Genomic DNA, 120073 nt, shown 5'->3' with positions numbered 1-120073 from the left:
AATATAATAGCATTCATATAATGCCCTTCATGGCCTCAATTCACAATAATACAACAAATAACCACCTCCACCAAAGGTGGATCAAACCAACCAATAACAATTATATCAATACTAAGAGATTAAGCCATCTTACCATTTTCCAAAGCCATAACCAACATTACTCAATTCCCTACTAATTCAACATTATTCATAAAGTAGGTCAACTTACCATCTTTTCCAAGCCACAATCACCATCCTTAATTCTCCTTAATACCACAATAGAATAACATAGATAATAGTAGAATTTAGCTATACAATACAAGCTAAACATAATCCAATAATCAACGTAAGGACCGACCCACTATTTGCCCATTCAAGGCTCAAATCTCATATCCTTCAATTCAACATCAATTCTTCACAATTCAACATATATAATACCATATATGAACAGCCCATACCATACTAAACACAATTCTATTATCATCTACTCAAAATTAATACACCCACTTTATGGTGAAATTTAGAGAAGTTGAGAAAACATGGGTTCATAGAGATTTCTTTCTAAAAACCATTAATAATCATTAATAACAATATAAATCATCATTTAAAACCTTTTTATGCAAGAACCCATGCTAGAATCGAAATTAAGACTTTAGGATTTTTGAAGAAATTTGAAAATACTTTGAATTGGATCTTTGATTGAAAAAGGAATCAAAGATAAGGAGTCCCCATACCTTAACTAAGAATCCCCAAGAAATTTGAGAAAGAACCACCTTAAAATCGTCAAACCCTAGCTCCTAGTTCTTGACCTTCTTCAATGGAGGATTGTAGAGAATATATTTGAGAGGAGGTGGGTTTCTTTTTAATTCTAAGAGGAGTGACTTAAATGAAAGGAATTGGGTCATAAAATGATATTATAGTTGCTAGGAAAGGAAAGAAATAGCATAGGGTGAATTTTGGAAAAGGACTAAGGACCCATAAAGTCTTGACTTAAAAATTGTGCCCCTTCCCGTCTTAGTTCGCCCTTTGTTGCAGCCTGACAGTGCTTCATATTACGGGCATAACTTTTTACTCCATGGTCGGATTTGGGCAAACTCGGTGGCGTTGGAAAGAGGACTCAGAGACCTTTAATTGGATAGGTAAAGGCCCACCTAATTCATCTTGAGCTAAAATATATAACCATTTAAATTTGACCCTTACAATTCACTAGGTCAAATGACTAGTTTCCGGACGTCACGGTCATTTCTCATCATTTCATCAAGTTCTCAACTCCAAACTCACATATGGGGCTCTAGTTTCACTAGTTCGTTTTTAGGGTCGTTACACACCCGATCCAATAATATCATGCCGAAATGTGACACCTGATCCAATAATACCAAGCCAAAACAACTGGTCACAATACCAGTGACAGCCAACACATGAAACCACAAATTAAACTAACCAAAGAAAAGGCGGAATGGTCTGATATACTTGTATGAGTTTGTATTCTAAACCATTCTACTTGATCATTTGTCAATTGATCCCTTAAACTCAGTGAGACTAAGCATTTTAAACTCCTTTTCGTTGTGTGTGAACTTCAAAGGCTTGACAAAAATGACATATCATCATCCACATCACATTATAAATGACACATCACTTATTATTTTTTATTTTTAAAATAATCTATTTTTTTTCTTTTTCACTTCATTCCTCCTTCATACTTTCACCTCTTTCCATTATTTTTATACATTAGAGATGCCACAATAATCCATTCTCACGAGTATCATATTACATTCCTAAATAACTAACAATTATCATTCAATTTTTTTTCGAAATTTCTTTCATTCACAACTTTTAATCGTATTTCTTTTACCAACATTTACATCTACCGCTTGAACCACCATAAATCTCTTTTCCCTATTGATGTTAACGAATAGCCATTAAAATACATTAACATACTCTAATATTTGCACACAATTTTACATAACACATTTTACCTGATTTCACAAAGACATTCAACAATCACTTTTCATCTTTCAAGATTGTTGAATCTTATCATTTTACGGGTTATAAATTACCCTGAAAATAAAAGGAAAATACAGATAAAAAACAACAATACAATTTTGTTTCTAATTCCGGGAGGAAGAAAATGAGGAAAAAAAGAAAGAGAAGCAAGAAATTGAAAAGGGCTGGAAAGGGGAGAAAGAAGAGAAGTGGGGGTTTGAGAGTAGAAAGAAAAAAACAAATGGTAAGGGGTGAGGTGGAAAAAGAAGAAAGAACTGAAAAAAATAATTAACTTTCTTATTTTTGATCTTTTTATTCTATTTTTAAAAAGAAAAAAATATTATTTTTAGTCTAAAATTTGATCTTTCACGCTCTTTCTACGCGTGCCATCACGCATTCATGCCAACTCAATAATTAAGTTGCCACATAAGCTTGGTCAACGGTCAGAAGGGCTTAAAACGCAAAGTTTCATTTAGTTTAAGGGTTCAGTTGATAAATAGTCAAGTAAAAGGGCCCAAAATACAAACGCATACAAGTAGAAGGGTCCATCAACCATTTTACCCAAAGAAAATACACGAAACCCATTTCAAAATTATAAGAACATAACAGTGACAATTCAATTTTATAAAATTTTCGCCTGGAATCCACTCACTAAACTCAATAAACAATAATTTGCCACCTATTGTTTTAGTACTCACAATAATTTAATCAAATAATGGTCAGGGAGACAAGTTTGTCTCCACCAAAGTTTTCAACCAATTATTCAACCCAAGGCAACAATAATCAATACCCACAATTTCACTTACAGTTTAACGACAATCCATCTCCATATTACTACACTTGCACTTCGTAATTTCCTTATATCACCACTCAGAAACTAATCACAATTCAACCACCTACGTATAATACATATAACAGGAAATATTGAAGAGAATTCCAACCTGAAGTCCGCCGTGATTTTCCTTCGTTATTCCCCTCTCCTCCTCTTTTCTTTTCTTCTACACATTATCTACTACCCTAACTATTTAAAGACTAATTATAAAAGTATGAAAGTGACCTACTATTAATTTTTATGTTTCTTCTTTAACCACCAACTAAATAAATTATTAAAACTACCCCACTAAATTCATAAATGTAGTTACGAATAGTACAAAATATCCATTTAGAATATATCGGAAAGTATTTTATGAAATAAAAAGCTCTAGTACTCAAAACGACTAAAAGGGTCATTACATTATATACCAATTTACCCATCGTTCGTCCTCGAACGATCAAAAGAAGTCAGGTGAGAAAGGGTACCTGAATCGATAAAAAGGTGTGGATATCTTTCATGCATATCAACCTCACTCTCCCAAGTGGACTCTTCAATCGGCCGATTCTTCCACTGAACCTTGATAGATGTAAACTCCTTCGACCTCAACTTGCGGACTCCCTATCTAGAATAACTACAGACTATTCCTCATAAGACAGATTTTGATCAAACAGGATTGAATCCCAACGAATAATATAGTTTCCATCACCATGGTATTTTTTCAACATGGACACATGAAATATCGGGTGCACTCCTAACAACCTTGAGGCAAGGCCAATTCATAGGCCACCTCCCCCTCATGCTTAAGAACTTCAAATGACCCAATATACCTCAGACTAAGCTTACCCAGCTTACCAAACCGCATCACACCCTTCATGGGTGAAACCTTCAGCAAGACTTGCTCACCTTCCATAAACTCTAAGTCCTTGACCTTCCAATCTGCATACTCCTTCTGCCTGCTCTGAGCTGCTAGATGCTTCTCCTGTATGAATTTCACTTTCTCTAACGATTCCCTCAAAAGAATGGTACCCCAAGGTCTCACCTCGAATGCATCAAACCAACCAATGGGAGACCTACATCTCCTCCCATACAATGCCTCAAATGGGGCCATATCAATACTCGAGTGATAGTTATTGTTGTACGAAAACTTTGCTAAGGGTAAGAACTGATCCTAATGACCACCAAAATCTATCACGCACGCACGAAGCATATCCTCCAGCACTTGAATTGTTCGCTCTGAGGATGAAATGCGGTACTAAGATCCAATCTAGTACTTAATTCAGCATGCAAGGTCCTCCAAAAGTTAGTAGTAAATTACGTACCTCTATATGATATGATGGAAATTGGAATTCCATGCAATCGAACAATCTCACGGATATAGAGTTTGGCTAACTTCTCTGCATTGTAGGTCATCTTGACCAGAATGAAGTGAGCAGACTTAGTTGACCTGTCAACAATTACCCAAATAGAATCAAACTTACCCAATGTCTTTGGAAGACCAACCACAAAATCCATTGCAATTCTATCCCACTTCCATTCAGGAATGGGCATTCTCTGAAGTGTCCTTCCAGGCCTCTGATGTTCATACTTTACCTGCTGACAATTTGGACATTGGGCAACAAAATCAACAATGCCACGCTTCATTCTACTCAACCAATAATGTTGTCTCAAATTACGATACATCTTGGTTGCACCAGGATGTATAGAATACCTTGAACTATAAGCCTATATCAGAATAGTATGAGTCAAATCATCAACACGAGGCACACACACCTACCCCTTAATTCTCAAGACGCCTTCCTCATCAATCACAACCTCTTTAGCCTCTCCCTGCAATAACATATCTCAAATTCGGCTCAGCTTCTCATCATCAAACTGCTTTCCCTTAATCTTGTCAAGAAAAGAAGATTTTGCCTCCACACATGCCAAGAATCCTCATTTTTCAAGTACTTCCAGCCTCATAAAGTCATTAGCCAAAGTTTAAACCTCTCTAGCCAATGGGCGTCTAGAAACCTGTAAGTGGGCTAAACTCCCCATGCTCCCTGCTTTTCTACTTAGGGCATCTGCCACAACATTAGCTTTTCTCGGGTGATATAAAATAGTAATATCATAGACACTTCACACTTGACCCCATATAAATAATGTCTCCACTGCTTCAATGCAAAAACAATTGCAGCCAACTCCAAATCATGGGTTAGATAGTTACGTTCATGTACTTTCAATTGCCTTGAAGCATAGGCGGTTACATTCCTCTCCTGCATTAGCACTGCACCCAAACCAGAATAAGATGCATCACAATAAATAATGAAATTCTTACCTTCCACTGGCAAGGCAAGAATCGGTGCAGTAGTCAACAAGTTGTTGAGTTTCATTAAGCTTTCTTCACACTCATCTAACCATACAAATGGAACATTTTGCTTGGTCAAATTGGTCACCTGGGAAGCAATGGAAGAGAATCCCTTGACGAATCGGCGATAGTATCTAGCTAGACCAACAAAGTTCCTTACCTCAGAAATATTAGTAGGCCTTACCCAACTCTTCACTACTTCAATCTTAGTGGGATCCACCATCACTCCATCCTTAGAAACCACGTGCCCCAAGAAGGACACTAAATCGAGCCAAAACTCCTACTTGGAGAATTTGGCATAAAACATTTTCTCCCTTAACAACCCCAATACAATTCTCAAATGCTCCTCATGTTCCTTCATGCTTTTTGAGTATATCAGTATATCATCAATAAATACAATAACAAAAAGGTCCAAATATGGCTTAAAAATTTCGTTCATCAGGCTCATGAAAACAGTAGGGGCATTCGTAAGCCCAAAAGACATTACTAAGAATTCATAATGTCCATACTTGGTTCGAAAAGTAGTCTTTGGCATGTCTGTTGCCGCATCTTCAATTGATGATAACTAGACCTCAAATCAATTTTAGAGAAGACACAAGCACCTTGTAACTGATCGAACAAGTCATCAATGCAAGGAATAGGGTACTTGTTCTTAATAGTTACCTTATTCAGCTGTTTGTAGTCTATGCACATCTGAAAACTACCATCCTTCTTCTTCACAAATAAAACTGGAGCACCCCAAGGAGACACACTCGGTCTAATAAAACCTTTACCTAACAACTCCTGAAGTTGGGCCTTTAACTCCCTTAACTCAGCTGGGGCCATTCTATAAGGTGGAATGGAAATAAGGTGAGTCCTCGGCTCCAGGTCAATACAAAAATCAATATCTCTATCTGGTGGCACACCAGACAGGTCTGCAGGAAAAACATCCACAAAGTCACGGACTATCGAAACAGACTCGATCGAAGGCACTTTGGAAGTATCATCCTTGAGATGTGCTAAGAAAGCTAAACAACCCTTACTCACCAACTTCTTAGCACGAAGAAAAGATATAATACGAACTGGGGTGGAAATATAGTCACCCTCCCGCACTAGTTGCTCTATCCCAAGCTTGGCCAAGGTCACAGTCTTAACATCACAATCTAAGATAGAAAAATTTGGAGAAAGCCAAGTCATACCCAGAATTACATCAAAATCAACCATCTCTAAAATAATCAAATCTACATAAGTGTTGCTGCCCACAAAAGTCACAAGGCAAGACCTATACACCTTCTCAACTATCACAGACTCACCAACAGGATTAGAGACACGAATAGGCATGTCAAGCAAATCACAATGCAAATCAAGACCAGTAGTGAACGAGTAAAATACATAAGAAAATGTGGATCCAGGATCAAACAATACAGAAGCCATGCGATCACAGACCAGAAGAGTACCTGTGATAACAACATCAGATGTCTCTGCCTCTAACCTCCCGGGGAAAGCATAACAATAGGCCCTATCACCTGTATGCCCATTGGCCCTTTCGGGCTGCGCTCCAGAAGTTCCAACATGCCCTCCACCCCGGCTAAACTGGTGACCACCATTACCTTGGCCACCACGTCCTCCAGAATGACGGCCTCTACCATGACCACCTCTACCTCTAACTACTATGGACTTGTAATTCTAATCGTACCGAGCCTGACTCTGCTTTGGACAATATTTCCTAATATGTCTGGCCTCCCCACATCCATAACAAGTCCTGGGGTCGAGTGTAGGTCTCTATAAAGACGAAGAAGACCGAAGATAACTCCCAAACTCAGAAAAAGGTTGGCTGGTCTGTGACGGACCCTTAGCTGAAACCTGCAATGAAGACTGAATAGGACGGGGTGGATAACCCCTTGTACTCTGCCCTCTGGAGTAAGAACCACTAAACTCACCTCCCTTACAGAACTTCTTAAATGTTAACACCTTGGTGAAATCATCAGACTTAACCCCCTCTACCTCTATCACAAAATCAACCACTTCATGAAAAGATTTTGCAGAAGCAGCTACCTGTAAAGCTGGAATCTGCAAATCTGACCTCAATCCTTTTACAAGTGGCGAATCTGCTCTTGCAGACTGAAGCAAAGCTGAGTGGCATACCTGGATAATGCACGAAATTTGGCCTCATAAGCTGCAACAGACATCCTTCCTTGCTCTATGTTCAGGAACTCATTTCTCCTCTTGTCCCTCAACGTCCGGGGTATATACTTCTCCATGAAGAAGCTAGAAAATGCTGCCAAGTCATAGGTGGTGTCTTTGCTGGTCGACACTCAACATGAGACCTCCACCACATTTTGGCATCCCCTTGAAACTGGTAGGTCACAAATTCAACACCGAATCGCTCCACTGTCTCCATCTTATGTAACAGCTCATGACAATCAACCAGGAAATCATAAGCATCTTCAGATTCAGTACCCTTGAAGACTGGAGGTTTCAACTTTAAGAACATAATAAAGAGGTCATGTTGGTCACTCATTATAGGCCCTGTAGTCAATCGGGTAAACGTGTCTGTTTCTAAAGATGCATCCATGCGGGGAGCCACAGATGTTTCTCTAGTTATGACCATCTGCGAAATAGAGTGAATAAGGTCAGATACCAATTTGTATCACCTAGATACCAATTGGATTCAAGTAATAGCATGAAAGAATGAGTTTTCCTGAAGTCATATAGCCTCTCGAAGAAAAGTACAAGCGTCCCTGTACCGTTCCGCAAGACTCTACTAGACCTGTCCTTGTGTGATGAGATTATTGAACCTAAGGCTCTGATACCAAGTTTGTCACGACCCAAAACTAGTCATGAGTGACACCCACACTTAACCTCCTAAGTGAGAGAACCAATGAATTCAACCCCAAATTATATCAATTGTTCAACTACGAATAACAACAGTAATGCGAAAGCTCAAAACTTATTAAAGCAACCAATCAAATAAACCTCTAAAGTCTATTACATATTACCCCCAAAACCTGAAAGTCATCACACAAGGACATCTATTCTAAAAAAACCAAGTCTAAGAGTATTAAAGACATCAAAATAAGTACATAAGATGGTTTATGTCCGAAATTTAAGGACATCATGCCATGACCAGGAGAATCCAGAACGAGCTACAAAAAGTAGCTCACCCTGAAATTTGATGAGTTGGAGACTGGCTAGAGCTGAGTGCGAGTCGAAGTCGATGGTACACTTGTTGCACTCCACAAAACAAAACGAAGAAAACAGAAGTAGGGGTCATTACAAGGAACTTGTACTGAGTAGGTATCATCGGTCAACCCAAAATAGAAACTAATATGCAATGAATAAATAGTATAAAATCAACTATGACACTTAGTAGATGGCAAGCAACAAACAACATGAATCAGTGACAACAATGCTAAAGTAAGTACGTAATTAGTCAACAATATCAAGAACAATACTTGAGGACTCATGCCTCCAAACCAAGCGATTTTGGGAATTGGGTTCTTTGAGATTGAGTACATTACGTTGTTTATATATGTTTTCCTTTAATATTACCGTGCCGGGACGTGACACTCAATCCGATAATATCATGCCAAAAAGTGACACCTGATCCAATAATACCATGTCGGAACGTGACACCCGATCCAATAATGTCGTTAATTTATCATTTATTTTCACCACTTTTTACTTCATTAACAATAGTTCATCAAGCCTTCTTTATTCAAGGCATCACGTCAATAGAGAGGGTTCAAGATTATAAGTTCACCGTCTCAGGATTTCAGACCAATCACTAACCACACAACCAAGCCACACAACCACACAATCAAGTACATAGAGAACTTCACAATATCACTCAATGCATATCAATCACTATTAAGAGTGTATCTATTAAATAGAATAAACCATAACCTACCTCCACCGAAGTCAAGCAAACTACTTCTCCAATGCTTTTCCTTTCCTCAATGCCTCCGAACCTTTCCAGTCTATCAAGTATATGCATAATTTGTAAGATAACAAGCCTACAAACACTCATATTATTCTATGTCTAGCCTATACTCAAAAACTCACCTAATTCTATAATCAATTTCCTAAAGTTCAAACCTAAGGGTAAGTCTTAATTCCTCTCATTAGCATAACTTTAATGTAATTCATATAATATATTACACCTTATATTTAATTACCTATCTCAATATATCAAATTTTAGTTTATAATATGGTAAACCTGAAACCACTGGTCACGATACCAGTGACAACCAACACATGAAACCACAAATTAAACTAACCAAAGAAAAGGCGGAATGGTCTGATATACTTGTATGAGTTTGTATTCTGAACCATTCTACTTGATCATTTGTCAATTGAACCCTTAAACTCATTGAGACTAAGCATTTTAAACTCCTTTTCGTTGTGTGTGAACTTCAAAGGATTGACAAAAATGACATATCATCATCCACATCACATTATAAATGACACATCACTTATTATTTTTTATTTTTAAAATAATCTATTTTTTTTCTTTTTCACTTCATTCCTCCTTCATCCTTTCACCTCTTTCCATTATTTTTATACATTAGAGATGCCACAATAATCCATTCTCACGAGTATCATTACATTCCTAAATAACTAACAATTATCATTCAATTTATTTTCGAAATTCTTTCATTCACAACTTTTAATCGTATTTCTTTTACCAACATTTACATCTACCGCTTGAACCACCATAAATCTCTTTTCCCTATTGATGTTAACGAATAGCCATTAAAATACATTAACATACTCTAATATTTGCACACAATTTTACATAACACATTTTACCTGATTTCACAAAGACATTCAACAATCACTTTTCATCTTTCAAGATTGTTGAATCTTATCACTTTACGGGTTATAAATTACCCTAAAAATAAAAGGAAAATACAGATAAAAACAATACAATTTTGTTTCTAATTCCGGGAGGAAGAAAATGAGGAAAAAAAGAAAGAGAAGCAAGAAATTGAAAAGGGCTGGAAAGGGGAGAAAGAAGAGAAGTGGGGGTTTGAGAGTAGAAAGAAAAAAACAAATGGTAAGGGGTGAGGTGGAAAAAGAAGAAAGAACTGAAAAAAATAATTAACTTTCTTATTTTTGATCTTTTTATTCTATTTTTAAAAAGAAAAAAATATTATTTTTAGTCTAAAATTTGATCTTTCACGCTCTTTCTACGCGTGCCATCACGCATTCATGCCAACTCAATAATTAAGTTGCCACATAAGCTTGGTCAACGGTCAGAAGGGCTTAAAACGCAAAGTTTCATTTAGTTTAAGGGTTCAGTTGATAAATAGTCAAGTAAAAGGGCCCAAAATACAAACGCATACAAGTAGAAGGGTCCATCAACCATTTTACCCAAAGAAAATACACGAAACCCATTTCAAAATTATAAGAACATAACAGTGACAATTCAATTTTATAAAATTTTCGCCTGGAATCCACTCACTAAACTCAATGAACAATAATTTGCCACCTATTGTTTTAGTACTTCACAATAATTTAATCAAATAATGGACAGGGAGACAAGTTTGTCTCCACCAAAGTTTTCAACCAATTATTACCCAAGGCAACAATAATCAATACCCACAATTTCCCTTACAATTTAACGACAATCCATCTCCATATTACTACACTTGCACTTCATAATTTCCTTATATCACCACTCAGAAACTAATCACAATTTAACCACCTACGTTTAATACATATAACAAGAAATATTGAAGAGAATTCCAACCTAAAGTCGGCCGTGATTTTCCTTCGTTATTTCCCTCTTCTCCTCTTTTCTTTTCTTCTACACATTATCTACTATCCTAACTATGTAAAAACTAATTGTAAAAGTGTGAAAGTGATCCACTATTAATTTTAGTGTTTCTTCTTTAATCACCAACTACATTAATTACTAAAACTATCCCACTAAATTCATAAATGTAATTACGAATAGTCCAAGATGCCCAGCTAGAATCTATCGAAAAGTATTTTATGAAATAAAAAGTTCTAGTACTCAAAACGATCAAAAGGGTCGTTACAATAAGAAATAAAAAAAATCAATTGATTAATAAAAACATAATTAACTTTTAATATGTTAATTAACTCATTCATAGAAGTTTGAAACTTGTGGGATGTTTGAAATATAAAAATCGTACTATAAAAATTGAAAGTAACTTAAAATTTTCATATTAATTTTTTAAGTAGAATTATGAAATATTTTTATCTAAATTAAATATATATGGTTATCATTTCTTAAATTTAGTGAAGTTAAAATTATTTACCAAAGTAATTAATAGCATTTATTACTATTAATACCTATAAATACTATTTTTGTGATTCTTTTTTTCTCATAAATTTGTTTAATTTGTATTTTAAAAATGAGATAAAAAGACAATGAAAAATGACAAAAAAGAGAAATATTAATGCCGGTGAGCGGTGACCTCACCTCTTCTATTTCTAGCTATACTATTTTATAAAAATTTCATAGAAATCAAGTTTTAGGTGATGAAATTTTAGAGGAAATTATAAAATAATTAAAAGGGAAAAGGGTCAAAAATGCCCTTAAACTATGTGAAAGGAATAAAAATGCCCCCGTTTATAGTTTGGCTCAAAAAATCCCTTACCAACAATACTTTGGCTCAAAAATGTCCTTGATGTCAATACTTTGATCCAGAAATGTCCCTATAGTTACAAAATAGGTCAAAAATGCCCTTTTCCGAATAAATATATTATTTTTTTCTTTTTAAACACAAAGAACACTATTCTTGTTTTCTTTTCTTCTAAAATCACTTTTAACAAAATAAAAATGTAGGAAATATTTTTTTTCTTCTTAATCTCTTTTTATCAATTAAAATAGAATAATTTCATGTACCCTTTCGACAGATAATATATGTCATATATATAAGATCATAGTATATTCATCATTAATTTATATTTATATAATGATAAAAATAATGATAATAAAATAAGAATTTTTTTTTTTTGTGTTGAAGTAAGATAACATTTGCTAATTTAAAAAAAAAAACATTAATTGAAAAAGAATGTGTCAAAAGAAAATAATAATATATTTATTTGGAAAATGAACATTTTTGACCCATTAAATAATAATGACATTTTTTTACCAAAGTATTGACGGCAAGGGCATTTTTGGACCAAACTACAAATGGAGGACATTTTTGTTCCTTTCGCATAGTTTAAGGGCATTTTTGTAACCAAAGTATTGACGGTAAGGGCATTTTTGAGCCAAACTATAAACAATGGGCATTTTTGTTCCTTTCACATAGTTTAATGACATTTTTAAACCCTTTTCCCTAATTAAAATGTTATATAAAATGAATGAAGGGCTAAAATTAAATATATTTTCAATTTTCACATGTAGAAATTATTTTGTAAATTTAGTGAGATCTCTCGTAACCATGCGAGCGCGGCCTTTTTCACTAGTTATATTGATAAGGTTAGGTTGGTCGATATTGTTGAGTACACATATTTTTCGTACTCACTTTATTTACACCTTTTACGAGCAGGTTTTGTTCTAAGTAACTATAGTAATTAGTAGGTAAGTTGTAGTTTGTTGGACTTTATTGGAGTGTTTGAGGTAACTTCTTGGTTGATTCCATGGCACAAAACTCCTTTCTATGTTTTATTTATGTTATTTTTCGACGGTTATTGTATTACTCCAATACTTATAGTGGTATTCTAGAAGCTCTTATATTTGTGACACCGTATTTTGAAATGGTAATTACTATTCTTACTTAACATCTTCAAAGTTCAAATGGGGTGAATGGAAAGGATGAATTAAGGGGAAGGTGTGGGTGCTCCAACGCCTTATAATAAAATTGTTAACATGTCGTCAACTTTCTATTGTTAGGCGTGGTACACCCAACACCTTTACCCATTTTGGTTTCTTCTAATTTTTGTTACCTTTTTGAAAATTTTAATTAAAAATATACAACTTTAGGCTTCGGAGTCTCAAAACCACACGTGTTTTTAAACAAAAAGTGAATTGTTTACCGCTATACAATATACAAGATGAGTCCAAGTGAAATAATTTTCGAACGTAGATAATACATATAAAAAAAATCTATTAGACCATAGTAGTCAAGTATTTCTTTTATGCTTTTCTTTTTCATTCCACAAATGGTCTACACCATGCTTAGGGGAACCATGACATTAACAACTCATTTCATTTGCGAAACAAAGCAATACCAATATGACAATATTAGTGGTGTCAAATGGACGGATTGAATTGAAATTAAAGATATTAAAATGGATTGAAATAAAAATTAGGTTGGATTTTAACCGACCCAAGTTTACTTTGGGCTCATACGGGCTTAAAAACAAGTTGAGTCTTGACCCGCCCAATTTGACCGGCATAATTTCAATAATTTTAATATATTGTTATCTAAGTTTTATAGCCACAATTTGAATTTCAACTCAATTTTTTTTTATAAAAAAAAAGTAATAAATTGATAGATAAGTTCTAAAATATATAGAATAGATAGTAGTTCATGCCTTCAATATATGAACATACATTACATCAATGCAAATAAAGATCTTTAAAACGGGTTGAAATTGAAGATGAAATTGGACTCAATTGAGGATTATCTTAAAATAAATTAACGCTTGAATGTGTTAAAATTGAACCCCAATTTAAATTATCTTAAGCCCAGCCCTTAAAATTCTGAGCAAGTTAGGTAGGTTACCTATAGTTGGGCTCATTTTTGACATCCCCAAGTAATATCATGACCTTAAGACATGCTATTCAACATGCAAAGTGAACAAATCATGTGTAGGTAAACCACCCCACCCCCACAAATTCAAAGACTTTATTCACCAGTACTACTGTCTGTCTGCAAAAGTTTAGTTTAATCAAATGGTATGTACTCTTTCAATAATGCAGTCAATACCAGAATTTCAACTCAGGCATTAGTTAGCTTGTGTCCACCAGATGACCACTTATACAGGCTAAAGAGAACAACATAATCATATTTTCTTGGATATCAATAGTATAGAGCCTCTTGATGAGACTTATGGGTCAAATCTACAGAGTTGTATTCATTCAACAATGCCCTCACATTAAACATTCATTATTAACTTTGACAAAAGATATTAGCACAACTATTGACTTTGATATGATTGATTTAATTAATAAAATCAACCAGCCACTGATTTTGATTTCTCACAAGCTCAACAAGGGATACAAATAGACAATTCACGCCAAAGGGGTAAAATCTAATACAATGATACAACATATGGTGCAAAGATAAGCACCGTATAAAGTTACAAGTTTACAACTACAAAATTTAGAAAGGAAAAAAAAAAAGAGTATCTTCCTACTTGCCCAAAAGCTTGCTGTTTATTGTTAACTTTTTTATTGGTTCATATAAAGAATGTCAATGGCCATAAATAATGCACCTATACAGAAAGTAAAGGTTTATATTTTTCCCTTTCTCTTCTCATCCAGTGCCTGCACAAAAAGTGGGGTAGAACTTTTAGGTTCACCTTAACCAAAAAAATTATAAGAAAAATATCAGACATCTTTTCTATGGTAAAGTAATCAATATATCAAATTTATTACTTCAAGCTGAATCATAAGAGTAAAATATGATCACCACTCTATAAAATCTTGGTCAGTCAGTACTAATGTTTTTTATGTATGCAAGCTTTTATATAGTACTTCCTCCATTCCCTTTCACTTGTACGAGTAAAAAATTTCCTGTTGCTTGTCCATTTTAGTAAACCAAGAGACAACAAATTATTTTTCTCAATTTTACCCTTATCTTTAAGTGAATTTCCCAAATTTATTGGAGTACTAGTGGTCAAATTTAATTTTTCAAAGCATAGTTAATACTAGGGAAGAGGGTCTGAAAAATACTTCTACTTTGGCCGAAATTGCTATTACAATACCAAACTTTATGGAGGACCTTTTACCCCCTATACTATTTAATAGTGTATTTTAAAAGCATATATGTGCCTACGTGGACATGTTACTATTTATAATTATGCAATATTTATGATGTTCACGTGGACACATACATATATTTAAAATACACTATTAAATAGTGCAGGGGGTAAAAGGTCTTTTCCAAAGCTTGATATCATTACAACAATTTCGGTCAAAGTTCAGATATATTTCAAACCTTTTTCCCTTAATACTACCTCCGTTTACTTTTACTTGTCACTTATTCCTAAAATAGATTTTCATTTTTACTAGTCATTTTTTACATATCAAGAAAAAACAATAATTTTTTCCATGTTTTAACCTTAACATTAAATACTTATTTTCCAAATCATTTTTTTAAGACATCATTTAATAGGGGATAGTTTGGTAAAATACCTATATCATTAATATTTTCTTAATGGGTGTGCCAAGTCACACTGTGACAAGTCAAGTCAAACTATGACAAGTAAAAGTGAACACAGGGAGTAAGAGTAACTTGGTAAAACAAAAATTTAATTAATAACTTTTTTAAAGGACTGCAAAATGCATACGGGGCAAGCAAAACGAAACAGAGAGAGTACAATCTAATAGAAAAAAACACTTAAAACATACCGTACATGCTTTAGAAATAATTTATCAAAGTTTGTTGAATTTTGTGACAATTTTGTTTATAAGCTTAAATTGATGAGAGAGAACACTTATATTTACTTAAATGTAATGACCCGAAAGGTCATTTTTGGAAATTTTCTAAAACAATTACCGTTTTACCCCTCCCGATAGTTGCCCCGAGTCATTTCTGATGAGTTTGTGAAGTTGGATTTTGAAATTTGAGTAAAAGATAGTGATTTTTGGAAGTTTTGAATTTTTAAAGGCTTAAGTTGTTTAAAAGTGGTTTTGGGTAACAATTGGAGTTTTGAGTCCCGGAATGGAATTATGTCAATTCCATCATCCCCGAAATGTGGAATTTGATCTTGGAGAGTCGTCGATTTCAAATTTGGAATTTTTCATGGATTTGAGGTCTTAAGTTGAAAGTTGATGTGATTTTAGTCCTTTAGTTGACTTTGGTCAACATTCGGAGTTCAAATGCTCGGATCGGATTTCTGACGGTTCCAATGGATTCGGAGGATGACTTTAGGCCTAAGAGAGATATTGGTTGAATTTTCAGAGATCTCAAATTTTAGGCGTTATGTTAGTTTGTTGCAACAAAGTCTATTCTCAAAATTTAGGCGATATGACCCCTCGCCTTGTCGCCAAAGGCGAAAGGCGAAAGGCGAGCGCCTTTCATAACACTGGTTGAATACAACTCCGTTTTCGAAATGGTTTTCACCATTAGTTTCCAAATGTTTTGGGTAACACAATTATATACTAAATTCTAGATTTATCCCTCATTTTCGAAATTGGGTTTTTGGGTGAATTTGACCCGGTTTTCCAAAGTAGTTGATATGGGTGTTGTTGGATTCAAATTCTTATTTTGATTCCATTATTGAATAGACTTTGTTGATTTGGAGACCCAATGAAGAGCAAAGGATCAAGTTACAGAGTGATTGTTTGACTAAATTGAGGCAAGTGTATTTCTAAACCTTTGTTAAGTATGTAGAATCTTGTATTTCCTTATTATGTGTATTGGGGAATAATAGGAATTGGCTATGGGTTTGACTTGTTCATATTGAATGATCCTAATGATTATAAAAGGGGTGATAAAAAGGTAATTTGATTACATATATTGATGTGCCTTGTGTTGTTCATGATTTGATTTGTGATATTGACTCATTATTGACAATGTGTCGTGATTGTGTTGATATGTTGTGTGTTGCTATGGACATCATCATACTCTCATGAATTGTGTGAACATGCCTCTTTTGCATTGGTCTAGAACATTGAGATGAGATCTATTGTGATGGTTATGCCAAGGGGAAATGGTTCCAATTGATACATGGGCCGTGTGCGTCCGACATGGGTTTCGGTCTGAGTCTCAGCCGATATGTATCGTTAGGACAGACATGCATCACCTTACTTGGCATTTCATTGCACATCATTTATCATTTGTGAACTTATGAGTACTCCTTTGGTGACCTTGTGATTGATGAACTTGATGTTGATGTTGATGTTAATGATATGTACTGTTGAAGTGTTGCTAATGAGCTATGTGCTACGTGAATTGTAAACTATTAGGTTGGGCAGATGTTTATGTAGGTTGTAGTTTTAGAGGTTTGGTTGGATAGGAGTACCTGTATTCTATATTGCTTTACCTGGTGTTTAGTAGTTTGCTTGTAGTACCATGTTGTGGTACTCACTCCTTGTTCCTACACTTGTGTAGGTTACAAGCCCTGATCACTTTGGTACTCTCACTTCTCTTCTTGACCGAGGCTTTTTCAGTGGGGATTGTGAGGTAGCTGCTTGTCACCTCAGCGGACCCCCTTTCTCCTACTTATGATTTTATTCTACTCTACAAACAATGTCATTTGAGACTTGCATTTTCTTCATCTCTACTGCAATACATTAGTGACTTGTTCACGTGACAAACATGTTTTTGGGGGTACTATGAGTTTGACTAAGTTATCTGCATGTTTTGTTATATTGAGATTTCATTTCACTTTATTTCCGCATTTATCTATTTAATCGGGTTTTAGGCTGACTTGACTTGGTGGCATAAGACAAGTGCAATCACATCCATTTTTGGGTCATGACAAATGGTATCAGAGCCCAGGTTCATAGGTCTCACGTGTATACAAGTCAAGTCTAAGTAGAGTCTCGAGGATCAATACAAAGACATTTGTACTTATCTTCGAGAGGCTATGAAGGTTGTTGAGAAACTTCCTTTTATTCATTCTTTCTTATCGTGCGCTTTGCTAATTCTGAGTTGTGGCACATTCTTTTGGCAAATGGCGAGGACTAGAGCTACTATTGCTGGTGGTAGAGGGGAGGCAGTTGTTGAGACCCCAATTAGGGATGGGGGTAGGTATTGGTGTTTTTAAAAATAGGACAGCAAAAAAATTGATTGAAATATTTCACAATGGATTGAAATGACTTTCAATAGCTTTCAAAAAATTTATTAAGCATTGGGGGGCTTTAAATAGCCAACATAAAACACATAATTTGCATAATTTAAAATTTAAAACAATCGAAAATATCTCAACAACTCAAACAACCTAACTAAAATTCAAAATTCAAATTATCTTAAACTAAACAACTTATTTTGATAAAAACTATTGCAGTAACTTAAAGCAAATTTCAACCCTCCTCCTTTGCTTTAATTACTGCAATTTTAAAAACTGCTCCGACTCAATTTTTGTTCTAGCAATTGATGTTGAATTTCTCTTGAATATTGTTGAAGTTGCATATTTTTCTGGATATTGATGATCTTTCTCTCTTTCTTTTTTCTTCTTTTGATTTTGATCTTCAAAAACACCTTCTATGACATTATGTTTTGTAGAAATTCTTCAGAAAGTGGTTTTATTTGGACAATTGTAGGATTCTCAAAGTATTGTTGTAAGTATTTTTCTTCCACAACAACACATAAGACATAGGTTATAAAATATGATTTCATTTTCATTAACCAAATCTGATAGTTTGTCCGTGAAACTATTTTGGGCATTCAAAGAGAGACTACTGCTTGCCATTTTTTTAGGTTAAAAAAAGCTTGTGCTAGAAAAGAATACCAATTGAAAATAGTAGCCCTGACGGGTTAAAATGGGTAGCCCTAACAAGTTAAAAGGATAACCCTTACGAATTAAAAAGAGTAGCCCTTGCGGGTTAATATTGTATGGTAGTTCTTTGGAAGATTTCACAAATCCCATAAGATCAATGAAACTTACCACTATTGGTGTTTTATAAAAATGGGGCAGCAAAAAGAATTGATTGAAATATCTCTCAATGGATTGAAATGGCTTTCAATAGTTTTCAATAATTTTATAAAGCATTGAGGGGCTTTAAAGAGCCAACATAAAACACTTCCTCCCTATTCAGTCTTCATTTAGCGCCAAGAGGTTAGCCCATATCAACATTCGTGAGGTGGTTCGTCTTCATGGTGTGCCAATTTCCATTTTATCAGATCGGGGTGCTCAGTTTACTTCTAGCTTCTAGAAAACTTTTTAGGATGAGTTGGGCACTCGCGTTGACTTAGCACACTCCCACCAGTAGACTAATGGTCAGTTGAAGCGTACTATCCAGGTCCTTGAGGATATGTTGCGGGATTGTGTCTTAGAGTTTGGAGGTCAATGGAACCAATTCTTTCCTTTGGCAGAGTTTGCGTATAACAACTATCATTCTAGCATCTAGATGGCCCCGTTTGAGGCTTTATATGTAGGCGTTATCGTTCTCCGATTGGTCGATTTGAGTCTACAAAGCCTAGACTGTGTGGTACAAACTTGATTCAAGAGGCTTTAGAGTGGGTGAGGGTGACTCAGGATAAACTTCGAACGACTTAGAGCAGGCACAAGAGTTATGTTGATTATAGGCGGCGGCCTTTGAGATTTGCAGTTGGTGATAGAGTGTTTCTCCGGAAGTCGCCCATGAAGGGCGTGATGAGATTTGGGAGGCAGGGAAAGCTTAGCCCCAAATATATTGGGCCTTTTGAGATCCTCCAAACAGTTGGAGAGGTTACATATGAGTTACCTTTGCTTCCGATGTTCTCAGCTATCCACTCAATCTTTCATGTTTCGGTGTTGCACCAGTATTTTCCAGATGAGTCTTATGTGCTTCAATATGTAGTAGAGTTGGATGATCACTTGATCTTTGTGGAGGAGCCAGTTGCTATTCTTGCCAGAGATGTGCGACGATTGCGTTCAAGAGCAGTTCCTGTGGTTAAGGTCTGTTGGAGGCATTATCCAGTGTAGGAGGCTACCTGAAAGACCGAGAAAGATATGCGGGAGCAGTTTCTTGGCTTGTTTGAGCTTTCAGGTCTACTTGACTCTTACTTTCGCTAACGAAAGTCCTTTTTAGTAGTGGATGTTGTAATGACTTTCAGGTCATTTATGTGTTTATGCCTCTTGTTCGTCGTTTAGCGCCTTCCTGTAGCGACACCAAGTCATTTATGACTTGCCACGATTGACAGTTCGGTCACCTGGTCGTTCGTTTGGTTTTTACGTGAGTTTTGGTGTTTTGGAGCTATCAGTTTTGATCAAAAGTTCAAGAAGATGACCTCATAATCTCATTCTGACGATTCCATCAGCTCCTAAAAGGTCATTTTAGGCAAGTGGCATGGTCGAGATGACTCCCGAGGCTTTTAGTGCGATTAGGCGTTTTGACTTTCAAGTTAAAGCCTAAGTTTGACTTTAGTCAACATTCTGAGTAAACGGCCTCACATGAGAACTAAGTCAGCGTGGTTAGCTCTGAAATGTTGAATTTTGTCTCGAATGACCCTTCATTTGGATCCCGAGGCTTCTGGCTTATTCCGAGCCCCTTTGTTAATTCTGGCTTAAAATGTTGTTTGGGTGTGGGACCCACTTTTTATCGAGATGATCTCGTATGGGAATTTCAACTACTCCGTTGAGTCCGAAATATTGAATTTGGTAGGGTTGCATATCCCATTTGCGTGCATGGAGTTCCGAATGAATCACGGGCACCCCATCGTAGAATTTGGAGTTTTCACAAACCAGCTGAAGTGTTGATATCTGGTGCAGGCTTTTAGCGACCAAATTGGACTTTTAGCGATCAGATCTCGACTATTTATATAGTGAATTTGCAGCCTCATTTCTTATTTTCAAAAGGCGATTTCTCCCTCATCCGAGCTTCGATTTGAGTGATTTTTTTTAGGTCTCCATATCATCCGCCATGGCCATAGCTCCATCCTATCATTTGAATTTGATTGATTAAGATCTTTGTAAGCTGACTTGACACTGAAAACCCCTTTGCTACCAATCTTCCACACAACCTTGTCTTCTTCCCTAGTCAAATTGCTAAATTGTGCCATTGTATCATGGAAGGCCACTATGTTCCCCATCTCCCAATCATTTAGATTCCTCCTAAGATGTAAGTTCCACCCCTGTCCTGTCCACATTTCAGCCACAGTTGCATTTTGTTGAAGGCTTAGTGTATATAAGTCTGGGAATAATTGTTTCAGGGTTCTTTGGGCTATCCATCTGTCCTCCCAAAATGACACCTTCATTCCATTACCCACCTGGAATCTGATTCTAGAAAGAAACAGAGGCCAAAGATTTCTTATTGATCTCCAGATACCACATCCATATGGTGTAGTTACCATCTTTGTCATCCACCTATTCTCCATTTCATATTTTGCCCTGATCACCTCTCTCCATAGCATATTCTCTCCTGTCATAAACTTCCAAAGCCATTTTAGCATTAGGCTTTTGTTTTGTTTCTTCATGTTCCTGATCCCTAGTCCCCCCTCTTTCTTATTTTTTATGACCTCTTCCCATTTGACTAGATGAAACTTCTTTTTATCTTCATTTCCCTGCCAAAAAAAACTTCTTCTCAAAGCATCTATCCTCTGTATGACATTGTCTGGTGCTGGGAACACAGACATCATATAAGCAGGTATTGCATCTAGGACACTATTAACCATGGTTAATCTACCTCCCCTAGACAGATATTGGCTCTTCCAGTTAGTAAGCTTCTTTTCGCATTTTTCTATCACTCCATTCCAGATCCCTATAGATTTGCTCTTTCCCCCCAATGGCATACCTAGGTATATGGTTGGTAGTTCCCCTACCCTACCACCCAAAACCCCTGCCAGACCCTCCACCTGAGCCACTTCATTTATGGGATAAATGAAACTCTTCGCATTTTCATCATGTTTCCGACATTATTTCGAACGGACTAGGTCCCTGTGGAATGGAATAGGAGACTTAAGTCTGGTAGTATGAGCCTTAGTTTAGGCGTTTGCGCAACTTGTTAGACCTTCTATTCTCTCTCCCCGTCTTTGCGTCTCCGATGCGTTACCAGAGGTTTGTGCTATCGCGAGGATTGGAGATTGAGTCGTACTAGGCTAGGAGCCTTTTGTTGATACCTTTGGGTGGGCGGCGTTCCACGATGACTTAGTATTGATATTGGAATCCTCTTCGGAAGCCTTTTTGTCACTCTTACTAGCTGGGCTGGGAGTTGACTGGACACTATGATTATTTTTGGTTCGAGGCTGGTGTCCTACGGTTCGAGGTCGTTATCCCAGTTCGAGGCTGATGTTCTACAGTTGTAGGCCATTATTTCCAGCTTGAGACTGCTGTTCTATGGTTCAAGGCCGTTACTTCTTTAGGATACTATCACCCTTGTGTTCGAGGCCCGATCGACTCTTTTTGGACTTGGAATTGGGTGCTTTATCTTTATGGTCATAGCTATTCCGTGTACCTGTCGGGCTTATGGGGTCCATTCGGGTTTTTGTTTAAACTCGCGCATGAGTGTACCTTCTGGGCTTATGGGGTCCAGTTAGGTTTAGTTTAGCTGTACTTAGATTTACTTACTGCATGCTCCTGCGCTTTCCTTCTTTGACCTTTGTTTGTGTCTAGATTCTATCTTCGCAGATTGCTTTTACTTTCTTGCTTGGTCGGCCTGTGATGTTACTGAGTACCTTTGTTTTGGTACTTATGCTACACTCTGCATCTTTTCGTGATGCAGGTCCTTTTACCAGCTACCAGCGGTGATCGGTCGTGCCGTCTTTTGTAGCTTGTGGATATAAGAGACAAGGGTGAGCACTTGGCGTCCTAGACCAGTATGCCTCCTTTTGTTCATATGTTAGCTTGTCTTTTGCCTTTGAGACCGCTTGTTGTGGTCCACTTTTGGGACTTGTATTTATCTTGTTAGACAACTCTGTATTCGGACTTTATCTATTGTATTTATTGTTTTTGGTTTTTCTTCTGTTTCTGTCTTTTCTTAATATTAGTGTTATTTGTTGTGTAGTTCTATCCTTGTACCCCACTACTCGTTGTTCTAGGTATGGGTTAACTTACCTACTGGTGGGTTTATGTGCCATCGTGACTCGAGGGATAGGGTCGTGACACAAAATTAGAAAAGATTAAAAAAATGACCATATTGGTCAAAAGGTGAAAATAGCACAGATTGAAGATAAACAAAGAGAAGATTGCTTGACATGATTTTGTCTTGTACAGCTTCTCCACTAGTCTATAAATATGATACCATGGCGAGTGAAGATATCAAAAGGAGACAATGTAGACCTAAAATAAGATGAAGGAAGTCATCTTGAAAGACCTATAGTTTCTTGGAATCCATGCAGTGGAAAGCCACAACTAGAAAAGATCTATACAGGTGATACCAATTAATTCAGGAAATGTTTATCATGTCAGTACATTCACTTCAAGTCCTTGTGCTTTCTAGGAGTTCTTTTAACCTTATCTCAGAACTTTATGGCGATCAGCAATATAGAACTTCTAATATGATTTTTCTTTATTTTGTATCAAGTTGGCCTGAAATGAATTTAAATGGAGAACATGGTCATTAGCATTCATATAGCTAACACCAACTTGTGTGGGATTCAAGTGTAATTGTTCTTGTATACATTAGAGAAAAAACTTTAGCAAATAATAAAAAGGGTAGTAGTTTAGTGCAGTCCAGGAAATCAACACAAGTGTCCATGGATGACAATTCTGTTTATATTTTCAAAGATTCTAGACTAAATAGATTTGCACTAAAAACTGTCCAATTGGTGTCAGCATCGGACTACAGTAAGACTCAAACATGTTAACAATGATTTGATGCCCACACTTACTAGAATTTTGCTAAGCATCAATATACAGGAAGCTTCGTAGTTTAAATTGTACGATACAAATATAGATGTGCAAAATGATTAGAAAACCGAGAAATAGTAGCACATCATATGAGATAGGTAATTAAAAAGAAAGAATTTAAGTTTCAAGCCTCATATTTCAGAATATCGTTAAGGAAAACAATACCTTGCTCTGGAAGATTCTCATCGTCAGCACAAGAGTATCACGCATTCTACAAAGCAACAAGAAAGCAGCAATTTAGGTTTCAATAATCAAAGAACAAAGAGAATTAAAATCTGATTCAACAGTAATATAGTAACTAAGGAAACAATATGTTCCCAATACCAAATTCTTGGTTCACAAAAAAGAACCCAAGAACGCAGCACCAAAAGTGATAACAGCTGAATCCGCTTTTTTTTTTTAAATGATAAATGAAAAGCTGCCTCTCCATAAGAAGTTTACAAATCAATACCTTATCCAAAAATAAAAAATAGAGTACACAACTTAATATCATGAAATTACTAAATATAAGATGAAACCTAGGTGTTTCTAATACTCTAGCTACAGATTATAAGAGATGGAATAATTAGGTTATACGGTATGAATATGAGGATTTTTTTCATTCATTTACATTATACAGAGCATATAGGGGGTGCCATTTTACCTACATATTATGTGATCCTAAAGCACTTTTAGAAAAGTAGCTTAGATGAGATGACAAAATCCTAATCTCTTCAACACAATCTATCAGTGTTTACATATGTTGTTGATGTGGATATTACCCCTGAATTAGACATTCTCCTAAACCAAGAATTTACGATTCAATACCATTTCAATGGCTTTCTAACAACTTACGTTTTGTGTGACTAAGTAGAGAACCTATTAAACAAAAAACTTACAAGAAGTTATATGCCCTGTGCTTGATTACATTGTTATAGGACAACTGACAATTTTTAATCTCACGTGATTTCAACCCCCCAAAAAAATGCTAAGTCAAAAGGAATAGGTTTAGTACCTTATATCGTTGTTTGTACTGAAGGGATGTGAAGACCCATTGGAACATGTGATAACAAACTGCGCTGATAGCCCACTTGGAATTTTGATCTACACATAGAATATTCAGAATTACACTCAAATGTTTGACAATAAATCAAGTAAATAGCACAAATTTCCATTCTGTAGATTCAAGAACTTTACCACCAAACTGCTAAGCCTGTATTCTATATATTTGCTTCAATTTGTGAAAATTTATCCCCCCTCACACCCACCTACTCTAAGAACGAGAAACTTACCCATCCTTTGATCAATAATGGTGTCTTCAACATTTTTAAATTACTAATTATTGCTTCATATGATTTTCATTAGGAAATTCAAGAACAATATGACTAAACCACCATAAAATGAGCTTCTTATGCTTGCTTCTACTATTATTACTATAGATTTTTCCATTCCTCTTTTTAGTATGAGCCATATGAACCTATCAATTGTTAGTTAATGTCCCACAGAACACAATTAGTTGGTTACATCCTCTTCCTCCCTACAACAAGAAATCATAATCTAATGTGTTAATCGCTCCAACTAATGGAATATTACGACACAGCTAGTTGGTTACATCCCCTTCCTCCCTACAACTAGAAATCATAAACTAATGTGTTAATCGCTCCAACTAATGGACTGTTACGACAATCAACATCATTGTGCCCCAGCAGTTTATATGATGATTCAATTAATAAAGCCGAGCTTAATTGTGTTATTATATATTTTCAAAATACATGAAAGAGAATAAAATCCAGGATGCAACCAGTAGCTTCTTTCCAATGGAAATTCGGTGAGCTAACCGGAAGTCAAATGTCAAGACAACATTCTACCAAGTTTAGAGCTTCACATGTTGAGCCAGTCCCTTTTTTTTCCTATGAGAAAGAAAAAGTCCATTTTGTCTTCCAAAGCTGACAGTGATCACTTCAACAGTATTTGTAAATCTCACTTAGATGAGGCAAAATTAACCCATAAAAATATAACCAATAAGGCTTTATTAAAGACTTCTAGATGTTTTGTTGAATGAGTTGGCAGATTTAGTCATAATCTGCTCCACCATTTGAGCTGGCAGATTTGATTATAATCTGCTCCACATATAAAGCTGGCAAATTTGATTAGAATCTGCTCCTGTAAATATGGGATTAGAATATATTATTCTAGGAAAACAGTTTAGAGGATTTCCAGATTTGATTATAATCTGCTCCACAAATAAAGCTGGCAGATTTGATTAGAATCTGCTCCTGTAAATATGGGATTAGAATATATTATTCTAGGAAAACAGTTTAGAGGATTTCCTAAGAATTAGGGATTGATTAGTTTGTTTGGTCTTTACTTGTTCTTATAAATACCGTACAAACACTATGAATAAAATATACTTTTGCAGTATTTGAACTTTGATGGTATCAGAGTGGGACTTTTTCCCCTAATATCATAGGGATAAAACAGCCTTTCACAGAGAGCATCTTTCTGAAACATCAACAGAAGAACTTTCTTCTCTAGAAGCTCCTGCAGAAAATCTGATGACCCAAGGAGGCAATGCTTCTCACATGCCCTTCCAATTAACTTCTCATCGATTAAATGGGGAGAACTATCTAGAATGGGCACAGTCCGTAAAGCTTGCAATCAATGGCCGTGGAAAGCTGGGACATTTGACGGGAGAGACGAAAAAGCCGGAAGTTGGAGACCCAAAGATGAACTCCTGGAGATCAGAGAATTCACTCGTGATTGCTTGGTTAATTAATTCCATGGAACCAGTCATAGGTAAATCTTATCTCTTTTTGCCACAGCTATGGATGTGTGGGAAGCAGTTTGGGAGACATATTCTAACGTAGAAAATGACTCTCAAATTTTTTAGTTAAAAATTAAACTATGGCAAGCTAAGCAGGGTGAGAATGAAGTCACTACTTATTATAATGAAAAAGTGTCCTTGTGACGGGAGTTTGACCAGTGTTACAATGATGAATGGGAGTGTTTTGTGGATAGTGTGAAAGCAAAAAAAGGGAAGAAAATGAGAGAGTTTACGTTATTTTAGCAAGATTAAACCAAGAGTTTGACGAGGTCAGGTCGCGAATCCTAGGAAAAAATCCTCTGCCCTCGCTTCGTGAAACCTTTTCTGAAGTTAAGAGAAAGGAAACTAGGAGGAAAGTTATGTTAAAACCTGATTTAAATGTTGAACTAAAACCTGTAATAGACTCTTCAGCTCTTGTTACAATGAAGAATGGAGAGGACAAAAACAAAAGGCCATGGTGTGATCATTGCAAAAAATATTGGCACACTCGTGAAATGTGTTGGAAGATTCATAGGAAACCACTAAACTGGAGGAAAAAGGAAGTTGATAATCGTGGCTTTCAATCTCAAAATGGTCGGGCCCTCCAAACACCTTATTTTGATCAGGGGCAACAACCTTCTCTAGAAACGCCTCCATTTACAAGGGAACAATTGGAAATTTTGCACACACTCCTTCACCCTCCACAATTTCGTCCAAATGCACCAAATTCTTCTAATCCTTCCTGTTCTTTTACTGAAACAGGTACTGTATCATCTGCTTTTCTTAGTGCCAATTCCTACCAAATAGATTCTTGGATCATAGATTCAGGAGTTAGTGACCACATGACTGGAAGTTCTCATTTTTTCTCTACTTCTCCTTGTGCAGGGAACAATAAAATCAAGATAGTTGATGGTTCCTTCTCTGCGATTGCTGGAAAAGGAACTATTAAACTATCACCATCTCTTGCACTTCATGATACTCTTCATGTTCCAAAGCTCTCTTGTAATCTAGTTTTTGTCAGTAAATTAACTTGTCCTCTTAATTTTTTTATTTATTTTTTATGACAAGGGAAACCCGCAGGGTAAAACCCCTGCTCCTATGCAATAGCTCGCAAACCACATAGGAGAGGTAACCCGCACTAGGCAAGCCCGGTGCAACGAGATCGACCCAGAAGGCAAACCCCTTGCTTTTGCTGGCAAGGGGTTTCGAACTTGAAACCTCCAACATGGAAGTCCCAACCCCAAACCACTGGGCCACCCCAAAGTTAAGAGGACAAGTTAATTGAGGAAACTAGATATCAAGCAAATGAGGAGCCTGATATTAAAATATATATTGACGTGACAGATGTAGGAGAAGATATAAATAAGTGTGATCCAAGAGATGATAAGGAACAAAGTGACTTAAATGATAAAAACTCAGAAATTGAACCTGAACCTATAGCGCCTTCAAATGACAAAATAAAAATGGGAATAGAGAACCAAAAACATAAATGCAGGTGTATTCGAGAAGGAACCGAACTCAAGGAAATAAGACCGAAGATTCTCAACACTACCAAAAATCAGTCCCACAAGACCTTACTGTAATTCAAGGTACTCTTCCAATTGATTCTATTTCTAATTCCTTAGATGTAGATCTACCTATTGCGAAACACAAAGGTGTTAGAAATACTTCTAAATATCCTATTTCTATGTTTGTGTTCTATAAAAAGTTGTCTCCTAGTTATTCATCATTTACTTAACAACTTTCTAGTGTGGAGATTCCAACAAATGTTCAAGATGCTCTACAAGTTCCCGAGTGGAAGGAGGCTATTTTGGAGGAATTGTGAGCTCTTGAAAAAAATGAGATATGGGAGTTACTAGATTTACCCGAGGGAAAGAAACCAGTGGGTTGCAAATGGGTGTTCACCACCAAATTCAAATCAGATGGATCCTTGGAAAGGTATAAGATCCGCCTAGTTGCTAAGCGATTCACGTAGACATATGGCATTGACTATCTCGAAATGTTTGCTCGAGTAGCTAAGATAAACTCAATTAGAGTTTTGTTGACAATCGCAGTAAATCTCGACTGGTCTCTTCAGCAGTTGGATGTGAATGCTTTCTTGAATGGGCACCTAGAGGAAGAAGTCTATATGGATCCCCCACCAGGTTTTGAAGGGAAGTACAAGTCAAAGATATGCAGGCTTAGAAGATCTCTTTATGGTCTAAAGTAATCTCCAAGGGCTTGGTTCGAAAGGTTTACTCAATTTGTGAAAAAGCAAAGGTATGTGCAAGGACAAGCATATCACACTCTGTTTACTCGACATTCACTAGAAGAAAAAACAACAGTTCTTATAGTGTATGTTGACGATATCATCCTCACAGGAGATGATGTGGTTGAAAGAAAAAAATCTAAACGAACATCTTGCCTCAAAATTTGAGATAAAAGGCTTAGGCCTGCTAAAGTACTTTCTTGGCATGGAGGTTGCACGATCGAAGAAAGGAATTATAGTGTCACAAAGGAAGTATGTTCTTGATCTGTTAAGAGAAACAAGATTGAGTGGTTGTAGACCAACTGATACTCCAATTGATCCAAATCTAAGGTTTATAAAGGAAGGAAAATTGATTGATAAGGGCCAATATAAGAGATTGGTAGGCAAGTCGATTTACTTGTCACATACTAGACCTGATGTTTCCTTTGTTGTGAGCCTAGTCAGACAGTTCATGCATTCTCCACGAGAAGAACACCAAGAAGTTGTGTATCGAATCCTAAGGTATCTAAAGAGTTCACTTGGGAAAGGTTTGTTCTTCAAAAAGAATGACAAAGAAGTGTTGAGGTTTATACGGATACAGACTGGGCTGGTTCATCTATTGATAGAAGGTCTACATCTGGATATTGTACATTTGTTTGGGAAAATTTAGTGACATGGAGAAGTAAGAAGCAAAATGTGGTGGCTCGAAGTAGTGATGAGGTTGAGTATCGATCCATGGCACACAGAATTTGTGAAATATTACGGCTCAAGAGATTTTTGGAAGAACTAAGAAGACATGTGAGTTTTCCAATGAAGTTGTATTGTGACAATAAGGTTGCCATAAGCATTGCTCATAATCCAGTTCAACATGATAGAACAAAGCATGTTGAAGTGGACAAAACACTTCATTAAAGAGAAGATTGAAGATGGAAGTGTGTGCATTCCGTTTGTTCCAACAACTGAACAAGTTGCAGATATTTTCACAAAAGGTCTTTTCAGAACTACTTTTGAGTCCTTTGTGAGCAAGTTAGGCATGTTTGACATTTACATGCCGACTTGAGGGGGAGTGTTGAATGAGTTGGCAAATTTAGTCATAATCTGCTCCACCATTGAGCTGACAGATTTGATTTTAATCTGCTCCACAAATAAAGCTCGCAGATTTTATTAGAATCTGCTCTTGTAAATATGGGATTAGAATATATTATTCTAGGAAATTGTTTGAGAGGAAATCCCTTGATTCAAGGATTAACTAAGAATTAGGGATTGATTAGTTTATTTGGTCTTTACTTGTTCTCTTATAAATATTGTACACACTATGAATAAAATATACTTTTGCAGTATCTAAACTTTCATGTTTGATTCCAAGATCTCCCCATTTTTTAGGAGATGTGACAGTCACCCCACCACACCAAGTGAAATTTCTTGCCCCATCCGCTACATCCCATAAGAAATTTCTTTAAATCTTTTCTAACTTTCTAGTGACAAAAGTTGGAGCATGAAACAGAGATATGTAGTAAGTGGGGATACTAGATAATGTGCTCTTAATAAGCACTTCCTTTCCACCTTTGGAGAAGTATCATTTCTGCCACCCGCTAGTCTCATTTCAACCCTCTAAAGAACTGCATTCCACACAATATGAACCTTGTTCGATGCACCTGACGGTACTCAAAGATTGTAGCCAGAAGATCCCCAACTCTACATTTCAAAACTTCAGAAAGCAATCAAATATCATTCACCTCCCCCAGGAGAATATCTCACTTCCTCAAGTTAATATAAGGCCTGGCACTGCCTGAAACAAAATAAGAACTTGTCCTAAATAATCTTTACACCGATCTTGTCCCTACACAACCATCGCAACATCAAAAATCATCAAGTAACCCCTATGATAGCTATGTCTATCATCCTGCTTAGTGCTTCTATTACTAGAATAAATAAGGGATCCCCTTGCTAAATTACTTCCTTTCTCCTTTTCTCCCCCTTAACTCCTATCCCTTCCCTCCTACAGTCACCTTCCTCCATATCTCTAACCCCTTTAGCCTCCTTTTCAAAGTCTCCGAGTAGTTCTTGTTAAAATAGAAATAAGTATATACATTTCTACTTAGAATAGGAATAGGAATAGGAATAAGAATAGGAATAGGAATAGGAATAAGAATAGGAATAGGAATAGGAATAAGAATAGGAATAGGAATAGGAATAAGAATAGGAATAGGAATAGGAATAAGAATAGGAATAGGAATAGGAATAAGAATAGGAATAGGAATAGGAATAAGAATAGGAATAGGAATAGGAATAAGAATAGGAATAGGAATAGGAATAAGAATAGGAATAGGAATAGGAATAAGAATAGGAATAGGAATAGGAATAAGAATAGGAATAGGAATAGGAATAAGAATAGGAATAGGAATAGGAATAAGAATAGGAATAGGAATAGGAATAAGAATAGGAATAGGAATAGGAATAAGAATAGGAATAGGAATCCTAGTTGGAATAGGACTCCAATGTAGTGTTTATAAATAGGGTCTCAATGTAACAATTTAGATACACAATTCAATAATATTTTTCTCATATATTTCTCACATGGTATCAGAGCATAGGTGAGAACAAATAAGTCATTGTATGTCTATGTCAATTCCGGTGGCTGTTGGGTCTGATTTTCTTTTTTTTTTCTTACTGTGGGTGTTGTGCGAAAACCAACACCACCACGAGGCTCGGAAAGCTCCCGCGAACAAATCCCAGCCAGAATCACCGGAAAATATTACCTCACGCGCCGATCGAAGGTGGTAGTTTTCGACGAGATCTGGCTCATGCGCCGGCGCGTGAGGGCTGTTCCGATTAAAAATTTTGAGAAATTTGTTGTCTGTTGAGTCGTCCAGCCATTCCGACCAAACCCATACCATTTTAGGCCAGATCTGATCGCCGAAATTAGGGTTCTGGCTATTTCCAAGCAGATTCCGGCGAATTTGCTTCGAGATTTGAATTTTTCGACAATCAAATCTCTATAATCAAGTGTTTTTTTGTTGTTTTCAAGACAAATTTAGCATAATGTCTTTTGAGTGATGTTTTTGGTTCCAGAAATATGCGGATTGGAAGTTCTAGCCCTATAATCACTTCAGAACTTTTATTGGGAAGTTGAAACTATTTAGCTTGGGCTTCCTCGTTTGAGTTGTAGTGCATGGGTAAAGGTGTCCAAAATCACTTAACGAACAAGACATATGTGGTAGATGTTAAGGCAAAGACTAGTGAGGAAGATGCAGAAGCCAAAGCACAATGGGAGAAAATGGATGCTCAATTATGTAGTCTCCAATGGCATTCTATTGATTCCAAGTTGATGCCCCTGTTTCGTCTATTCCAAGCGTGTATACAGTTTGGGAAAAAGCTCGTGCTTTATACACTAAGGACATATCTTGATTCTATGATGTGATATCTCGGCTAACCAACTTAAAGAAACAAGAATCTGATGTCTACTTACTTGGGACAAGTACATGCAGTCATAGAGAAATTTGACACGATGCCAGTCACTACGAATTGGAAAAATAACAAGAACACAGACATTTTTTCTAGTTCTTACTCTTGTTGGACTTGCTCCTGATCAAGATTCAGTACGTGATCAGATTTTAGCTAGCCCTATAGTTCCTACAATCGATGAATTATTCTCTCATCTACTTCGTCTTGATGCACCTCCCAGTCTCAAGTAGTTTCATCACCCACTGTTGACTCCTCTATTCTCACATCTCAAACCATAGAAAAGAGTACATATCAGTCTATGGAGAATCGGCGAGGGGAGGGCGTTTTGGGAAACCTCGATCCAAGTGTAGTCATTTTCATAAACGTGGACACACTTGTGACATGTTATATTTTGCATGGTCCACCACCCAGTTATGATACTATTGTTCTAAAAGGGAATATAATGAGTTCCTTCGAAATTGCGCAAGTAAATAGACATCTCCACCAGTAGCATATGGTGCTCAACCTAATCAACCAACCAATAATGCTCATATTGCTCAGACAGAATATGATGAGTTTCTTCGATATCGTGCAAATAAGCAAACGTCTCCACAAGTAGTTTCGGGGTTGCACAACCAGATGTTTCTGTTGTGGGTAATTCTTTTCCTTGTGTGTCACAGTCTAGTACTCTTGGATCATAGGTCATGGACTCAGGGGCTTCTGATCATATCTCTAGTAATAAATCACTTTTGTCCGATATTGTTTATTCACAATCTCTTCTGCTATTACTTTAGCCAATGGGATCCAAACAAAAACCAAAAGGGGTTGGAAAAGCCAAACCCCTATCTTCTATCACCCTAGACTCTCTTCTTTATGTCCCTGGTTCTCCTTTTAATCTAGCACAAGTTTTTTTGATGATTTTTTTCTCATGCAGGACCGCAGTACAGGACAAATGATTGGAACAAGACATGAATCACAAGGCCTTTACTATCTTACCTCTTCAAATTCCTTAGCAGCATGCTCCGTTACAGATTCCCCAGATCTAATTCACAAACGTTTGGGACATTCGAGGCTATCCAAACTACAAAAGATGGTGCCTAGTTTGTCTAGTTTATCCACATTACATTGTGTCGTGTCAACTTGGGAAACACACTCGTGCTACATTTTCACGTAGTACTGAGGGTCGTTCAGAGTCTATTTTTTCATTAGTTTATTCTGATATTTGGGGTCCTAGTAGAATCAGTTCCACCTTGAGATTTCGTTATTTTGTTAGTTTCATTGATGATTATTCTAAGATGTACTTGGGTTTTCTTAATGAAAGATTGTTCTGAGTTATTTTCTATATTCAAAAGTTTCTTTGCTGAAATACAAAATCAATTTGGTGTTTTCTATTCGTACTTCGTAGTGATAATGCCTTAGAATACTTATCCTCCCAATTTCAAGAGTTTATGACTCACCAAGGCATTATTCCCCAGACTACTTGTCCATACACCCCTCAACAGAACGGTGTAGCAGAAAGGAAAAATAGGCATCTTATTGAGACAGCTCGTACTCTTTTCCTTGAATCCGATGTTTCGCTGCGTTTTTGGGGAGATGAAGTTCTTAATAAGGTTCCACATTCCATATTGTTTCCTCAGTCACATATTTATTCTATCCCTCTTCGTGTCTTTGGGAGCACATGCTTTGTTCATATTTTAGCCCAGGGAAAAGCAAATTAGCCCCTTATGCCCTCAAATGTGTCTTTCTTGGTTACTCTCAAGTTCAAAAAGGGTATCGTAGTTATTCACATGATCTTCATTGATACCTTATGTCCGCTGATGTTACATTTTTTGAGTCAGCCTTACTATGCAGATTTACCCATACCCCAGGTTTTACTTGTACCAACTTTTGAGGATTCTATGGTTACTTCTACATCTACAGTTGTAGTGCCACCACTCCTAACTTATCATCGTTGTCCACGTCCAGCCCTAGTCCTAGATGATTCATGTCATGCGTCGGACCATGCTCCTACTGCGGACTTGCCTCCTCCTAGCCAACCGCTTGCACTTCAAAAAGGTATACGATCCACTCGAAATACTAACCCACATAATACCTTTTTGAGTTATCATCGTCTATCATCACCCCATTATGCCTTTGTATCATCCTTGTCCTCTATTTCCATTCTGAAGACCACACGTGAAGCACTTTCTGATTCTGGGTGGAGGCAGGCTATGGTTGATGAGATGTCTACTTTGCATAAGAGTGGTACTTGGGAGCTCGTCTCCCTTCCTGCAGGTAGTAAATCTACTGTTGGTTGTCGTTGGGTTTATGCAGTCAAAATTGGTCCAAACGGTCAAGTTGATCGGCTTAAGGCTAGTCATGTTGCCAAAGGGTATACTCGAATATTTGGGCTAGATTATAGTGACACTTTTTGCTCCTGTGGCTAAAATAGCATATGTCCGTCTTTTTCTATCTATGGTTGACGTTCGTCATTGGCCTCTTCATCAGTTGGACATTAAGAATGCTTTTCTGCATAGTGATCTTGAGGAAGAAGTCTATATGGAAAAACCACTTGGTTGTGTTGCTCAGGGGAGTCTATAGCCTTGTATGTCGATTGCCTAGGTCACTCTATGGTCAAAAACAATCTCCTAGAACTTGGTTTGGGAAGTTCAGCACAGTAATTCAGTAATTTGGCATGAATCGTAGTGGAGTTGATCACTCTGTGTTTTATCAGCATCCTGCACCAAATTGGTGTATCTATTTGGTTGTATATGTTGACGATATTGTTATCATTGGTAATGATCAAGAGGGTATCACCAATTTGAGCCAACATCTCTTTAAGCACTTCCAGACTAAAGACCTAGGCAAATTGAAGTATTTTCCAGGTATTGAGGTTGCTCAGTCTAGATGAGGTATTGGTATTTTTTTTTATTTTTTTTTCTTGAGGAGACAGGAATGATGGGATGTAGACCTATTGACACTCCTATGGATCCGAATGTTAAACTCCTTCCGGGACAAGGGGAGACACTTAGTGATTCTGAAAGGTATAGACGGCTAGTTGGAAAGTTGAATTATCTTATAGTGACTAGGCCTAACATCTCTTTTGCAGCGAGTGTTGTAAGTCAGTTTATGACTTCCCCTTTAGGAAGAAGTTGTTTGTATTCTGTGATAGATAAAGTCAATTCCCGGTAAAGGACTACTCTTTAAGGATCAAGGCCATGAGCATATAATTGGTTATACAGACGCTAATTGGCAGGATCACCCTCTGATAGACGTTCGACATCCGAATATTGTGTTTTAGTAGGAGGTAATTTGGTGTCGTGGAAGAGTAAGAAATAGAATGTTGTTGCTCGATCTAGTGTAGATCAAAATATCGAGCAATGGCGGTAGCAACTTGTGAGCTAGTTTGAATCTTTTTTTTGTGATCTAGTTTGGATCAAACAGTTGCTAGGAGAACTAAAATTTGGCAAAATTGATTAGATGGAACTTGTGTGTGATAATCAAGCAGCTCTTCATATCGCATCAAATCCAGTGTTTCATGAAAGGACTAAGCACATTAAGATTGATTGTCACTTTGTTAGAGAAAAGATACTCTCATGAGATATTGTTACGAAATTTGTGAGGTCAAGTGATCAACTTGCAGATATCTTCACCGTGTCCCTCACAGGTCCTCGTATTAATTACCTCGTATTAATTACATCTGTAACAAGCTAGGTACATATGATTTGTATGCACCAGCTTGAGGAGGAGTGTTAGAATAGAAATAAGTATATACATTCCTACTTAGAATAGAAATAGGAATATGAATAGGAATAAGAATAAGAATAGGAATAGGAATCCTAGTTGGAAAAGGATACCAATGTAGTGTCTATAAATAGGGTCTCAATATAACATTTTCGATACACAATTCAATAATATTTTTCTCATATATTTCTCACTAAAACCCTACTCTCATTTCCCTCAAAAACCACACCCCGAAAATTCCCCGAACTTGAAGTATCTCTCTTGCACCCAACTAGTCCAATTTCTGCCATCCTCAAGAAGGGCTAACGGTGTCACGCCAACTCCCTGGACATCCTTAGAGCCAATAGTTGAACCCAAAATCAACTAAAGAGTGGTTGAATTATGAAAATCAGCCCCTTCCCCCTTAGAAAAGTTAAAATTGGAGATATTGCAAGTCCCAAGTTACTGATTTTTGGAACAAAAGGCATCATCTGGCCTTTTTCGACGTTACCCAGAGACTTTTTTGGTGACGGCAAGGCCGCCGGAGCATTTCCAACCTCATACTTTTCTGGCGCTGGCATCTTCCTCCTAGGTCCAAGTTATCCATGCTAAAGCTTTCACAAAAGACATATTCTCCCTCTTCCTAGATTCTAGAGAAAAGTAGGAGCATCTCTCTAGAAGCCATATTTATAATCTCAAGTAGGGGTCGTTTGGTAAGGTGTATAAGAATAACTTTGATTTGAGTGTATTAGTAATGCTTACATTAGTTATGCTGAGATTATTTCTTATGCATTGTGATTTGGTGTATTAAAAATAAAATGTGTTGCATAACTAGTATAAAAAATATTTATTTACAAAAATACCATCCACTCTCTTTAGCTTTGGGAATGAGAAATGCCTTGAGAGGTATTTGAGGGGCGTTACGTCATTAATCAATCTAATGCATGTGTTAAAACCTCTGTATTACTAATACATGGAAATCCATGGTATTAGTAATACACACCTCAATACACAATAGAGTATAACTAATACATAGGCTAAAAAAGAGTACCAAGTACTAATAATACACAAAGATAATGCATGCATTATTTTTTCTAATACACTCTACCAAATGACCCCGTAGTGTTTAAGACTATGGCTGCATATCTTCACATTATCATATATTTGTAGGAAATATGCTAGATGAGCACCAATTAGTAAATTCTATTAATAAATAATCCGGATTTTAAGTAATTAATCCATCAAAGGTAAGCACATACCAACAATTCTTTGGAAAAAATTTCCACTATAACAACAGCTTGTGTTCTATGAACCTTTACTTGGAAGCTTGATCGCCGCAAAAATATGGTCACTGGTTCCCAGTTCTCAGAAGAGTCGACCTGTTAAGCAGAACCAAAGAAATAGAAGAGATTGTCCTGAGAAATCTCACATCATATTGACAACCATGATATCTAAGCAAATAATAATATAGTTGACTCGAAATAAAACACTGAACAACACATGCATGAATTCCATCCAAACGAAACATTTTATGAATTCAAGTATATGAAAAAAGTCCAAAACATATTAAATGAGTTAAACCTAACAAGCTTCAGGCATAACCAATGAATTTCTCATCTTTGTACTCATTTCTCTAATCTCTTCTGTTTGATTGGGCTTATTATCCAGGTAGATTAAAAGATATTTCCCCAATAGCCGTTGATATATCTACAACACTAGCTTTGACAGAAAGGATATGTGGTACCCAAGGCTATCCAGAAAAAGAATTGAAGTAACTGTGAGAGAGGCTATAAGAGAGGTGAAATTGAACATCTCTTCACCTATCCAGGGAAAGGTAATATCATCAATAAATATTTTGAATAGCCCGTCTGAATATAACTCTTAAGGACTTGAGCAATAAAAGAGAAGGAGACTCATTTAATTGCCTGCTGAGTGCAATCTGGCTAAAGGGATTTGTTAAGCCTGAGAAGAAGTTAATAAGTTTTCTTAATGCACTTCCGGAACCGAATGCTCCCTACATTCCAATTTATATGACATAGTTTGAATCGGTACGGAATTTAAGAAAGAAATGAAGACTTTTGAACTAGTAGTATTAAACATGCTGGAACATTTGTGTGGCTATAAAACTTTTGAAACTTGTTACCTTAAACATACCAGACATTTGATCTTTACAAGGCAAATAATACAATAATACCCCATATGCAAGTTGTATAGCCAAAAAAAGTAGAAAACCTACACCAAAATATGGTTCTCTGCGAAAGAAACTCAATCTTCTATACAAAAGAGGAACTTCATGAGTGCACCAAAAAGAAGCTAGGTACAAAAGATTGTTTTGCAATCTTATGATATCTTATTCAACCCCTTCAAAAAATCTCCAATTTTTCTATATCCCTGTAACCAACATAATGGCTAATGGAGAAACAATCCATGCCCGTGGACTCCTCTTCCGCGATCTGAGAGCCCAACTTTGAAAAGCCTCCTTCACTGTGTCGGCATCACAATTATACTCCAATCAGTTAAGGGCCACAAACCACGATTGAGTAGCCACTTTACAATGCAATAGGAGATGATTAACATCTCCGCCTGAACATCTGCCCATGAAGAACCAACTAATATAGGTGATCCTCCGATTCCTTAGATTTTCTACGGCCAAAATCGCTCCCATAGTTGCTAACCACACAAAGAAATGCACCTTCCTAGGCACCCTGGAGACCCAATAGAGCAATGAGAAAAAGAAGATTCCTCCCTCCCTAGTAACTTTGGCAATTGGGTTTGATAGTGAACAATTAATCCCTACTGAACAAATCTGAAGAGCTCTTCTTTGTAGCTTATCTTGAGTCAGGCAAGCTTTCCTAATCCAACCAGACAAAGAATGACACCTTCATAGGGATATTTACTTTCCAGACTTGTTTCGGCCAATTCACAGGACCTCTTTGATTCAACTACCAGTATACTTATTTTACTAAGAAGGCCCCTTTACTGTTTAGTTTCCACTTGAGCCTGACAGTAAAATCTATGCATCCACCAAAAGTTCCCAATATCTGAAGCATTGTGACGAAACTCTCTACTTCCCAGTCATTGAGAGCTCTTCTAAAGATTAGATTCCACCCTTGTTGACTCCACATTTTGTTGATCATGTCATGTTGTTGGAGACTTATAGTATAAAGAATTGGAAACATAGACTTCAGATTACTTTGCCCAATCTAGTGATCGATCCAAAAATCAGTTTTTTTCCATCTCCCACAATAATCTCCACATTTTTCCAAAAGTCTTGCCATTGGTTTCTGAAAGTTCTCCACACACTGCAACCCCATTCCTTTGGTGAAGTAATAACTTTTCAATTTACCAACTGAAACTTTCTTCTTCCCTCCCTAACATCCCATAAAAAGTTCTGTGGAAGACTTTCCAACCTTTATGTCATGCTATCAGGAACCTACAATAGTGACATGAAACGGTAGGTATGCTGGATAGGGTACTTTTTATTACACTTAATTTCCCTCCATTCAACAGATACCTCTTTCACCACCCTGCTAGCCTCTTCTGAACTCTGTCAATCACTAGATTCCACACAACAAGATCTTTGTTTGAAGCATGCAAAGGTAAACCCAAATAGATTGTAGGTAAAGTTCCTACCATAAAATTAAACACCAATACAAGCTCTTGAATAATATCAACTATGCCTACCGATATACTTTCAAATTTCGTGAGGTTAATCTTGACGCCAGAGTTAATCTGGAACCACATAGGAGTCTGCTTCAAGCATGACAGATGAGAAGCCTTCGCATCACAGAATACCAAAGTGTCATCTACAAACAAAAGATAAGTGATCGACGCAATACTACACCCTCTTAATGAGGCAGCGGAACCTGTAAAAGACCTTCAACAACCACCCTGTCCATCATTTTACTCAAGACTTCAATCAGCAAAATAAAAAAGCATGGAGATAGTGGGCCTCGATGTTTAAACCACCTCGAGATACTAAAGTATCAGCAAGGACTACCATTTCACCATAGTAGAGAATCTAGCGATGGAAATGCACCAATTGATCCATGTCCTCCACATGTCCCAAAAACTCATCTTCATCATAAAGAAATCAAGAAAACCTCAATTTACATGGTCGTAAATTTTCTTAAAACCCAGCTTACATAATATCCCCAACTTACCTTTCTTCTTTAAAGAATCCACCACTTCGTTTGCCACAAAATCCACATCAAGAATGTGTTTTCCTTCCACAAACGTGTTTTGAGAGGTGGAGACTGTCTCATCCAACATCTTAGGGATTATCTTATATATTCCTTAATGTTTGTCGGTCCTTCCTTATTCGGTATATGGTAATAAAGGACCCATTAAGGTTTCTCGATCTCCTTGGTTTCTTGGAATAGTGCAATAGTTTCCATCAACTCTCCCTTCATTGTCCTCCAATACTGCTAGAATAAAGCTAGACGAGAGTATTGTCTTTGTCATACCCATTGGAGTACTTTATTGATAGAACTTAATTTGGAGTAGAATGTATCATTCACAATGGCATCTAGACGGGAATTTTGTTGTGCTTACATAAGTAGGAGAATTTTCTATTTGGATGATGATGTCCACGTGTTTTATAAGGGTGAATTTTTTTTGATAAGATAAGTGGTATTAATAACAGCATCAAGAAGATGCAAGATTTACAAGATATGGCATTTGAGCTTACAACAAAATCTCTGGCTAACTATGCAAACTATCTAAGCCAATACTAATGAGTTAGTAAAATCCTGAAGTTGTTCTGCATTAACAGCAGGATACAAGTTGGACCAACTAAACAAATTTGCAATGCACCTAGTCTTCAAAATGCCTAAGGCAGTTGACTCTCCATCAAAACATCTCTTGTTCCTCTCTAACCAAATACACCAAAAATACAACCAGGTATCATAATCCAGATCTTCTTGATGGCTTTGTCAACTTTCCATAGGATCCAACTCTCATATGCATCCTTAACTGTGAGGGATGTGGTCCAATTGATGCCAGAGAGACAAAAAAACATACTCCATAATTTTGAGGCCACCTCACAATGAAGAAGGTGTCTGGGGTTTCAGCCTCTTTTTTGCACATATAGCATCTGTTTGGGAACTGAATTTTTCTTTTCTTTATGTTGTCTTGGGTGAGACATGCCTCATATAGAGATGTCCAGGTAAAATAAACTACCTTAGGTGGTGGTTTGGTCCTCCAAATGAGTTTCCAGGGCTAGTTATCTATCACGGGGTTTCTAGAGCACAACTGTTGATACCCTTCCTTGACAGTATAAACTCCTTTCTGGTGTCCCTATTTGAGCTTATCAGCTGCCTGAAGATTATGTGACAGTGTTGTAGTCTAGCAAGAAGGTCTACCAGATCATTCACTTCCCAATCGTGCATATTCCTTCTAAATCTCAGATCCCAATTGATCCCTTCTCTATTAGCAGCAATAATAGAATTGGGATCTTGAGCAATTCTAAATAGATCTGGGAAATCCTCCTGAAGAGTGTTATTTCCAAGCCATTTGTCTGTCCAAAATTTTAGGAGTAGACCATTGCCCAATTCAAAGTAGGCATTCCAATCAAATGTGTCCCACAACATCCTAATACTCTTCCACAGTCCCACTCCGTAAGGAAGTGTAGTAATATTTGTGCACCATTGATTCAGCCTTCCATGCTTAGCTATGATGACCTAGAACTTATGGTGTGCCATTCATTATGCATGCTGTGGGTGTTATGGAAAGAGAAGAATAGCACATTGATGGTGAAGAAAAACCAGTGCACCAGCTATAGTATTTTCTCCCCCTCAGTTTTTGTTCTCATGGTAAGCAAGTGGTTGTAAGTGATATGGACCAGATACAAGACCTTATCAATTCCCTATATATCCACAAAGAGGATTTTTGTAAATTTTTACGTACATTCTCATCGGGGGCGGATCGAAAATTTTGAGTTTATGAGTTCTGGATCTTACTGGGTTCTTGATAAATTATGTTTACATATTAAATGCATTTCTTAACACAAACACGGGATTTTGGCCAAACCTATTCGGTTATGCCGAACCCATAATTAGAACTCTAGATCCGCCCCTAATTTTCATGACAACTTTCTTGGTGCTGACAATTAATGAAGTACATTATTCTACTAATTTGGTATGTTGTTAACCTTTTGATCAAAAAGAATATTAACTTAGTATGTTCTCTACTAAGCTAGGGTAAGGTCTGCGTAGACTTTTTCACTTTGCACCGAATTTAACCACATGCTACCCTCCCCACTATACTGGGATGCTGTTGTTGTTTGTCTGTCAAAAACCTCTTCTTTTTTTATAACTGTGGTGTATGGGTTAGCTTGCACACACCTCGACTAATTCCACCAGATACTTGCTTCCTCCCACCAGCATCAGATACCAAGTAACTCTGTCCACCAAGATTAGGAAGAATGGAAAGAAATTAAGTAATGTTTTTGTCTCCACTGGGATTTGAACCAGAGACCACATGATTCTCAACTTGCTTCATTGACCACTAGGTCACACCCCTGGGTATCTATCAAAAACCTTTTTTAAGTACAGGAACCCACAAAGTTATTTCCCGAGCATGATTCTGTAACAATTTGTAAAAGGAAAATTTGGAACAAATAGAAAAAAACATGTAAGTTCATGTCCATTAGCAAATAGAAATTTACATAAAATCAACCTACAAGCATTAGAACATTAAATGTGGCCTGGCCTTCTGAAATATGGGTATCTATCTCTGACTGCATGTCTGTGTCTGCAAATACCAAAACATTCATCAAAAGGAGTTGAAGAGCACACAAGAAGCAAGAAGAGAAAAATGTTATTACTCAAAGTGGACAACAGAATCACATACTGACAGTGAAAGCTAATTACCACATGTTATATTGTTTTGATCATTGGCAAAAAGCCTGACAAGCTCCCCCTGACAATAACAAAAATTAGTACAAGATCTACAAGATGATATGCATTAAAAATTATTATACAAACACTCAAAACTAAGAACATATAGAAAACAACTAAGATCAATTACAAGATCATCATTCTGTAATGACCGTCCCGTCGTTACGAGTGTACAAAAAGAAATTAGGTGGAAAAAAAAGGTAGTTGGTCAGGACCGGTATAGAGGGATTGGGGGTCTGATTGGGTCACTATAGCGGGGTAAATTGTTGTAAATATAGGGAAAACCCCAAAAAAACCGTTTTGGAGAAGAAAAAGGCGACCTAGGGCAAATTTCAACAGTTTTTCATCAAAAATATTCATAAAGGTCAGCAATCTGATCCTCTACTTTTGTAGTTTGATTTCTAGGTCTTAGAAAATATAATTATGGCCCTATGGATGATTTGAATTCATTCTAAGGTGGGGAAAATCTGGGTTTATGAGGATTTTAGGGTGAAAATCAGGAGTGGTTACAGAGGGGTTTTGAGGAGGAGGAAAAGTGGGAGAGCATCACGTCTTATGCAGTTAACAAGGCTCCAGGCCCATATGGCTTCACAATGAATTTTTTTAAGGCATTTTGGAATCTTGTCAAGGAGGATATCATGGGAACATTGTAATATTTTCATGAACACCATGTGTTTGAAAAGAGTCTTAATGCCACCTTTGTGGCCCTTATTCCAAAGAAGGCAGGAGCAGTAGAGTTAAGAGACTTTAGGCCTATTAGTCTGATCTCTGGGGTGTACAAGATAATTGCCAAAGTTCTAACAAAAATAATGAAGAGAGTAATGGACAGTCTAGTAAACAAACACCAAATGGTTTTTATAAAAGGGAGACAAATTATTGATGAAGCTTTAATTGCAAGTGAATGCGTAGACTAAAGATCTAGAGGGGAAGTGGCTGGCCTGATGTGCAAATTGGACATTGAAAAAGCATATGACCACGTTAACTGGGGCTATCTTTTAAACACTCTCAAACAGATGGGTTTTGGAGACAAATGGTTGAAATGGATAGACTTTTGTATCAGAACTGTAAGGTTCTCCATTCTGGTAAATGGAGAACCCACTGGTTTTTTTCATCCTGAAAAGGGACCCTCTATCCCCCTTCCTGTTCATTTTTGCCATGTAAGGTCTTAGTAGTATGATAAGAATAGCACTACAAAAAAACTGGCTGAGGGGTTTCAACGTAGGAGGAGGTGGGAGAGGGGATCAGGAGATTTGCCACTTATTATATGCAGATGATACTGTTTCATCTTGTGAACCTAAAGTGGAACAAGTTTGCTACATTAGAGTCTTGCTAGTAGTGTTTGAAGTTGTATCTGGTTTATGAGTGAACTAGAGGAAGAGCAATATCTATCCTGTCAAAGAAGTGTCTAACATTCAGACCTTTGCTAGCATTCTTGGGTGTGGTGTGGGTTCTTTGCCCACAGTGTACCTAGGGATTCTTTCAGGCAGGAAACACGAGGAGGTGGACATCTGGGACAGCATTCTAGAGAAAGCTGAGAAGAGGTTGGCTAAATGGAAAGCGCAGTACCTTTCACGAGGAGGAAGGGTCACACCAATCAATTCAGTGTTAGACTCTTTCCTACCTATGTGATGTCTCTATTCCCTATACCTGCATGTGTAATCAAGAGACTAGACAAACTGAGAAGAGATTTCCTATGGAAAGGCAACAAGGAAGAAGGGTGTTACAATCTGGTCAACTGGAAGGTGGTGCAACAAAGTAAAGATCAAGGGGGTCTTGGTATCAGAAACTTGAGAATCCACAATAACAGTCTACTGATGAAATGGCTATGGAGATTTAGTGCAGAAGACCCTACTCTATGGAAGGAAGTCATATCCCACAAGTTTGGTCAATCTAGTCCATGGTACTCCAATGAGGTAAACTCCACTTACGGGATGGGGGTTTGGAGGACAATCAGATCATTATGGCCAAAATTACATGGCAATTCTAGTATTAGGGTTGGGAATGGTACAAAGACCCGATTCTGGAAGGAGATTTGGATAGGGCAAGCCTCTTTGCAGATAGCTTTCCCTGACCTCATGATATTTAGTAGAAATCCTGAAGCAACCATCTTTGAGAGTTGGTCAAACCAAGGGTGGAATCTTAATTTTAGAAGACATCTATATGACTGGGAGAGAGATAGGTTGACAACTCTTTTGTGTGAAGTGGAGAATTTCCCTGGCACTGCTGTTCAATCTGATACATTGAGATGGAGACATCAGGGGATGGCATTTTCTCTATGAATAAAATATACAAGAAAGATAACAGTGTGACGCAAGGAGAATCCTCAAATATCTGGAAGAACATCTTGAAAAGCATGGCTCCCACCAAGATTAAATGTTTCACCCGGTTAGTGGTGAGGAGAGCATGCCTTACACATGAAGTTCTACAAAAGAAGGGGAGAGTAGTAGTGACAAGATTTTTTTGTGCAATGAAACTAGAGAGACAAACAACCATCTTTTTTTGCATTGCAAGTTCACCACACAACTGTGGAATCTGTTCCTCAGTCTTACAAAGACGGAATGGACAATGCCTGAACATACTGTAGATCTGATGAGCTGCTGGATGAGAAGACAGGGTAGCAAGAGTCAGAAAAAATGGTGGAGGATAATACCCTCATGCATATGGAGGACAGTATGGAAGGAAAGGAATGGAAGATGTTTTGAAGACAAGATCAAGTCCATTCATGATGTGAAATGGAACTGTTTGGTGTCTCTTTTTTCTCGGTGTAAAGGAAATTGTATAGAGGAAGTAGATGAGATGATAGATTTCTAAGGTGCTCTGTAAAAAGCCTGAAAGTTTAACCTTACTACCTTGTAACTTTTTGGAGGTGGCCAGTATTTCTTAATGCTGAAGAATATAACAGTACTAATTCTCAAAAAAAGACCTTGGGATAATCTTAAGAATGTTTGTTCATGATTTATTTACCACAATTCTCCAATGAGATAACTCTATTATCGAAATTTGAGGCAACTCTATTGGTGACCTGGGTTGAAGAGAGACATGACATTTCAGGCTGATGAACAAATTTTATTGAAGGTGTTACCAATGAAAGGGGTGATGAGATTTGGTAAGAAGGGTAACTTAGCCCTCGTTATATTGGTCTATATTTGAGGTTCTTGACAGTATGAGGCCAGTAGCATATAGGTTAGCCATGCTGCCCAGTAGTCTAGAATCCATTTAGTTTTCCATGCATCTATAAGAGGTACCACGAGGATGGGAGTACATTATCAAGTGGGACTTCATAGTGCTAGACAAGGATCTATAGTATCAGAAAGAGTCAGTTGATATGCTTTATCGGATATCCGAAAGTTGAGAACAGAGGAAATTAGATTGGTAAAGGTTTTATGGAAGCATCGTCTGGTTGAGGAAGCTAACTGGGAAACCAAGAAGAACATGCAAGACAAGTACCCTCATTTGTTTGAGAATTCAGGTACTACTTTTTTTTACTTAGCCCAGCTTTTACTTGCTTGATTGCTCAGGGATGAGCGACGAGTAAATTGGTATTTATTATAACAATATGTCCTGTTGTTACGAGTGTACTAAAAGAAATCAGGCAAAAAAAAAGTAGTCGGTTCGGGCCACTATAGCTGGATCTGGGTTGGGGTCCGATTGGGCCGTTATAGCGAGGTAAATTGTTGTAAATGTAGGGAAAACCTGCAAAATCGCTCATTATCACCCAAGAACGTTTTGGAGAAGAAAAAGAGCGACCTAAGGCAAAAAAAATTTGAGATTGGTAACTGTTTCTATTTCTTTAAATCAGGAAACCTAAGGCAAATTTCAATAGCTTTTCATTAAGAATCTTCATAAAGGTGAGCAATCTGATCCCCTACTTTTGTATTTCAATTTCTAGACCTTAGAAAATATAATTATGTCCCTAGGGGATGATTTGAATTCATTCTAAGGTGAGGAAAATCATGGTTTATGAGGATTTTAGGGTGTAAGAACTTGGGCTTATCTTAAGAATGTATTTTTTGGGATGATTTGAATTCATTCTAAGGTGAGGAAAATCCTGGTTTATGAGGATTTTAGGGTGTAAGAACTTGGGCTTATCTTAAGAATGTTTTTTTTTTTTTGAATAAGTAACATTAGTATTATAACTCAGCACTTAGGTAGTGCTAAACCCCTTTACAACAAGTCAAAATATAGAAATATATCAAAGGACTCCCAATCCTAGCATGATTCTAACACATCTAGGATATTTTCTGCATCTATTGGGGAGTTCCTTGTACACCAAAAACACAAAAGCAAAAATACAATCTGTTTTGATTTTCTGTACTGTTCTACTCCTGTCTTCGAAACACCTAGCATTTCTCTCCTTCCAGATGGTCCACCATATACAAGATGGTATGGTTCTCCAGTAGCTCCTGTTTTTTGCTCCCTTCCCAGCTTCTTCCCAACTAGATAGAGTGTCAACAATCTTGCTGGCATTGTCCATTGTATGCCTCTAAGATTAATGAAAATCTTCCATAGTTGGTCAGTGATTCTACAATGCAAAAACAAATGTCCCACTGTCTCAATTTCCTCACCACATAAACAACAGTGCGTGACTAAGATAATGTTCCTCTTTCTTAGGTTTTCATGTGTCAAGACAGCTTCTTTTGCTAGCAGCCATGAGAAACATGCCATCTTCAAAGGTGCTTTGGTTCTCCAGGTTTGTTTCCATGGCCATATGGAGTTCCGTGCTACTGTCGAGTTTAGAAGTTGTACCCTGAACTTACTTTGTATGCCCCTTTGTTTTGCCCATTCCACCATAGCCTGTCCACCCCATTCTTCAGACCTTGAAAAGCTTCAAGGATTTTGAAGAACTCAATCAGTCTAGGAATTTCTCAATCATTCAAGTTTCTTCTAAAATTTAATTCCCAGCCTTGGAGCTCCCACATGTCAGCTATTGTTCTGTCCTGATGGATAACTAAATCAAACAGATCAGGGAACTTCTCTGCAAGACTCCAATTACCTAACCACCTATCTTTCCAGAAGATGGTTTTATTACCATTACCTACACTAATGGTAGTGTGGTTACGTAAAATAGTCCACCAGTTTCTGATAGATCTCCAAACAGTGACACCATAAGGATTGTTTGCTTCTTCAGTCATCGACCCATCCAATTCTCCATACTTTGTTGTAATCACCTTTTTCCATAGAGAGTGTGTCTTATGGGCATATCTCCATAACCACTTCATTTTCAAAGCTTTACTTTGGTTCTTCAGATTTTTTATACCAAGGCCCCCCTATCTTAAGAATGTTTGTTCTCAATTTATTTACCGCAATTCTCTAATGTAACCATGAAATTGATAGGTTTAGCTGAATTAAGGGTGGGAAAAACTCTAGTATGGTGGAAAATTCATGAGGTTGACCTAGGGTTTGAGATTTGGATATGAACTGAAAATATTTAGGTCAATTGTGATTGATTTTGTATTATACTATTATTTTAAATCAAGAACAAGCTAAAATTTACAAAAAGAGTCAAGGTACACGATCAGACTTCGACAACAATTGCTTGGCGCCTAGGTAAGTTAGATTTTCTTAATTGAGTAATTTAGACCTATTTCCAGTTGCATGATATTTTGTAGATTGACGGGAGGTTTCATGCCTAGGCCTCCGGGCACGAAGTCTGGATGGTTAAAGGTTGTTGTTTATAGTTGTTAAGGCGGAAAAAGATAATGACTATGGGAGTGGTTCTCTAGTTCTTGATTGTTAACCTTTAGTTTTCTTCTTGAGGTGGTTTGGTGGTAATTGTAAGGTTAAGTGTTATGAAATTGCTAGGTTATAGCCATTTCTGGGACTTGTGATAATCTAGAGAAACTAAATAAACAGGAAGAGTATAAATTCATGGGACTAGCCATTTCTGATACTTGTGGTAATCAAGGGAAACTAAATAAACAGGAAGAGTATAAATTCATGGGACTAGAGAGGTATTTCTCGGGGAACAAATGTGTACTCATAATGGGGTTCAGTGTTGGGCTATTGATATATAGGTGATGGTTGTGTGTTGTCCAATATATGTATGTATGCATACCTAGTACGTCGTAGTATTACTTGTGCAATGCATGTAAAGGGATTAAAAGGTTAAATGTGAAATGACACCATGTTGATAATCTCATTCAATGAACCTATTTATTTACTTGTGTTTCAAGTGTGATTGATTGGTGCATGTTGGCTCGGTTGGCTTGGATACCACACCTAGTATGATTCATTTATGGCTGACTCAGATATCATGCCTAGTATTTACTAACACTGGTTGGCTCGGGTACCACGCCAGTGAACTAACAGTAAGGGTGTGGGCTCCATGGGAGAACCGGATTTACTTCTTCATAATGTGATTGTTGCATGTTGGTCCATGAGTGCCCAAGATTTGTGTTTAAATGTAGGGATGGTTCTAGAGACCAGGTTTGCATGTTAAACATTGTGGATAATGTTTTAGGGATCCTAAAGTGGTCCTGGTTACTTGGAAAATAAGTGAGACTTAGGTATAGGTTGCATGTGATCATGTGGGACATGTTTCACGTGAATGTTAGCTCAAGGTAACGATTGGGAGTCTGGGCTATGTTATACTTGTGATTATAATGGTATGTTATTTGTTTTATGAAATTGTGGTTACTAGGTCAGGCTGATGACTGAGGATCTGGTGCATAGTGTAAGTGTTGAAATTGGCTATGGTTATTCAGTGATTAGAATAAATCTGATATTGGGGTTTGAAGTCAAGAGGGACAAGTAGGTCTAGGATGCCCATTTCAGGTATTGGTGTGAAAGGGCCAGGGTGTTAGCACGAGAACTTGAAGGAGAGTAGTAGGTCGGTTAAAAAAGTTAGTGCCTAGTGGTGGTTTGTATTCGCTAATCTCTATGTGATAGAAGGATTAGGTTATGATTTGATATGAGGGTGCCATAAGAGGTAGGCTTGGGAAGCCTTAGGGTGGTATAACAGGTAGGCTTGGAAAGCCTTAGGATGGTATTAGGATGGTATAACAGGTAGGCTTGGGAAGCCTTAGGGTGGCATGACAGGTAGGCTTGGGAAGCCTTAGGGTGGTATAACAGGTAGGCTTGGGAAGCCTTGGGGTGGTATAACAAGTAAGCTTAGGAAGCCCTAGGGTGGTATAACATGTAGGCTTAGGAAGCCCTAGGGTGGTATAACATGTAGGCTTAGGAAGCCCTAGGGTGGTATAACATGTAGGCTTAGGAAGCCCTAGGGTGGTATAACATGTAGGCTTAGGAAGCCCTAGGGTGGTATAACATGTAGGCTTAGGAAGCCCTAGGGTGGTATAACATGTAGGCTTAGGAAGCCCTAGGGTGGTATAACATGTAGGCTTAGGAAGCCCTAGGGTGGTATAACATGTAGGCTTAGGAAGCCCTAGGGTGGTATAACATGTAGGCTTAGGAAGCCCTAGGGTGGTATAACATGTAGGCTTAGGAAGCCCTAGGGTGGTATAACATGTAGGCTTAGGAAGCCCTAGGGTGGTATAACATGTAGGCTTAGGAAGCCCTAGGGTGGTATAACATGTAGGCTTAGGAAGCCCTAGGGTGGTATAACATGTAGGCTTAGGAAGCCCTAGGGTGGTATAACATGTAGGCTTAGGAAGCCCTAGGGTGGTATAACATGTAGGCTTAGGAAGCCCTAGGGTGGTATAACATGTAGGCTTAGGGAGCCTTAGAATGGTAAGACGGTCAAATGTTTCATGGTAAAGTTAGCAGCAAAAGGAGGTACGAAATTGGGATAAAGGTGTATTAGTTTATGAGCATTATACCTACGATGGTAGAAGCAGGTGGATAGAGGCTTGGAGTTGTAACTATTATATTGCACGTTTCCTTCTGAATGTCTACTTTGTATTATGTGGTAGGTCCGAGTCGACCGATGATGCCTAACTATACATGTTTGTATTGATACTAATTTTGTTATGTCACTTGGCATAGCGTGGCTGTAGGATTCAATGATGTTTCATAGGTGAAGGCGATGGTGATCTCCGACAGCTTCTACTCCTCTTTTCTTTTGGTGGGAGCTATGTCTTATTTCCTTTATACATTGTATCATATTAGTAGCTCTTGTACTTGTTTAGATTAGTTCCTTGGGGAGTGTTAGTGTGTTTCTTTTGCAAATAACATTGGTTTAAATCAAGTTAAGAGTTTTTCAACATATAAGTAGGGTGCTAGATTATTTTTTATTTATTTTCCGCATGGTCTAATTTAAATTGGGTGAAAGGGTTCTCCTATCTAGGTGTTAGAGTACGTGTCCGCATGGCCTAGTGGGTTGCGTCGTGACACTTTGAATTAGAAATAACTGGATTGGCATGATACTCAATAAAAGCCACAAATTCAAAAGGATAATAGCTTAATGGTTAAATACTTATGGCGTTATGTTATTGTAGAATCCCTGGTGATGTACTTATAAAATAAAATATATCAACCTAGATGGCTTGTTCATTCAGGTACCACTAATGAAAAGAGTAGATCAAAACAGTGTGTGTGCTCATTCAGGAAACACTAAATGAAGAAAGGGTATAACATCATTTTCTTGGAAGGAAAATCCATCTAATTTAATATATAATTGGGAAGCTAAGTCAAGAGATGAACAAAAAGTGGATAACCACACAGGTTCAAGGCATGAAACTGAAGGCAACTTGGGTGCCCATATGAACCTGCTCCGGATATGGGGGTTGAGCAGCAAAGAGCAATTAGATAATAAGGAGAGTGCAATATTCTTCACATTGACAGTAAGTCTCATAAGATCTGCTTTGGTCAACAACAAAGTTATTTGCCTTCATCGTTGAACATTTACCAAAAAGTACAAAAACATTGCATCCTCCTTCCGAATAAATTGCATATTGTTCTTCATGCAAATTGGTTGAAATCCGTTCCATTCTAAATGCCCCTAAATTATCTTCTTATATCATGCATCTTAGAACATTGGAGAGCTTGATTATTTTATTCAACAAAAACGCATAAAAACATAATCGTTGAAAAACGAATCTACTAAGGGAAAATTCAATTCAATATATGCCCTCAAAAGAAACATCCTTAGTGTTTCAAATTTATGATTATGGTACTAGCTATAACAATTTGAACTTCGAAGGCAATTGATACAAACATACAGTGCTTCAACAAGCATAATTAAAAAGTGGCATCCTTTCTGCAAAAGTGATGTGTTTTGTTAGAGCACATCTTATGTCTTTTACTTAAGGTTGTACCTATTCTTATGTTCGTTTTTATGTATTCTAATACCAAAGTACGAAGAAGAATACGGCTGCATGTCTGATGTACATCCGTAAATGAAGAAGTGTCAAGCAGTCAAGAGAACCTATGACAAAACTTGTGAATAACAGATAACAATACTGTCCATAGAGGCAATTCACGTTGTGAGTCTAGAAAGTCTAGAAAGCAATCAACGGTTATTTTAAAGGCAATCCATGGGCCGCAAGTCTATCGACGGTCATGGATTGAGTCGTAGATCACATGGCGGAATAGTTTGTTATTTTTAGGATTAAAACTTTGTGGGTCATTATAAATAGACATATTAGGTTTTTTTTTTTTAAAAAGAGTTGACAGTTTATTTTAGTTTTAGGTTTTGTTGCACGTTTTCGGACAAGTTCCAAGGTTTTTCTCTTTCTAACTTCTTGAACAAAGAACACCATTATTCTTTTGAGCTTTAAATATTCAAAGTAAGTTTATGAATTCCTTTTACTTATTTTCTTTTTGTTTTACTTTCAGAATGAGTAGCTAAATCATCTACTGAGGGTGTGACTTCACTTTCACTCCTCTATATCTAAACATACACACACACACACTCATATACTCTCTCCTTAAATCCCCATTATGCTCCCTCTATTTCTCTTCACTATCCCGCATGCACACCACCCCCACCTCCAAATCTGCTCATGTTCTCAAGGATCTAGGTAAGATCTTGGTCTAATCTCTATGCTTAAGTATAAAACCAAGGTGCTAATCCTCTTGGTAATGATCTACAGCCATCCATGGCATCAAGACAAGGGTGAAACCCCACGAGTCTTCAAACCCAAGGGATGCCCAACCTAATCTTAAGTATAAAACCAAGGTGTTAATCATCTTGGTAATGGTCTACAACCATCCATGGTGTCAAGAGAAGGGTGAAACCCCATGTATTCTCAAACCCAAGAGAAGGGTGAAACCCCATGTGTCCTCAAACCCAAGGGATTCCCGACTATGAAAGGGTGAAAACCCTTTGTCTTCATGGATCTTGACAAATCTTGAGGGCAGATTAACAATGGTGTGGTGGGTAATAGTTGTGTCTGTCAAATCTCGGATTTCACTTGTGGGTGTGTTGGGTGTGTTGAAGAAGACAACTTTTTATCTACGGCCATAAAAGTCGTTCTCCTTGATGGACACCGTCATAAAAAATAGAAAATATGATAAGTGTGGTGAGATCTTGAATCCGCGAAGGGATTTATGGCTATGGGGTAACTCACGGGTCATAGATCCCAACATAAACAACTACAACGAACTAATGTTAGGGTTCTTCTGCTCTACAAAGTCATTCATTGTCGTGATGTCGTTCACGATCCGTAAATCACTTCGCAGGAAATTTCAGAAGAATAATTGACATAAGACAATCTTGACTGACTTCCTCCTTAGTTGAAGATATGTTTGTACATTCAATTCACGGTCTGTGAATTGTTGCACCACCCTAATCTTGAGAAAATCTGAGAAGATTGCAACTTTAATGTGTACCTTATGGTATACTTCTTTGTCATTGAATAAACTGCTCAAGTACTAAGGGGCCGTTTGATAGAGTGTATTAGAAAAAAACAATGCATGCTTTAGTTTTGTGTATCATTAGTACCTTGCTTGGTACACTTTTTGAGCCTATGTAGAACTAATGCTTGCATTAGTTATACGCTCTATTGTGTATTGAGGTGTGTATTACTAATACCATGGATTTCATGTATTAGTAACAAAAAGGGTTTCAACACATGCATTAGATTGATTAATGACACAACCCCTCATATCCCTCTCAAAACACTTCTCGTTTCCCAATGCTAAAGAGTGTGGAGGGATTTTTGTAAACAAAAACTTTGTTATAGAAGTTGCAATTTTTATTTTTAATACGCCAAATCAAACACTGCATAAAAAATAATCTCAATATTACTAATGCATGCACTACTAATACACTCTATTAGCATTATTCTTATATACCCTACCAAACGACCCCTAACAGTGAATGTCATAGGTAATGGCTCCAAAATATATTGCTAATGGAGGCTGGCAACCAATGTCCAGAAAATAAACAAGGGTAACTCTGCGAAACAAATCAAGGATGCAAAGATGAATATAAAAAGACCGAATGCAGAATGGAAATGCAACAAAACTAAGGATAAGCGATCACAATATCTTTTCCTCATACTATGAAGGGAAGGATTTGCATGTTGCTCATGAACACAGTAGAGTGCACAAAACATATGATAACGAACAAGCTCGCAGAGACTTTGAGCTTGTTCACTATTGGTGCACTCGCTCAACTTCATTGCATCACTGCTATTCTCGAGGGCATGACATCAAACAGGAAAAATGGCAATAGCAGCCCTAGAGGACATAGATGTCCCGATGAAATTGATAGGACTCCATTGCAGTTGATCAAGTATAGCTGCCAAAATGCCAATGCACGCTATTAGTGCTAAGCACATAAAGCAACATACTACATGCCGAATACAGACTAATGCGCTTAAAGCGACATAGGAAGTTGTCACCCCTCTTATTACTTCTTTTGATGCATTGGGAAAATGCAATGTTATTAGCTGGGGTGGAACAGTAGTAGTAGTAGTAGTAGTAGTAGTAGAGTAAATGACAAGCCTTTTAGTCAATCGCGAGGCTTGCCAATATCAAAATTAGGTGTTAGTCTCAATCGAGCCACCTCCTGATTTTTCTTAGCGATGGTTCTTTCCAAGGAGTTTACTTTAATGTTGAACTAAGACAACTGTTTTTGTTTAAATTAAGTATAGAGGCAACTTTTCCCGATGATAGATTGTTTGGTACTTTCTTAAGGGGATAAGATCTACTTAATTCAAGTAAAATAGACAGAGTTTGACTAATCTGGTGATAGTTTATTTGCCCAAGGCATGAAACTCATTTTGTTTGAAAAATGGACCCCTCATAAAAATAATTGTATGAGCTTCAATTACATAGATTGACATTGGTATCTCTTTTTGTGACATTGAAAAAATTGTTATATGCTTAGTAGAGTACAAGTTTGGAACAAAAGTTACTAGCCTATGTGATCCTTCCAAATTATGTTAATATCCTAGTCTCCCGTTTTGAGCTTTTAAACCTTTTTATTGGCTAGTTGTAACTGAAAAACCATATCTCTTGTTTGAAAATAATCCTGCGTAGAAAACAGGTATCTACTTGACACTGAAAGTGAAAGATGAGGCGTAAAAAGCCTAAGTTGGGGGTGAAGGGTGAAAAGAAAAGCTATAATTGAGGCTTCAAGCCTAAGTTGGAGGTTGGGAACCAGTTATGATTAGACATGACCTGGTGCGGAAGAAAAAAAAAAGAAAATCACTTGTCACTTGCTTGAGGACAAGAAAAGGCTTTAAGTTGTGGGTGTTGATCTACCTTGAAATTAAAGCACATCTTATGTCTTTTACTTAAAGTATTACTTGTTATGCTCATTTTTACTTACTTTAATGTTCAAATGTTGTTTTGTAGATTTTTGTAGACAAAATGGCCAAAAGGAGGAAAAGATAGTAAACAGTCAGGAATTGGGTGGTTGACAGTTCTATATACAATTGCAGACTAAAACACGGACCATTAAGCAGATAGTGAAAAGATTTAGAGAAGATGCAAAAGAGACCGTGCAAAGCTGGCCAAAGTACGAAGAAGAATATCGATGAACTCATAGATGAGCATACGGTCCATAAAGGCAATTCAGGACGCAAGTCCAGATACACCCTAGAAGGCAATCGACGGCTAGCTTAAAGACAATCTACGAGCCGCAAGTCAATCAACGGTTGTGGATTGGGTCGCAGCTCATGTCGGCAGAACAGATTCTTATTTTTAGGATTCCAACTTTGTGGGTAACTATAAATAGACATTTTAGGTTTCTTTTGAAAAGAGTTGACAATTTAGTTTAGTTTTTGTCGCACGTTTTTGGACAAGTTCCAAGGTTTTTCTCTTTCTAGTTTCTTGAACGAAGAACATCATTATTCTTTCAAGCTTTAATATTCGAAGTAAGTCTATAAATTCTTTTTACTTATACTCTTGTTGTTTTACTTTCAGTATGAGTAGCCAAACTATCTACTGAGGTTGTGAAACCCACTACGGTTGTAAAATTTATAAGATTTTTGTGTGTTTTATGATATTACGGTTGTAAGATATCAAACTTTTTCTCATTCTTAATTAATTGGTTGGTGGTTGCAAACATTAACATACACCATAATATCTTAGTTTTGCTTGGGAAAGCCGATCAGGATTTGTTAGAAGAAGTTCTACATTTTAACTTGAGGTGCTAACCCTCGTTTGACAAATTTCCATTAGGGATAATAGGATTTACTTGGCTTAATTGATCGCATTTACTTAAATAACTCAAATAGTTGTGAGAATATCATATGGAGATAAATCGTTTAACTCTTGGGAGAAATTGAGAGATGGTGCAGGGACTAAGTGCATATGGGTAAAAAAAACTCACTCTTATGCAATAGCTCGCAAACCACACAGGAGAGATAACTCGCATAAGGCAAGTCTGGTGCGACGAGCTCGACCTAGAAGGCAAACCACACAGGAGAGGAAACCCGCACAAGGTAAGTCTGGTGCGACTAGCTTGACCCAGAAGGCAAACCCCTTGCTTTCGCTAGCAAAGGGGTTTCGAACTTGAGACCTCCAACATGGAAATCCCAAGCCCAAACCACTGGGCCACTCCAAAGGGTGGAACTGAGAGCATATCTAGAACCTGAATATCTAAAATTGCATGAAAATCGACAAACAAAGTTTCTCATTGTGGGGACACAACCTTAGCATCTTCATATCATAAGTTTACAATCTTATTACTTACTGCAATTTTAACTTTAGTTATACAAAATCTCGTAAACTTTACGGAATAGAAATCGACTCTTAATCTTGTATTCGTCCGAATAGTAATAAGTTTTCTCCCTATACCTTAAAGGATTCAACCCTAGGTTACTATATTTGCATACAACCGTGTTACATCATCTAAAGGTGTATCTTGAGCGTATCAAAAAACATCCCACATTAATACTGCACAATGGTATGCTCTTTATTGTTACAAGTACACTAGCATACCATAGATCAGATTTTCTTGTAAACTAGATACAGTAAACTTGAAAATCATTTAGTGGGCCACAATCCTATGAAAGCGTGCTAGAATAGAACGTAAGATGCAGCCCAAGATTTTGGGTGAATAGCTTAGTGAAAAGTAACTAATTTCAAATTCAAAGCCACTTGAAATCTGTGGACCAAGCAGTTTCAACAGTCAAATATTTTCTAGAGAGAGATATAGTACAGCAAAGAGGTTGCATGATTTCTCCACTTTAAGTTGGCAGCATACAATTTGCTTTTAGTATAAATCAAAGCAGAAAAGAATTTAAGGACAGAAGAGCAAGATCAACTACCTGATGTCCCTGATCATCCATGGGTATGCATTCGACAGCTATAAGCTTATCAATATCATCAGCAGTAACTACATATTCAGGATTTGTGGCACCTGAAGATTATGAAAGATGATAGTCGAGTAGGTGTTGAAGCTAAACAAGGGTGGTGTTTAAGGCTATCTCTTTATTGATGTACAATAAGACGCGTAAAATAAATAATAAAAACGAGGCATGAGAACCTCGGCATAAAGGTTTAGACTTACCCTCAATGTACTGCCTTGTACCATCAGGATAATGACGGACCCACTGACATTTGGAACCGAAAGATCGGAAAAATATACTTTAGATATCAGTGGGTAAAGTTCCTTTTAGGAATTAAATTGCATACTGAATAGCATTTAGACTCGCTACCTGGAACATGCAAAGAGAAGTTCCACGTACAGGAAACCCACAACCCAAAAGTTTACATCCTGGTTTAGCTTCTCCGATTATTTGAAATACTTCTATTCCAGGACTTTCCCCTGTGATAGGATTTATCATTAGGATCCCTACAAGCTTATGTACCAACTTTAAAGACAGATAACTATATTACCTTCCGAACTAAAAGAACCACCAATCTCATTTCCCACTGTAGGAGGATTATGACGGTTTTCATTGTTGCTCTCTTCAAATCTCTCATTCACCCCATTTCTATCAAACAAGTTATCTTTAGTGGGACCTGGAACATCCCTGCAGTGTCAAACTGTCAGAGCAAGAAAAAATTGTGGACTGCGGTAATAGAAAATACTCTCAAGTCACAAACTCATCAACCCTCGCTTAGCCATTGGTCAACTAAAGTTCATCCCAGCTTGTGACTTCAACCATGATCTTAAAGAGGGGGGTTATATGGGTACTATTTAATACGTTGGGCTGAGGGAACTGGTACATGGATACCTCTAGATTCACATGCCAGTTTCTTTGGGCCAACTAGTTATTGAGAAATGCAGTAGAGAGTTATCACTTGCAAGAACGGGGTGTGTATGAAAGTTCAATTAGCAATGTAAGAGCAGACCCTTCTTTTCCTTCTTATAATGTTAATGAGTGCAGGCCCTAATAGGGTGTCCATATGGAGATTGCTAGGAAGGGATAGCATTCTTTCGAGAATTATCTGCCTCCTCAAAGATGATAGCAGAAAAATAGAATTTAGGAAACATCAATGTTAGATGTGCAGGCTATCAGGGTTTACAAAGAATGCTCATGATATAAAAATGGACCAAGTGACTTAATTCTTTCCATTGCTTTATTTCCTTGATCTAAAACTGGGGGGCATACTATTGTTTTGCAGCATGGAGCAGTTGGCTTTTCATGTGATGACCAGTACCAGACTACCAGTTATCCATTAAAAATGAGTTACAATTTCAAGCAAAATGGCCTGGAACTGGAAAGTGATCACCCTGATAAACCAAATATTTTTTTTATCCTATTAGTTATTTATTTATTTCCTTCCAGGTTGTTCTTGTGGGAGATAATATGAGGATGAGAAGGACAACCAACAAAAATAGCTGTTTAATTTGCTCATTTGCGGAAAAAACTTTTAGCACGTCATGCACCAATGGACGGAAAAAAGGCTGCTGAACCCTACTTGTTTTGCTAAGAGAGGTGTTAATTGAATATGCATAAAACAATAAGTTATTGTTAAGATGGTTTTTGGTAGGCAAGATGGCTAGAAGTTTTGGATATTGAGTTTAATGCCTGTTATCAGCATGTGTCTTGAAGGTACATGAGTACAAAAGGACCTAAGGAGATATATATGATTCATAGTTTAATCCACTTTATGGAAGAACCCCTGTTATGGTCTTAAAGATGTTATCCTTGAATGACAGATCTTTGATACTGTAAATCTATTTTGCATTAGGAGGACCATGTTTACAAATGTAAAAACAGATGCCCTTGCCCTTGTAAATGAATGTAGACCGTGATTGCCTAAGAAAGAGGATGTATGTGGTTTCATTCATAGTCAAATCCTTGTTCATCTATTAGTTTTCGGGTCTTATATTTGGCGCAGAGTAGAACAGTTTGGTACCTCAGAAGGCTCATAAACTTGAGTTCATGAATTCAAATCCTCTCCAACAACTTGTTCTATTTCGATTAGCACATGAATCTTATAGTACAGACTAAGACGAAAACTGAAGTCTCTCGGAAGGAGACAAATTTAGACTTCTCCAAGTAAATGAAGACCTATCGTTCCAGATTCAAAGATATGTCATTGTTCCACTCACATTGATCAGTTTTTATCCCAGTGAGATATCCAAAATATTATACTCTCTCCGTCCCATTTCTGTGAAGGTATTAGAGTGGGCACAGTGAAAAGAGTTTTTATGCTACCGATGTGGCTTTAATCCCTAATAAGGCTGGTGCAGTAGAGTTAGGGATTTCAAGCCCGTCAGTCTCATAGGCTTATGTTGCTCGGACTCTTCAGATATGCCCCCTGGTGTGTGTCGGATCTTCCAAATGTAGTGCATTTTTGGAGGATCCGCACAGGTGAAGCAACATTTTTGGAGTGTTCTAGCAACATATAAGGCATAGGCGGTGTGTACAAAGATTATTTCCAAGGTGCTGATAGAGAGACTTAAGGTAATACACAAGCTGCTAGACACCCAACAAACTGCCCCATACATCCATTAAAGGTTGACAGGCTTCAATGGGAAATTAAAAAAATGCTTATCGTGGAAGAAGAGTACAAGAATGAGTCCAAGAATTATGGCAAAAATTCAGCAAAGTGCTACATGTATTTCATGGTCCAAGTCCAAGAAGCGGAAGATTGGGGCCACATGGGGCCCAAGTTGAGGGGCCCACATGGAAGGACCCAAGAGGAGCCCAAAAAGGGATGCATGACATGTGAGAATCAAGTCCAACAAGAGCTAAATCATAAGCCCAAAAATGGGCTGAAAACATGCCAACAATTGGCGTGTAATTTTGGTTGTAAATTTGCCACATCTTCTCTTATTCTTGTTACGTATTTTTTGACATTAATTTCTATTTGTTTTCCTAGTTTAAATGTTTCCAATTTGATTTTAATATTTATTATTTTCATACAAGTAGGTTTTGAAACTCATGCTATTTGGGAAAGATTTCCCCTATATATAGGGGTAGATTTTGATATTTTTAATTACAAAATATTTTAATATTATTAGAGAGGTTTCTCTTCTTTACACTTCGTGTGTGGTGACTATGAATTTATCTTGCAACCTTATCAGAAACATTCTTTAGGAGGTAAGATTAATTTTTAACTTGATATATTTGGTTTTGCAACCTTATACGAAACATTCTTTAGGAGGTAAGATTAATTTTTAACTTGATATATTTGGTTTCTAGTAAAGTAAATTAAAGAAGGTCATTAATGTCTCTAATTTCTTTGAAATAGGGGTCTAGATCACCTTTTGATCTAAGTTCTTGAATTTACTCAATTAGTATTTTATTTTTTTTGAAAAGGTAACTTGTATTATAAACACAGGAATACTCAGGACGTATTCCAGTAATACTTACAATCAAAAATACAAAAGTGATGTTTTCCTATGAACTCCTTAAGGACTCTAACATACTAGGGATATCCTCATCTTCATGAGGATATTCATGTTTACACCAAAAAATAGAAAAAGAGACTAAACAATTCAGCTTCATCTTCTCCATAGAGCAGCTCTTGTTCTCAAAACATCTTTGATCCTTTCCAGCCAAATAGTCCACCAAATGCAGGCTGGGACAATCTTCCAGCTCTCCCTGTGCCCCGACTGATTTCCATCCCGATTCCAACATGCCAAAGCTTCCTTTATGTTTCCTGGCATAGACCAACTGATGCCCCTTTTATTGATGTAAATTTGCCAAAGTTTCATTGTCTCCTTACAGTGTAAAAAGAGATGATTTATTGTCTCTGTCTCACATTCACAAAAAAAACATCTGGAGCACAAATCGAGGCCCTTCTTCATACGGTTATCCTGCGTGAGAACAACCTGTTTTGCTAAGAGCCAAGTAAAACAGGCCACCTTGAAGGGCACCTTAACTTTCCAGATCATTTTCCATGGCCAGTAGCTTGATTGAGTGTGTGTCCTCTGTGAGTTTCTGTAAGCTGTTCCAACTGAGAATCTCCCCTGTGTATCTGGAGCCCATATCAGTTTGTCTTCACTGTTACTGAGTTCCTTGTATCGTTCCAGGATATTTAGTAATTCAACCATTCTATTCACCTCCCAATCATTTAAAGGTCTTCTGAACTTTAAATTCCAACCTTGAGCATCTCTCATTTCTTTGACAGTGGCCACTTTCTGTAGACTCAAGCTGAATAGGTCAGGGAAACTATCTTTAAGTGAAGCTTGTCCCGCCCAAACTTCCTCCCAAAATAGAGTTTTTCCACCATCTCCTATCTTAATTGTGCACTTGTTTATAAGTTTTGGCCATAGATTCCTGATTGTCCTCCACACTCCGGTGCCATATGGTTGTGTTGCTATGTTGCTGATCCACCTTGTCTCCATTCCATATCTAGCCTTAATGGTATCTTTCCACAGCGACTGTTCTTGTGATGCAAATCTCCACAGCCATTTCATTAGCAGGCTGTGGTTTTGTATTTTCAGATTCCTTGTTCCTAGTCCCCCTTCTTTCTTGCTGACTAAAACTTCATTCCACTTGACCAAGTGAAACTTGTGCTTATTCGGATCGCAGTTTCCTTGCCAAAGAAAATTTCTTCTAATGGCATCTAATCTGTCTCTTACACTTGCTGGCATAGGGTACACCGACATCATGTAAGTAGGCAAAGCATCAAGAACACTGTTGATGAGAGTAGCTCTGCCACCCAGGGATAAATACTGACTTTTCCAGTTGGCAAGCTTCTTCTCACATTTCTCCAGTACATTGTTCCATATGCCTTTTGATTTGCTCTTATCTCCTAGAGGCATTCCCAGATATATTGTGGGCAGCTCCCCTATCTTTCCTCCCAGAATATTTGCCAGAATATTTGCCAGACTGTCAATTCTAGGTACCTCATTGACTGGATAGATGTAACTTTTGCCCCAATTAATATGTAGACCTATACTTGTTCACTATAGTGGTGCAAAATTTGATCCGTCCATCTTTCCCCAAAACCCATGTTTTCCAAAGTCTTCCATAGGAAACCCCAATTTAAGTGGTCATAGGCTTTCTCTATATCCAGCTTACAAAGAATGCCTGGGACCTTGCTAATTTGTCTCACATCTACACATTCGTTGGCAATCACAATAGCATCCATGATCTGCCTGCCCTTAATAAATGCCATCTGATGTGTATCTACCAGTTTTGAAACAACTTTTTTCAGCCTCTCAGTCAACACTTTTGAGATGATCTTATATATGCTACCTATTAAGCTAATAGGTCTAAAGTCTTTTAGTTCTTTGGCCCCCAATTTTTTTGGGATCAAGGCTATGAAGGTGGCATTGAAGCTTCTTTCAAAAATGTTCTGATTATGAAAGTTCTGAACTGCTGCCACTACTTCTTTGCTTACTATTTCCCAGCAGTTGGTGAAGAATGCCATGGTGAATCCATCCGGCCCAGGTGCCTTGTCCCTCGCGCATGCCATCACACATTCTTTGATCTCAGCCTCACTAAATTGACTTTCTAGCATTAAGTTATCTTCTTCGCTGATAACAACACCTGATCTATGGTTGAATTGAGGTCTCCATATCTCTGATTCTGTATATAACTTCTGATAAAATTTGACAATCTCCTCCCTGATCACTAATGAGTCCCCTGTACACTCACCATCCACCAGAAGTTTGTCTATATTATTATATCTTTTGTGACAGTTTGCAGTTCTGTGAAAGAACTTTGTGTTTTTGTCACCTTCTTTCAACCATATAGCTCTGGACCTTTGTCTCCATGCGACCTCCTCCTTTTTTGCATTTTCCTCAAACTCCACAGTGAGAGTTGTTCTTAGATAGATCTCATCATCAGATAACTGTCTCTGGTCTTGTATTTTCTCAAGCTCTGTCAACTGACTTAGGATATTCTGTTTTTGTAGTCCCAGGTTGCCTTGGCTAGTCCTACTCCACTCTTTTAGCTTGCCTTTCAAATATTTTATTTTGTCAGCTAAAATATAATCTGGTCTGCCTCTGCAATGGTGAGATTCCCACCATACTTTTACTTTCTCCTTGAAATTTTCTGTCTGCAGCCACCAGTTCTCGAATTTGAAGAAAGAATTTGATCTCTCCCAATTTCCACATTCAAGAATTAGGGGACAGTGATCCGATGTTACTCTATGTAGGACTGATTGCTTGATGTTCCTAAAAGAGTTTTCCCATGCTTCAGAAATCAAAAATCTGTCTAGTCTGGCTGCAACATCATGGCCTTCCCCTTTCTTCCAAGTATACTTGTTCCCTGCTAATTGTAAGTCTACTAGCTCCATATCCTCAATGAACTCCGAAAAATCCATCATGGCTTTATTATATCTTGAACAGTTCTTCTTTTCTGAAGGAAATCTAACGGTGTTAAAATCTCCCACCACCACCCAAGGACCTGTGAAAAGTCCTCTTACAGCCCCTAGTTCCCACCAGACCTCCTCCCTTTCTAATGTACTATTTGGAGCGTAAACTCCTGTCATATGCCAACTGAGGTCCTGAGTTTTGCCCACAAATTTACAAGTTATACAATATGTACCTGTCTCACATATTTCCCCATCCCACAGTCTGCTATCCCACATTAGAATTATGCCCCCTCTTATGCCACTAGCTTCTAGTTGCACGTACTTCACCCATCTGTTCGACCATAAATCTTTAATGATCACCCTTATATCCCCTTGTAATTTCGTCTCCTGAAAGCAGAAAACATCAGCTTTCCAATTGTGTAACAAACTTTTAATCAGGAGTCTCTTCCTGGCATCATTGAGACCCCTCACGTTCCAAGATATGATGTTAACCTTCATTAAATTGGACAAATGGTATGTCCCCCCCTGCTTCTCGTGCCGTAGCTGAAAAAATTGTTTCCAGATTCCAACCTCTTCAGTTCCTTTGATCCATTACTTTTGGGAGTCAACGGAATCAGAGCCTTCACTACTTCAATGGGGGTTTTTGCCTCTTCCCATCTATCTTCATGAACAATTCCTCAGCTAACTCCTCAGAGCCGTTAAAATGTACCCCAAATTCTTCAGCCAATTTGAGAACATTCTGTCTAACCCAAAAGGAGACAGCTGAGTGATTATCTGGATCCATGCTGTCAGTTAAATCTGTTGAATTCAGTGGGATAGCTTCTTCTATATTTAGTGCCCCAATTTCTTTCCTTCCTCTATCTACCTGTTTGATTGAATCTCCTCTGTCATCAATATGTATTATTGACATGGCATCTTCGTCAATTGGGCCCTCAAATTGAAATTCCTCCTCACCACCTTCTTCTCTTGTGTCGAGGTTGATTGAGCAAAGGATCTGCTTTTCTCCACTGTTTTGTTGAGGAAAAGTATCGATGATAATCTGATTTGCTTCAGTTTCATCCATTAAAGGGTCTCCTAGACTTTTAATTACAAAAGCCTTTTCAAACCTATTTGCCCATTGGGCCATCGGGTCCTGGCCCAAAATTTTCAAACCCTTTCTTTTGCCCTTGCCTTCATTTAAGTTGAGCTCATGTGAAGCCCCATGTGCTTCTGTCCCCACTACTTCACGTGTGGATTCCCAAGTTTGGACAGCTGTGTAATTCAAATTTCCTTGGGACTCAGAGGTTCCCACGTGCCCTGTCACATCCGTGCAGACCAAACCTCCCCTCCTCTTTTGTTGTAGGGTTTCTCTATAAACCGTTGTACAAATGTTAGGTTTTCCCTTGGACCTTCAGTTAAAACTCTTGCCGGAGCTTCGATCCAAACTTGGATCCTGAAAATCTTTCCGTCATGTTTCAGCTCCACCACCTTCGGTACTGATATCTCATCTCCTTTTACCTTCAGTCTTGCCCATTTAAGATGATTCCGAAGCTCAGTTTCCTCCTCTGTCTGAATCCATCCACCGCAAAGATCGCCTATTTCTTGGAGAATCTTTTGGGACCAGAACTGTAATGGTAATCCTACCAACCTGATCCACACTTGCTTCAGATTCTCTGTTATCGCATTTGACGTCGACGACCACCAGTTGAGTAGGAATTTGTGATTCTTCCAAAACCAGGTTCCTTTCACGATATGATCGGCATCCTTCTTTGTGGGTAGTTCAAAGAGAAACTGATTCCGACCCATCTCATAGATGTTGACACCATGAAGATGCTTCCAAGTACTCGTTGACCATTGGCGAATCTCCGACAAGATGACATTTGGGATTTCCTCTGGTAGACTGCCAACCACACACCTAGCCAGTAACTCATTCTGGGATCTGCCTGCCTCGTCAGAGATTACCAAAGAATATCCTTGTCTGTGGGTTTTAGCCACATTCATTTCTCTTGTGGTCCATTTGTTGTTTCTGACTGCATCGGCATATAGTAACCCCTTTTCTGTATTTCGATGTATTAATGTCTCTGTCCTTTTCCTCTTAGCATTAATGAAATCTGTTATTTTGAAAGCAATGTCTAGCCACCCTGAGTTGAATGACCATTCAGGAATGATGATTACTGCTTTCCTTTTCCCTTGCATATTGATAATGCTAATGTAACGGCCGGATTTGTTGAAATTTCTAGAGCAAAAGAATTCTGAGGCATGATCATGAAATTTCCATCTTTTGACTGAATTTCCTTTGGTTTTTGATGCTTCTCTGAGGACAAAACCTACCCACTCCATCGTCTTTTGGCTGAAACTCGCTCTTGTCACCATCTTACGTCCTCTTTCCACCCATTCGTACCACGTCTCAGCTTTTGATATCGTTCTGGTGATATCGTATGATTTAAAACCCATCACGAAATATATGACATCTTCATCCATATTTGTAAAGAAAGAAAGAGGTTGCTGGGAAAAAGAAAGGGGGGGGGAGGGGGGTCAGTAGGTTGATTCCGGTGATCGAATACCACCGGAAAAGGACTCTAAAGATCCAAAAGGGACCTTAGAGGTATGAGGGGCTGGACTCAGATATCTCTTCCCAATCTCTTAATTGTTTCCTTCCTCTTCCATGGCATGGTGGTGGTGAACTTTTGCAGTCTGTTGATACCCCTGTGGTGGTGGAAACCTCCCCAATTAGTATTACCATTAGTATAATCCGCAAATTTTGAATACTAAGATCAATTAGATTCTTAGCACTTAATCTTGAATGTTGGGGGTTTAACTCTGAAATCTCACATATCTTTAAATTCCGTCTTTAATCTTTGTATTTTCACTTCCACATTATTTTTTTGTTTCTTTCAAGTAACCTGATTCATATCGAGTGATATCAGCGTGACTCTATCAAAGTTTTGTTCTTGCTAATTTTCCGACGTTCTTGACCAAAAAAAATATTATTGTAGTAGCTTAAGAGGTAAGCTTACATAACAAAAACAAAATACAAAAAAAAGGGAAAAATTCAATTTCTAGAGAATTAAGGTATTTTCAAGAAACTCCGGATTTGCATTGATTCTTTGTTTCATACATCAAATAGGAAAACCAAGAAGATGGAGAAATATGGAAAATTTTCTTGTTACACAAATTGGTCTCTTTTCTCAACTCATCAAACTCAATTCGTCAGGGTGTCAAAAAGTTCTTTTTTTCTTTCTACGTCTTACTTCTAAAGGATTGTTACTAGTAGGATCTATATATAAATTCTAAAAAATCCAGCCAAAGATAGTAATTTGAGTGGAAAAAGACGAGAGAATGAGATCAATAGAGAAAAAAAAGAAGCCAAGTTGAGAGATCTTTGTTTTCTGTGATTTTTTTTTAGATGTCTCAAATAGGTAGTGGTGATGAACAGAGGACTCATAGGGAGGTTGAATTAAGAGACCAAAGTGATACCAACTTAGCTAAAGTGATCAGTGTGATGACCACATATTGGAGGATATGAATGTCACCGTAGCTGATATAAGGAGGGAATATATTTTTCATACAAGGCGTGGGGTGGGATAAAGGGTAAAATTTGCTCTATGATTACTGATAATGAAAGTGGTGCAAATGTGGTGAGATCATACGTGATAGAGAAGTTAGAACTAACATGCATCAAACACATCACTTATAATCATAGTGGTTGAATGGATTGGTGAGCTTAAGGTGACTAAGCAATGCATGGTTTCTTTCACCGTTGGGAGGTATTCCGATAATATTTTGTGATATAATTCCAATGCAAGATTGTCATATCATGCGGGCAGATGCTAGCAACGAATCTACCAATTCTACCAAAATGTACAACTTGTTCAAGAAAACTATTGAGAGAATCGAATCGAAAAATATTGTACAAGTTGTCATTGATAAAGATAGTGAGAATGTTAATGCAGGTGACATGATGATTGGTGTGTACCCACACATTTATTGGACTCTATGTGCTGCCCATTGCATCAATTTGATGTTTGGTGACATATTCAAGATTAACCCATATGCTTCAAGTAATATAACTCTCATATCCTTTAACTTTCTCACTTTAACAGTTTTTAGGAAGGCCATCAAGATTCATTCTTACATTAGTCAAAGGTCGTTGTTCTTGAACTTGATGAGGAAATTCACAAATGATAGAAATTTGGTGAAACCGGCCAACACAATATTTGCAATGGCCTTCTTAACTTTGCAAGTTATGTACGTACAAAAGAAAAAACTTGAGAACTCTGGTCCTCTTAACCAAATGGACTTCAATAAGATTTGCAAAGGAAATCTTGGGGAAAGGTGTCAATCTCTTATGCCTGCACACCCCTCTTTCATTGTCACATATCTTTCTGGCTAATAAATGGAAATTCTTTCTCTGATCACATGATTTGGAATGATGTTGTCCGGACACTTAAAGTTGGCGGTCCTTTGATGGAAGTGCTTTGTTTGGTGGATAGAAAAAAAAAACACCAATGGGCTATATTAATGAAGCAATAGATAGAGTCAAGGAAACTATTGAACGGGCTTTTAGTGGAGTTCAGAGGCAATATGAGCAAGTGTTGACTGATGCAAGGTGGACTAGCCAACTCCATCGGCCTTTGCATGCAGCGGGCCATATTTTGAACCCGAGGTTGTTTTATACTACTCAAGAAAATGACACTTTAGATTCAGAAGAGTGGATGGATTATCATAGATATGTTGAGAAAATGGTCCCTAGTATAACAACACAAGATATACTAGTCGTTGAGCTTCCCAAGTACAAAAATGCAGATGGGATGTTTGGTTGTGGTCAGGCTCTTAGAGCCAAAGGCACGAGGTCACCGAGTAAGTGAGTTGGTTTAGTTCTTTATAGCTTTACTTAAGTTATTTGACTTATTTCTACTTATCAACCTTTAAATTTATTTTTCTTTAGTTGAATGGTGGTCGCTATTTGGTAGTCAAACTCCAACCTTGCAGAAGAACTTCTAGTAGAGAACCTAAATCATCAAATATTGGATTGCTACAAGTCTCAATGGGACAACATGGTTAATGAGAATTTAAAATCTATATGACTGACCCCAACTAGCTTGTGATCGAGGACACAGTTGTTGATCAAAATGCTACAATTTCCCTCTTGTGGCAGCTCCAGGTCAGAAGTCCCATTGTTATCACTCCATAGTTATCCAATAGTTACTGCAGTAATTTCTCTTTAGTAGCAGTTATTTTCCTGTAATAGTGCAGTCTTTCATTTCAGTTAAGTTAGGAAGTCATGTCCTAGTTTCTAGGGGTAGTTATTTTATAAGAATTGTATTTAAACTATCTGGTATATGAAAAAAAGGAAGCAGAAAACTATTCAAGTCTTTGAGTACTTCAAACTCAAGAGATTGCAGGTTCTCTCTTAACGAACCAGCACCATAGGTAGAAAAAGAAAACTTCAGAATTTATCTTGCAGCGTCCCATAACTAGATCCATAACCGGGGACCATAACACATCCATGGTAGTTTAATAAGAATGCAATTGATGATAGGAGAAAGAATAGACTTTCTGTTGAGTCAAATAGAAGAAATTATATACTTACAGCTTTTAACTCCATCCCAAGTTTATGAAGATCAGAAATGTGTGAAGGAAACAATGAAAAAATTTGAAAGAGAAGAATGAGGGGAGTAAGGGGTGCATGTTGACATCCCAAAAGAGGAAAAAGGAGAGGTTGTATAGTGTGGAGAGAATGGGATGTAAAGTGACAATGTGAGATCGAGGGAAAAAAAGAGATGACAAGGAGAGTAAAACGGAGAGGGACGATCGTGAAGTAGAGAGACAAAAACAAGAGAGTTTGAGTGAGGTTATTTTTTATTCTAACACTAACATTCCTACGTCTTCTAGTTGTTCTCACTCTCTTGTAGGTGTACTCATGGGAAAATTTACATTGAAAACCCATCATTGGATGAACTTAATCCTAAGGTAGTCAAAACAAAAATGTTCCATGTGCATGTTGATGAGAAGGATAAAGGTAAAGAGAATTATTTTGGGCCTGTCCAAGATAGGACTTGTTACAGGAAGTTCAACAAGATAGTTGTGGATCTAACACCAATGAGCAAGGAAAAATGAGGTGATGTTGTTCCTTTGCTACATAAGACCAAGTACGGTATGTATAATTGGTTTATTCATATTCTTGGTAGTTCTACAACACCTAAAGTTTTCCTGTAGGTAATGAACTACAATTCTTATGTTGGTGACTTCATTAATTTTGAGGATGAAGAAATTTTGCCATAATAAGTCGTTACATCCTAGCAGTGGGATTGGCAAGCATTCTGTAACTTTAGTCCATACATAGCGAAAAAAGGATTTCCACAGATATAGGGACATGGAAAGCAACAGGAAACAACCATGAAAAGTTCGTCAATTTTGCAGCCTGACCTATCAGTATTAGATGAGATTTCCAAATGACTTGCTTGCTGATGCATCTCACGATTGAACAGCAACCTTTCAGCTGGCAAATGTTTACTGGCTTGCACATCTCCTGATCCAGTTGCAACTGCTTCATTATGTTGTCCATCAATGTACTGTTTAAAGGCTGGATATTCGTTCATACCCTGAGAGAAGAAAACAAGACAATTCTTTTACCAAGAGGAAAGAAAAAAATGACTGCTTATTGTAGGAATAAGAAGCAAATCCGAGCATCTAAAAGATGAAACAGATTGTAAACAATACCATAGAACCACTTGGAAGTTGATTGTTTATGGAACTAGAATGAGGTGACTCCATATCAAAAGATCCACCTCTAGCATGATTAGTCACCATGGAATTTAATTGTGCAATTTTTGCCTGTTAACCAACATTGACTCATTGTCATTGTACTTAAAAATAGAATCTCCAACATGTAAGTTTTAAACTTCATAGCAAAAAAACAAAGTTAATAACCAAAGCAAGCCTTTCAGGTAAGTACTACAGCAGTAAGGCATCCTTTTTTTTTATGACTGTGGCGTCCGGGCCAGCTTTCGCACCTCGACTAATTTCACGGGATACCTCCCACCATCAGCAGGTACCAGGTAATTTTGTACACCAAGGCTAGGACCGTGGGAAGAATCACTTAGTGTTTTTTGTCTCTACTGGGAATTGAACCTGAGACCTTATGGTTCTCAACCACTTCATTGACCCATACCCTTGGGTGCAGCACTAAGGCATCCTACCAAAAAATTTAACCGAATAAAGCTTCCCATCTACAAGAGCAGCTTTTAAAAGTGCTAGACCCAAAAATTTATGGTATTTATCAGAAGGTGGTCTTAGATTTCAAAAGTTCAGTGTGGCTTTCCGTGTGTGGCCGCCCCCAATTGAGAAAAAGGATCTCGGCCAGTATGAAGGTTTGTGTTGAAGAACTAGTTAAACTTATAAGAAATCTCATATGGAAACATGTCTCTCTCTTATAGGGAAAGGATAACACACCAATACAGCAAACCATCTGTCTTAGATAGCCAACGGGAAGTAACACAAAGATCAGTCATTTTACCGGGAAGGAATACATAAATATACCAAACCATCTGTCATAGATGGCAAATGGAAGGTAAACACAAAAATCACTCACTTTATCAGGAAATGGCATCATGGCAATGCAACAAACCATCTGTCATACACTGCTGCTTAGTGCATTCTGCTTTGGCAAAAGAAGGATGTTGTGGATCACCTTTAGTTAGCAATTTTTAAGACCGACTGAGTACCATTAGTTGGTATACTGGTGTTCTCTGCATGGGAACCTACATTAGCCTATATCAATATAGGCACAGGTTTTGCAGACGAACAGATTATAGGCTAGGACATTCTTCTCACTGCTTCAGTTGAATGGTGAGCTCTGCATGCATCCTATGGAAACTCCTGTTATTAGTTATCACTTATTATTTATTCATTTATTATTTATTTATATTGAGGATTAGCCAGTGAGCTAGTGTCATGTGCAATCCGACAGTTCTTCATACTTAGAGGCTTCATAGACATGTTTTAGCATCGGGTTTTGTAGAGGGAAAGATGAAGCTGGAAAACCATATCTAGAGGTTGTTAGAATAGGAATAGGTATATACAATCCTACTAAGAATAGGAATAGGAATAGGAATATGAATAGGAAATAGTATCCTACTTGTTAAAGGATTGTATTGTAGTGTCTATAAATAGGGTCTTTGTATAATAATGTAGACACAACAATTCAATAATATTCTTCTCATATATTTCTCACATTGTATCAAAGCCTCAACGGACTTGGTAAGAGAATCAAACATCTTCCACTGTCGGTAGGTGGCTATTACCCATATATTGCCGCCTGTTTGGCCAACGATTATGTTAGCAAAAGTTGGGTCACCGTGTATCTTTCGTGACTATTTTCTCATATCTAATTTGTGTAGCACTGTGCCATCATTCCGGTGACTACTTTCTTATATCTAACTTATGTAGCACTGTGACATCTTTCTAGTGACTACTTTTTCATATCTAATTTGTGTAGCACCGTGCCATCTTTTCGGTGACTACTTTTTCATATTTAATTTGTGTAGCACCGTGTCATCTTTCTGGTGACTACTTTATTTCATATCGAATTTATGTAGCACCGTGCATCATTCCGGTGACTACTTTCTCATATCTGATTTGAGTAGCACCGTGACATCTTTCCGGTGACTACTTTTTCATGTCTGACTTGCGTAGCACCGTTCTTTTTGGTGACTACTTTCTTATTTGTGTAGGGTCGTGCAATTATTCTGACCCTACCTATATAATTTTTATTTATCAGTAGGGTCGTGTCACCATTTCGACCCTACCCATATAATTTTATTTCATAGATTGTGACCACTTTCAGCCTTCAAATCTAATACTCCAACGCATGAGCATTTTCCAGCCAGTTTTTCAGTGACTTTACTATTTAATATCGACTCATCTATTGATTCCAAAGACGATCCATATACTTCATACCAGATTTCGGGCACTTTCGGGCGACCGTTGCATTGTGAAGAACTCTATATGGAGCAACCACCTAGTTTTGTTGCTCAGGTGAGTTTCTTTTTCTTTTTTTTTTGAGAAAAGGGTAACTTTATATTCACGCCAAACAATTCATCATCCAAAAAAATGATGAATTGGAAACTTACATCACCCAGGAAGGTATTTTTACAAGTTTCCTATAAAATCAACTAAATTTTCTATCTCCCCTACCAGTTTCTGTTCACACCAAAAATACAAAAGGCTTATATAATTCATTCTAATCTTCTGTAAGTTTCTGTTGTGACCATCAAAACACCTTCTTTCTTTCCATAAGGTCCACCATATACTTGTTGGGATAGTTCTCCACCGGTGCTCTTTTCTTCCCCTGTTCCCAATACCTTCCCAGCTGCTTAGAAGTTCCATTGTTGTCTTAGGCATCACCCAATTAACTCCTAGCAGACACAAAAACATGTTCCATAAACTCATAGCTCATCGGCAAGCTTCAATATCTATCCTTCAGTCGGCCAGATATTGCATTTACTGTAAAAAAGCTTGCTCAGTTTATGCATTGTCCTAACCAAGATCACTGGAAGGTGGTTAAACACTTGCTCAGGTACCTCAATAGAACTTCCTCCTTGTAGTATTCGAGTGCCTAAAGAGCAAAATTCAAGGTTGGTTGCTTATTTTGACTCTGACTGGGCAGGAGACCCTATTGATCACACCTCCACTACCGGTTACTTGGTTTATCTTGGCAGCACTCCTATTTCTTGGTCCTCCAAGAAGTAGCGCTCAGTTTCACATTCTTCTACAGAGGCTGAATATCGTGTTGTAGCATTTACTGCTACAGAAATTAATTGGCTAGTCAATCTCTGTCAAGAACTTCAGTTTCCTCTCACTAAAATTCCCAAAATCATGTGTGACAATGTTAGTGCAACCTACATTTGCCAGAACCCCGTGTTCCACAGCAAAATGAAACATATTGTGATTGATTCCACTTTGTTCAGGAACAAGTGCAGAACAACACTCTTGAAGTTAAGCATTTACACTCTGCTGAGCAGGTTGCGGACATACTCACCAAACCACTTCCGCGTGCTTCCTTCGAACAAGTTTTCAACAAGTTGGGTGTTGTCAATGTCACCACCAACTGCAGGAGCATAACAGCGGAACAGACCTACTGTAACTACTTTTTGTTATTTGTTTCCTAGATTTTAGGGGTCTTTTACTTCTTTTCTAATCGTAGGACTCTGTTCAGATACAGAGAACAGTTGAGACTTATAGGGATTGTAGTTAGGGTATCATCTTTTATATACCCTATCATGTATCACAGAATAAACGACAATCATTCAATTAGCTATTCCCTTTTAATGTGTTGAGTTCCCAGTAACAAGATTTCACTGTAAACACTCCCTTGTTGTGTAGTTTCCATCTAAGTTTGTCAGGCCTCGTGGATAAAGTAGGGTTTGAGTTAGGTACTTCCAGCAGATTGGCCACTTCTCCAATTTCCCAATCATTTAGTGCTCTTCTAAATACTACTAGGTCCCATCCTTGTTGGCTCCAAACATGGGATACTCTGGCATTCCATGTCAATTACATAAGTCACTCTATGGTCTAAAATAGTCTTTTCCAACTTAGTTTGGGAAGTTCAATACTGTAATTTTATCACTTTGTGTTTGTCGGCATTATGCATCAAATTTAGTATTTCATGAGAAGACTTAGCAAATTGAGATTGACTGTCAATTTTGTGAAGTCGAGTTATCAACTTGCAGATATCTCACCAAGCCCCTCATCGGTCCTTGTATTAATTACAATTGTAATAAGTTAGGTACATATGATTTGTATGCACTAGCTTGAGGGGGAGTGTAAGAATAGGAATAGATGTATACAATCCTACTTAGAATAGGAACACGAATAGGAATAGTCATAGCAATAGGAATAGTAAACAGTATCCTACTTGTTAAAGGATTGTATTGTAGTGTCTATAAATAGGGTATTTGTGTAATAATGTAGACGTAACAATTCAATAATATTATCCTATATTTCTCACAGAGGCAATTTTAAGGACACGTAATATTATGTGGCAGCCAAATGGTTAAGCAAAAGATTTTGCGGCTGCGCGTTATAGTTTCCGAGGAGAAATTTCAACCGGCAAAATCAGCTTTGTGCAGATTGCAATAACTTGCCGCAAAAAAATCTGAAGAGTTATTTCTGCAAACTTTTGCTAGTTTTGTATTTTTGGATTATAAATAGGTTCTTTCTTGTATTTTTTATATATCTTTGAATTAGAAAATTCTGGAAAGAGAATTTTGGTTACTTGGGATGTAAGCTACAGCGATTCCGGAGGACTGCACCAAGCTTGTTTGTCATTCCACTTCAACTACTATCAAATATTCTTACCCAATATGAGTTCTATCTTAATTTTCTTTTTTTGTGCTTTATCATGAGTAGCTCGACTCATATCTAGGAGCGATCCAAATCTATGTTGTTTGATTAATGGGTGTTCAATTATTAGCTTTATTTTGATTAAGTCTATTATTTTCTAATTGAATCCATGCTTATTGTACAAATTGTGTGGAAGTATACACTTGATCACTCCCTACTCACTTGATCTCACTCGAGGAAGTAGGTTTAAGTTAGGGTTTAATTCATTCAACAGATTGATCTAGTTACCCTGGGAATTGGTGTGCCGTATCAATAGAGATTGCTAGGAATAGTCAATCTCATCTCATATTTTCACAAGATTCATTCATAAATGCTCTCTCGTTAACTAGGAATAGCAACTAGGAATGACCCCATTAATGTAGGGATGTATTAGTGGGTCATTACAGTTGGACCATAATAATTTTATTTTTTTTATGACAAGGAATACCCGCAGCCGCTACCCTTTGGGTGCGCAAAGGGTAGAAACACCGCTCCTATGCAATAGCTCACAAACCACACAGAAGAGGTAACACGAACTAGGCAAGCCCAGTGCGACGAGCTCGACCCAGAAGGCAAACTCCTCACCTTCATTGGCAAGGGGTTTCGAACTTGAGACTTCCAATATGGAAGTCCTAAGCCCAAACCACTGGGCCACCCCTAAGGGTAGTTGGACCATAATAATTACCAAAAACAAGTAGGCTAATTAGGCAAAAACCCATTAATTAGGCACGTAGAGGTGACGAACAATCTAGGTTTTCCATATTTGAAGTAAATTACTCAAGTACTTCATTTAATATTCTCTACTTTAATCATTAGTTTCCTTTTTCTTTTTTCTTCGTTTTGAAATTAGTACTATTATATTCCCCAGCATTAAGTGGTCGTTTGGTGTGAGGGATAAGAATAAATAGTCTTGGGATAAAAAAATAGTCATGGGATAAAATTTTATTGTCTTGTTTGGTTGACATGTTTGGGATAACTTATCCCACCATTTATATCTCATGGTAATGGGATAAGTTATTCCATATACATGGTGGGATAAGTTATCCCAGAATAACTAATCCCGAGATAATTAATCTAGGGATAACTTGTTCCCAACCAAACGACCCCTAAAGGTATGTTGGTCACCTCCAAAAAGTTTCACAAAGAGGTACGGACTCTAGATTTACAAAGCACCTATAAAATCTATAAGATCGACTACTTCCTCTATATAGTTCTCTTTACACCAAAAATATAGAGAAACTATACAATTCCATTTCAAATCATGAATGGACTTAATTTTATCTACAAAGCATCTCTTATTCACTTGATCTCACTTGAGGTAATTAAATCCTCCTTAAAACAAGATATTTGGCATTGTATAAGACTCTAGTATATAGACTTAGACTTATCTACCTCATACTTGCTCAATGTGGCTTATGACTTGGACATTCTCCAGGTATTGTGACAACCGCTTTGTTCTTTTATAGAGCTTGGTTGGGCTTTATCACAATTGGTTGTCATTGTGGGAGCAATTGGTGACTTAGACATAGTCTATTACTTTTGTTGCATATTTGGACCAATGTTTATTTTATGTTCATGTGTTTTAAGTACAATGGTTGAAGATTTAAATCCTTTTGGTATTTTTGCAAAAGAAAATGTGATCCCTGTTAACTATGCAAATGTAATAGTCCCACCAGCTATTGGGGCCATAACTTTCTCCATGACACCATTGATGTTTCAATTGATTGCAAACAAAGGCCTGTTTTGGCGAGCTTGAGCACAAAGATCCTCAAGTTAATGTGGAAAAAGGTGCCCCAAATTTGTACATTGTCCAAGCAAAACGCTATCTCAAATGATCTTATGCAGTTAAGGTTATTTCCATTTTCCCTTACGGGCAACATGGTTGAATGATCTACCTCCTAGGTCCATTCGAACTTGGGATAAGCTGCTTGAGAAGTCCTAATTGACACCCTTGCTCTAATATCAAGTGAGAAATGAGATAAAAAAAATACATAATTGAAAGAAAACGCAAATGATTCTGCATTTAAATAGTTAATGCGCAAGTGCTAAAATAGAAAAGAAGATTTTCTAACGACCTAACTACAAGAACGAATCAATCTAATTAATTCTGAAAATCCTAATCGATACACAGTATCATTTACAATATTCTTAACAAAATCCCAAATCATATTACCATGTATTCAGCATATCATTATATTGTTTCTTCCACAAGAAAGTTAGTACACAAAGGCTTTAAGCTTTGGTGACCTTTTCCCTCATTTGCATACGAAAATTTTAGGCCCATTAAATTATTTCACTTGATACATGCTCAATAGATGATCTTTTTATATTTGCAAAAGTCAAGCCATCGTCGCACCAAAGGGTGTGGCCTAGTGGTGAATGAAATGGTTGAGGGTCATGAGGTCTCAGGTTCAAATCCCAGCAAAGGGAAAAAAACACTAGGTGATTCTACTCATATGTTTGAGCCTAGGTGGACAGAGTTATCTGGTACATGTTGTTGGTGGGAGGTGGATGGTACCCCGTGGAACTAGTTGAGGTATGCAAAACCTAGCCCTGACACCACGATCATCAAAAAAAAGCCACCATGATAAAACTACTAAACGACACATTAATGTCTCGCTAGAGGTGCATTTATTGCAATTAAGAGGTGCAATAAATGCATACACTTTGAAATCAAATTTACACACATCAAAAGATTTTTGAAGTGTATTTTTTTTATCATCTTAACTCAGTCAACCTTCTTTCCACAAAAAAAAGGTAGGTACAACAATACCGAGTACACATGTTAAAATGCAGCATGCCAAATAAGATTGGCATCTCTAAACAAGGAGAAACATGGCCCAACGTGTAAAATTTATCCAAAGCTCAACCTAGCCTTTTTAAGCAGTTGTAGCTGATTGAGCTCCCATCCTCTTATGAGCCTCTTCAACCAAACTGCACTGATCAAACCTTACAAAGTTTGAACTTCGCTTGCTTATCCCTGAGTGAGTGGAGATGGAAGAGACGCTTAGTGTCATAAGGAAGTCGAAAGTTCACATTTGTCTTTGGAATCGAAACAACATCCACGAAATCAACAAGGTAAGTCCTATCTGTCCTAACTTTCCCATCAATCATAACTTGCCATTGCATCAAGATAGGGATGACCTCATGGTATGTAATAACATATTTCAACCTGTTTATGAGGTTAATAATCAATGGAAATCATTCCCTTGACTTATGTGGACCAGAAGAAGGCTTGGGAGCAAAAGCACCTCCAAGCTTATCAAGCATCCAATACTTCGGCCCATTGACTCTTCAAATGTTTCTTCAACCCTCTTGCCATTTAGGCTATGGACTCTTCAAAAATGTCAACGGTTGCGTGTCAAATTCTCCAAAATTAGTGTATATTTGGAGAACCGACACGGGTTGGACAATCCAAAGTGAAGAGTCCCCGCAACTTTGTTTTTTTTTTGGAGAATGTGACATGGGCGCAGCATCGAAAGTAAAGAGTCCACGCAATTTTGCATTCAGGTATACAAAGCATTTTAACTCACATATAAAACATTTAGGTTTGTGTTTGGTATGAAGGAAAATATTTTTCAATAATCCAATGTTTGGTTGGTCAAAATGTTTTGAAAGTTTCTTTTCTTTTGAAAATGATAATTGGTATATGGGCTGTACATAAACCATATTCACAAGTGAACTCAAGAAGATAACCTAATCTACATCTAATTTGACTCTAAACATCAAAATAGAATCAATATCAAAAGAGTAATAGACAATTCAACTTGATCTTTTGCACACAATTCTCTGTAACCTCAAAGCATCTGAAATTTCTCTCCTTCCAGATTGTCCACCAGATACTACAAAGGACAATTCTCCATCTACTATTATCCTTTGCCAGAGATTCTGCTTCCACCCAACACTGTAAAGCTTCTGTGATCTTACCAGGTATAATTCGGGATATGCCTTTATTATTAATGAAAATTCTCCAAAGTTGTTCCATTACCTAGCAGTGTAGAAATAGATGGCTAACTGTCTCTAGTTTAACTCCACATAAAAAGCATCTGGTGAGATCCCTCTTCTCATTAATTTGTCCTGGGTAAGGAACACTTCTTTTGCCAAAAGCCATTATCTCTTTCTTTTCTCATTCTGCACATGGTATCAGAGCCAAAGAGTAAGTCCCTCCTCTAAATTGTTCAATTCTTCCCTTCTTTGAGCTCCTTTTATTTGTGTCCAAAAAAAACCGAAGTCCAAATTAGGGAAACATTATACAGGAAAAACCTAGGGTTTCAATTTGTTTCCAACTCCCCCTCCACTTCAGTCTACTCCAGACAACTTTGACCAAATCTCTCGCTTGTTAATTAAGTTATTTCTAGTCATGCAAGCCAATTACTTTGTATTTCCTTTCTAATGTATTTTCATAGATATCTCAACTCAGGAACTGAGTACATAAAATAGTTCCTCAAACCTGAACTCGTGATGCTGGTCATTCTTTGCATTTAAAGAATTCTGAATTTTGGAAAGCCTGCTTAAGTAAACATAGCACAATTTGCAAAAATAAACCAGTATAATGCTTTTTTTTCATTTATATTAATCTGATAACCTACTGAAGAAAACATCCCGCAATTTGGCCCCAAAAAAACCCAGTATAAAGCATGATTGAAAAGGTTGCTCCGTATATACAAAATCGTAATTAATAAGGTTGTAAATGATTTAAACAATGTCAAAACCTTACATGTGAAGTTCTGATCTTCATCTCCAGTTGATCGTGCAAGTGCTGCAATACATTAAGGAGAAAAAAGTTGAATCAGAAGTGATACTATAGGAAGGAAGACTACGTTGCAATATTCGTTGATGCTATAAGATTAGATTCAAAGTGGAAGGAAGAGGAGAAATTTGGTTAATTCAGACTAACAATGATGGTCCTTTGTATGTTGACTCTAAAGGAAGAGACACAAAGGATTCATAAAATTTCCTCAATGTCTAACTATGATGATCCTCTGAATACTGAAAATAGCATAATGATTGCAAGGATAAAGGTTTCCTCAATTGGTTGGGACTAAGAAAAGTTGATTGATTCATCCATTTGTAGAGTTTGCAACAACCAGACCTCTATAGTATAATAAGCTCATTTAACCGAAAAAGTTCTAATAACATCAAACTCTGAACCAGGCAGATTCTAAGTAGCACAGAATTCAAAAGATTACACATGATGTAAGTCTAGTTTTCCTCAAAGCACGGAAAAGGAAATTGAAAATACAACATTCAGCCAGACCTTCAGATTAGTCGGGCATAATAAGACCTCAAGCAATGACCCCCATCAACACATAGCAGTGCTACTAGCATGCCAAGCATGATTTACAGCAAAAAGAATAGATAATGATGTTTTACAGAATGCTTTTGGGATTAGAGATGTTTTAACGTTTATTGCATATTTGCATGCACGACTTAAAATTAATTTTTCAGGATTTGAAAAATGATGACATTTTTGTGGGTAGCACTCTTGCCAAAGCAATGTTTTTCCGACCAGAGCAATGTGTCCAATACAAGTGCTGTGCCATATGCTTTACAGTTTTACTTTAGTCAGGCAGCATGATTAAATAGACAACTTTTCTAAAATAGTAAATATGATATGCTTTTGCCTATCAAGACTCAGAAGATCTATAAAACTGTACATCATTGAAACTTGTCATAAAAAGGATGTGCAGTAATTCAATATCTTTTCTTCAATGTATATCATATGCTTTGCCTATCAAGACGCAGAAGATCGATAAAACTGTACATCATTGAAACTTGTCATAAAAAGGGTGTAGCAGTAATTCAATATCTTTTCTTCAATGTATATCATATGCTTTGCCTATCAAGACGCAGAAGATCGATAAAACTGTACATCATTGAAACTTGTCATAAAAAGGATGTGCAGTAATTCAATATCTTTTCTTCAATGTATATCCATTAAATTAATGGCTAGCTGCTGGTCAAGATGGTCAATATGAAGATAATCCATGTTAGAATGACAGAGAAGAAATGAAGCAAGGAGCCTTAATAAAGAGTACAACAAGTTCCCTAAAGAACTGAACAAAGAAGAAGAAGAAACTCATAAGATACTAAAGATCCAAACAATCTGCATGTAAATATTAATATCAGTTAATATATGAAAAAACATACTGGACCTTTTAACTCCTCAGAGATTATTATACACCTCAAGGACTGTAAACAACATGATCTAGAGAGGGTCAGTACTTCTTACTAAAGCGCTACCCTAATCCTTTGTAATCAATACCTTCACATTGTTGGCCAGACTAGAGGCACTGGCCACACGAGGAAAGACACCATATTCAGCCAATAATCCAAGCATGGATGACGTAAAAATATATTTGTCATCCTCCGTATCCTGAAAAAAGAATAAAACATCCAATAAACAAGATCCTAGAGAAGATGCAGATAGACAATACAACTACTATTTCTCAATCACAAGCTAGCTGGGGGTGAGCAGTATATACAGTTCTCCCAAGAAATATATTTCTCAGAGAATCAACCAATATTGTGCAGTTACATCAAGAACCACAAGTAGAGAAATATTTTTTTAAAATTGAAGCTTATATTCCCAAAAAAGGGTCAAGAATTCACAGTCAACCTAGGTTGAATGCGACTCTACCAATACCTATTTCCTCTGATTGCTTACCTTTAACTCATTCACCAATCTTAAGTTTTCTTCAAGATCACCTTTCCTCCGAGTCAGTTCATTTGAGGCGGATATTATAGCTTCGTTCTGCTTCTCATCTAGTGCCTATGAGTACAAAATAATAACTCTAAAATAATGTATAGAACAAAAATATTAAACAAGTAAATTCAGTCACAAGAAAGACAAACCATGCGTAGTTCAGAAAATTTCTTCTCAAGTCCATATTTCTCATTCAAGAGCTGTGATTCCTGATCACACGGTGACAACGAAATGTTCTTAAGTTAAAAGTTGAACCATAAGTATATTAACTCTGAAGTGAAAAGCAAAAAAGTGCAAAAGGCCAAAGGAAAACGGCACACCCGAACACTGGCAAGAGCAATCTGTTCCCGAAGATATAGAATTTCTTCTTGTTGTGCTTTCGCACGTGAATACAGTTCCTGAACACAGATTTATAGAGCAAATCAACAAACTGTAGTCTCCGTTCAAACTGAAAATTGTATTCTGTACAAATTTAGAAAAGCTACCATAGCTTCAGGATCCTGAGAGTCATTGATGGTGTCATTTCCCTTCAAATTCTTCGGTAAAGAACTCATCCCAAAATTTGGCCTGCAACTGTCATGAATTAGTGGCCGTACACACTCAACCGAAAATTCCCAACATAATCTAGCTCATGGATTACCTGTTTGCCAAATCAGAGCTTTGCCCTTGAACTCTTACATCTTTTTGCCCATTAATAGAGCTACTAGGGGAATACATGTTAGCCAACAATTTTCAGGAGAGGAAGTCAAATGAAAAGTAGTCAACTAGGTCCGACATCATCGACCAGTTCCTTGCATATCACAACCTATTCTGATTCACAAAATGCTGAAGCACTTCCTCTCTTCCAGAAATAATAGTCAGATATAAAAGGTAGCAACTAAACTAAAAGAATACACAACTGAGACATGTGATAGGTTGGTACTCACTGATACAGAGCCTTTTGGCCTTATAAAGCTATGCTGAAGGAGTCTTCAACGAGTAAAAGTGATGGCGCTTGTGACAAGTTTGAGCGTCCTCAATGTCTTCTACTCAGGCTAGCTTCCTCTTGGACCATGAGGTGATCAAGATCTGGAGTTACAGCCGCCTCTTTCCTCCGATCGCCGTCGAGCTTGTGAAGAAGACGAAGGAGCTGAAGTTAGTTTTGCTTATTTTATTATTTTTCGTTTCTCAATAAAATGGCTTTTTGAAGAAAGAATAAAAAAAGGGTTTAACTACCGCAGAAGTTTAAGGAAACTGGCGCAAAGTAAAAGAATTATTAGAACAAAAATTCAGTCAGAATTTTTTAATAAAATATAAATTAGGTTGAGAATCCCTTATAAATCACAACAAACTGAAATACCAATTGGGTATGCTTACCTTTTTTATGTGGAAGAACAAGTCGTCAAGGCTTTGAATCTCCAATCAATCACTGGGAACGAACGAGAGAAGAAGGTCCTCAAACGTTTTAATTCTCCACAAAGTCAAATATAGGTCATTGGAAAATTTCTTTATTTATTATTATTGGCTCAACAATAATTTTTTAACTAATCCAAATTCACAGGAACAAAGAAACCGTGTGAACATGAGACCTCCCTTCATTTCTCTTTTGACCAAAAATATTAAGGGTCTTCAAAATGCAAAATAATTAAGGAAAAAGATAAAATCCAAAGATTATCAAAGGAAAATAATTAAATGTATTTGGTGTCATGATATTTATAAGATAACTAGTAAACTTAGCCGCGTTACGCACGGTGTGAAAAAATTATTATATTTATGATTATTTTTTTATAAAATTAAAATATTAAAAATGTTTTAAAGATTCTTTTCGAGGTTCAAATCCAAATATAAATGAGACTAAAAATTCTTATACTTGAATTTGTAATTTTGATTTGATTCTTGAAATATTGATTTTATCCGAAAGAAAAGAATAAGAAAAAGAATCTTTAAAATTTATGACTTTATTATCCATTTTAATGCATTTTTTAATAGAGTTATGACTTGGTAAATGAAGAAAAATATACATTTACAGTAGATAAATAAAATAAAGATCGGTAAGGATTAACTTAAAGCTTGCTTCCACTAAAATCATGTTATTTTTTTTCTAATATAAATGCATAAAATGTAGAACTAAATGCAAATTAATATAAAAATAATAGATCTATCAAGAAAAAAATGAGATAATTAGAATTTTCATTCCTAGCCTCCTACAGATTTTTCTTTATAATATTCACCTTTTAAAATTTATAATATTACATTTATCTTTCTTATTTTAATTATTTTAACACTTCTTTTGACCTAGTTAATATAAATATAAATTATCATCCCATTTATTTGTTTGGATAAATCTAACTCAAAAATCTGGATTAAAGAATCTTCTAAGTAACATCACACATATAAATAGAATTTTCACTCTAGCCTCCTAGATATTTTCAATGAAATATTTGATGAAGTGAATAAATGAACAATCTTTAATCTCCATATGAAAAGTATTATTATAACTCTTTTTTAGGAAGTGTTCTAATTTCAACCTATTACATTAGGTGGTTTTATTGTGGGAAGAAAATAATGCTTTTAGTTGTTCATCACTTTTTTTTTCTTTTGCTAACCATCAAAGACAAAATTATTAGATTATTTACCATAATAATGCATTTATAATTTTTGAAAGGCCTTAATAAATCATACTCACCGAATTTTGAGGAAAATGTGAGTTATGGAGATAATTTTTTAAAATAATATAATTGCAAAAAAGGTCAAGAAAAGAAGGGAAAAAAAGTTTGATTATAGCAAGGTGTCACATTACTTTATTTATACATAACTTTATTATATAGAGAGAAATTATACAAATATTAATGTTCAATTTACGTATCTTTTGTGATTCTGACATCTCCTATGATTTTTTAAAAAAACATTATATGAAAAAACATTTCAAGTTAAGTACATAATGACTGAATTAAATAATGTATGTGAATTTAATTATGAAAAAACAGAAAGAGAAAAAAAATTATAAAGAAGAAAAGATCATGATATAATATTTTGGGAATGTAAACTTGATATATAACCGTCTTTGTGTATTTTATTTTTTAGTATAAATTGGCAGCATTTATGTTTGATAATGTTGATATATTTTCTCATTTTGATAGAAGAAAAGAAAGTTATAAAATGAAATTGGAAATAATGAAATGAAAAATAAGAAAATAATTCTTTGTTAGCTCTCCTCTTTTTTATTTAATTTAAAATATTCACAAACATAATTACAATGTGTCAACAATCATTTTAATCTCTAATTAAATTGAACAATTAATGCATATTAATGACTATGCATTTTATTTTGTTTCCTACTCATTTGCTATCACTTATCTCCCCTCAAATTTGTTATTTGTGTGCCATCATAATGTCATTATATGTTATCACTTTTTTTTTTGTTTTCTCTTCTCTCTCTCTCTATATATATAATAATAATAATAAAAGGAGATGCCCAAATTGTTCTCAAGAGTCAAATTAGTTTAAACATATTTTGATAATAATTAGTAAATAGAAGTTGTTTCAATAAAATTAAAATAAATGAGATAAGGTAATATCATAAATCACAAAAACATGAGAATATTATGAGACAAACATGAATAGAGATCTTTGAAATTATTCAAAGAAAAACGTTAAAAAAAAAGAATAAATAAATACACACTTATTGTTAGCTACGAACCTCTCCCTTAAAACAACCTGCTAAAATAAAAATAAAAGAGCAAAATCTAAATTTAAGAAATTAGGAGTATAAACAAATTGCACAGTATAGGTATATAGAACAAAGGTGTAACCATCTAGAAACGAAAAGATAACCCACTTAAAAATAAAACTCCACAATTATATTGGGATCTTTATTTTCACTTCACTTAAACTTTATATGACAATATATAGATTTTTTTTTCCCACCAACAATGTGTATCCTGCATTAACAACAAAAAAGAACAGATCAACAACCAAAAAGAAAAAAGCAAAATAAATTAGTATTTTTGAACTACATATAAGTGTTATATATATAAAAAAAAACTGCAATAAAATGTTATTTGAGAAAAGTAAAAATGAGATTATGCAGAATGATATCTTCTCATCTGTTGATATATAAGTAAGAAAAGGAAGGATATCCGTTGGACTTTCATCATTGGAAGGTGAAGGGGTGTGTTAATTAGCAGTTACTTATTTTTTTAATGACTTTAAAGGTTGTTAAAGATTTAATTTAAATAAAATAAATAGAGAGATGAGAAAGAAAAGCAAGAAAAATTACAAAAAAAATAAATGATATTCCTGATCTATGAAGTGTGCCACATCAGCGGGATTATGTTCTTGCTTTATATTAATATATATATTTAATATTTTTTTCTGAAAATTATTTTATGTTCTTTTGGTTAGAGAGTAGAAAATGTTAAATTATTGAAGATTGATTAAATAAAAATGGTAGCAAATTAAATAGGGGTTCTTTAATGGAGTATTCACATGTTTTATGTGTAATTATTATGATGAGCTTTTATATATATATATATATATGATTTAGGTTAAAATGATAAGCATTGACCCAAAAAATGGACTAGAACTCAAAGTGAAGCATCTTGGATTGAAAAGCAGCAAAACATGTTGAAGAAGAGGAGTTCGTTGTGTGAGGATTGCATCACACATTGGACTTCGCACTAAGCCTCGGGCTAAATGAGATTCATAGATAAAAAAAATTCTTGCAATGGACTTGTGACGTATGGAAAAGAAGACAAGGTATCTTAGATAGATCTCGCGGCGCATGACTTCTGCTCCATAATGGGGTTCACGCTGCATACCCTTATGTTACGGATCGGAGATCAGCAAAGTCAAAGAAGTGCATGTCCAATTGGGACTAGGATCTCTGTTCTACCATTATAAGCAGATCATAGAGACGATATTTTTAGGGTGACACACTATCATTAGAATATAATGTTTGTCATTCTTTGATATGAACTGCTCTAGAATTGTTCTTAGGTTTTAGTTATTGATTTTACGAAAGATTATTATGGTACAAACAAGATACGAAAAGCTAATTTATTTTCATCTTAATGCTCTTTGGTTTTTTCAATTACTTTTATTATTATTCGTAACTAGTTATGAGTAGCTAAATTTCATTACTAGGGCTAGGGAACTTAGAGTAAGGATCGGGATAATGGATTATTTATATTAAAATCTTCGCATGAATGTGTGATAGTTTTGTATTAAGATTCTTCCGTAAAGATTACATTTTTAATTGTTACAAACATTAAGAACTCGTTTGTATTCTGACTTGCTTGACAAAAGAGGCTAACATTATGTAACACCCCGGAAACTAGTAGGCTAAATTAGAGCTTAACATGAGGGTTAGAGTCGTAAATAACTCCCAATACTTAAAATAAAGAGTTTCGTGTTATAACGTCAAGGTATGACCCCCAAGGACCAACCATTGGTCCTTGAGGAAAGACCCTAGAAAATTTGCTTGGACAGTGACCTACGAGGGGACTAACGCCCCGTTGGTCCACCCACGCCCCATGGGTGAGGGGTCGTGGGTCAGTGTCCCAAAAGTCAAGCCACAGACCCCCACCCATGGTCCACCAGCACGCCACGTGGGTCCATCCATGGACCATGGTCGTGGAGTCGTGGGTGGTGACCTGCAATCTGTCTTGAGAAGTTAGTTAGAGGTACTTTGGGGTTTTCCGGTTTTAATTAATATTAAGTGACATCGTTTTATTCTAATTTAGACTAACTATATATTGATTGAAGACCCCTAAATTTAGTCATCCCTCCTCATTATTCCTAAATCCCAAAACAAAACCAACTTTTCTCCAAAAATTCTCTCTAGAACTTCAAGGAAAAAGAAGAAGAAGGAGAAAGTTGGAGCTACGATTGAAGGAGAAAGATTTTCTACTCAAATTCATAGGGATTCATTGATAAGGTATGGTAGTTCTTCATCCATGGATAGCTTTCATCCATGGAGCCCCTTCAAAACCCTAATTTCAAGATAGAAATTCCGCAAAAGCTAGGGTTTGACTCCAAGTCATGGATTCCTTTCAAAAATGATGCTACTACTTGAATTACTTTAAATTATGATTGAATTGAAGATTTATTATGGTTTTTATGTTGAAACCCCCAAGAATCCATGATATCCCCTTATTTCCCAATTATGATCTTGTGATGTGGGTTTGTTGATGAAAGAAGGATATTATGAGATTATGCTTGTAGTAATTGAACTACTTGAATTATGTAATTATTCATGTCTAATGTAGTGAATTCTAGATGTGTTGATTGAATATGATCTTGGACCCTTGAAGGGCAAAGTATGAGAATTATGTATGTTTATGAAGGTTATATAAATGATTTAATGATGCTTTGAGAGTGTAGTGTTAATGATTAGGTTGTTGTTGTGGGCTAATTGGAAGGTTATCCTCATGATCTCATAATGAACTTAATGTGAAAGGTCTTCTCACATAATGAAGGTTGTAGGGTTGAAAGGTTTTTCTCACCTAGTTAAACCTTAGGGTAAAAGTGATCATAGGTGGTGATAGTTGCTCACACATGGTCTAAAGAGCTAGTCTAAAGAATTACCATGGATTGAATGTCAAGGGCATCCCTCCATGAGATATGAATAAAAGTAAGACTTAATAAGCTATCTTGTGGAATTTATGCCTAGCACCGAATGGATATTGAAATGAGATGGAGGTTCACACATAGTTGAGTCCGACTTCCAAAATGGGAACTCTCACCTAGTAGATTCCGGGTCTCCCAAAGTATGTCTCATGAGATGGAAGCCTTCACCTAGAAAAGTCCGGGTTTCTAGTAGAAATCTTTGTATCTCATAACTACATGCCTCATTGGAAAGTTATCTAGTGGATCCAACTAAGCTAACAAACCGGTTCTACCTTAGGCAAGTAGACCAACCCTTGACGGTGTGGGTAACTGTAACGACCCTAAAAACGAACTAGTGAAACTAGAGCCTCACATGTGAGTTTGGAGTCGAGAACTTAATGAAATGGTTATAATTGAATTTGACCCCAAAAAGTTCTTAAAAATGTGCTTCGGAAGTTACCGAAAACTTGTTTAGCTACTTATAGAAAGATTCGTTTCGTTTTTCGAAAATCCGACTTCATATTCTTGTTTAGGGGGTCAAATTGAGTGGGAAATGGGTCTAACCCAAATTTTAGAGCAACCGTATCAAAATCCGAAATTTCCAAGTGAAGCCTTTTTCGAGGGTCTACTTTGGAGGGTCATATCTCCTAGCACACAAATTATTTGGGTGGCCAATAATATATCCATGGAAAGCCCTTTGAGTTAGCTACCTAACGCACTTCGTTTCACCTCATTCGGAGTTCGGACGAAGAAGTTATGCCCATTTTCGTAAAATCTATCCGGCAGGAAATGCAAATTTCCAGTAGCCGGATTACTGTTCACCCGCCTTTTTTTTTTCTAAGTGTTGGACCATTCTTCCAAAGGACATATATTATTTCCTAGAAATTATAAAACCCTTTTGACCAAAATTCTTCCATTTAAATCACTCCAATTAGGAAGAAAAAAGAAACCCTCCCTCTTTCAAAAAAACTCTCTCAAAACCCCATGGAAGCTCAAGGTGAAAGATGGAGCTAGGGTGGATGGTGGCTGCTGATTTCTTCTCTAATTTCGTTTGGTTCTTGAAGAATAAGGTATGGGGACTCTTCATCTTTGATTCCTTCTTCAATCAAAGAGTCAATCCAAAAGATTTCAAAAGTTGTTCAAAAACTCAAAATCCTAATTTTGAATTCTAACATGGGTTCTTGCATTAAATGTTTTTTTTTATGATGATTTATGTTATTATTGATGGTTTTAAGAAAGGAAATTCCATGAACCCATGTCTTTGCAAATTTCCAAAAGTTGGCATATGAAGTGGGATTATTGTTTGTGATTGAATGATGATAGAATTATGCTTAAATTGAGTTGAATAGTTGATTTCTATTATTATCTATGTTTATCTATTGTGAATTATTGGAGAGTTGAGGAATGATGATTGTGGCTTTGGAAAAGGGTAAGTTGACCTATTTTATGAAAAATGTTGAATTAGTAGGGAATTGAGTAATGTTGGTTATGGCTTTGGAAAATGGTAAGATGGCTTAATCTCTTAGTATTGATATAATTATTATTGGTTGGTTTGATCCACCTTTGGTGGAGGTGGTTATTTGTTGTATTATTGTGAATTGAGGCCATGAAGGGCATTATGTGAATGTTATTATATTGTTGTATTATTATACACATATGAGACTATATGTAGAGTTTTATGTGAAGCTATATGTGAAGGAATGATGTGAATGAGTTTTATGTGAAGCTATATGTGAAGGAATGATGTGAATGAGTTTTATGTGAAGCTATATGTGAAGGAATGATGTGAATGAGTTTTATGTGAAGCTATATGTGAAGGAATGATGTGAATGAGTTTTATGTGAAGCTATATGTGAAGGAATGATGTGAATGAGTTTTATGTGAAGCTATATGTGAAGGAATGATGTGAATGAGTTTTATGTGAAGCTATATGTGAAGGAATGATGTGAATGAGTTTTATGTGAAGCTATATGTGAAGGAATGATGTGAATGAGTTTTATGTGAAGCTATATGTGAAGGAATGATGTGAATGAGTTTTATGTGAAGCTATATGTGAAGGAATGATGTGAATGAGTTTTATGTGAAGCTATATGTGAAGGAATGATGTGAATGAGTTTTATGTGAAGCTATATGTGAAGGAATGATGTGAATGAGTTTTATGTGAAGCTATATGTGAAGGAATGATGTGAATGAATTTTATGTGAAGCTATATGTGAAGGTATGATGTGAATGAGTTTTATGTGATCTTGTGATGATCCTATGTAAAGTGGATAGCATTGTGAGTTAAAGTATGATTTCTCATGATGTATATGTGAAATGATGTTGGATTATGAAGTATCCTTAAATGAAAATGTTGTGACTTGGTTGGTAGACTAAAGTGTCCCTCCTTGTTACTTAAAGTCTTGAATGCATGAATGTGTGAAATGGGCAAAACTAAGAAATGGTGCCCTTTCATAAGTCTAGCTTTCCTATTGTATATGGACATATGTTGAGTATATGTATGGTTGGCTATGGTCTTATATGTTAATGTTGACTTGTATTATGTCTCTTATACTTGTAAAGGAAAGGTTTTATCAAATTGATATGAAAGCATTTATTCTTTGAAAATGTCCTTTTTGGCATGTTTTTGCATAGTCTCTATACTTAGTACTTAATTGTGCTAACCCCTTCCTTTCCCTTTTTGACTAAAGTGTAGGGATTTGGAGATGATGACATGTCATGGCTTTGATAGGTTTCTAAGTGTTGAAGATGAAGACTTGGTGAGTCCTCATAGATTCGAGGACAATACCCAATATGTTCTTTTATGTCTTTTTTGTATTGTTTGAGTTGTGTACGGGATTAGTCCCGAATTTTGTACTCTAAAGTATTAGATGGTTATGAGACATCATGTATAAAGTCTAGAAAGTCTTCCGCTTGCTATTTTTAATTAAATGTTTTCTTGGTAAAGAAAGTTTTAAATTCATTATGGTTTTAGTCTATGCGATGAATGAATTGCTAAGAGGCTTGTATTAGACCTTTTCGAGGTCGAGTACGCCGGTTACGACTAGGGGGTGATCCCGGGTCGTGACAGTAACATCAGAGGGGATCATGTGATATCTCACATGGTATCATGTCGGTTAAGGTTATATCCCCACTAGAACAAAATTATAAGTGAACTAAGACATGCAATGAGAAAAAAGGGTAAACAAGTTGCTCCTAGTAGTTCAGATGGGGATGCTCAAAAGAAGAATAGGTTCTATGTTCTTCAAGCTAGAGATGAACAAGAGTGACCTCTGAATGTTGCTACCGGTATGTGTTTTATGCTTTATTAGATTCTGGATTGCTTGTCTTTTATGGCTTGATATGCTAGACTTTGATGTTGTCTTTAGTATGAATGAGCTTCATTTTTGGTTTATGTTATTGATGGTAGAACCCTACTTGGCCATTTTGAGTTATGGGTAAGTTGAAAGATTTGATAAATAGGGTATTTAGAAGATACCTTGAGATGTTCAATTAGTAGGCTCTTATAAAGGGTAGTGGTATAGTTCACCATAGTTTAGAATCACCATGTGTGATGGATGTGGAAGTTTAAGTGATAACTTGATCCGACCTTAGAATAAAAAGTGATGGTGCTTAGAAAGTTCACCTAGGCTTACTCCTAAGGAGGAGAAGGTGGGCCTAGATAGAAAGGTCATGGTGTGTTTATGTGTGGCCATGTTTTCTTTATATGCGTGTTCACGAAAAAGCTTAAGTCTCGATAGAAATGACTTATGTGAATAGTTTTCCTCATGTTATAGTGCATTGAGTAGAGTTGCCTATAGAACTTCATGAGGTGAATAGATGAACATGTCCTAGCTTGGAGTTGAGAGTTCCTCCTTGGATGTATGCTTGAGTATAGATTGCATATAGGCTCCATGAGGGTATGTTGAGCATGTTTTATCTTGGAGGTGGTAGTTCCTCCTTGAACATGGGTAGATGTTGAATTTCATGCATTTTGGGATGTTAGATGTAGTTCCTACTTTCTTGTGTTGCATTGAGTGTGTTTAGCTTGGAGTTGAAGTTTTCCTCCTTGGTTGTGTGCATTTAGATGTGTTGCATGCATGATGGGCTGCTAGTCTAGAGTCGTTTCCTATAAGGGTCTATGAGAAATAAGCTAAGGATAAGATCAAAAGATGACGAGTATGAATGAGGGCCTAAAGTGACTTGCTTAGCATGGGTGGGATTATGGGGTTTTATTCATGCATTGCACAAGCATGCCTTGAGGTTTCTTATGAAAGGTTTCCCTTTTTATCTTATGATGAGTTAAATGCATTGATTATGCATGTGTTGTCCATGATTATGGCTTATGACTTCTAATTCCTCATATGATGTTTAAACTTGGCATATAACATGTTTTCAAATGAAATGTCCTTTTTAGCATGTTTTAATGATTTTATGCATGACTATCATACTTAGTGCATTTTTGTACTAACCCATATTTTTCCTACATTTTCCCCAAGTGTAGGGTCCGGTTCTCAAGGTGGTCATCATTGTGGGTAGAAGCTTGGATTTGTTTATTCTCTTAGCTAGTTGGTGAGTCCTCAAGATTCGAGGACATATATTATCCTTTAGTAGTTATTTCTTGTATTCCCTTTTTGGACTATGTTATATGGGTTGTGACCCTGTTTGATTCAAGTATTGTAATAGATGAGATGACTATATTGAGACAAGTCTAGACTTTCGCTTTCCTTTATGAAAATTTTGGACTTGAAATGCATTTTTACTTTTTATTATTCTATGCTTATGTAATGATATGCTAAGTGACTTACATGGAGCCTTCCGGGGTTCTATGTGCCTTGTTACATCTAGGGGGTACCCCTGGGTCGTGACACATTAGGAAAAGAACAATTAACAAGAACTTGGAGCTAACAACCCCTATCTAATAGCTTGAGCTAGAGATATGACAGCTAACCTGAAGCATATGATGATGGACAAATTAATTCGATATCCAAGTGTCGAAAGGAGGACTTAGGGTGAAATTCTCTTAATTGGATCATTCAGATTTCATGTTCTAATTATTACTCAACACCCCCTCCCCCCAATTTACTTACATGACATAAATTGTATCAAACGCACAAACTTCCAGTAAGATAAAGCACATTATAAGGTGAATTATATTCATCCATTCCATGTGGGATCGACTCCAATTCTTCGTTGGGTTTTATATTGCATACGATTGAATTTAACGTTTCAAGCACACCTCATCCAATTCTAGGTGTCAACGATCGTAAATCAATATAAAACCCAACTAAATAAGTTGGGGTCGAATCCCATATGGAGCGGTACATGTTTAGAATTCAATTAAGAAGTATGAATGTGGTCTGGTCAGTCATAGGAATAAACATTATCGGAAAAAGACATTAAACAAATTAAAGGGGTGACACGAATGTCAAATGAGGGTTTTGGTTGTAATTATCAACTACAAACAGTCACAAACAATTTGATATAACAATAGGGAGATAGCTTCTTGAGATGTGATCGATTATAGGAAAATATAGGCATATGGGTAATTGCAACTACTAGTAAATAGCTAAATATTGGTGAGTAAGCTAGACTATAAGGGAGGTAGTTTTCTCTCGAACAACTACCCCAAATCAGGTGATTTCTTTCGAACATCAACAAACATGACAATGAAGAACAACCCACACCTTAATCCATTCATTCTCTCGAGCTAAATGTGTGGGATTGAGTTTATGATTCACTCTCTCGAGCTAAACCCAGATCAACCCAATACCCACAAACCATTAATCAATAACCTTAGTTCTAAAACCTCTCTGTTGAGCAAGCTAAGAACACAAAGGTAGAACTGCATTTGCAACTACAATTCTTAAATTAAACCATAATTAATGATTAAACTCACTTTTAAATAGCATCTAAACTAGCAATTAGCAATACCCATAAATTAATTCAGCTCATAATCACATGATCACACCCCAAGAATTGAGGTTTTAGCCAATCATCATAAAAAGGTAAAAACTATTACCGAATCGGGTATCCAATAACTGGGTAAGAGTGATTTTGTCTTTACAATACTCCAATTTGAAGAAAATCTGAAACCCACTTCCAAAATCTCCAAATTGAATCTCTAAGGTTCTTCAAAAACTAAGAAAAAACTACAGAGAAAAACTTGTTCTAATGAAAAATAGATGTCCAAATATTGTAAAAGATTAGATAGATCCTAAACTAAATGTTCAAAATCTAATTTATAGTCACCTAAAATAAGCCACGAATGGCCAGTCGATGAAGTAAGTCGGGCTCGTCGAACCACTCGGCGAGCCGCCCTTTGATCTCTTTCATCGCCTTTTAGCCTTTGCATTCAACATCCTTGGGTTCTGTAACTTTGGGCGATCTATCACTGCTTCGCGAAACTACTCGGCGATGTGCTGACTCCTCCTTTTTGTCACCGACTTGGTTTCTTCCCTTAGGGCTTGGCACACTGGAACTTTAGGAGGTCAGATAGCCACTCGGTGATTCGCCAAGTGACATTGGCGATTACTAGGCTTGCCTTTCTTCATTCTTTCAGTTTGTTTTGTTCTTTTTTGCCTGTTAGTGTCCTTGCTTTGTTCCTAAATCTATGTACCTGAAAATCAAGGATTTAACATCAGTTTAAGGCACAAATGAAGCATTTAAGGACACTAAATCTATCTAAATAAAGCCCTAAATTAGTCCAAATCTCAGACTCATCAACATCCTCAACCTAAACTTTTGCTTGTCCTCAAGTAAAACTCAAGTTCAACAGTTAAAAAAGGATGCCTCAAATAGTGCTACAAAAGACTCAATATGAATGCACACAACAAGACTCAACTTACTCATGCAATGATCAATTGTGCACTCAAAGATTCAAATTGTGACTCACCATGATCAAAGATGCTCAAGTTCACAATACTTGCTTCAAATGGAAGTTCAAGCTCAACAAAGGTACTCAAATGTCCTCACAACAAAGATGATTCTTATTCACACAATTTCTCAACAATTTAAAGTTTTGGAATCACATACGACTCTCACACTCAAAATGATGAACACATACATGACTTCACCCATAGGCTTGCCCTTATTTTCCAATTAATATTCGTTTCAGCTCACTCAAGATCAAAAAGATCTTTTTCCAGGCTTGTAACGGGGCTGAATGAAAATGTATGGTCATTTAGGCTAAATGGTTGCTACCCTCATAAAATGTGGTCTGAACATCACTTTCTTCCTTTTCTTCAACATTATGATCATGTTCATAATTCACCCCATTATTCACTTTCACATGGACTTCCGGATACCCCATTTCTTTTATAATTTTCATTACTTATTTCACAACTTTTTCATTCTTTTCCCTTTTTCTTTTCTTCTCTTTTTAATATGGAGGGGTTCCATCTTTTTCATAACCATTGCTCAAAGGGGAATTTTTTCACACTTCTTGAATTACCATCTCTTTTCACCACACCCCCAACTTAGACTTTTGACCTAAGTTGTCTATTCAAACAAACCACACTTCATTAGAGTTATGGGTGAATGGATCAAGAGGGGTCACATTTGTTCAAGTTTCTTCCAAGAAAAGGAATAAGCCTCAAGGGGGTTCAAACAATGTTCACACATCTCGCAAGATTGGCCACAAAAGAGGTATATTGTCAAATTGTTTCACTCTTAAAAAATTGTTGCCTAAGATCATTTCAAGAGCTTGCATCACTTAGGCAACCGGACTAACGGGGAAAATTCTAGGTGTCATCACACACAATGTTCAAGGTAAGTGATGAGTCCACAAATTGGACTCATTTTAGGGGATTTTATTTTTAATGGAAATAGTGTCCTTGAATACTTGTTTTACCCCAATACCTGATTAAAATGCTGAAGTTTCAGGTATTTGAAGTTTTAGTGGAAGCATGGACACTTAGGCACAAATCGGAACAAATAGGACTGAAAAGAACAAGAAATGGAATCCTACGGATCACCGAGTTTAACTTGGCGAGTCGCCGAAACAACATAAGCCGCCCTTCGTTCCAGTACGCAAAGCCTTGAAGGAAGTGGATCAAAAGGCGAGGAAAGGAGCAGTCGGCGGGTCGCCGATCAGTTCCGCGAAGCAGTACTGTATCGCCCAATGATCCAGAATGCAAGGATGCTAAAGGCAAGACACTGAAGGCAATGAGCTGACCAAATGGCAGATCACCGAGTTCATCGGTGATCTCGACTAATGTCGCCGAACAATCCTCTGCAGCACAATCTGTGAAAACTATAAATACTATTTAGAGTTGTAGTCTTAGAGAGATTGGAGTGTGGAACAATTATTATTATTATTTTCACTTTAGAACATATTCTAGCTAATATTTTCTCTCGAGTTTGGAGAGGATTTTGTGGAGACTTGAAGAAAGGAGTTCTGCTTCCCTAAGTTGGAAGTGGGTCATCTCTATTCACTTCCCTTTGCTTAATTCAAGGTTTAATCTCTTATACCCAGTTGATTTCATTTATCATGTTAGGTATAATTTCTTATTTCTTGATGTATGGCTAAAAACCCTATTCTTGGGGTGTGATTTTAGCAAATATGGGTTGATATTCTTGTTGGGTCTTGCTTGTTGATAGGTTAAATGTATGTTAATGGTGATTTCACCTAGTGGTTGTGATTTAATCTAAAAGGGGTTTGTAGTTGCAAATACAAAGCCACCCGTGTATTTTCGGCTTTGCCCGAGAGGGAGGTCGCGAAACCAAAACCACTAGACTGATGGCCTAAGGAGTAGGTTGACATGAGATTCAACCCGGGAGGGTGAGCCCTAGTCCCATATCCTAATACTCAGCTCGAGAGAGTGAGTGGGGTAAGGCGTAGGTTGGTCTTCATGCGGCAAATGGGTGTTTGAGAGGAACACATTTCAAATGGGGTAAGTTGCCCGAGAAGGACTTATTTACATTTAAAGCTTAGCCTAGTCACTATTATCTTGCAAATTTCCTATTGAAAGCATATACCTATCGATTTATCTCAACTTGTATTGTGATCACATCCCAAGAGCCTTTCCCTATAATTGATTTTCTTGTTTATTTTGCTGTTTTAGCACTTGTTACAAAACCCCATTTGATATTTGACACTTTCGTGTCACCCCTTTAATTTACTATGTCTTTTATCGTAAACATCTTTAGCTACGACTAATTCGAATGAAATTCTATTCGGCTATTAATCCTCAAAACCGCTCCCTTAGGACACGATCCTAACCCTTGGTTGGGTTACTATATTATCGATGATCGTAGACACTCATACAATAGGTCAGTGTCATTGGTCACGATAAGCATCAAAATGGCGCCGCTGCCGGAGAGTGGTGTTATTTGATAATTTTTAGTCTAATAGAATTGTTGTTCTTGTTAGCAGTAGTGTACTTACCTAATTTTTAGTTTGTTTAGTTGGTTGTGTGTTGAGGCAGGATAATGAGTATACATGATGGAGAAGGTGGACCAATGAAGCTTCTTCCAGCAGAGGTGATGAGGCTCAGGGATCACATCCTAAATTTCAAGCATCTCGAAGGAGAACCCTTTCATGAGTCGTGGCTGCGGTTTAAAACACTATTGATACACTACCCAACTCATGAAATGCCCGATTTAATCTTACTGGAATGCTTCTACAGGGGTCTAAGTTCCGAAACAGAGAAATAATGAACCAACTAATGCCAAGTGGACGTGAGAAATACCTCTATGAGACCGCAACCAAATTCCTTGACGTTGCAGCTATAACCAACAAGGATGGAGAGAAGGACCAACAATTGACCATTTTGTTTGGTCAGATGACCAGCAATTGACCATTTTATTCAGTGAAATGTATAGCTTGACCCAAAAAGTCGAAGAACTAGAGTTGATGTCTAAAGGAAAGAGCAAGAGCCCATCATCTACGGATCAAGGAAGATGCATGGACATTGAAAACAGACGTATCAATGATATGTTGTTAACCATCCTCCAAAAGTTGAATGAGCAAGACAAAGTACTAGAGAAAATTAGAGAAAATGTCAAAACGCTGAATCAGATGAATGGCTCTCATTCTAGGTCTATTCAGCTAATCGAAACTCTCTTAAATATTGCACTACCTCAGCTTCATTCGTATGAGCAAGCGGGATCACCTATCTACACTAGCTGTAACACCAAAAAGCCGGTTTGAGCATCAATTTGCGTCGTGCCACGACGTTAACTAAGGCGCTATTTGGGAGGCAACCCAAAACCTTTACGAGCTTTAGCTTTTTTTCTAGAAATAATGGTGTATTAATTTCGCAGGAGAAAACGTGGAGAATGAATGAAAAATGTGGATTGGTAATTGATAGTCCCATTCGGCGAAGTAGCTGAACTATTCGACGACTTCGATCTAGATCGCCGGCAGACTCAAGATCCAAGCTACAGTTTGTAACAATCGGCGATGAGGGCAAATCGCCTGGCTTAAGCTGAATCATTCAGCGGTACAAATTAATATCGCCGAATGAGAAACAACTGGACAGTTTTTAAAGATCAATAGTCTCAAAGAAATGGAAATTTTTTCATTTTACACTCAATTTCCACTGTCAAAAAAACCGCACCTAATAAGTAATTTTCATTATCTCTACACTCCTGGTATTTTAGTTGTCGATTAGTGCTAAAGCGTTGAATTACATTGCTTCCTAGCATTTCAACACAGTTCAAGCAGCATAAAATGTTGGTTTCTCCCAACTCCCGAAACTACTAAAAGTTTGTTCTCTTATTAATTTAAAATTGGTTGGGTTGACATGTGCTAGGCCTTTCTCTGCTAAACCTATCTTGTCTAAATGCCAGATTCGATCTGAGAATCATGCCTACTTGATCTCAATTCTTGAAATCCCCCTTTGCTTGTGCATGAAATGATTTGAGCTTTGGGTGAATGAATGTCATGGGTCTTAATTTAATTTCACTTTTGCAACCGTAAAATTGTATTTTGGGAATTTGCGAGGTCGAATTCGAATTGAAGGGAGGCACGTTAAATTGTTTAGCGAACTGGGTCAGGTTCTTCAAATAACTAGGCGGCTCGCCTAAAGTGACTTCGATCGCCCTCTGTCTGCATTCCCGAATCTTCATTGCACTGTAACTTTCAGTGAACTAACCTTTGATCGCCAATAGTAAACGATGATTCTAGGGCAAAATCGGAAGCGAGCTCGACCCGACTCACCAAAGAGATTTGGCGATTCGCCGAAAAGTTTAGCGCATCTGTTTGCCACTAAAGGTCTGCACCACTGATTTACTTATTTCTAACTTACTCTTTATTGAATGTAGATATGGCCAGACCCAAAGTTACAAAAAGCAACAAGCCTACTCAAAGAAAGAAAAAAGGATTACAATCAACGATGATGCAGTTGCATCCAAAATCAATGTTGTGAAACCATCCAGTGCGAGCAAAAGAGGCAAGGGCAAGGACAAAATCGTTGAGCTATCAGATGCAAGTTCTGATAGCATGGGTTTTTACACCAATGACCCAACAACAGACAATAGTGAGAGTATGAGTTCAGATGAAGACGAACTGATAGAGGCACGGAGAAATGAGCTACGATCCAAACAGCTTAATGACCCGTCGCGGATCAGAAATCCTCGATCTACTACTCAGACTCCTCCAGCTCTAGAACATGCAATAATATTGGAAACTCAAGAACAAGCCACCCCGCTTAGATCATCGAATAGATTTAAGTCTGATGGACTAAGAACAATCATTGAAGAAAAATGGCTGTCCATAAATGGGGTGATCGATAGGTATCCTGAGATAATGGAGTTCCTAAAATATCATAAATTTCAAGTTTTCACAAAACCACGTGGTTTTTATATGCCAAGCTGGGTCAGAGTGTTTTATAGTGCATACAGTGCATTGGTACCTCAGCGGAAGAGACTAGTCACGTCTTTCATAGCAGTTGACTATGTAGTGGTCAGAGGAAGGAAAGTAGCTTGTGATAGTGAGGCTATCAACATATCCTTGGGTATGTCCACTAAGATTAATGATCACTGTCATCACTTGATCAGAACGAAACAGCTGGATGCGATGAAACAATCGTTGGTCTCGCTAATCTCAGATAATAATGCTCCGAAATGGCTAGCAGAAGGAATCCCAATCGAAAAGAAAGATCTGAACGTAGCTGTAAGATACTGGTTCGGATTTATCAGCAGCTCCATTATGCCATCATAGAATGAATCAATTCTTTGCCTCGCTAAAGTAACATTTCTTGGGTGCATCATAGAGAAAACAAGGATAAATCTGGGAACAATTATTGCGACGGAAATCCATATGCGCGCCAAGCAAAGCCTGACTTCTCTACCTTTTCCGGTATTAATTACCGCATTGTGTAGAAATGCCTAAGTACCTCTGGATGTCGAGAAGTATGTGGAAGTGATACCTACAACCTCGACCAATATCCAAAAGATCGAAGCCGAATATCTTAAGGATCAAGCTGAAAAGAAGCAGACTGAAGTGGCGACCACTAGATCTACACCTACAGAAGCACTTCTGCTCACTCCAACTCTTGGACCTGCAGGTATATCCATTACCATTGCTACTTCTACTGATACTCCAGGTTCCTCTGCTGCTATTTCCAGGCCCCCACTCGCCCACGCTTCCCTACTTCGGATGGGACAAATGGCCCTTTCTGCTGATCATCAGGTCGCTTGTTTAGAAGCAGCTATTCCAAGCATGATCAAGACGTCCCAAACTGATGCTGTGACACCCCTGAACACTACCATCGAAGCCTTAGCAACCAGGATAGCGGTGTGTGAGCACAAGCAAGGGTCCACTAGTGAGATAAGATTTTTAAAAGCTGCCATTGCTGTGCTGCGAGAAGATGTGAATTAGTTGAAGGCCACTGATGTGTCCATGGTCTTTGGGATAGTTGAAATTCAAGCCATGCCTGAGAGGCCTCAGACTACTACTGGATATGGGTATAGAGCGGAGCAGACAGAAAATTCGGGAGCGGAGGCAGAGACTGATGAAGAGATGTTCGAGGGATCTACAACCAACGACATAGCAGAGACTGAGAAAATCATGATAGGTGCTGCTGTGCAGGCTTTTTTGGCAAAAGCTCCGGCTGCGGGATTCAGTGGAGTGGGTCCTTCTGGAGGTTACCCTCAACTTTGAAACCTAGACAGATGCGCCGAGCCAGGATCACATCTTTATCTCCCTCTCTGTCTTTCGTTACTCTACCTTTCAAATTCGTTGTTATTTCCATTTGAGGACAAATGCTTTTATTTGTAGTGGGGTGAGGCCCACCTTTGTGTGTTATTTGGATATTTGGGTTGTCTGTTCTTAATTATTATTTTAAATTACTTCTTTTCTATGGATGTTTGAGCTCATGGCTCCTGTTGTTTCACTTGCGGAATAATTTTGATCCTTTCGAAAAAAATTTGCCACTTTTTGTGTGAAAGTGGCTGTTGTTTTGCAAACACAATTTGAGTCTCGGTTTGGATCAATAATGCTGACTTGAATAGTGCTCCCAATTGAATAAACATGAATGTACGGCAACGATGAGGCCAAATGAAGTTGCATAGACAATATGTGAACTCTTTGCATCTCGTTGTGATTAGCTATTTATCAAATTGATTCTCTTGTGATGACCGTTTCACACTAGCGAGCGTGTCTAGTCATGTTTGATTGAACTATCGATGCCTTGTGTGATTAGCTTACTTTGAACCATGCATGAATAAACCTAGAATTTTCCCCGTTAGTCTGATTGATTTAGAATGGTGTACTCTTGAGATGTTCTTAGACAATTTTAAAGAGTGTGAGCCAATTTGACATATACCTGTTTTTGTGACCTACGTGTGAGCGTGTGAAACTATTTTGAACACCTTTGAGCCTTACTTTTCTTTGGAAGAACCTTGATAAACCCTAGATTTTTTTTAATCCACTACCTATAATCCTCTTGAGATGTGTTTAGTGAATAGCCAACTTAGGTCAAAAGTCTTAGTTGGGGGTGTGGTGAAAAGGAAAAGGAAAAGTCAAGAAGTGCAAGAAAGCCTCCTGAACCTATTGTATTGCAAAACAAAATTGAAACCCTCTATATAAAAAAAAAGAGAAAAAGAAAGAGAAAAGAAAGAAAGAAAAAGAAAGTTGTAGAATAAAAGCGCAAAAGAAACTGTGTTTCCAAGCAATACATGGAGAACGAATAATAGGATGACTTGTGAGCACTAGAAGAAGAATTGAGGAAGGAAGGGAAAAGTATGTCTTGAGAACATCACATCTCACGAGGAAAAAGTTACTAAGCCTAAATGATCATACCTTTGCACTCAGCCCCACTACAAGAGTTAGAAAGACCTTTTTGATCTTGAGTAAGCTGGATCGAAAGTAAATTGGAAAATAAGGGCAAACCTATGGGTGAAAACATGCATTGTGTTCCTCTTTATGAGTGTAAGCGTTGTATTTGATTCCTGATTTTAAATTGACTCATATATGTGTGTGACTATGGAATCATTCTTCACATGCATTGTGTTCCTCTTTTGGACTGTGGGCATTGTATCTGATTCTTGATCTTAAATTAACTCGCATTTGTGTGTGAGTATGGAATCATTCTTTGTGCGAGGGCATTTAGATATTTTTGTTGAGCTTGAACTTGCACAAGTAGCAAGTATTGTGAGCATGAGAATCTTGGTGATGGTTTGTCACAATTTGAATCTTTGAGTACACAATTGATCCTTGAATAAGTAAATTGAGTCTTGTTGTGTGCATTCATGATTTAGTCTTGTGTAGCACTGTTTGAGGCACCCTTTTTGAACGGCTTAACTTGAGTTTGCTTAAGGACAAGCAAAAGCTTAAGTTGGGGGTGTTGATGAGTCCACAAATTGGACTCATTTAGTGATTATTTTAATGGAAATAGTGTCCTTGAATGCTAGTTTTACCCCAATACCTGATTAAAATCCTGAAGTTTCAGGTATTTGAAGTTTTAGTGGAAGCATGGACACTTAGGCGCAAAACGGAGCAAATAGGACTGAAAAGAACAAGAAATGGAATCATGCGGATCGCCGAGTTTAACTTGGCGAGTCGCTGAAACTACATAAGCTGCCTTTCGTTCCAGTACGCGAAGCCTTGAAGGTAGTGGATCAAAAGGCGAGGAAAGGAGCAGTCGGAGGGTCGTCGATCAGTTACGCGAAGCAGTACTGTACTGCCTAATGATCCAGAATGCAAGGATGCTAAAGGCAAGACACTGAAGGTTATGAGTTGACCAAAGGGCGGATCGCCGAGTTCATTGGTGATCTCGACTAATGTCGCCGAACTATCCTTCGCAACACAATTGGTGAAAACTATAAATACTATTTAGATTTGTAGTGTTAGAGAGATTGGAGTATGGAACAATTATTATTATTATTTTCACTTTAGAACATATTCTAGCTAATATTTTCTCTCAAGTTTGGAGAGGATTTTGTGGAGAATTGAAGAAAGAAGTTCTTCTTCCCCAAGTTGGAAGTGGGTCTTCTCTATTCACTTCCCTTTGCTTAATTCAAGGTTTAATCTCTTATATCCAGTTGATTTCATTATCATGTTAGGTATAATTTCTTATTTCTTGATGTGTGGCTAAAAACCCCTATTCTTGGGGTGTGATTCAGCAAATATGGGTTGATATTCTTGTTGGGTCTTGCTTACTGATAGGTTAGATGTATGTTTATGGTGATTTCATCTAGTGGTTGTGGTTTAATCTAAAGTATTTGTAGTTGCATATACAAAGCTACCCATGTGTTTTCGGCTTTCCCAATAGGAAGGTCGCAAAACCAAAACCACTAGACTGATGGCTTAAGGAGTGGGTCGACATGAGGTTCAGCCCGAGAGGGTGAGCCCTAGTGCCAAATCCTAACATTCAGCTTGAGAGAGTGAGTGGGGTAAGGCGTAGGCTGGTCTTCATGCGGCAAATGGGTGTCCGAGAGGAACGCATTTGAAACGGGGTAAGTTCCCCGAGAAGGAACTTATTTCCATTTAAAGCTTAGCCTAGTCACTATTATCTTGCAAATTTCCTATTGAAAGCATGTGCCCAACGATTTATCTCATCTTGTTTGCGGTCACATCCCAAGAACCTTTTCCCATACTTGATTTTCTTGTTTATTTTGCTGTTTTAGTATTTGTTACAAAACGTCCATTTGATATTTGACACTTTCGTGTCACCCCCCTTTTAATTTACTATGTCTTTTATCGCAAACGCTTTTAGCTACGACTAATTTCGAACGAAATTCTAATTGGCTATTAATCCTCAAAACCGCTCACTTGGGATACGATCCCAACCCTTGGTTGGGTTACTATATTATTGACGATCATAGACACTCATACCGTAGGTCAGTGTCGTTAGTCACGAGAAGCATCAGGAAGCTCATCACACAATGCATTAGCACCAATATTAAACGAAACTCCACACTTTCTAGCTAGTGTGTAATGTTCATCACAAAAGACTCATTCGATAACCACACATTGTCTATGTAACTTCATTTGGCCTCATCGTAGCCGCACATTCATTTCGTTAAATTAAGAGCACTATTTAAGTCATCAGTATTGATCATAACCGATACTCAAAGTTGCACAATAACAACCACAGTCATACACAAAAGAGGTCGCACAAATTTTTCAAAATAGGTCAAAACCATTTCCATTCAAAACAAGGAGTCACTAGCTCAAATATCCACAAGATTAAAATTAAAACACATGTATAGATTAAAACACCCAATATTCACAAATAAAACAGAATCACAAGAGGTAGGTATAGAAATACCTCACCCCACCCACAAAAAAACAGTTGTCCTCAAATGCAACTAAAACATAAAAATCACAAAAACAATATAGAGAGAGGTAAGTAATGGTCCTGTCTATTCAGTCGCTCCATCTATTAGGGCATCAATGCTCGGGGTAACACTCTGGTCTTGGGTATCAGTTCCCAGGGTGACAGCAACACCAGCTCCACTAGAGCTTGCCATGGAAGTCTCACTCAACGAAGTCTGCACGGCTGACTGCACCATAACCTCCTCAATCTCCGCCAGGCCCTCATATGTGGTCTCCTCCTGGGTACCGAGCTGCTCCTCATTAGTCTCAGCCTCGGACTCTACAACCACATCATCATCTCTAACCTCATCTCCGGTGGTAGCCGGAGGCACAACAATATTGGCTGGAATATCTGTGTCTAGGTCATCGGGGATCTCCACGGTCCCAAAAATCATCGACATATCAGTGGACTTCAGTTGGTCCACATCATTTCTCAACTCAGCAATTGCGGCCTTTAAGGTCGTCACCTCACGAGTGGCTCCCTGACCTCTGTCACACACCTCTATCCTTGCCGTGAGGGTATCAATAGACTCTCTAAGAGGTGTCAGAACAGCGGTGAGAGCTCTCTCAATCATCCAAGGGACTGTAGCCTCTAGCCTAGAGGAACGATCATCAGCAAAATGGGATAGATGTCCCATCCATAATAGCGTGGCCTAGGTGAATGGAGGTCGGGATGCAGCAGCACTAGCAGCAGACCTGGGAGACAGTGGAGCCATAGAAGAACTCGAAGTAATAGAAGGGGCAGAGCTAGAAATACCTAAAGGCCCTGTGGCCTGAGTAGGCAATACTGCCTATGCAGGTAGTGTCTCAATGTCAACAATTGGGGATGTATCCACTAGGGCAACCCTCTTCTTCTCAGCTTCATCCTTCAAATACCCGGCCTCAATGAGTCGGATGTCGGTAGAGGAGGTGGGAATCACTTCCACATCCTTCTTCTCATCGCGTGGCACCCGGGCTCGTCTGCATAATTCGGTGATCAACACCGGGAATGAGAAAGATGTCTGGCGTTGCCTGGCACTCATGGCCATCTCCTGTCCAATGATCATACATAAATTCATGCACTTCCCTCCAATAATGGATCCAATATATGACACCTTTGTGTGGCGGAGGATAGACTCATTATGGGACTACATAAGTGTGCTACTGATGAAGCCGAACTAATACCTCGTTGCCACATTAAGGTCTTTATTCTCAATTAGCACTCCGACCTCAATCCACCTAGGAGTACCGTCAGATAAAAGAGGGACCAACCATCCTTTCATAACCTCTAGGGATGTTTTTCTGATCATGTGTTGGTAGTCATCTATAATGTTGTCAGTGCATCCCAACACAACGTTTATATCATCACTGTCGCACTTTACCTTCCTTCCCCTTACAATTACATGGTTTATTGGATTGAAGGTAGCAACCTTCCTATTTCCCTGTGGCACTAGAGCTCCATAAGCAGTGTAGAACTCTCGAACCCAATTAGGAATGTAAGAACCCCGGGGTTTAGTGAAAATCTCAAACTTGCGAGCCTTCAGGGTGTGCCATATTTCTGGGTATCGGTCGATCACACCATCTATAGACAACCACTTCTCCTCAATGATAGTCCTCAGTCCCTCGACCTTTAGTCTATTGAGACACCGGGGAGGAGGACCCTGTGCAGGTGGTGCTGGGACCACAGCCTGGTCTGGAACTGGAGGAGGAGGAGTGTTCTGGGGCATCCGAATCCTAGAGGGATCATAAATCCTCTTGGAGCGCATTTTAGCTCTCCGGGCTAGTAGCAGTTGATCGTCCTCAGGTATAGAAATGCCAGCCTGAGGGTTCTGATGTTCCCCCTCGCTCTCAGAGGTGGTGAGGTAAGTAGCGTAGACTCCCTTACTGTTGGAGCTAATTTCCGGTCACTCAACTGTGAGCGCCTTGCTCTTTCCTTTGCCCTTCCCACATGTGGTAGAAATTTTGGATGCAGCTGCATCCTCATTGATTATGATTCCCTTTGCCTGCTTGCGGGGCACATGTCTCATCCCGATACCTTGGGTCTATCCTTGTCTGCCAAATACATCAAAAAGAGTTAGAAAATAATTCAAGAAAATTTCAGAAATCATGTTGCAGAAAGACTCGCCGAACCAATCGACGAGTCACTTTGGCGAGCCAAATCGGGTTCTCCGAAAGGATCAACTTGAAAAATTTCCAGAATTCAGGCAAGTCGGCAATATAAAGGGTCCTTTGGCAAATCGCTGACACTACTCGGCGAGCTTAGACTAGCCCGATGAAATTTACAGCATGTTGTAGGGATTAGGGGCGCAGAAAGGGCGATTGAAGGACCTTACGGTGAGTCGCCGAGTGAAATCAGCGAGCTTAGGCTTCCCGCCGAAATTTATAGACTCTTACTCAGCCAAATTGAGAATTTAAGGGCGATCAAGGGGGATATTGGCGACCCGTCGAACGGTTCGGCGAGCTCGACCTAGCTCGCCAAACTGCCTAACGTGCCAAATTTCAACCTCGTTTCCCAAAATCAAGCCCGCAGCCCCCGAAATCAAAATCAAACTATACACTTATGCAATTAGGCCTAAACCCAATCGACCCATGCCTCCGGGGTACCCAAATTTCCCCCAGTTTGGCCAAAATTGGTCATTTGACGAATTTTCCCTTAAGAATGGCGTCAAACGCTCCATCATTGGGAAATGTACGTCATTTAGCACAATTGAGGGTTACTTAGACTTCTTCCAACTAGGCTCAACTTAAATTATCCGCAACCCAACAATTTATGATCAATTTTAACGCACAAAACTCGGGAAATCAACACTTTAAGTAATTAGGCACAATTTCGAAACTAAAACAGGCACAACAACACATTAACTACGATTCGAACACAGGCCTAGCACACAACAACATAATTTTACCAAATGCATTCGAGTTCAACTACTAATCTAGAGTTCGGGGCAAGGAAAACCAACCTGATTGCTGAATGAAGAATTTAATATGCTAGGCGGTAATGAAATCCAATTCCAAACACGAGATCAAGATAAAAAAACAAGCGAAATAGCAAAAATACAGGAAATATGAAGTGCGGGTGTGAGTGTATGGGGTTAGAAATGAGAGAATATGAAAGATTTTGAAATTTTAAACCGTTTGGCCTTTTAAAACCTTTCAGTTCACGGCCCTTTCGGCGGTATTAGTCGACCACGCTGAACAACTCTGCGATGCGCCAAGTGGTGACTTACCTCGCCAAGTTTTACAGGACCTCCAGTCAATTTTGGGTCCAAACGATGGACAAAATTGGGCTCCTCGACTTGTTCGATGAGTCACCGATTCATCCATTGGCCCGCCAAGTTTTACAGACTTGCACCTGATATTTTTGTTAGTCCAACGGTAGTCTAAGTCGGGCTCGCCGACCTTTTTGGTGAGTCACCGACTGGACTTTTGGCTCGCCAATCTGCGCATTTTCAAACACATTCCACCTTTCAACCTGCACAATCAACACCCGTTATTCAAAAACAAAAACAAAGCATTAAAAACTTGGGTTGCCTCCCAAGAAGAGCCTTAGTTAATGTCGTGGCATGACACAAGTACCCATTCAAGCTTCATTCTTGGGGTTTTCCATAGTATCACTAGGCAACCCCCCTTGTTGGCTTGGGTTAAGATGTGAAGAAATCTGACCCATTTGGGTCTTCAACTGCTTGATAGAGACGTAATGAGAGGCCACTGTTTGGTTGAGAGTCGATACATCTTCCTTCATTTCCTTCAAAACTTTATCTGACCCTTCAACCTTGTTAAGAATGCGTGAGAGCATATCTTCAGTCCGGCCACCCTCAGAATCTTTGGGCTTTTGTCGCTCATGTGGAGGAACATACCTATCCTTCTCCCCCTCTCTTTCCTTCAAAATGGCGTTACGATCACGCCAATCTCTGTCACAGTCTCTCCTTCCCTCATCTCTATTCCAACCTTGGTTTCCACCCGACGTTGGGTAGTTAGCACGATAACCTCCTCCTTGGTTGGCTAGGAAATTTACTTCCTCATTGTTCAACACTACAAATTTGCCTCATCAGGGTTTACACCACCAATACCCAGAACATTTACACTCCTTGTACCAGCACCCATGACATTCTTGGCCAAGATGTCCAGTTAGGTCATCATCTTTGCCATGTTTTGGTCTCTCTCTTGATCTTTTTTGATCTTCTCCTTTGTCATTTTATAAAATAAGAGGAGAGACTTGGTCTTTGCGAGTGTACCATGCTCGGATAATTTTGGTCATGCAATCAAGGAGTTGGGATACTATTGCATATGGCTGTTGCATTAAACCTCCCGTAGAAAGTTGATCAGCCACCCCCTTGTTCACCGAATTGAGGCTTCTATAGAAGTATTGCAACAATACATTATCGGGCAATTTATGAGTTGGGCATTACAACACCATCTTCTTAAATCTCAGCCAAGTCTCATGGATTGGCTCACCCTCCAAGCATTTGAAGCTTTGAATACTGTCCCTAAGTGTCATCATCTTCGAAGGAGGGAAAAATTGCACTTAGAATGCGGTAATAAACTCATTCCACGAAGTGATAGAATCTCTTGGCAACTCAGCCAACTACTTGCATGCTTCTCCCATTAGAGAAAATGGGAACAACCTCAGCTGAACCGATTCTTGAGATATGTTCTGAAAAGAGAACGATCCACAAACATCAATAAAATTTCTGATATACTCATGGGGATCCTCATGAGCTAGCCCTCCAAACAAACCCTTCAGTTGAAGGAGCTGAAGCATAATGCTTGTGATGTGGAAAACAACGTTTCCTTCAGCTGGAGGCAAATGAATGGCCCAAACACCATTTGAGCTGGGTTATTGATGTTTGGGTCATTGACATTGTTGAGGTTTCTGACATCATCTTGGTGGCCCACTTGGCTAACATTGCTTCCGTTGACGCTCATTTCCTCCTCTGTTTTAACAAGCAACACCACAAACCAAAAATAAAAGTCAGTAGATTCAACTATAGCTAAAAAGAACACAATTCAACTTCACCAAAAGAATTTCAAACAACACCACTCCTCGGCAGCGGCACCATTTTGATTTAAGCGTTCCAAGCACACCTCATCTAATTCTAGGTGTCAACGATCGTAAATCAATATAAAACCCAACTAAATGAATTGGGGTTGAATATCACAGGGAGCGGTATGTGTTTAGAATTCAATTAAGAAGTATGAATGCGGTCTAGTCAGCCATTAGAATAAACATTATCGGAAAAAGACATTAAACAAATTAAAGGGGTGACCCGAATGTCAAATTGGTGTTTTGTTTGTAATTATCAACTACAAATAGTCACAAACGATTTGAAATAACAATACAGAGATAGATTCTCGGGATGTGATCGATTATAGGCAAATATAGGCATATGGGTAATTGCAACTACAAGTAAATAGCTAAATATCGATGAGTAGGCTAGACTATAAGGGAGGTAGTTTTCTCTCGAACAACTACCCTGAATCAGGTGATTTCTTTCGAATATCAACCAGCATGACAATGAAGAACAACCCACACCTTAATCCTTTCACTCTCTCGAGCTAAATGTGTGGGATGGGTTTAGGATTCACTCTCTCTAGCTAAACCCAGATCAACCCAATACCCACAAACCATTAATCAATAACCTTAGTTCTAAATCCTCTCTCTCTCGAGCAAGCCAAGAACACAAAGGTAGAACTGCATTTGCAACTACAATTCTTAAATTAAACCACAATTAATGATTAAAGTCACTTTTAAATAGAATTTAAACTAGCAATTAACAATACCCATAAACTTATTCAACCCATAATCACGTGATCACACCCCAATAATTGGGGTTTTAGCCAAACATCATAAAAAGGTAAAAATTATTACCGAATCGATTATCCATCAATTGGGTAAGAGTGATTTTGTCTTTACAATACTCCAAGTTGAAGAAAATCTGAAACCCACTTCCAAAATCTCCAAATTGAATCTCTAATATTCTTCAAAAACTAAGAAAAAACTCCAGAGAAAAACTTGTACTAATGAAAAATAGATGTCCAAATATTGTAAAAGATTAGATAGATCCTAAACTAAATGTTCAAAATCTAATTTATAGTCACCGAAAATAAGTCACGAATGGCCTGTCGGCGAAGTAAGTCGGGCTCGCCGAACCACTCTGTGAGCCGCCCTTTGATCTCTTCCATCGCCTTTTAGCCTTTGCATTCAACATCCTTGGGTTCTGTAACTTTGGGCGATCTATCACTGTTTCGCGAAACTGCTCGGTGATGCACCGACTGCTCCTTTTTATCGCCAACTTGGTTTCTTCCCTTAGCTCTTGGCACACTGGAACTTTATGCGGTCATATAGCCAATCGGCGATTTGCCAAGTGACTTTGGCAATCATCAGGTTTGCCTTTCTTCATTCTTTAGATTTGTTTTGTTCCTTTGTGCCCATTAGTGTCCTTGCTTTGTTCCTAAATCTATGTACCTGAAAATCAAGGATTTATCATCAATTTATGGCACAAATTAAGTATTTAAGGAAACTAAATCTATCTAAATAAAGCCCTAAAAGAGTCCAAATCTCGGACTCATTAACGATCATTACACATTTAAGTATATTTGTGTAGTTGAACGTTATAAGTGTCACCTTCCAGCAGATATCATCTACATCAAAGATTGTGAAGCAACAAATACGAACACATATGTTTGGGACTTTTGGTTATGCAAAGGATACCAAAACTAAAAGAAGTTAACAAAAGAAAAAGAATAATAGTGCAAAAAGAAATACACATTCCAACATACAGTGAGATCGGCAGTCGACTAACAGTTCACGGATGCAAACTTACAGACCACCTGTGTAAATGCCGACTACAAACAATAGCCTAACAAAGTCTTAATTGGGCCAACCAGTGTTACATAAGTGTTTTGTCAATAGAGACTTGCGATTCGCACGGGAAACGCCAATTGAGGTCGGCAAAATTATAAAATTCCTAATCCAACTGGCTTTGCAAGTGCGAAACGCAGTGCAATTATTTAACTCTGAAATTCACACATGTGTCCGATGGATACTCAAACTTACCCAAAGGATTCTCATTGCAATTCAAAACAAATCATGATGATTTCCCTTGAATTTATTACTGGGAATCATCAAGCATACAAACAAGGCATTTATCAAATTCACACCTCTTATTCACAATTTTATTCTCACGTCAAGATTATAAACTTTCAAAGCACTTCAACAATACTCATGGATGCTACTCAATCACAATTTTCAACCAAAAATTCAAAGATTCACATAATGACAAATTTATCCTTAGGAATGATGGAACCCAATCTATCATATGGAATTTTCATGCACTACATAAACACAAATGATTTACTTCCCCTTCACTCAACTCAAATTTTAATTTATCTGTACAAGATTTCACATGTTATTTCTTCTTGTCACATTTAACTCAAATCTATCAATTTAAAAGTATAAAACCACTTTTTCAAAGTACAAATATCTAGCTCAACAAGTGGGTTTTTGCTGAAACTAAGCTAAAGCATGAAATTCTTATCACATTTCCATATTATGAAAGCTTAAAATCAGTAAAATAGAGTAACATACCAAAGATTAAAGAGAGTGAGGAGAAATTCTTGAGAGCTTCAATGTAGATTTCAACTTCAACTTAAGAAAATACAAAGGTGAGATTTTGTGTTTTGAGAGAGAATAGGAGTTTAGATTGAGGAGAAAAAAGAGAAAATGAAAAAGGAAAGATGGAGTTAGGAGTTTGGAGGTTTAATGGTGAGTGGGAGAGATGAATTTGGGAAATGGAGGTGTGGGATTCGTAAATGAAAGAGGTTGAAGGGTTTTAGATGATTGAGTATTCAGGAAAGCTAGTCAAAATCCATTTTTTCTCTTCCATGAGTCAAAATTAAAAATCTCTTCAATGACTTACGGTCAATGAGTGGTACACCAATCACCTTCGATAAGACACTGATTCACCACAACGCTAAAATTTCTTGCCAGTGCACTAGTTTGCACTAGAGCTTAACCTTCTAATGTACAATTTTAAATCGGTGATTCGCTGGTCAAGCACAAGTTCCTATAATTATTTCTTAGTTCACTGTTGGAACTCTACGTTTGACTAGCTTTGTACAATTTCTAACCGACGTTCCTCCTATCTGAAGCTTATGGCCAAGACGTCCAATTTTTCATCATTGTTCCTTAGCATCTTTCCACAATTCATCTCTAGCCTCATTCAAGAATTTTTTTTTCCAATCCACAAGAATCAATAAAAAAGACAAATCGCTTATGTTGCACGAGATTCAGCTCGATTATTGATAAAGTTAAATCCCTTGAAACAAGCCAAAACAACAAAAAGTGAAGTAAAAAGAATTTAAAAATACTTGTGTTGTCTTTCAAGAAGAGTTTGACTTAACATTGAGGCACAACTCAAGTACATCAAGATCACCCAATATCGGGTGGCACCTCTTCTCCCATGGATCATCCACCTAACTCATCCATAGAGTGAATCACATAAACCACTTTACAATCAACTTATGATTTCATAGGAGTACCCACACTGGATTCACCTTATCATCTCCAACTCAAAACGTAAGCTCTGTAAACTCAACATCAACTAATGCTCAACCCATGGAAAGGAATGGTCGACCTAGAATGATAGGCACATCTATATCCAAGTTGCAATCTAGCACTACAAAGTTGGACAGGAAAATGAATCTTTGTACTTTGAAAAGAATGTCAAATAGTATACCCACAAGCCTTTTGGTAAAGTGATCCACCATAGGCAATTTCATTGGATTAGGCTTTGGATCCTCGAGACCCAACTTCTTGAAAATTACTAGTGGCATCAAGTTTATACTTCCCCTAGATCAGACAAGGCTTTGTCAAACTTATATGCTCGGATGGCATATGGGATTATTAACGTTCCTGGATCCTCTCTTTTAGTAGCCAAATTGTTGGCAATCACAACACTACAATGGTGGGACGTCTCAATCATACCCATACTAACCACTCTCTTCTTCTTTAACATCTCCTTCATAAACTTTGAATACCCTGACATTTGCAAGAAAGCATAACTAGCGGTATATTGACAAACAACTTACTAAAAAGATCAAGAAGCTTTTTAAATTGATTGTGTTTGTTTTCAACATTCTTTGAGGATATGGAGGGGAACTTAGGCACATCGCCCTTAGTGAATTCATCCTCTTTCGTTTCTTCATCTTCTTTCACTATGCTAGGAGGATAATCCTTATTTTCTTCATCATCAATCGCATACTCCTCAGTCACTTGGTTCTCATCAATAACACTTTTGATAGGTGCACTCAACTTCACCCCATTAACAACCTTTTCACTTGCAACTTTCTTAGTCATAACCTTGGTATCATTAAGAATCTTTCTACTCCTAGTAACCATCGCCATACAATGGCCATTAGTTTTCAGGTTCGATAAAGTATCACTAGGAAGAGTACCTTTTACTTTTAGATTCATTTGAGCCTACAAATGATTCATTTGGGTCTCCAAGTGTTTAATTGAAGTAGAGTTAGAGCTCATGGTTTGGGTTAAGTTAGATGCACCGTTGTCGATCTCTTTAACTTCATTATTTGTAGACTTGTCCCTCTTGAGAACTGGATTCAAAATCTCCTCGATCTTTGAACTCGCTGGGTAACTCACACTTTCTTGGTTGTTAGGAGCATCAATTTTTTGCAGAGGCATATATGGGTTTGAACTTTGATGATTGTACCTCTCGTCTACTCTTTCTCAATTTTTCTCACGCCACTGCCTATCTCTGTCTCTCCATGGATCATATCAATCTTTCTAACCTTGAGTCTCCTCCCAAGGACCTTTATTGGTCCCTTGGAACCCCACTTGAGAACTTGACCCTTGGTTTGCCAAGTATCTTATATCCTCATAAAAAACATAGCCATGGGGGTCCGCAAACTTTGGGGCTCAGAAAGGTTACTCTTTGCAAATGTGGTAAGGAGCACGTAAGTAAGGCAAGAGAAGCCAAGGGCCCGTAAACACGATCGGGTCCCCGCGAATGCGAAGGCCAGGGGCGTAACCCTTCACGAACGCGACCTGGACCTACGAAAGTGGTGACCGAATTATTTGGTCTCTTCGAACGCGGACCAAGACCTGCATATGCAAAGACCAAAATTGTCCTGCATCAGCTGGTTTTTGGCGACATTAAAATCTTTGATTAGGTGTTCTGAAATCGCTCGGAATCCCGTGCACGCAAACAAAATATGCTACCCTATCAAATTTGATATTCCAGACTCAACAGAGAAGACAAAATTCTCATATGAGGTCATCTCAATAAAAAGTCAGAATAAGCTTAGGATTAATACGAAGGGTCTTTCTAAACCAAAATTGATATTCCTGAGCTAACTGCTCTGACTAAATTCTCATTCGGGCACGTTTACCAAGAGGGTTGGCCAAGGTCAAACTTGGCCAAGAACTTGAAAGTTAAAACGCCTAATTGAATAAACTCGCATTGAAAGCCTCGGGAGTCATGTTGATCATGCTACTCCCCTAAACAAACCCTTTTGAAGCGGATGAAAATGTCAGAATTGGATTCTAAAGTCATCATTATAAACTTTTGATAAAAAAAATGATCGTTCAAAGTTCTAAAGCTTCAAAACACAAAAATTCGCATAAAAATCGAATGAATGACTGGGTGACCAAACTATCAGTTCCAACAACTCATAAATGAATTAGGGTCACTATTTGAATGCGCTTAACGATGAACAATAGGCATAAACATAGAAACGACATGGAGGGTCATTACAATTCAATTACAAATTGACTTTCCAAATGGAAACGAAGTAAAATGACAATTTAAAATTAAACAATAAGTAAGTAAACTAAAAATAAATTAAGAAATTATTTTAGTAGTAAAAGATCACTATAAGTTATCACAAGAAATACAAGTAGCTTCTTGTTTACAGTTTAATAAAATTATGGAAAAATTACATAGATATTAGACTCTAATTTACAATACATAATCTACTATTTTTTAATTACAAAATATAATTTTTGATTATAGAACACAATAATTTGAATGGGACACATTTTTTGACTGATTTTTTCGATTCTGATGCTATTTTTTGGGCGTGGAAATGTATTGTTTATTTTTCATATTTTCATCATTATGCACATTTCTTATTTGATAGTTTAATTTTGGGGGGGGGGGGGTATCTCTCTCTCATTCCATTTCAGTTTTTGTGAAAATTTTTGCTTTTACCATAGTTACTCTTCATTATTGTTTGTTTTTAAAAGGAAACGTTGCTTCTCTATTGTTGCTTGTTTGTAAGAAATTTTATTTTTCAATTATTGTGAATAGATTGAAGTTGTGAATGAAAAAATTGATAAAAAAAATAATTTAAACTGTAGGAAATATATATTATAGTCTGAAATTAGAAGTCAGTTTATAATACTCGCGGCAATTGGTTTTATTTAATGAACATCTGTAATTATTTTTTTGGTTTCTTCCAAACTATTGTACAATTATTAAATTTGTATTGATTCTCATAATTCAGATGAATTGTTTTAACTTTTTTTTCTTATTTTGTTAGCTTTCTTGATCTTGCAATGTCTCAAATCTTTTTAACAGTCTCTGATTCAAATGTTGAATGTGTACAAATAGCATTTATTTTCTATATATGTTTCTTGAACTCTTCTAAAATGTCATTGGGTGTAAATCGGTATATAATCTAATTCCAAGACCTTATCATTTAATTTGTAAATATAATCTGATTTACACATATAACAGAATTTACTAATTTAAATTGATAGAATATGTGGCTTATTGTAACTTCTCGCAATTTGAAATAACTAGGAAGAAGCTAAGAATAGTCATTTTTTGGAAGAATGAAAATCTGGAAATTTTGTTAAGTTAGGAAAAAAGTGAGTTTTTGGTCAACTTCAAACGGCCATAACTTCTTGCTCAGGATGAGTTAGGAGAACTTCCAGTTATGGTAGGAAAGCTCTTGGAATGATCTTTCCAACGCAACTGAGTTTACGCGATTCCGAGTTTGTATGAGTAAGAAAAGCCCTTTGGAAGTTGGGCCGATGGAATAAAGAAAGTTCAATCCGGATTTTTAAAGGGTAGTTTGGTCTTTTCCTTGCCCAATTATTTTATTTCGTTTTTGGTAATTTCTAAAAAGAATTAGATCAGTTTACACTTTTACAAAAATACGCCAGGGCTTGGATAAGAGAGAAAAGAAGAGGAGAAAGGAGAAGAGAAGCAAGATTCGTCAAAATCGTCAAGTTTAGCTTGTGGATTTCATCGGTGGTGATCCCTACAAGGTATGTGAGATCACCTAACGTTGGGTTAGTTCACACACGCGCCAAACTTGATTCAATTTCAGCAAAGTATATTGATTTGAAAGTAAATCCCTAGAATTCTTGATAAAGTCCGTTTGAATCCTTGTGGATTGTGTTGTAGAAGTTGCTTTGGGTTGATTCACGCTTTTAGTTGTGTTTTCGAGTAGAATCCGATGTATATTGAGGGTATAGACGATTCTAAGTGTTTGGGGAAAGAACCAATGAAGTTTAGAGGGTTTAGAGTTGGAAAACAAAGAAGAAATTTCGTCGGTCAAAATTTAACAGTGCCTCCGCGTCGCGGAGCTAGTCCCCAGATGTGGGAAAAGTCGTTTCGCGACGTGGAGCGGTTACGGACTGTTCTGCCTCAAAAGTTCTTTTCGAAACCAAAATTTAAATGCTTCTCCGCGTCGCGGACCCACCCTTAGATATTGATTTTTGGTCTTTTCCCATGTTTAACTATCTAAATTCGTTCCTAAACATCATGAGATCTTTCCTATCACAAATCATGATCCTTGAATCCATAAATTGAATTCATGGAAAGTTAAGAGTCAAGTCAAGAGAGGTCAAGAGTCAAGTTAAGAGAAGTTCATTAAGTTTTCCAAAAGTCTTTTGCAAACGTTTTAACTTTGTTTTTATACTTAAGTTTTGAGTTTAGTAAAGAGAAAAGTTGAAGTTCATTTCTTCAAAAGTATATGGGGGCTATGTATTCCCAAAAGGGTTTAAAATGTTTTCACATTTAAACAAGAAAGGAAACCTCGATTTCCAAGGAGCCTTTGGGCTAGTTTTCAGAAAAGAGTAATCGGATTCTAAATGAAGCAAGAGAGAAAACTTTGATTTCCAAGATAGCCTTTGAGCTAAGTTTTTGAGCAATAATCTCAAATCACAGAAAGAAGTATGTTTTTAAGCATAAGGGCTAATATTATATTTTTGTGTGTAGTATTGAGCACCGATATGGGGGAGAGTTCAGACAACTCACAACCCCCATAAACCATGTAGCCACCATAGGTAGAAAAGGGTCATACTTTTTAGATGATTCCTTTAGTGTATTTTAGCATAGACTAGTGGATCCACTTAGTGAGTTAGGTTCTATACGCAGGCAAGGTATAGGACGGTCCTTGGCAGCGTGAGGTAAAACGTTGTATCATCACTATAGCTCTTAAGTGATGGTTGTCGGTTAGAGAAACTCCACAACAATATTTTGTATTTTTATTTACAAACAGAGTTCATATTGTATCTTTGCATACATACAGAGTTATTATTGTATTTCTAAATACACAGAGTTGACAGTATGTTTTAAACAACTTTTCCTTATATTGCACTTGTTTTTAAACTGCTTTATATTGAAATGAGTTCAGTTATGTTGAGTTGAGTTGAACCAGGTAAGTTCTTCAATTCCTTTCAGATTCTTTTCAAGCTTAAGTTGTGTTTTGCATTCCAACTCGCATACTCGTACATCCAATATACTGATGTCAGTTGTCCTGCATCGTCTAATGATGCAGACGCAGGTAACCAGGATCAGTATCCAGCACATCGTTGATCCAGTTGAGCTTCAGAGTTGTTGGTGAGCCTCTTTGCATTCCTGAGGATCCCCTTTTTTCAGTACTCTATCATTTTAGTTCATTAGGATGTCGTGGGCCTGTCCCGACATCCATCACAGTTGTTTTAGAGGCTTCATAGACATATAATCAGTTAGTTAAATTCATTTGTCACTACTTTGTTATTTTCTTATGTTCAGATTTGAGTTGCCATTTTGGCTAAGTTAAATGTTTAATTTTAAAACATTATGAGTTCAGTTTGAGACAGTTGAGTTAATTAGCATATGAATCCTTTTCTTAATGCTTAAAGGCTTCGACTGAGTAAGTAAGCCAGGCCAAGGGTTCGCTTGGGGCCAACAATGGTTCTCGAGTGCTGGCTACGTCCAGGGTGTAGGCTCGGGGCGTGACAAACTTGGTATCAGAGCACAAAGTTCAAGAGTCCTAGGGAGTCTATGAAGTCGTGTCTGTATAGTCCTAGTTATCGGTGTGAAGCGCGCCACATCTATCATTAGGAGGCTGCAACACTAGGGAAAATTTCTCATTTCTTTCACACTCATTTCGTGCGTTAGAGTTTGATCTCTAAAAAGTTTCCCTCTAATTCATGCTTGCACGTGTTGTCAGATAATCATGCCTCCACGAAGAGTTGTCTGAGGTCGTCTTGCTAGGATAAATGTCGAGGAATAAGGGGTACCTAATGCACCAGAAGTGCAACCCCAATGAGAGGTCACGAAGGCTGAATTCCGTGAAGCTATTCGGATGTTAAGTCAAGCTGTGACCGACCAAGTTGGACAGAGATATAATCGACAGGAAGTGGCTGATACTTCAAGGATCCGTGAGTGTTTAAGGATGAACCCACCAAGCTTCACAGGTTCAAGTGTCACAGAGGATCCGGAGAACTTTGTTGAAGAGCTTTAGAAAGTTTTCAAGACTATGTATGTTGTTGATGCTGAGAGGGTGGAACTAGAAGCATACCAAATAAAGGGTGTCGCTACACTACTAAAAAAACAGTGAATACCGACCTAAAA

At 37.4% G+C, this 120073-nt stretch overlaps 1 protein-coding gene across 4 annotated transcripts; it reads right to left on the bottom strand.

Moving 5' to 3' along the window:
* Positions 1-14228: 14228 nt before the first annotated feature.
* On the bottom strand, positions 14229-83336 carry LOC102597014 (uncharacterized). 4 transcript variants are annotated; one of them, XM_015312610.1, is made up of 21 exons: positions 83249-83336; positions 82819-83000; positions 82533-82733; positions 82378-82459; positions 82213-82290; positions 82042-82101; positions 81854-81958; positions 81452-81562; positions 79904-79945; positions 70525-70638; positions 70231-70406; positions 57994-58130; positions 57813-57922; positions 57665-57707; positions 57423-57514; positions 42772-42820; positions 42582-42652; positions 37159-37278; positions 24739-24827; positions 23910-23955; positions 14229-14609 (listed from the first exon to the last, which is right to left on the bottom strand). In XM_015312610.1, the coding sequence occupies exons 3-21, from the start codon at positions 82607-82609 to the stop codon at positions 14523-14525; spliced, it is 1689 nt and encodes a 562-aa protein (XP_015168096.1). In that variant the 5' UTR covers positions 82610-82733; positions 82819-83000; positions 83249-83336; the 3' UTR covers positions 14229-14522. The 4 variants fall into 4 exon arrangements, 3 of the variants coding, with proteins under 3 accessions (XP_015168096.1, XP_015168095.1, XP_006355996.1); XR_367965.2 differs by lacking the exon at positions 83249-83336 and having other exon boundaries at positions 14229-14574; positions 42578-42652; positions 82819-83135; XM_015312609.1 differs by lacking the exon at positions 83249-83336 and having other exon boundaries at positions 82819-83133.
* Between the last annotated feature and the right edge of the window lie 36737 nt (positions 83337-120073).

This window comes from Solanum tuberosum, unplaced genomic scaffold, assembly GCF_000226075.1.
Source record: "Solanum tuberosum cultivar DM 1-3 516 R44 unplaced genomic scaffold, SolTub_3.0 scf00199, whole genome shotgun sequence".
Classification (NCBI taxonomy): domain Eukaryota; kingdom Viridiplantae; phylum Streptophyta; class Magnoliopsida; order Solanales; family Solanaceae; genus Solanum; species Solanum tuberosum.
The sequence above is the reverse complement of the archived record's forward strand: the minus strand, read 5'-3'. Positions and strand labels throughout refer to the sequence as shown.

Excerpts from the sequence above, each read along its gene's own strand:
- LOC102597014 (XM_015312610.1), bottom strand. The coding sequence starts at position 82,609 with ATGTATTCCCCTAGTAGCTCTATTAATGGGCAAAAAGATGTAAGAGTT. Across the intron at positions 58,131-70,230 it reads ATCTCATCTAATACTGATAG|GGATGTTCCAGGTCCCACTA; the intron begins GTCAGGCTGCAA and ends TTGACACTGCAG. Across the intron at positions 42,821-57,422 it reads TGGATGATCAGGGACATCAG|GGGGAGCTTGTCAGGCTTTT; the intron begins GTAGTTGATCTT and ends TGTTATTGTCAG.